This window comes from Mytilus californianus, unplaced genomic scaffold, assembly GCF_021869535.1.
Source record: "Mytilus californianus isolate M0D057914Y unplaced genomic scaffold, xbMytCali1.0.p SCAF_5, whole genome shotgun sequence".
NCBI lineage: Eukaryota > Metazoa > Mollusca > Bivalvia > Mytilida > Mytilidae > Mytilus > Mytilus californianus.
The window spans coordinates 102045661-102189839 of NW_026262701.1; the positions used below are offsets into that span (position 1 = coordinate 102045661).

General features: G+C 32.8%; 6 protein-coding genes across 7 annotated transcripts; 2 read left to right on the top strand and 4 right to left on the bottom strand.

Annotated features, from left to right (window-relative positions):
* Positions 1–9053: 9053 nt before the first annotated feature.
* Positions 9054–17557, bottom strand: LOC127702171 (charged multivesicular body protein 4b-like). The gene is made up of 5 exons (XM_052206278.1): positions 17264–17557; positions 13569–13746; positions 12838–12952; positions 11854–11983; positions 9054–10253 (listed from the first exon to the last, which is right to left on the bottom strand). Exons 1-5 carry the CDS (start codon positions 17448–17450, stop codon positions 10198–10200), a joined length of 666 nt encoding a protein of 221 aa, XP_052062238.1. The 5' UTR covers positions 17451–17557; the 3' UTR covers positions 9054–10197.
* A 19830-nt stretch (positions 17558–37387) lies between these two features.
* LOC127702166 (glutathione S-transferase theta-1-like) lies at positions 37388–49320 on the bottom strand. The gene is made up of 4 exons (XM_052206274.1): positions 49044–49320; positions 40353–40483; positions 38783–38902; positions 37388–37869 (listed from the first exon to the last, which is right to left on the bottom strand). The coding sequence occupies exons 1-4, from the start codon at positions 49164–49166 to the stop codon at positions 37509–37511; spliced, it is 735 nt and encodes a 244-aa protein (XP_052062234.1). The 5' UTR covers positions 49167–49320; the 3' UTR covers positions 37388–37508.
* Positions 49321–59983: 10663 nt separating this feature from the next.
* Positions 59984–72078, bottom strand: LOC127702160 (cyclin-D1-binding protein 1 homolog). The gene is made up of 10 exons (XM_052206265.1): positions 71905–72078; positions 69236–69298; positions 67950–68029; positions 65254–65335; positions 64473–64566; positions 63693–63763; positions 63029–63105; positions 61003–61314; positions 60582–60628; positions 59984–60114 (listed from the first exon to the last, which is right to left on the bottom strand). The coding sequence occupies exons 1-10, from the start codon at positions 71978–71980 to the stop codon at positions 60006–60008; spliced, it is 1011 nt and encodes a 336-aa protein (XP_052062225.1). The 5' UTR covers positions 71981–72078; the 3' UTR covers positions 59984–60005.
* LOC127702174 (programmed cell death protein 5-like) lies at positions 72030–85429 on the top strand. The gene is made up of 5 exons (XM_052206281.1): positions 72030–72196; positions 74589–74700; positions 75377–75468; positions 78713–78784; positions 82860–85429. The coding sequence occupies exons 1-5, from the start codon at positions 72137–72139 to the stop codon at positions 82899–82901; spliced, it is 378 nt and encodes a 125-aa protein (XP_052062241.1). The 5' UTR covers positions 72030–72136; the 3' UTR covers positions 82902–85429.
* A 6249-nt stretch (positions 85430–91678) lies between these two features.
* On the top strand, positions 91679–108330 carry LOC127702120 (uncharacterized). Of its 2 annotated transcripts, none has more exons than XM_052206193.1 (2): positions 91679–91695; positions 104887–108330. In XM_052206193.1, the coding sequence occupies exon 2, from the start codon at positions 104890–104892 to the stop codon at positions 107905–107907; it is 3018 nt and encodes a 1005-aa protein (XP_052062153.1). In that variant the 5' UTR covers positions 91679–91695; positions 104887–104889; the 3' UTR covers positions 107908–108330. The 2 variants fall into 2 exon arrangements, with proteins under 2 accessions (XP_052062153.1, XP_052062152.1); XM_052206192.1 differs by lacking the exon at positions 91679–91695 and adding an exon at positions 91787–91903.
* Positions 108331–111012: 2682 nt separating this feature from the next.
* On the bottom strand, positions 111013–116471 carry LOC127702134 (triadin-like). The gene is made up of 2 exons (XM_052206228.1): positions 116179–116471; positions 111013–113005 (listed from the first exon to the last, which is right to left on the bottom strand). The coding sequence occupies exon 2, from the start codon at positions 113000–113002 to the stop codon at positions 111236–111238; it is 1767 nt and encodes a 588-aa protein (XP_052062188.1). The 5' UTR covers positions 113003–113005; positions 116179–116471; the 3' UTR covers positions 111013–111235.
* Positions 116472–144179: the final 27708 nt, after the last annotated feature.

Here is a 144179-nt window from a genome sequence, read left to right on the forward strand (position 1 = left end):
TGGCCTTTGGTAACATTTAAGGGAGACACTGAAAATGATAAAAATAAAACAAAATGGTGTATGATATGTTAAATATAGAAACATGTTCGTGAAATTTAATAAAATCACATTTTTATATTGAGGCGACACACCTGTTCTATAATTTTTGTGAAAACTTTACTATGCCGAACTACTGGCTGTTGCATTTTTGTCATCTTACAGTATTACGGAATTTCGAAAATGACCAATAGACTTCGAACTGACTTCAAATTAACTTCACCATTCAACGCCATGACTATGATCAGTAATAGTTATCCCATGAGGACGCGGTGTGTCAGTGTAAGATCATCACGATTGCCGGAGGCCAGAGGGTGATCTAACACTGACACACCAAGTCCGAATGGGATATCTATTTTACATCCCAGCTCTTCTAGAGTAGATAAAAAAAAAACATTTACGATTCATAAAATCTAGTTTACAACGCCACACAATCATTATTATATACTTAATATATTACTATATGGTATATACCCTTTATGAGCCCGGACACAATGTTTAAATATGTTAAATTAACATTGCTTTGTATCCAGTCGTGCTGGTGTAGGGATGACTCGTGTGTCTATATGTTGAAGGTCTTGAGTTCGATTCCCAGCATAGACACTGAATTTTTTCAACATAAATTTTGATAGTTAGTCTTTTCCGTATAAATATTTCTAAGTTTTAGTATAAATTTGACATTGCCAAAATGTTACTGAACAAAGGAAAGCAAGTAAAACAAAGAAACTCAAGCAAGGGTGATCTGGTAGGGTGATCCGGCTCAGATCACCCCTGGTAGAACAAAGGAGCTGGGATGTAAATTTCAATATCGTTTTAGAAAACCTTCTCTAGAGCCTTTATCAGGAAAAACTTTCCATTGTTGATATTGATTTATCAAAAGGGAAGAGTATTTTGAGCATTGTTTAAATTTCTACAATGTTAACATTTAGTAATTCTCTATTCCGCAATAGATATATATATTTTTTCAAAACTCGTAACTGACCAGAACTTTTTGATTTTTTGACGAATTAAGTTGTTAACCTTGTTGGTGTTTGAGTATGTAAAGGTTAGACAATACTTGGTCATGTTTTATGAAATTTAAAGCCCAAGGCTTAGCTGAGGGTTTTAAATGTTCATAAAACATGACCAAGTATTTATTGTCTAACCAATTTAGAACATATTTACACTTTCGAGTGACCGTAAAAAATTATCCTTTCCCAATTTTTTGATAATTATAAAACTCACTCTATACATTTGAATTACAACCATTCAACATCAGATGCTTACTTTTTATTGATAAATGTACATGTATTGTGGTTTTTTTTCGCGAAAAAAAGCCTTTGCTTTATATATCAGCAGTATGATATTGTTTTCTTGAAAGAAAAAAAATAATAATTGACTCGAATATCTGGTATCAAAATTGAATAAAAGATTATTTTACCTACATCTTGCCCCCATAGCATTTCATTTTTTGTTTGTTATTTATATGTACCATGATAAACATTTGCAAAATTCAAAATGTTTTTTTTTATAATTCTATTCTCTTTCATCTTTAATCAGTAGGCTATTTTCCCAAGGAAAATGTCTCAGGGGATTGTACACTTCGGTAGTGTAGTTATTAAGAGTTCCCTTTCATAATTAATCTACAATGAAAAGTCATTCATGTAAAGCATTTTATAGTGCAAAAATTCCAAAGCCAATGAACCATGACTGAGGGGGGGAGGCCATATAATCTTCATGGGAAGTAGATGTGCTAATAATAATACAACTACATACCAACAGAGACATATAATGTATTATATGTTTCTATTACCAAACTATAAAATACTGTAAATATATAGACAAAATTTCATATGGAAAATTGACTTACTCAGGACATTATTTTGCTCATCATTTTTATGCCCCACCAAGGGGAATTATGTTTTTCGGTCTGTGCGTCCGTTCGTCCGTCTGTACCGCTTCAGGTTGAATTTTTTGTCAAGGTAGTTTTTGATGAAGTTGAAGTCCAATAAACTTGAAACTTAGTTCACATGTTCCCTACGATATGATCTTTCTAATTTTAATGCCAAATTAGAGTTTTGACCCTAATTTCACGGTCCACTGAACATAGAAAATTTCAGGTTAAAGTTTTTGGTCAAGGTAGTTTTTGATGAAGTTGAAGTCCAATCAACTTGAAACTTAGTACACATGTTCCCTATGATATGATCTTTCTAATTTTAATGCCAAATTAAGAGCTTTGACCCCAATTTCATGGTCCACTGAACATAGAAAATGAAAGTGCGAGTGGGGCATCCGTGTACTATGGACACATTCTTGTTTAAATTCAATTTCTCTATGTTCCTTAAATCATGCAAAAATCGTTGTTCGAGTCAATAACTCCTATAAAGAGTCAACTGAGGATTTCATCCAGGTCTTATTCGTAGTTCTTATTTTGGTGATAATTTTTGCTCAAAATATACAGTAGGTACAACTTGACATACTGAACATTTCTGCCCCCGTCAGATTTTCTCCACCAATAACTGTTTTCAAGTTATAGCATGCATATACAATACTTTCATTCCAATAATGCATTTTACCCCTATGTCCTTTGTTAACCCATGGTGGCCTGATTATGTTGGTTGGCAGACAGAATAATCAGACAAATTCTTCAAACTAAATGTCCAAAAGATGATTGTGATCAAGTCTGGTTCCAATTGGCCCAGTATAGTTTCAGAGAAGATTTTGGACAAGGGTAAAGGGTGATTACATACAACGAAACCAGATGATGGCAATAGATCATACTGTCCCATTAAGTCAAGTGAGCTAAAAATTCGATTTAAGTTGCAGTTTTGAGGTACATGATATTGCCATTAATAGCATTATGTGTCGTAAGTATATAGAGAAAGTCATCAGCAGGTATTTTTACATTATCATTATTGTTTATTCATTTCATTTTTTTTAATTGTGATTAGAATGGATCAACATCCGGGCCAAACCAGACTATAAAATTGGTATTTGTTGCTTCTCTGTCATTAATCATGCAGAATTTAGACTCACAAGTCGCCTTGAATAATATGTCCTGGTAGGATGGCATGTCTGACGGAAAAACAACAAAACAGATAGATCATATAATGGTACGTGGGGATATGAGGACATCAATATTAGATACAAGAGTAATGAGAGGAGCAGATGTGTATACTGACCACTACTTAGTAAGGTCAAGGATCACAATCAAACTGGCAAGAAATAAAGGCGACAAGAACAAAAGCAAAAGAGAGAGATATGACCTAAACAAGCTAAAAAATATGGAGGTAAGGAAAAAGTACAATCTTGAAGTGAGAAACAGATTCCAAGTACTGGAAGAAAGTGACATAGAAGATCCAGTGTTAAAATATGAAAGTGCAGTAGAGATATACACTGAGGCAGCTAAACAGGTATTTGGAAGCAGTAAAAAGATTAGTAAACCATGGATAACCAACAATACATGGAAAATGGTGGATGAAAGAAAAGAAATTAAAAATAAATTAGAAGGTACTAGATCAGACAGATTAAAAGCGAAACTAAATGAAGAAAACAAACGGAAAAACAAAAGTGTTAAGAAAAGTGCTCGAGAGGATAAAAGGAACTTGTACAATATGATGGCTGAAGATGCAGAAAAAGCAGCAGAAAATGGCAGAAGCAAAGATTTATATAACATCACTAAAAATCCTAACAGGTGAAAGAAAGAGGCAACACACAGGAGTAAAAAGTAGAGAACTGAGAGTGAAAGAAACGATATACTGAATAGATGGGTAGAACATTTTAGTGAAGTTTTAAATAGGCAAGACCCTCTTCATCCAATTTCAGAGGAAGATGTAGATCTGGCTGAAATTATAATAGACGAGATTGAATTAGGAGAATGGAAAGTAGCTGAAGTTAAAAGAGCATTGAAGAAGACACAAGATGGGAAGTCAGCAGGAATAGACAGCGTAACACCAGAGCTAATAAAGGCAGACATCGACCTAACAGCAAAGAAAATGGCAGAAATATTTAATAGCCTATGGGAAGAAGAAAAATGGCCATCAGACTGGAGAAAGGGATTGATTTGCAAGATCTTTAAGAAGGGCGATATGACAGATTGTAACAACTGGAGGGGAGTTACTCTTTTACCTGTTCTCAGTAAAGTATTCTGCAGAATGCTGATAGAAAGAATAAAAGAAGGAATAGACAAAAGATTAAGGAATGAGCAGGCAGGTTTTAGATCAAAAAGAGGAACAACCGAACAGATTTTCATCCTTCGAAACATACTTGAGCAAACAAATGAATGGAGGTCAGCTTTAATCATACTTTTTATAGACTTTGAAAAAGCATTTGACTCAGTCCACCGAGAGAGCCTATGGAAGATCATGAAGGGCTATGGAATACCAGGCAAGATCATAAGAACCATAAAGGAAATATATACAGGATTTAAGTGTTCCGTCATCGATCAGGGAGAAACATCAGAATGGTTTGAAATAAAACCAGGAGTGAAACAGGGATGTGTAATGTCTGGTTTTCTTTTCCTTCGAGTCATAGACTGGATCATGTGAAAAACAACTGCAGACAAAGCCAGAGGAATAAGATGGAACTTTAATACTGTTCTAGAAGATCTTGACTTTGCTGACGACATAGCACTTCTTTCCTCAAAACTTAGCGACCTTGATGAGAAAACGCAGAAATTAACAACAGAAGCTGAAAGAGTTGGAATGAAACTTAACCCCAAAAAGTGTAAAACTCTGAGATCCAAGCAAACAAAGAGTAAAGAGCTGATAACATTATACGATGAGAAGTAGAAGATGTAGACAAGTTCACATACCTGGGAGCAGTCATGGACAAAGAAGGAGGAGGAAGTAGCGACATCAAGAACATAATACAGAAAGCAAGAGGAATTGGCCGAAAAACAAAAATACACCTTTATAAATCATTAGTTAGACCTGTATTATTGTATGGATGTAAAACATGGAAACTCACAAACCTCAAAGAAAAGAAACTGAATACTGTTCAACACCAATGCCTAAGAAAGATCCTAAAAATAAGATGGCAAAGTAAAACATCAAACAAAACTGTAAACGAAATTGCTAACACCAGAAACATCAGTTGTGAAATCAGAAGGAGACGGTGGACATGGATAGGACACATATTAAGGCATGAAAGAGACAACAACAGTTATGTAGCACTACAATGGGCTCCGGAAGGGAAAAGAACTAGAGGAAGGCCAAAAACTACATGGAGAAAAACAACAGAGAAAGAAAGGAACCAACAAGGATAGACAAGCTGGAACGTAGCCAGAACAGCGGCAAAAGATAGAAAAGGGTGGAATAGCAGTGTGGAGGCCTTATGCGACTTCTGGCGCAGAGAGAATTAAGGTTAAGGTAAGGAAGGGTGGCATGTCTTCTTGTGTACTATTACCTTGTGAACTAGCACGTTAAAAATCCTGCTCAGATTGTCGGTCTAATACAAAGCATTGTTCATATTCATAATACATTAAAATGTTCTTGTCCTTAAAATGCATTTAATTAGCCTATGGATGTTAAGAAGCAATCCATCATCAACATGATGTGACCAGAATGTGATTGAAGAGTAATCACAATTACTACAGCAAAACAGATAACTCAAGACAATCCCATAATCCACTACACAATTTTACTGAAGTGATTGATTATTGTTCGTTGTAATTGGCCCCCTGGTCACAAGTTCTGTCTTTCACAATGTGCTGAAATTCTCACATTAAACAGCAAAATACACTATTTTATGTCCTTTATATCAGCACTTTTGGAAAAATAATTATTCTGTGCATGGATGTCAAGGTGCATTTTCAAAAATTATTCCTTAACAAAATTTTATTAATAATGAACAGTTAGCCAGACAAGAGGATTTCCAAATACTAGTATCCTTCTTCCTTCACAGCCTGGACATGTACCGCATATAAGGGTTTCTGAATTTGATACTGTCAAATTTTAGATTGTATTTGAATGTTTTTCTTAATAGAAACAATAATTTTTGTTTATTTCATCAGCGAACCTGATCGTTGATTCAAACACCATGACCTTGTTGATAATCAGTGTCAAAACTATTACTATTATTAGAGATGTGACGTCTATTTTTTTGAAGAGCCAAGCAGAGGGAAGGTAAAAAAGAACAAATAGGGTTTTCTGTACATTGCTATTAAGAAATATTAGCAGTGAGTCACAGTGTGAAACTTCACAATATATTATGATATCTTTACACAGAAAACCCCAATCAATAATCTGTTTATCTCCCTTGTTCTTGTCATTTTTAGCCTTCCTTCCATTTTTTTAAAGCTAAGTTGTCCTTTCATAGTGTTCATTTACTGTTGGTTGTTTAATGTCCAGTGGCCAATATTTCATGCATGTTCAGGACGATCCTTCCAAATTAAGATCTGCTTTCACATTGCAACATTACTAATATGTTCACATTGTGATACAAGAATTACAGAGCCAACGTGCAAGGTAATAAAAGAAACTATTCAAAAGAATAAAATGACACATGGTATATATAGGATGTTAACAATGTTTTATATATGATGCACATACTTTAAGTTAACAGGTTGTATACATTTTATCTTTACAGCTTACATAGCCACACTTATGCAAATCATTACATTAAATATTTACATATACCAAGAGGTTATGGAAAAAAATCAGTTTATAAAATACGGTGAAATGTTCAAAACTGGCATAATGTACTAAAGATATGTACACGTGGATAACAAAACAGTGACAAGAGAAACTAAACACAAAGCAATAAAAATTCTTGAAATTTACTTTAAGCATACATTAAAAATTTGAAATACTGTAAATTCATAAATTATTGCAAGCATTTATAAATGTGTTTTTGACATGACCAACCAAAATTGGAGATTAACTATTGTGATTTCAGGAAAAGCTGCATACAGATACATGTATATGTATAAGATATCAGAATGTGAGTTCTGATTTTTGTTAATATACTCATCCAGCCGAATTAATAAAAAACCTTGCAATAATTTTTTAATATACAGTATTTAATAAGTTCAATGTTTATTTTCTAACATAAGTTTTAGAATTAAGTTCACAGGTCTTATGAATTTTATTGTGCAGAATTATTTTACCTAAAATGTACTTTTAATATTAATAAGATTTGTTACATTAGCATCACTCATTATATTTCTTATTCAAACATAATCATCTAGACTTAAAGAAAAGAAGTTTGAAAATCTATTATTCTGAAGAAAAAATATCATATTAGATTTAAATATCGTCATAAAATATTTAAAAATAGAAAAAAACCAACAGTTATGGTTTACACAATACAGAAAATTTCAAAATAATGAATTTGTTTTACACATATAAAAACAGAAAATGCCATAAATATGAAATAGTTTACAAGACATATATATATAGAGTTTTAGTCATTAAAAACTTTGAACTAAAATCATGACTTTACAAGTTGCTTATTCCATGTCAAAATTTTAGAAAAAAATCATAACAGTGAAATCTTACTACAGGGAACCCAGTGTTTACTTTCAAAACTGAAATCTTTAATCACAGTTTATAAATAAGTATTTTAGGTTTGTCATTTCCAAACAACCGCCTCAAAATTCCTTAAAAGCAGATGAAAACAATCAGTTTAAATAAGTATTATAGATAAAATCTTCAGACAAGAAAGGATTCAGCGAAGACATGTCTCACTGTTTTAGAATTTTCAGCGCATTGCTGTACAGATACATCAGTTCTATTTTTTTCATCAGTAACGTTTAAAGAAATTTAAAAAGATAATTTTCATGTTTCAGCGCAACTTTATCTAAGAATAAAAATAAACTTTAAAGTATCCTTGCTTAATATCCTTCTTCAAATCAGCTTATGGGTACAGTTAATCACAAATGTGATATTTGTGTAAAAGCATTTTTGGTCTAATCAACATGGATATGTTTTTTGTATATGCAATAAAATTCTCTTGCATTTTTCACAATCTGAAATATATATTCTTTTTGTTCAATGCCCTATTTATAATTCACATACACGAAAGACATTTATCAACAAATATATAAAAAATAAATCAAATTTTTTCTTCCTTATCAGATGGTAAACTGTTGATATTGATTGCATACTTTGACAATTTTTACACATTTATTCTTAAATACTAATCCTTCAGGCTTACTCAATTTCAAGTACAAGATTTTATGCAACAAGTCTTCAAATCAAAACTACCGTACAATTATAAACAGCAAAAATATATTAAAAATTGTTGAGCACTGCAATGTTTTACAACCATCTTCAATTTCATATCAAAAGGTAAACATTGTTGATCTCATTAAATTACTGCAGCAATTCGTAAAGTGCTGTTGTTATAACAGTCTTCACATTTTATGTTTTTATCGTAGCAACCCTGCATACTTGAGGTCTCCACTTTAGGAATTCTATCCTATTAAAGATTTACCAGGCGTTGCTTCACTGTTGTTTGTAATTTTTAAAAATAATCATACAGCAACAAGTCCAAACATATTTTCAAATATGTTTATATATTTTCAAATATGTTTATCACTAATAAGTTATAATCAACACTCTACAAGTATAAGTCAAATACAAAGTTTTCTGGTTATTTAAATGTCCCTCAAGTGTAAGGTAAATGGTTCTTCAAATTTCTTCACATCAGTCCATGTTACCTCAGACAAGTCCACTAGTATCTTATTTAACAATATTTAAAAGACACATTAATTTTATTGAGTTGCATTACATAGGTATCACCTTTCAATTCCATTTCTACTGGATGAACAAAATTGAAAAGAAAATGCTGTGGTTTCTTTTCTTTTTGTGGGTACCATTTTTTGCAGATTCTTTATTTTGTGGTTTCCACAAATTCTGCATTCAACCCCATAGGAAATTTGTATTTCTTTGAAAATTTTAAATTCATTGTTCACCTTAACCCATGAAATCCATAAAAATAATTACCCACAAAAAAAAATGAATCCGCTGTATCATAAATTGATTGCCAAATTTTTGTTTTTCATATAAAATTGTCTGGCACTTTTAATGTACATACATTTATACAAATATTTTTTTTATTCCTTTCTTAAAAACTGAAATTGTCCATGACATTTTTAAAAAGCTGATTAAACACAGATGTGCTGCAGTTACATAAAATTAATTTGCACTCATCTGGGTATATCATTCAGTTTCTTATTCTGCTCAATGGTACAAGACAAAGTATAGAAAATTATTTTCATTGGAATTGAGGTGAAAAGATAGTTTGAAAAAAAAGTTTGATGATTTTAAAACTGTACTAATAAAAGAAAAGATGGACATACAGTTCAACAAACTTTTAACAATGACAATCCTTTGTCACTTTCAACTCTTGATCCATTCAACATGGGAGACAACTGGAAATTGACTCCCCTTTAAGAGAGTCTATACAGGTAACAAGAGCGCAATTATTTGTTTACATTTTACCGGCAAGTTTTTTACCCCAAGATGGTACTCAGAATAGAATCCTATACGGCTTCTGATTGGATGATACAGGATTGGAATTACATTTAATCGAAAGCTTATCCAATTAGGTTTAAAAAATGCAGAAAATCATATTCACATTTTACAAAGTATAGAAAATATCTTCCATTTCTGCACGTCGGAGCCATTAAAAATATGCCTTTTTCATTAAGCGAAAAAAATAGAGGATCTTTTTCAACTGCATTTTAAGTCAATTTTTGCCGCATGATTATATATATTTTTTTGGTTGTAATGCAACACTGGCATTTCTAGTAACAGGAACTGCTACCCGTTTTTCCCTATTTTGTGTAGTCCTCGAGGGAAAAAATACGGAACACCAGTGGTACCCTATGGAAAATGCATTACGAATAATTGCGCTCTTGTAACCTATATGAACATCATTTCCAAAAGATTACCATACGTACTGGAGACAACTGGCTAAATGTACAATGTAAAGGGAAATCAGTCCGATTTTTTTCCATTTAACCATCCTAGTTGGATAAATATTTTTATTTTTTACAGAGAAAAAGACAAATCTAAAATGAAATAATACAAATTCAATTTGTTTTCAAATCTGTCAGTAAATAATCAATAAATAAGCAACCATACAAAAGTTGGTATAAAAACCTGATAACAATTAACTTATAACAGTAAATATTACACTACTACAGTACGTAACAAGATAGATTATCAGATGTCTTTAACTTGCCCAGGCTTCTAATTCCTTTAATTCATCATCGTCATGTTGAGGTTTGCCTACAAGTAATAATTTATTACATGTACAACTAAACAACTTAAATTATATAATTATTTGTACATGTATCAAAAGCAGAAAGATTTAATTCAAAACTGAATTCATATATCCATGTACATTTTTTGTAGCCTTCAGTATAAACTGTAATGTGTGTCTATTAATAGTATGTATAAATTTTTACCTACACAATAAGTGAGAGGTGAAACCCTTCCTTTAAATCATTATTCTTGTTATTCATGATCAACATTTACAGATAACAATAAGATTTCCTTATCTGATGAAAGACAAAAATAACAAGACAAGTTTGTACTCTTGACCACACTTGACCAAAGACCAAAATAACAAGACTGGTTTGTACTCTGACCACTCTTTACACACTTGACCAAAGACCAAAATAACAAGACAAGTGTGTACTCTTGACCACTCTTTACACACTTGACCAAAGACCAAAATAACAAGACAAGTTTGTACTCTATCCACTCTTTACACACTTGACCAAAGACCAAAATAACAAGACAAGTTTGTACTCTTGATCACTCTTTACACACTTGACCAAAGACCAAAATAACAAGACTGGTTTGTACTCTTGACCACTCTTTACACACTTGACCAAAGGCCAAATTAACAAGACAAGTTTGTAATCTTGACCACTCTTTACACACTTGACCAAAGGCCAAATTAACAAGAAAAGTTTGTATTCTGACCACTTTTTACACACTTGACCAAATACCAAAATAACAAGACTGGTTTGTACTCTTGACCACTCTTTACTCACTTGACCAAAGGCCAAATTAACAAGGTAAGTTTGTACTCTTGACCACTCTTTACACACTTGACCAAATACCAAACTAACAAGTCAAGTTTGTTCTCTTGGTCACTCTTTACACACTTGACCAAAGACCAAAATATTACAAGACAAGTTTGTACTCTGACTACTCTTTACACACTTGACCAAAATAACAAGGCAAGTTTGTACTCTTGACCACTCTTTACACACTTGACCACTTTTTCACATGTTTCTATTGCATGTGTTTATAATTTACAGATGTTCTATAAAGTCTATATGATCTCAAACTTTAGGAGTTTAGTTAAACCCTTCACATGTTCATGTGTCTGTTTTGAGTCAGGACATTTATCAGTGGTTGTCTTTAGTTATATCTTATTTTTTTCCATATACATTGTTTACATGGAAGTAATGTGGTGTAGATCTTGCACTGTTAAATGTATTCAAGAGTAGGGTCAATTTAAAGCTTGACTTATTGTATAGACACTTGTCTCATTGATGTACAATGTATATCTTGTAGCTCATTTGCATAAAGCATATGTTGACAAATTACAGACAATTCATAGAATCTATGTAAGCAATTAGTTATAAGTACTATCACTAATTGATCTGTTATTTATCAAATAATGAACTTTCACTGGTACTTTTAAGCATGGTGTAGAAGCTAGATAAGATGAATGTATTTCTGTATTTGACATAAGTCTGTCTAATGAAAGATGCAAAGATAAAGAATGGATGTACCACAAAGTATATAGCTTAAAAGAAAACATTTTCTCTTATCCTTATAAAAAATATGTTCCAAGTTAATTGGGTCTTACTTTTGGATGCAGCTACAGGCACAGGTTCACTTGGTACTGTTGGAAGGTTATCTACCATTGGACCAACATCCAGTAATTTCTGATCAAGTTCCTCTTGTTCAAGTTCTTCTAACTCTGCCATCAAGTCATCCTGTAAATATGAGAATCTTTTTGTTTATCATCACATTTATTTCAGTATACAAAATGCTTTATCTATGACAGTTATAAATAAAGCCACAATTCCTTTGCACAAGAAAACATTTATTGATTTTATACTTAAGATAGTATATGTATATGAATACATGTATTAGGCCATCCTGAATAAAACATGATAAAATGAATAATGTAGACACTATTTTTATAGAAATTGGAAAATTTGATGCTTGAGCAGCAATTCAGTTTATTTTGTGCACATTGGACTATAATTATAATATATTATTATTAATAATTTAATTGAAGAAATTTCTATGATTTTACCTTATAGTAATTTATTTTTACAAATACAGAACATTTTTTAATTAATTGAAAAAGTTAATAACTTGGCTTTACAGTTTACAACTTCAACTTTTTAAATTTAGAAGGCAGATGTTGAAGATGTACATTGTACACGAAGTATGAAGTCAAGTACAGGCCTTATAATACCTTATCCTATATTTAGATGCACTGTGTCTTTTTTCTTTGCATTTAAATATAACTGACTAATATTGTGACAAACAGAAAAGATCAGACTATTTGTTAGTGATTAAATTACAATTCAAGTAATGAAAACTATAATCTTAATGTTTACCCTGCGTTAGTTGACTGTATGTAGGACATTAACTCCTGAAGGTTTGATCATACAGAAAAAGATATAGGATAATGACAATGGAGAGAACTGGAAAATGTAATAATATAAAGTCTGTCGTATTTTTCCTGTTAATAAAAAAGTGGCAATAATATCTGAATTTACAGTAACCCAAGAAATTCCCAAGCCTTAACACTATAATACATTGTAGTATATCTCACCTCGTCAGCATCTTGTCCAAAACCAACTGGATTAGAGATGGCTTCTGATATTTCATTAGCTATTTCTTGTTGTTCTGCTACATCATCCATTAAATCATGAACTTTATCAACATCCCTATAAAATGTTATAATTATTTATCAAACATGAATCGAACCGGTCATTGAACAATAGAGACATCACTTCAGGTCTATTTTCGCCTCTTTTTTTTCTTTAATTGCATTGATTATGTATATCCATATTCTTCTGTATTTTTACAAACTATGGGCACAGAAACATTTGCATGTTGTGACTTTTGATTGAATAAAACAAAATTGAACACAGCAATCTGGAATAATGTGTCATGTAAACTGGACTGAACATCATTTTCAAACTTCTCAACTTAAATTTGAAAAAGAATGTATGCATTATTGTGCTAAGCATACCCTGACCCGCAATTCAAAGTACATGTATCATCGGAAATCAGGAAGTCTGACAGATCTGAAAAGCACACACTTACAATGTTCTATACAACTCATCCCTATTGAGCTGCTGTCAGATTAAAAATAAACACATTCAGGATTCTACATACACAAATGTAGTTCACATGTAGTTTCTGTGAAAAGTGTGACGAACATGCAGTAAAGTCTGTTTAACAGGAAGTTAATGTAATTATGATAAGTTGGAGCAACCATTTTATTCAATAATGCATTTGCACTGTCAAATGACACGTGCATTGTTTTTTATAACTTACATGTTTTGATGAGCAGCTTTAAGAGCTTTTGCTGCATTGCCCATTACATTGAGTACTTCTGTATTAGTACTAGCATTTTCTAGAGCTTCTCTTTGGAATTCTATTGTAGATAATGTTCCATCTATTTGTTGTAGTTGTTTTTCATATCTCTTTTTTCTTTTTAATGCTTGTAAGGCAGCTGCAATAAAAAAAAGTCTGAATAAATGTAATCAATGTTAAGTGCTTTTTGCAATTGATATGCACAATTCATGGTACATCATTTATTGTACAATTAAATAATCTAAACATGCTAAAATAATTATTAACTGGACCTACATTGTATTCCCAAAAATTTGGTAAAAAATTAGCTCTGAACAATTTAAGTGGCAAAGATCTTGGTATTATGATCAATTTTGGTGTTGACATGACAGTACCTTGTTTAATTATTAGTAGCAGTGAACAAGTTAGTTGATTGGTATAAGCCTACATAAAAAAGATTCTCTAGGATGATTGTCATGAAGTTTGGCTGTAAGAATCAAAGAAAGATAGTATACAAGTAACACACCAAATATCAAGTACATATGTAGTACATCCCACACTGCCAAACTGATACCCCTCTGTTTGGGTTTTACTGATAGAAGGGAGAAAGTCACGGCAACATTAACAATATTTTCATACCCCAGTCATTGACTTGGTCTCCCATTCGTTTAATTCATCTCTAACAGATTATCATGACTTTGCAAATTGTGTGATCTTATGTCTAAATGACAAATGCCGACTGACTGATTCTATCTGAATGAAATAATTTTGACGATCATTAACGAGTCCAGGGTTTCAGCTAGGATTTTGAGGGCTTTAATCACTTTTGCACAAGATGAAAATCAACCTTGTTTTGGGTAACAACAAGGGATCAAGGACGTATATAACTAGCTATGCATATGCCTAAGTCCTTCAAGGACTAGGATTTTTGAAGGCCTTAGGCATGGTACAAATGTTTGCAGTTACTGCATGATTTGACTGATGTAATGCTTAAATATGAAGATAAGAACAGGGATCTGGAAATCTAGTTCACAATTTCACTTGTTATTTTCAGGGGACATTCCTGATCAACAAAAGTTGGGTGCCTCTTTTTTAAAACCACAGCATAATTGATCTTGTAACAACTATTTCACTGCTTAATCATTATCCTTGTTAATACATTTAAATCAATATTTGGAATTCATTTCTTTAAAGTTGGAAACAAGGATTGTATCAATCCTTACTGGAACAATTGTAATGACTAAATTGTAAATTAATCGAGAAAAGATCATGTTAACTGTCGATTTTTATACGAAATGAAAACGGGAAGTGACAAGTGGATAATAAATTCAGAATGAATCCAGATTCATCTACGGATTAGTTCATGTTTAACAAAAAACAGGAAATTATCATTTTTTAAAATAAAGTTGCTTAGTATGAACTATATTTATCTCTCTCGTTTAATTAGGGCCCAGCCAAATGGCGGACGCCCTTTAGTGATCAGTCTGTCCGTCCGTAACAAATTGTGTCTGCTCTATATCTAGAGAACTGTTATGATTTCAAAGTTTATACTTGACATGTATATTAACCAACACCAGAGGGTGTGTCATAATGTATGTACAACTTCCTAGGTCAAAAACTTTGGTTTTAGTTGACATCCTTATGTCCTATGGTAAAGATCGTGTCCGCTCTATATCTTGAGAACCATTATGATTTCAAAGTTTATACTTGACATGTATATAAACCAACACCAGAGGGTGTGTCATAATGTATGTACAACTTCCTAGGTCAAAGGTCAAGGTCAAAAACTTTGGTTTTAGTTGACTACCCCATTTCCTATGGTAAAGATCGTGTCCGCTCTATATCTTGAGAACCGTTATGATTTCAAAGTTTATACTTCAATGACATGTATATAAACCAACACCAGAGGGTGTGTCATAATGTATGTACAACTTCCTAGGTCAAAGGTCAAGGTCATAAACTTTGGTTTCAGTTGACAACCCCATGTCCAATGATAAAGATACAAATTTTTACCACACATTATTCACAGCGGGCCCACAGAGATGGCACCCATCTCAATGATATCTAGTTTGATATTTAATTATTTCGTATTTTACATAAATTTATATGAATACTTTCACACATGCGCAGTACACAGTAAAGGAAGCACCTGTTTGACTCGTGAAACGATTTCTTAAAGTTTTGAATAAAGTTCCATCTTTCTAATCGAAATTGTCGAAAGGTTTTGATGAAAAGATATATCAAGTATGACAAAATTACGACAAACGAACTGACAAACTGTGATCGTTGGAAATTAAAACGCGCACTGTCTGGGGGTAAACAATTTTGTTCAAATGACGAAACTACGATAAATGAACTGCAAATTGTGGTTGTTTGACATTTATTGAAATTGAAATGCCGACTGACTGATTTTACTAAGAAAAATAATTTTGATGGTCAATTATGAGGTTTATTAATAATAATGGATTAGTGACCCATCTGATGGTGATCAGCGGATAACCTGTAATCACAACTTTTAACATCTGTAGAAAATGTTAATAATTAGCTGAGGGTCATAAACTTGTCAGAAACACGAAGAGAGGTAGAATAATAGTATTTTCATGTGAAAATATTTTTACACTTTCCAAATTTAAGAGACGAAATTGATTTGAAATACTTTCATCATTTTGAAAACTGTTTCGTAAATGATGAGCGCTAGCAAAATCACTGTAATAATTATGACCCATCTGATAAGCAGATCAAAACAAATTATGACACCTGTTGTGACTGTTGATGAGCTTGGGGCAGAAAACTTGTCAAACACTTTTTTTTAATTTGGTTTGATCTAAAGGTAACACAAAAAGTTTGATTTTATACTGTACAAAATATTTTGGAAATTATCAGTTATTCAAGTACAATCAAATTTTGAAGTATGGCGGACAACAAATTAAGCATGGCACATGGAAATGAAAGGAGGTGCGCCATGCTACAATACGGCAGTTCCAGGATACAGTTTTAAGACGAATCTGTCATGTGACTCACATCACAAAAATGTATGCATCGTCACTTCTAACACATGTTGAGCAAATGGGTGAAAAAGTTTGATTTTATACTGTACAAAATATTTGAGAAATTAAAATCTAATAAGATGGTCATCCTCCCTCAGTCGTACGGGAATCAAGATTACGTACTTACGGAACATAAATCATTTCTATACTACCCTACAGAATGACGATTATGAAAGTGCTGGAAACTTTTAATAGAGCAGGGATACAGGTGCGCCTTCTATCTGGTAAATGACGTCATAAAGGTGTGGGAAATTGACGATCTTTTCCGTTGAAAGACATGATTCCAGGAATGACATATAGGTCATAGTGATCCCTGACGATGACTGTGGGTGAATGGAAAAAATAGCAAAAGGTGTATTATATATATGTAGGTGATTGGCCAGCTGATATCCTTTTTGCATTCTTTGACAGGAGTAATTCTATGATTTGGCAACCTCCGCAGCAGACCTCTTAATCAGAAAATCGCTCCAGACAAAGAATCTCAAAAGGAATCATTAAGCAGAACAGCTGAAAATGTCAAACGTGTTTTTAATTTTAAGGATGTAGCACTAGTCTAGATATTATAATTTATTAACACAATTATTTTTAAAGATTAAAAACATGATCCTAAGCAGATGGACTAGATTTTACCTCTTTTATTTTTAGCTGCATTCTTTTTAGCTGTTCCTACTTCTTGATCTATTTTCTTTTCAAGAAAAGCTTGTTTTTTCTCCAACATCTCTTCAGTCTCTCTTAGTTTTTGTATCGCTTCTTGGGGAGTTGGGGCTTTATTTTTCCCTTTCCCGCCGCCAAACATTTTTGATATTAAACCACTCATAATGTGCTGTGTATGGTGTCGTTCGTTCGATATAAATAAAGATTTTACAATGTTTATGATATCAAAACAGTCTGATCTTGAGTCACAAAAAATCTACTTCCGGAAAAGGCTTGAATATTACGAAATTGTGTAAGCAAAACGAACAAATCTAGGTATATCTAATAACCAAAATCGTGGGTTTTTTCCTCTCACGAGGAATCACAAATCACCCGTATAAAAGCTCGGTGTTATAAATGTACTACTATGATAATAATATTATATGTAAGAAAGTTATAATAAATTCAATTTTTTTTTTATTTGCCATATATAATTTTAGATCTTATTAATAATTTCCTTTCGATTTTAATATTAATAATATATTTTTTAACTTTGAACAAGGATTTGTATAGTGATACTATACAAATCCTTGCTTTGAACAGATGAAAAATATTTTAGAATATACAACAAAACGATTTTTAATATTGGGTATATAATTTTATTTTTTATTTTTATTTTTATTTTTATTATATTCTTCAAGTAAAAGTATATAATGAAACAGAAATATTTTAGTTTTTAATTATTTTTAGAGGTCAAGACCAATGCAAAGATGTTTTTATTTACAGCAGAGGCGGCTTTTTAAAGGGGCATTAGCTACGAGATATAAAAAAAAAATAAAAAAATAAAATATGATATTTTTTTGTTCAATCATTAAAGGGGCACTAGCTGTCAAATTCATGTTCACCGATTTGACTCAAATTCTCATATTTGATTTATAACCATGTAAAACATTTATCCAAACTATTAAAAGTCTAAAATAAACAATTTACAAGGCATGGCCTCGATAATATGTAGCTTCGTTTCGTGTGTATTTTAGTGTAGAAGCCATCTGATTAACTATCGAGTTGACCTCCGAAGTCCTCCGATGACCATATAAGCGATGTAAACATAAATATAGATATAAATAGATTAAGCGAACTCGTGCTTTTGGATTTTTCTAGGTCTGTTTAATTTCATATTATAGATTAAAAATATATGTTTATCATCGTTTTTACCTGTATAAGAATGATTTTCTTGTGGATCGAATCAGTCAATCAAATGATTTACCTTTGTTTCACTTTCAATGTTGACTTTCTTTTCCTTTAAATAACTTTACGCGCACAATGCATGCGTTATCCATCTCTAGCTAAGGGGTTAAATTGAAGTTCACGTGAATACGGATTGAATGAGGTCGAATTATTCACTTGCAAGTGAATGATTCCTCATCAATGTTTCTTAGCTTATTTCGACAAAATTGAACCATACTGGCTGCTATTGGCGAATAATTATTTCACTATTTCACTTTCATTAATGATTGAACAAAAAAAAATCATATTTTAGATTTTTTATATATCTTTTAGCTAGTGCCCCTTTAATGAAAGTGAAATAGTGAAATAATAATGCGCTTTCAGCAGCCAGTTTAGTTCAATTTTGTCAAAATAAACTTAGAAACATCGTGGATGAATTATTCACTTGCAAGTGAATAATTCCTCATCAATGTTTCTTAGCTTATTTCGACAAAATTGAACCATACTGGCTGCTAATGGCGAATAATTATTTCACTATTTCACTTTCATTAATGATTGAACAAAAATAATCATATTTTAGATTTTTTATATATCTCTTAGCTAGTGCCCCTTTAATGAAAGTGAAATAGTGAAATAATAACGCGCTTTCAGCAGCCAGTTTAGTTCAATTTTGTCAAAATAAACTTAGAAACATCGTGAATGAATTATTCACTTACAAGTGAATAATTCGACCTCATTAAATCCGCATTCATGTAACCTTCAAATTTACACATTAGCTACAGATTGGTTACGCATGTATTAGTCGTGTTCAGCTATTAAAAGGAAAAGAATGTCAACACTGAAAGTGAAACAAAGGTGAACCATTTCGTTGACTGATTCGATCCACAAAAAATCATTCTTATACATGTACAGGTCAAAACGATGTTTAACTTATTTTTTTAACCTATAACATGAAATCAAAAAAACCTAATAAAGTCAAATTGCACGAGGTCGCTATCTATTTATATTTATGTTTATGTTTATATCGGGTTATGTGACCGTCGGCAGTCTTCAGAGGTCAGCTCGATGGTTAATTAGATGGCGTCTAGACTAAAATACTCACGAAATGCTGTGATATATTGTCGAGCCTATGCATTTTTAATTGATTATTTCAGACTTATTGTAATTTGGATATACGTGCTAAAAATGAAAATTTCATAGAAAATCCACAAGTTTTCACAGTGTACACTTGTATTTGACAATTATGTACTAAATAGAAATGGGGTTATTGCATGCAGTGCTAGCAATGATCTCAATAAAACAAGTTTTTTTTAAATAAAGTATTAAACATGGACCAATTCAATTCGATTACACCTCCTAGGGTGCGTTCGACTTTAATGACTCAGCACGAGGTTTGTTGGATTGGTAAGGTTGTTCAGGACTTTGGTAACCAATAAAAAGGCAAGCTAGCACACCATGTATAAACTAGTGAGTAATCTAGGTTTATGTCAAAATCTATAATTGATAGAGAAAATACCGTCACACTCCAAATGATCAACACACTATGATCTATCGTTCTTTCTACTGATCAGAAATCATCAATCGACCCCTTATTGGAGTATTGCTATTAAGTTACTGTTTTTACCAATTTTTGCGTGTTTTATTTATATTTGAAAACTATGATAGACAGAGAGAAAACGTTAACAGTAAAATTGAACAGAAAGACAAGATCTAATAGAAATCCAATATCACTTAGATTGTCAATTGACCCCCGAAAGAAGTTGACTGCAATTACAGATTCCCCATTTCAGTGATTATGCATTAAATTTGACCATCTTCTTCCCTGAACTACTTGACAGAAAGAAACTAAATTTTGCAGGATTGTTCATTGGATGATTGACTTTCATTGCTATTTTTGTGACGAGCGGAAATTAAATATGACCGCCGTCTTTGAACATAGTTTTAAAACGGCCAATAATTTACTTATTTTCTTGTTATAATTTTTGAAACATTGATTTTTTATTTTTGTTTAAAGCACCTCATCGGTCTGAATAATAAGTTTTTTAAGGTTAATTAAAAATGCAATAACTTATATCTGTAATTTATCAGAACTTTGGAAAAAAAATGTTCATTTTCATTTTTATTTATTATAATAGTTTTTATAATTATTTTCCAGCAATGATGAAGTTGATGACACTTCAGTACCAGACCATGAACCAACAACTACCACTGCAATGCCATCTCAGTCAGTACCAGACCATGAACCAACAACTAACAATGCAATGCCATCTTTGTCAGAAACCAGACCAACCTACCCCATAAAAGCTAAATAGAAAACATCTAAGTGGTTGTGTACAGTAAATATGGTCCGGTAGTAAATGAGTAGGTAAGACCCCTTTTTGGCCCCAAAATATAGCAGTTTTACAAAATTGTTAAAATGTAAACTTTTAGCTATTTACTGGAAAGTAGAATACCTCTGTTACATAAATATGGGCTGTTTTTGACAATACAATGCACATATATCGGATAATAGCATCATTAAGTCATGCTAAATTACTGAATTCTTCACAATTTTAGCATTTGAGTTAAATTTTAGACGGTTTCCGTCTTAAATGGAAGTGGCCGCATTTGTGTTCATTCTTAATATTTAAATGCAAGTTGTATTTAGGGATAATACATAACATATATAAAGGTTGAGAGTGAACACGGATGCGGCCACTTTCATTTTTGACAAAAACCATCTGAAAAGTGACATATTATGCCATATTTGATAGATTTTTCATATTTAAGCTTGAATTTGAGCGTTATTAATGACTAAATCAGTTCAAATCTTTCACTTAAACTAATTGAATCGACAGAAGTAGACACTTAAGTGTTTAAAAAGCGTCCAAAATCTTTCATGCGCATTGTCCGCCGGACTTTTTTTCCTAGTTAATCAAGTCCATGACCACAATTTTACTAGGAATGTACCGGTAAGTCCCAGGACAAATTTTCCTAGGAAAATAAGTCCACAGGTAGTAAAATATGTCTGGCACTTATTTTCCTAGGAAAAATTGTCCTAAGACTTGTTTTTCTAGTAAATTATTGTACTGTATAGCAATTAAAATAAAGGACATGGACGTTATAACCTAGGCATGTTAATGACATGGACATGAAACATGATTTGCTAGGAAAATTAGTCTGTGGACATAAATTTTATTAAAAAATTAATACACAACTTTCTTCTAAAACAATATTAAAACATAAAAACATGTAAATAATTTGTTTCATTGAAATCTACCTTTTAAAATAAAGGACATGAACGTTTGTACCTAGGAATATTAATGATATAGACATGATTTCTTAGGAAAATTACTAGTAAATTCTGTAACCATGGACTTTTTATACTAGTAATATGTGTCCGCCCGGACATATTTTACCAGGACAGATTTATCTCCAGTATCAGAGATAAAGGTCAAGAAAAACTACTATTCAAGGACCTTCATAACAGCCCATGCTTCTCCACTATGGTTGACGAGGTCGCAGACAACAGAACCACCAAACACCTGGCCATATGTACCCACTTAATCAACAGTGAGGGAGATGTAAAGACTTCATTTTTAACTGACACAGAACTCAGCAACACCACTGCAAATCCAATCACTCAAACAATCAATTAAGAACTCAACAGTCACCAACTCTACATCAAATACCGGTATGACAGGGTTTGGATCTGATTGAGTAGCAGTCTTTATTAGCAGCAAGACAGGGATGTTGCTACTCAACTCAAGGCACAGAATACACACCTATTGACTCGCCATTGCAGAGGCCACATACTTTCATTTGCCTATAGAGACGCATTTAACAAGATCACACACACGAAGAAAGTCGACCAAATGTTGGAGACCTTGTACAAGTATTACATATACAGTTGCAAAAACAACGAAAGCCTCAAGTCCGTCCAGAAAGCCTTCAACGAAGTATCACTCACACCAAACAAGCCAAGCACCATCGTTGGTCGAGGCATGACCAGGCAATAACACCAATAGTACGCAGTTAAAGGTGCGTTATTCTAGACCTTGAATCATCACAGATCAACAAAGACCCAGTTAGACATTGATTACTCATGAGTTTAAAAAACCCCTACACACTGAAATCATTACTTTTTCTGGCAGACATCTTGACACACTTTGCCAGCCTGTCAACATTTTTTAAACAGTTAATTAAAAGACATTTAAGTTAAACGATCTATGCAACTTCATTTCAACACAAAAGTGTTGTTCACTGGGCTGGTAATACCCTAGGGGACGACACGTTCGCCAGCAGTGGCTGTAAAAACTCAAAACTATGGCTATTTAGCTTAACGGGGCTTAACCAAGTCTTCATTAAGATTGAATGAATGCAAGAGAATCTATTTGAATAGGAATTAATTTTGTTTTAAAGAAACTGAATCTTCTATAATCAATAATCTATTTTAAACAGTGGTAATATCAATTTGGTTTATCAATCCTTATTCTGGTTACTAGTCATTATGGCTCGTTCTAAAAAGGTCAAAGATGAAAATTGAAAAGGAAAAAAGTAACATTAACAAGTTGTTCAATTGCAAAACGCTGTCACAGACTTCGTCCAACATGCTTAATCTTCTATGAAATTGTCTGGCATACGGATATTCAAAACAAAACATACATTTGTTTTTCATTTCTTAGAGGAAGTGCAAATTGTCCTTAAAATTATTTCACACCATTGTCAAAATTTGCTATGAAAATGATTCTAATAAACAATAAAATAAAAGGTGCACAATATCATTATTATGTTAAAATTTAAATTAATAAAGTAAATGGGGCACAATAGCATTATAATGTTAAAATTGTGAGAACGTTTAAATAAATTATAATAAGAGGTTTAGGGGAAGTTATGGATACAACTTGTGTACCCCCAAATAAAGGAAAGTCCATGCTTTGGTAAGGGAAACCCTAAAAGTTATTTAATTTAAATAACAAAATAAGAGATGCACAATAGCATTATATGGTTAAGATTTTGAGAAAGTTTCAATAAATTGTAAATAAGGGGTTTAGCAGAAGTTGCGGATACAAAATAAGTACCTCAAATAAGCACAAAAAGCAATAAAAGTCCATGCATTGGTAAGGGCACCCCAAAAACAATTCGGACCAAATGCGCAGAACATTATTCGGTAAAGATTGGGATAAAGTTTTATTTAATTATCATTAGTGGTCTAGGAGCAAAAGCAGATACAAACGTGCACTATAGTCTGAAGATATGACAAAGTTCTCCAAAAGCGAACCATAAAAATCATTAAAATGAAATTGGATGGTGCAAAGATTTATCCCGATAGTAATTTCATGTGAAAGATTCACAAAATTATCTCATGCGATTCAGGAGTAATTTGCAGATACGTAAATAGAAAAAAAGGATGAACGGGCAGACGGAAGGATTCCCCATTCATTATATAAAGCCTGCTTTATAAAGCGAGGTTTAATAAATGAAGTATTATACCAGACTATATTACATATTTGGTCAGACATATTTTATCACATATGGGACAGTCTGTCGGAAAATTATAATAAATTTTATCTCCTCATTCATGTTCTTAGATTGAGAAAAATGCTTAGTCATACATCAAAAAAGAGAGGCGAAAGATACCAAAGGGGCATTCAAACTCATAAGTCGAAAATAAACTGACAATGCCATGGCTGTAAAAGAAAAGACCAACAGACAAACAATAGTACACAAAACACAACATAGAAAACTAAAGAATGAGCAATACGAATAAAATTGAGAATGGAAATGGGGAATGTTTCAAAGAGACAACAACCCGACCATAGAGCAGACAACAGCCGAAGGCCACCAATGGGTCTTCAATGCAGCGAGAAACTCCCGCACCCGGAGGCGTCCTTCAGCTGGCCCCTAAACAAATATGTATACTAGTTCAGTGATAATGAACGCCATACTAAACTCCAAATTGTACACAAGAAACTAAAATTAAAAATAATACAAGACTAACAAAGGCTAGAGGCTCCTGACTTGGGACAGCCGCAAAAATGCGGCGGGGTTGAACATGTTTTTTGAGATCTCAACCCTCCCCCTATACCTCTAGCCAATGTAGAAAAAACAAACGCACAACAGTACGCACAGTAAAACTCAGTTTAAGACAAGTCCGAGTCCGATGTCAGAATAGGAAACAAAAGAAACTAAACAAAATGACAATAATACATAAATAACAACAGACTACTAGCAGTTACTGACATGCCAGCTCTAGACCTCAATTATACTGATTGAAAGATTATGTCTTCAATACACGAACCCCACCAAAAACTGGAGGTGATCTCAGGTGCTCCGGAAGGGTAAGCAGATCCTGCTCCACATGTGGCACCCGACGTGTTATTCATGTTAGTACAAACCCAGTAATATGTCTAATTCGGTAGGTCACATTCGGGGAAAAGGGAACTGGATTGTAGTTACGATATTTGGAACATATCCGCTATCATCTGTAAAACTGATATTCCATAATGGTCAACAAACTCGTGATTGCGTCCGTAAAATTTACGAAGGGATGATTTCAGCTTCAACACCTGGTACTCGTGGTTTAATAGCTTCATTGTGAGCAGCAACTCTCTATCAAGGAAATCATGATAGGAAATAAAAGCCCTGCAATATCGCATCAACTGAGGAGATATATACTCCGTATGCAGGCGCTGCTGGAGTGTTGCTACATAGAAATGGAAAGTTCACAATCGGGAAGCTGAAATCATCTCTTTTGTCGTAAAGTTTTGTTTTCAACCGACTCTCGTTGTTGTCAACCTCGTTATGTAAGTCAAGATATGAGGCGGACCCAACTGTATCTGTTGTATCCTTTATCTCAAGTTCGATGGGATAGATGTGTTCAACATAGTGACCAAATTTTGAATTATTTAGTGAGAGAACATCATCTTTATAGCAGAAAGTAAAGTTAAAGGATACTTTTTTTTCTTCCAAAGAAGTTCCTGTATGAAATCAGCCTCATATGTATAAAGGAACAAGTCAGCAAGAAGAGGGGCACAGTTGGTTCCCATTGGAATGCCGATACTTTGTTGAAAAACACGTCATCCGAACGTAACAAATATGTTGTCAATCAAGAAATCAAGCATATTGATAATGTCAGTTTCAGAGAATTTATGTTTGAACCAGAGTGATTTTTTACAAAGTAGGATTTATCCCTCCCTAAGACAAGATACTTGTATCTACGTTGGCCATTCATTTTTATGAAACAAAGCAGAACCAACTCTTTCAATTTGTCTTTTAGTTTGGAATGGGGAATACTTGTGTAAAGTGTAGAAAAGTCGAATGTTTTAATACTATTGCAAGATGAAAGAGTCTTAGATTGAATGTACTCTAAAAGGTCTTTGGAATTTTTTAGTATCCACATCTGATTCACGCCACCTCTAGATTAAGTTGTTTCACAATAACTTTGAAGCCAGGCTTTGATTGCTGATAAAATTGATGTTAAAAATCTAGAAAGAGGTTTCATGGAGCACTTGGAAACCAAGCAAAATAACGTTGTTTGTAAGGACACTTACCTCTGGCGCAAATACAAAATTTCAATCCTGGTATCTATGATGAGTTTATTTACAACCACTGGGTCGATGCCATTGCTGGTGGAGTTTTTATTCCCCGATGGTATCACCAGCCCAGTAGTCAGCACTTCTGTGTTGACATAAATTATCATTGATATGGTCATAATTATAAATTAACTGTTTACAAAACTTTGAATTTTTGAAATACTAAGGCTTTTCTACCTCAGGAATAGATTACCTTAGCTGTATTTGGCAAAACATTTAATAATTTTTGGTCCTAAATGCTTTTCAACTTCGTACTTTATTTGGCCTTTTCAACTTTTTTTTTTATTCGAGCGTCACTGATGAGTCTTTTGTAGACGAAACGCGCGTCTGGCGCAAATACAAAATTTCAATCCTGGTATCTATGATGAGTTTATTTAAGTATCCAATACAGTGATGGAAGATCCAGTTCTTCATCTTTGGTTGAAATTCCAAAGGAACATAGAACAGACCTATAATTATTCAGGATTTCCTCTTTGGTATGTGTCGTGGGGGTATGTGTTGAGTTTCCAAGTGAATTGTCAATACCTAATTCATTGATCAAGCAGTTTATGTAATGTCAAAATCTTTGGATATCCTTTCCAAAGTCGGTGTGCGTTACGTGAACTTCGTCTCAGAAATGATGTTGTTTAACTCTTGTTAACCATGCTTCTACTTTTGGCCACATTAAAATTTGTCCATTCCAAGTACACTAAAACAGTTGCTACAGAGGTATCTGCAATGGGTGTCCTTGGTCCTGTTAGATTTTTGTTATTCATGAGATATCACTAAAACAATTAACCCAACAGTCACCAACTCAACATCAAAGATATGACAGGGTTTGAATCTGATGGAGCAGCAGTCTTTATTGACAGCAAGACAGGGATGTGGCTACTCAACTTAAGGCAGAGAATCAACACATACTTCCTCTTGCTATTAGAGACGCATTCAACAAGATCCCACACAGGAAGAAAGTCGATTAAATATTGGAGACCATGTACAAGTATTACAAATAGTTGCAAAAGCAACGAAAGCCTCAAGTCGGTCCAGAAAGCCTTCAACAAAGTACCACTCACACCAAACAAGCCAATCACCATTGTAGGTTGCAGTAACATCAATAGTACGCAGTTACAGGCTCGTCATTGTAGACCTTGAATTATCAGATATCAACAAAGACCCAGTTAAACATGGATTATTCAAGAGTTTTAAGAACTCCAAAACACTGAGATCTCTACTTCTTCTAGCAGACATCTTGACACACATTGCCAGCCTGTCAACATTTTATAAACAGTAAATTAACAGAAATTTAAGTTAAACTATCAAAAGTGCTGGTTACTAGGCTGGTGTCACCGTGATACCATAGGAGACGAAACGATCAGCAGTGGCATCGATCCAGTGGCTGTAAAAACTCAGACATGGCTTAACTAGGCTTAATCAAGTCTTCAATAACTTTGAATGAATGCAAGGGAATCAATTCGAATAGGAATTAATTTTGTTTAAAAGAAATTGAATAACATTGATTCAGGTTTGCCATTTTTTTTGTCAAGCTTTTTCAAACTTCTATAAACAATAACCTATTTCAATCAGTGGTAAAATCATTTTGGTTTATCGATCTAAATTCTGGTTACTAGTCAATTAGACTTGTCCTAAAAAGGTAAAAGGAAAATATTAGAAAGGAAAAAAAACAACATTAAAATAATTGTTCAATCGCAAGACGCTGTCACGGACTTCATCAAACAAGTTTAATCTATGGAAATTGTCCGGCATACGGATACTCAAAACAAAACATACATTTCATAGAGGTAGTGCAAATTGTCAATAAAATTATTTCACACAGTTGTCAAAACTTTTACTGTTATGATCACGGTTTTGCACTCACATATATTGGATATTGCCGTAAATTATGTTACTTTTTCCCGCATAGTATTGACATGTTGATACTACCCACTCTCTGTATTCTTCCATACAAATATGTGTGATTGATAGACACCGAGTGACGAATTCAGCTCAAACCGTTGTTAGGGACCGTCTTGATCTTGAAGTGTGGTGTGGGCTTTTGCGCCGTGCTGAAGAATGCAACACGACTGTGAAATGAGGAACACAGATAAAAATTCGGTTTCTTTGCTTTTGACTTTGATTCGGCAAATGCATGCAAGGATTTTATGTCATAAGTTGATACTTCACTCCCCTTATTTTCCATCATTGAATGACCAACGTGTAACACCCACTGCTATTTCTTTTGTGATTTTGCCTATTTAAAATAAGACCAGGTGAAGACTTGCTGATGTCGAAGTAAATGTTCTTTATTACTAAAGTCAATGTAGCAGAGTTCATAATAAACTAGCAAAGGAAAAATAAAGGCAACAGTAATATACCGCTGTTCAAAAGTCATAAATCGATCAAGAGAAAACAAATCCGGATTACAAACTAAAACCGAGGAAAACACATCATATATAAGAGGAAAACAACGAAACAACAGAAACACTGAACTGGAAAAAAAAACAAACGCCAACTTAAAAAGAAACGGACTATTAAAAACAACTGCCATATTCCTGACTTGGTACAGGACATTTTAAGAAAAAAACGGTGGGTTGAATCTGGTTTTATGGCTAGCCAAACCTCCCGTTTATATGGCAATGTTAAAAAAATATCGCTAAAATAACAACACTATGTGACAGGAATACAGTACAAACAAACACAAGAACACTCAGCACAGAGAAATGCATGAACAAATAATATAATAGTACATTACAACATGTAAACCGCATAATAACAATGGACATCTCCCATTAAAGACAGCACAGGACACCACAAACTGCACGTCACATGAATGGATCAACGCCACAAAAAGTGATGTATTTTTGTGACGTATATATAATCTTGAAATTCATACAATTATATTGAACGAGATCTAAAAATTCACAATTATTTTCACAATACTAATCCAAACAATTATCATGATTATGACGGTCTTGAAAGGCTTTTTTAAATTAAAGCTGTGACGACGTCATAATTATTTGGACTAACACAACACTTTATCCATGGAAAATGAAAATTTACTGAACTATACTGACAAATAAGACATATGTGAAAAGTACCGAAAATACAGAATTCAAACCACAAACGATTAGACATAACACAATATTTAACCGTACTTACAAAAGAAACATCATAACTAAATACATGATTGTTGGATGTATAAATGCCAAGACACGTAGTATAGCAATGCGAATTCACATTCGGCAAAACAGTCATATTCGGGAAAAGGTCACGTTCGGTACTTAGCAGACAGACGACGTAAATGGTAAACCACAATCTAAGACGTGGTAAACATGCCGTTAGTTAGTTTAGACACAGACACAGACATATCGTATACTAGATCAACCAATTCGTGATGATGTCCATAAAATTTACGGAGTGTCATTTTTAATCTGTCCTTCTCATATCTCTGTTGGAGCAGTTTTCTGCGTAAGGAGCACACTCCTGTATATGAAGTTCGTATAGTGTGAAAAAAAAGTTATGATTATTCAAGTGCATCATGTACACATTGAATGCTGACAGGACTGGATTTTTGTTTTGTGATCAAAGGAAATTGTTTTGTTAAATGAAAAATACGTTCTGATGAAAACATCGTCAGTGCTAGGAAACACGTCCAAAACATTGTAAATAACTGTAAACCAGGATGTAATGTTAATCTAGAGGCACTGCGAAAAAAGGGGTACTGCGAGAAAAGCTCACAAAATGAAACCCATTGCAAAGTCCATGCTTTGGTAAGGGAAACTAAAAAAATAAGATCAAAACAATATAGAAGGTGTACAATGGCATTATATGGTGAAGATTGTGAAAAAAAATCATCAAATTTTGATTAGGTGTTTGGGACGAGAAGGGAATAATAGTGTGTACTGTTGTGTGTAAATGCTGTGTACACATGTGGACACAGCATTGAGTTGTGACAACTGCAACTTGCCTATTTGTCCCGAGAGTATTATCAGATCAGTAGCGAGTGGTTTGTTACTGACATGATTTAAACACAACTTTTTTCATTGTCCGTTTATAAATTCAGAAATCATAAGGAAACAGAATTTGATGTTTTTTTTTATTTAGTTCTAATTCCCTCTGGCAAAGTTGACCGGAGATGAGTTTTGGATTTATTCTAGGTTCCTTTTGGTCATTTAGCTCTTCATGTGTTGTTGGTTCTTGTATATCTTTGGATTTCAATATTTGTTTTTGAACATTCCTGTTGAAGGCGATTCCAGAAAAGCGCTTCGGGCGCTTAACATTTGTTAAGTGTTATTTTTATGTTTCTATGACACAGGGTCAATGGCTCTGCTGGTGGTTTGTTAGTCGCCTAGGGTATCACCAGCTCAATAGTGCGTGCTTTGATACATACATGATACAACACATACCTTTCTTAAATTGTCGGTTTTAAATTTAGAAATAATAAAGATACGAAGGTTCCAACTTCCTCAAGCAAAGTTGACCTTAGATGGATTTGGCTATTGATTTTAAGCCCCTTTTTGTCAAAGAGCTTTTCACCTCGAATTTGACATACACAGTCATCTCAGTACCAGAATCTATGACAAACGAGACGATTTTAATTTTACAATTATCGATTTCCCCCACCTTAGTAGCAATATACCAACTTCACCTGCATATGGGATATACATTTCCTAACTTATTCGGTATGCAAGTGCTTGCAGCTCCTACTCAGATTTTGTAAAACGTCACCAGTGTCTGAGGAGAAAGTTGATGAACCAGGGATATGTAAAAGAACGTCTCGTCCTTTTTCTAAAAAAGTTCATCGGAACGCACCAAGACCTTGTTGATAAATATTCCGTATCAACTTCACAAATAATACACGATGGTCTTGAAGTATAGGTTCTGCGTACTGACGCTGTTTATTATCTTAATAAGGTGTTATAGTGTTCTTGTATTTGTCTTTATTAATATTACTTTTACTGTTTGGTCTGTTTTTGGTGATATACATTTGACGTGGCTCTGTACTTATGCATCCCGTCTTTGTGTTGTTTGTATTATTTTTCATTTTTACTTATGTGCTTTGTCCGTGTGACTTCATAAGATTTTTTGAAGACTTTGAACGACAAAATTATTTTATATCTCTACCTGTGTGACGTTTACATTCTGACGTCAAACACGCGATTCTACGCCAGAGTTAATGTTTAAATTACGATTCGTTCCCAGTGCTTAAAATCCCTCGATCTTTTATGAGTTGATCTGGAATACATAAATAAAATGCAAAAATAAGTAAGCAATGAACGAGGTTGTTAAATGTGATATATGCTTTTTTGTGCTTCTTTGTTAAATATTTGTTTGTTTTTGTTGTGATTAAGATTAAGATTGTGACACGGTGTTGACTGATGTACCCCTATTTTGACATGTTTACCTTTTATGTCTGTTTGTTTTCTTCACGCATCGTTGTCAATATAATGGAATTTGATGCGACTGTTATACAAGTGAGAGTTTAGCGCTATAAAACCAGGTTCAATCCACCATTTTCTACATAAGAAAATGCCTGTACCAAGTCAGGAATATGACAGTTGTTGTCCATTCTTTTGATGTGTTTGTGCTTTTGATTTTGCCATTTGATTAGGGACTTTCCGTTTTGAATTTTCCTCGGAGTTCAGTATTTTTGTGATTTAACTTTTTCGGTACTTTTTTTTATATAATTCTTTATTTTGATATTTTCCATCTTATACAATAATCATATGCATTCAGAAAAGTGAATCGGACGCATACAATTTATAAATTGTTATTTAATTTTTGTGAAGGAAAACATGAAAATGATTCTATTAAGCAATAAAGTAAATGGGGCACAATAGCATTATAATGTTAAAATTGTGAGAACGTTTAAATAAATTATAATAAGAGGTTTAGGGGAAGTTGTGAATACAACTTGTGTTCCCCCAAATAAAGCAATGGCAAAGTCAATGCTTTGATAAGGGAAACTCAAACAGTTATTTTAATTAAATAACAAAATTGGAGGTGCACAATAGTATTATTATATGGTTACGATTGTGAGAAAGTTTCAATAAATTGTAAATTAGGGGTTAAGCAGGAGTGGCGGATACAAAATGGGTACCCCAAATGAGCATAACAAGCAATAAAAGTCCATGCATTGGTAAGTGCATCCAAATTAATTCAAACCAAATGCGCAAGTACATTATTTGGTAAAGATTGTGAGAAAGTTTTATTAAAATATTATTAGTGATTTAGGAGCAGAGGCCGATACAAACGTGTACTATAGTGTGTAGATATGTCGAAATCTATGTCATTCCAAAGTGAACCCTAAGAATCATTCAGATGAATAAAACTCAATTAGAAATGGAAAAGTTAATAATTCATCCAGAGAGTAAGATTCTGTGAAAGATTCAAACAAGATGTGTCGGAACGGCACGAATGGCCCAGCTCGCAAAAAATTGATTGAAGCAATTTTTAAGAGTGGAGATTTGATAATGAAAGGTTGATAAAATTAGCAGAGCGGAACGAAACATAAATTCAAATACCAAAAATCAGCGCAAAATGTTAAAGCGTTTAGAAAAAAAGTTCGTATAACTGTTATTTTCACGTAATTTTGTAAGTCCTACGCCCGTAATTTCGGCAAAATCTGCGCAGCAAAAACCAAAAGTAAACTCTATCTGTATTTTTCATAGTAGACTCAGATACTAAAAATCAGCTCAATATGTGAAGGCATTTAGAAAAAAAAGTCCGTATAACGGTTCGTTGTGGAATAACGGAATGACGGATAAGGGTAAAACTATTTGGTCCCGACTACAAACTCCGTCGAGCTGTTCAGCAGCAGTTTGCAAATACAAAAATAAACAAAAGGACGAACGAACAGACGAACAGACAGACAGACGGACTCCTGCAATCATATATTATGTTATGTTGGAAACCATGAAAATCATTCTGATTAAAAAAAAAATAATTTAGAATGTGCAAAAGTTAAAATTGTGGAAAGTTTGATTAAAATGTAATAAGAGGTTTAGGGGAGGTTATGTTTACAAGAGGTGTAATCCCAAATACAGCGATGGCAAAGTCCATGTTCTTTTAAGGGATGTCACAAAAGTGATTCTGATCAGAAAACGAAATAGGAGGTGCACAATGGTTAAGATTGTGAGAAAGTTTCAGAAAATTGTAAATAAGGGGTTACCTTATATATGTGGTAACTTGAACCCAACCTAAGTGTGGTATTCAATATGTGGGACAGACGGGACGAGCGTATTACAAAAGAAATCAAGAACACCTTTACCGCTTTCGTAGACCTAAAAAAATTCAAAAGTTTGATATATCAACATTTAGATAAGCATAATCACAATCTAAAATTTATTAAATTCCAACCACTTGAAACCGTTCAGAAACAACCAGGAGAATCACACAAGCAATTTGAAAAATCACGTGAAGTTCGCGAATTATTTTGGATAAAAAGACTTCAAACAGCTTATCATCTCGGTCTTAATGACAAAATATTAGGACAGGGGAACATGACTAAAACTTCAATCGATGTCATTAATATTGTCGATAAACGACTAAGAAATAAAAGGTCTCATGGCAAACGCAAAAACCGTAATCAACGTATTAAACATCGTATAAATTATACACTTGCTGATCTGTTATCTATAATAAAAAATAATGGCAGACATCAAGTATTATGCAAACTGGGTCAGATACCAATAAGTAAATTATATGCTATTTTTCTGGAGTGTGATAACATTTCTTTTTTTAGCCCTATGTATGAATACACCCGTAATATCACAGCCTTTTGTCATCATAGGCTATTTCCTAGTATCGATAAACCTGAAAATCATAAACGGCATTTTCTTAAATTAAAATATATAAATAGAGGTATTGATTTTATTAACTTATCGAGTATATTCAATGACTCTACCATCCAAAGCCAAATACCTCCATATTTTGATAATATAGAACCACCTATTATTTCGTATTCTTATAAAAAAACCAAGCAGAAGTTTGATTTTTAATTATACGTCATTTACATCAGACGTCAATATAGAAAATAATGTTCCTTCCACTTGAGATTGTGAAACATCTAGTTTTAGATATGTTCCCTATGGTCACGTCCTTACAGGAGACCTCAACATCGTCGAAGACCGTGAGGTCATAAATTTTCTTAATTTCTTCAGAAAGGACCGAAATATCGTCCTCCATCTAAAATAGATTGGAAATAGTGTCGTCAGGTCATTAAAGACGCTCTGTCTGTCTACTGTAAAAAAAATTGGTGTAAACGTGAAAAATCTGATAAAAAATCTCTAGACAGTTATTTGAATAAAATTATGAATACTGTTAATATTCGTATATCTCATTTTGAAAACAATTCTGAAATTAGTAGTAGGGTCCATGATATTTCCATTTCTAGAATACAAAATACTCGCAAAGCGGTTTGTGTTCGTACCGGCAGACACAGATGCAAATAATGTAGTGGTGGTGTGACGCATATACTACACGGAAGTTCCCGAAAACGAAATTACAAATTCATCTATATTCAGGTCCGTACGCTCCACAGACAGTCAAATTGTAATCAAGTATATCACTGCCACTACCCAGCTTAAAGCCTCTTCCGAACATTTGAAAGTCCCTACTATGTACTGGTTACCTAAATTGCACAAAAAACCATTTAAATTCCGTTTCATCTCCGCATCTAGTAAGTGTTCTACTACCAATCTATCAGTGCTTCTAACTTCCTCCCTTACTACTATCAAAGAACTTGTTATTAACTTTTGTAATAAGGCTTATGAAAATAATGGTATTAATTATTTTTGGAGTGTCAAAAATTCTTTAGAGGTTTTAGATAAAATACATGCTTTTGGTGGTCTTTTTAATTCTGTTGACAGTTATGATTTTTTCTACTCTCTATACTACACTTCCACACAATCTTTCCAAGAAAAAGTTTTCTATTTAATTAAATGGTCTTTTGAAAAATCTCATTACAAATTTATTTGCTGTAACTCGTTTAAAGCCTTTTTCTGTAACGAAAAAGGAAAGTATGCTAGATACACTTCCTGGAAATGTGAAGATATGATTGAATCTTTAAATTTTCTCCTGGACAACATATATGTACGTTTCGGCGATAAAGTATATCCACAAGTAATAGGTATTCCTATGGGCACTAACTGCACCCCTTTAATAGCAGGTTTATTCCTGTATTGCTATGAATCTCAGTTTATGACCAAACTCAGTAAAGACACGTCATTGTTACATTTGGTTGATACATTCAACACTACTTTCCGTTATCTAGATGATATTTTTTCGTTAAATAATCCAGAGTTCTCTAAATATACTACCGAAATTTACCCAATAGAACTTACTTTAACTAAATCTAACATAAACAGCAGTAGTTGTCCTTTTCTAGATTTGGACATTTCAATCTCTAAAGGAAAACTCCATACGAAAATTTACGACAAAAGAGACGACTTTTCATTCCGTATTGTTAATTTTCCTTTTTAGACGGCGATGTTCCTTTTGCTCCATCATACGGTGTTTATATATCCCAACTCGTTCGTAATGCCCGTGTGTGTAGTGATGTCATAGATTTTAACGAACGTAATCAATGCATCATTGGTAAATTATTAAGTCAGGGATTTCGTTACCACAAATTACGTAAAACTTTTACTAAATTCTTTCATAGATACAAAGATTTGATTAGTAAATTTGGCTGTACCTGTAGAAAACTGATTAAAAACGGTATTTCACATCCTAAATTTTACGGTAATATTGTACTTAAAGCGCGGAAATCACTATGTGATCCGTGTAAACTCATCGAACCTTTAAACACACTTATTAGTAAAGGTTATCTTACCAATGTTGTAATTAAATCTTTGAATATAGTTTACATTGGCACTAATATCGATTTTGTCATCAGCAAATTAAAACATAACTAAATTTGTATTCTTTTCAAACGGGATGTATAAAGACACACCCACGTTCATCTTGATCTATAAAGAAGTTAAACTCCTAACTATCATACTGCCTGTCGATACATTTATTTTTTGCATTGCACAAGTCATGTATTCTTTGACTGTCCATGACGTTAAAATACTAAATCCGTGGGATGTGTTTTAGTTGATTTTAGTCTCTGATGTATGATTTTTTATTATTAATTGTATTTGGCTTTTAACTAGCTGTCAGTAACTGCGAGTACTCTCAAATCGTACTTTCTTGTTTATTTGACCTGTTGATACTAATTGTAATGCTTTTTTGTTATTTAATGTTATTCAGAGTTATATCTGGTCTATATACCAGCTTTGATAAGTGTTTGGTAATACTATAAATTTTCACTTCGTACTATGAACATCAAAATTATTTATTTTGTAAAAATATTTCCTTTCTCTATTTGAACTGTACACGTATACCTAACAACAAAATTATTTTCATTTACCTGTGTTTAAAAGTTATTGCAAATGACTGATATTTTTGTTCGAGCATATTGTTTTTCTTAAATTGTTTAACATTTCATAGCGGTATAACATGTTACTTTTATCATTCTTCCCTTAGTTTATTTATTTTGTATTTACATTGTATCATAGGTCAAAGTTATTTGTTCAGTGTATGTTCACTGGTGTTAATATGTCCTTTGATTGAGTAAAGCTATTTCAGTTGATATTTTATTGTGTGTCTTTCTATGTTGTGATGTTACACTATTGTTTCAGAAAAAGGGTGAAGGTTTGGTACCATTAAAACGTTTAAACCCGCTGCATTTGTTTGCACCTGTCCTAAGTCAGGAAGCTGATGTTCAGTAGTTGTCGTTTGTTGATGTGGTTCATAAGTGTTTCTCGTTTCTCGTTTTTTATATAGATTAGACCGTTGGTTTTCCCGTTTGAATGGTTTTACACTAGTAATTTTTTGGGTCCTTTATAGCTTGCTGTTCGGTGTGAGCTAAGGCTCCATGTTGAAGACCGTACTTTGACCTATAATGGTTTACTTTTATAAATTTTGAAATGGATGGAGAGTTGTCTCATTGGCACTCATACCACATCTTCTTGTATCTATTTAGGAGGAGTTTCTGAGACAATTTCATTAAATTATTATTAGTGGTTTAGGAGCAGAAGCGGATACAAATGTGCACTATAGTGTGTGGATATGTCATCCCAAAGTGAACCATAAAAATCTTCAGATGGATAAAATGAGATTGGAGGCGCAAAGATTTATCCAGAGAGTACTAAAATCGTGTGAAAAATTCACAAAATTGTCTCCAGCGGTTCAGGAGCAATTTGCGAATACAAAAATAAAACAAAAGGACGAATGGACAGACCGACGGACTACTCCAATCACAATTTACTACCCGCTTTAGAAAGTGAGGTATACTAAATGAACTATACTAGACTATATTACATGTTTGGGCAGACACATTTTATCACATATTAGACAAACTTCGGAAAATTATAATGAATTGTATCTCCTCATTCATGTTCTTAGATGGAGAAAAATGCTTAGTCATATATCAAACTTGATCTTTGAATATCCTTTACAAAGTCGGTATGTGTTAAGTGAACCTCGTCCCAGAAATGATGTTGTTTAACTCTTGTTAACCATGCTTCCACTTTCGGCCACATTTTGTAATTAAAATTTGTCCACTCCAAGAGCACCAAAACAGTTGCTACAGAAGTATCTGCAATAGTTGTCCTTGGTCCTGTTAGATATTTGTTATTCATGAGATAACGATTTTCAATAACTTCCAGAAGCTTTGTCACTTGACGCAGTCCATGTTCAATCAAACACTCATTTGACTCTGTAGTATTGAGACTGTAGTAGTCCAAAAATTGTGGGTATATGTAAGAATAACCAATTACCCTGAAAAAAAAACAATTTTAGATATTCACAGAAACATGTTTTGTACGTTTCGATACAGCTATTGTTAAGACCAAATAGATCTTAAGCACAAAATGTAAAGTAATAGATAGTGCGTCAAATGAGTATGCATTATTATTTTTGTATCCTTGATGAAAATAAACTCATCATAGATACAAGGGTTTCAATTTTGTACGTCATACGCGCGTTTCGTCTACCAAAGACTCATCAGTGACGCTCGAATAAAAAAGATAAAAAGGCAACAATACCAAAAGGGCAATCAAAATCCGTAAGTCGAAGAAAGACAGACATTCAAGTGGCCGAATGAAAACAAGAAGTTGCACGCGTTGTCGTTCTAAGCATTCCCTTACTTGTAATTCAATTCAAAGTATAGGCAAACAGGAAGCTAGTGTCTCACAGATAAAAAAGCACTTAAACAATTCAAGTCATAACTATCAAGTTGTAGACCGGATATGATATAATTCTGTTCAGTAGTACTGAAGAAATGTGTGACGAATACATTAATTATATGAAGTAGCCTCCCCTTCGAGTAGGTGTCTGAAAAAGCAATGAAGCACTTATACAGTTTATCACGGTCAGAGCTGTTTACCAAAAATTAAGTGATTTTTTTAGCAGTCCAGGAGAAAAGTGTAACGAAAACATTTATTGGACGAACAGGCGGATGACGTGAAAGCAATACCTTGGGTTCATGCCCAGTAATAGGACTTCCGCATAGTAATCGCAATATTCTCTCGAAAATATTGCTATGTCTTTTAAAAGAACATTTAAAAAGTTGAAGGAAAATTAAAACATAAAATAATTGTAAATAAATACGTTTGCAAAAAGAACAATATACTATGATTATGAATACTGAAACTCAAGTGGTTTTCCAGTAATAAATGTTGTACAAACATACCTGTGTACTTCACTAAAGCACCAACTAATTACAGATTCAGATAACATTTGCTGTTGAAGACTTAATCCATATCCGGCATAATTAGTATACTTCATCGCTAGGTATCGTAAAATTGCTTGACTGTAAAATAGAATTTAGGAGTTTAAGAAGGCACTCTAAAAAATCCAATAGATCAAAGCATCTTCAATAAAATATGTAATATGAACATAAGTTCACTAGTTTAACCACTGCTCAATGTTGTTAACTATATCAATGTGACGAAAATTTCATACTTTTTCATACAATACTAAGGATTTTCTACTCAAGGAAAATATTACCTTAGCAGTTTTTGGCAAATCCTTTCGGAATTTTGAGTCCTCAGTGCTCTTCAACTTGGAACTTTATTTGGCCTTTTTAACTTTATTGATTCTAGCGTCAGTGATAAGTCATTTGAAGACGAAACGCGCGTCTGGCGTCCAAATTGTAATCCTGGTATCTATGATTACCTTATATTTAAGTTTTTATCAAACATATGGTAGATCATCGAAGGAACGAAAAACCTGTCACACGATATGACATAACCAGAGGAAGCATGGTGCCATGACAAGAAGTTATGAATTGTATTTGCTGAGAAAAATGCGAAAGAAGTGTGTTCCGGACAGACTGACAGATGTAAACCAGTATATTCATCGTCTAGAATCGGGATATGAAACTAGAATAAAACCGGGACATTGTTAAATTTCTATCGTAGAAAGTGTTAAATTGAATATGACTAATACAGAGAATGTACATTATCTGACGCACTTGATTTGAGTCTTCGGAATAAAAAACCCATAAAATTGGTAGACCGCTAGACAAAACCACGGGTGTCGTTTGTCAAGCATAATTGTGCTTAACATAGAAAGACTAATTTCAGTTGTTCTGTTTTGGACCTCTTTGTTGGTTCTCGAACATATTACGTCATTCGATGCAAAATGTATTTGACTACCGTGTTCATACATACTATTTTTCGAAAAAAGTGACTCTACTGCAGATTAAAAAGTGTTAATTGAAAGAACACAATGATCGGGATGGTTAATCATACTTTAAAAGACATGACTTTTTCCATGTAAGACTATCCTATATATATAACAACGATATTCGATGTATGCACATAGCAGAAATTTAATTATACTTAGTTACCATATAATAATAAATAAATAAAAAAAAATCGGCTATTGCTGTTGCTGATGGAAAAAAGTTGATAAGCAAAGTCATATTTCTTTCACCGCCTAAATAACAATTAACGGTACAAATGTACTACACCAGATGCGCTTGTCGACAACTTATGTCTCTTCAGTGATGCTCGAGAACAAAAGATTAAAAAAATCAAAAACTTAATACAAACTTTGGCGAGATGATATAATCGATAAGGACTAAACATATTGCCAACTAGGACAAGGGGTCAAGCTTTGTATGAGGGAGATATATCCCTTAGTTTCAAATTGTTGTGTAATCATATAATAAGATTGAATGCTAGAAAATAGATTTCAGAGAAATAAAACTGTAAGACAATTGAGTTTTTTGTTGTTGATCAAAATAAATAAAGTACCCTTCAAAAACAACAATTTCTCCATCCCTTAGTAAAGGAACTTCTTGATGGGAATGACTTTTGAACACTTCTGGTATCTTCGTGGAATGCTTTGAGAAGTCTACATCATGTAAGATGTGTGGAATTTCGTGCTGAAAATAATAGAACAAAAACATAACAATCGTATGTAATGATGCAAAGCAGTAGATGCCACACATTGATTGAAGAACAAGTGTTAAAAAGAATACAATAATGATAAGAAAATATATAGCTAGACCACGAGTATCTCTCTCCAGCTACGTATACATGTTTTGGCATTAGCTTGTGACAATAGGTAACAACACAGTTTGTCACAGACACTGATAAGGCTGATTTAGTGTAAAAACAAATACAGATAGTTCAGACTGACACTTCAAAATACATGCGGCACTTCTGAGAGTACCAGCTGTGCTACGCTTCTCGCATACTATATTCGTATGATGAAGAATTCATGTTTAAACTTAAAAAGAAGAATCATAAGCTAGCAGTAACCCTTTGACGTCACGTTTGTATGTATGAGTATGTTGATTGCATCTATCCTTCGATAACTAGACATATTTGAGCATATACTGCTGGCCGGAATTACATATAAAACCACTCAGTGAGGGTTTTTTAAAACTTAATTTTACGACGAGAGAGATGACTTCAATTTTCCACATTGATCTTTCAATATTCATATGGCAACACCAGCATATAAATAATACATTTAAAAGGATAACAGGAATTATTAAATAAATTGGACAGTACAACCAACACATGACTCCTCCGAAAAAAAAGAGACGTAAAAACAAAGACAGAAAGTAAAAAACAAAATAACACATGGTTCAGATGGCCTAATTAAGTTGCGTCAAGTCAAAAGATGTGGCGGGGGTCAAATGCGCACAAACCTCCACCTTTACCTATTTAAGAAATATTACGTAAAAGTATATAAGAGCTTGTGTATCCTTTCAGGATTTCACTGAAAGATGGTTACCATTTAAGGTACTGAAAAGGGTTCTTAATGGTAAATATAAATTAATCTTTTTTTATGTCCTTTTTGGTCACGTATTTAGGTTATTATACATTCTTGGCTTTCAAATATTCGACTTTGAGCGTTCCTGATGAAGGTAAATCCAGAAAATCGCTTCGGACGCATGAAATGTATAACGTGTTGTTTTCATTTTTTCGGAAGTTTTAACGGACGTCATCATGACTTGTTTGACCTTTTCGGATTATCTGTAAATGATAACGGATATGTAGGAAATGTCGTAACCACAATTCCTTACTCTCTACGGACTGATCACCTTAATCTAATTTTTTTTGCAGTAGGACAAGTGCGACTAGTGAAGTGGAAACGGCTTATCCTTCCGAAGTACCTGAGTTTATCCCCTAATCTTTGGTATAGTTCGTGTTGATCAATTTTAGTTTTTCTTTGTAGAGTTATGTGCCTGTCCCAAGTCAGGAGCCTGTAATTCAGTGGTTGTCGTTTGTTTATGTGTTACATATTTGTTTTTCGTTCATTTTCCGTACATAAATTAGGCCGTTAGTTTTCTCGTTTGAATTGTTTTACATTGTCATTTCGGGGCCTTTTATAGCTGACTGTGCGGTATGGGCTTGCTCATTGTTGAAGGCCGTTCGGTGACCTATAGTTGTAAATTTCTGTGTCATTTGGTCTCTTGTGGAGAGTTGTCTCATTGGCAATCATACCACGTCTTCTTTTTTTATATTATGTGAACTATTTGGTTTTTCGCTTTTTCCTTAGGTTGCGGTGTTACCTATTCTTTTTCGACTTTTGATCCCTTTAAGTATGTTCTTCTTTTGTTTTAAGATAATTCACCCAAAGAATATTCCGGTCATTACATTTTGTAGAAGGTGCTGAATAATCAGGGTGAGTTTTAGTCTGAGTCTTAAATAATACAAGGATACACATGATATTAAACTGCTAATGCTCATTAAAGATGCACAATTTTCACAAATTCAGCGCTATCACATCCATGTACGAATTTAAAACGTAATGAGAGTTTGTAACGAATTGATAAAAAAACACTAATGACAGCTTGAATACAGTGTATTTTAGAGAGGTTTAGCTAGCAATAAAAACATGTTTAATCCACCATTTTCTACATAAGGAAATTTCTGTACCAAGTCAGGAATATGACAGTTGTTTTCCATTCGTTTGATGTGTTTGAGCATTTGATTCTGCCATTTGATAAAGGACTTTCCGTTTTGAAATTTCTTTGGAGTTCGGTATTTTTGTTATTTTACCTTTTTTAATCGAATGTTTAAGTTAACTACGGTTTTATTTTTGACGACTGAATGCGAAAACATAATATGACCAAGAAAATGTATACAGAGTATTGAATATCTATCCAAACGTCATTGAGTAAAAAAGTTAGAAAGATACATAAAATATGAGCTCTTTTTTTTCTAAACGAATAACTGATTCGAGTATTGCTGTTGACATTTAATTAGTTACTACAACTTATATTTACAAAACCTATTTAAACTTTCGTAGGGCGTTTTGGCTTTTTATCATTAATCTGAATTGAAATACTATCTACAAAGAAAATATATAAAAATACAATTTTTGTCATCCGTTTGTAATTTAGTAGCTAGTTAATTTTTCGATAGCCTATTAATGATAGAATTATAAAACATGAATAATTTTAATGAAGTCTTTATAACCCCTTGAGTATCACCTATGAATCTCTTGAAGATTCCAGTACAATAGGATTTTAATTTCAAGCTTTCCAAATATGCCGTCATGCTGTTTCGAAGATGAAAAAAAAACAGACTAAAATTTAAAATATCTTCTTAATCCATAAAGATATTTATAGAATTTAATTAACATTTAATTTTTTTTTTCAAATATAAATTCCAATTGCTGCACTTTAAAGCTGCATACATAAGAAACATATGCAATAAGTATACACGATATTTGACCTGTAAATTTTAAATTAACAAAATAGATGAAATTTTCCTCAAGCTTGATGCACCACGGTCGTTAGGTCTGGCCATGGCGGTCATTGGTTTGGATTCAAGTCACTACAATCATACATTTTTTTCATTATGGTTAAGGTGTTTATCTAATGTAACCCTATTAAAAATATAATTTTGAATAAAAAATACTAGTTTTTCCTGGTTCATGGCATGTATGGAGCATCAGTTTCATCAACGAAACGTTTCGACACTTCTTTTCGGCATCATTATTCTGTAAGAAATAATATAATTAGAAAGAACCTTTTATTCTTACATTAACCGTTGTTCGATATATATGTAGCACAGGTGGTCGAGTGGTCTAGGGCGCTGGACACGGTGCAGGCGGTGTTGCCACGATGTCACAACAGCAAGGGTTCGAATCCCGCTGAGGGAAGAACATAAATTTGCTAACGCAAATTTGAAGATCAAACATTGTTGGGCTAAATTTGAGACGAATTATATATATATTATGGTGTTAGCCCTGTATAACCACGTGTTATCCGATGGAGATTGTCTGTCATAAAGTTGTCACATGTTTAGATGTGTATATATATATATATCAATATTGCATTTTTTTTCTCCTATTCCAAAATTGCACTGTAGCTGAAGAACAGGTCTTGCTTCAATTCAAAAATATTTAAGCCACACACTTAACTTACTAGTATTTTCCATATATGTGTTTTGCGAAATAGAGCGTTGTAAAACAAGAAGAAAAAAAATACAAATTGAGAAGTATCTATGGTAGATATTTTACGATTATTATAGTACTAAGCCATTATTTATAAATTTGTTAATGAATTTTAGTGAATATTCTCGTCTTTCGTAAATCGGGTTTTGAATATCTTTTGTCGAAATTGACCTTTATGAAACGATACATTTTAAGTGATTTTCAAGGATAACTTAAGAAATCAAATGAGGATATCGAGTATCGACCAAAACAAGGCCCATACTTGTTTAGATTATTTTAATACCTATCACTGTATTCAAGATCATTTATTTTCAGCACATTTAAACTTATCCAAAGCGCATGCTCTTTTAACGTACACTAGTACTTTGAACTATAAACATTTTTAACTTGACTTACACTGAAAATAAATATTTTCATTTAACATAACAACCAGTGAGAAAAAGATCGACACATTGGTAAACATTTAAACATTTATTGAATACCTATGGAAATTAAGGTAATTAAAATCAAACAGTGAATGAAAAACCCCAGCACTCTTTGAAATTCACTATGATTCTTTTACTGAACAAGTTATTTTAACAAAATGCATACAAATAAAGACTGTTTTGAGGTTAAAGAATATTAGATATCCACCCGTTTTGTTCATAGATTTTCACAGTGTGGGGATATTAAGTTCACTTCACATCTCATATATACGGGGAAAATATTTTTAACGATATCTATTGTAACATTTTGAAAATCTCATTATATATTTACATATTTATAAGATTTAAGAAATAATCGGACTATTTTTGTATTGTATTTGAAAACTTATAGTATTATGTAATTTGTGATGACAATGAAATCTTTAATCAATAAAGTTGTACAGCATGATACCTTTATTACTATCTTATAGATGTCTAAACTACTATTTTTCGTGCACTTTATTTTCATTAGTAACATTATATGTATTGACAAAGCGGTATCTTCTTGATAATCGCCAGGTAAATATATAGGTTGCATGCAGATGTAAGTGCAAATATAAACATCTGATTTTGTGACATGCCAAACGTTTAAGCTTTACACTAGCATGCTCCTCATTATTTAAAAAAGGACATTTTGTACAACTGTTACATGTAATTTGTCTCAAAATTTGTAATACAAAATGTATTGAAAATGAAATAAAAGTCAAATTTTATTACACAAGTACATTTACTTTTAAGAATTTTTTACCAAGAAATTCCTACGATATTAAAACTAAAATACTGTTCTGTTTTCGTATCATAAATTCATCTTAGATACCAGGATTAAACATGTGTACGCCAGACGACGCGCAAAAAGACTCATCACGGACACTCGAATAAAAAAAGTAAAAAAAAGCCATATAAAGTACAAAGTTGCAGAGCATTTATAGCATAGATAAATGTGTACTGTTAGTGCTTCACGCATAAATATTCAATTTTGTTACATATTTTCATTTGAAATTTGAAATTCATATGGTCTTGCTTTAAACTGACCATTTCAACTACTGACTAAAACCCTTACATCAACTCTTACTCTTAAGATGATAATTAGAAATTAACTTTTTTGTCATATTTGTTTTTCGAGAATTGTTTTGTTATGAATTAGGCCGTTAGTTTTCTCAATTGAATTGCTTCATATTTTTCTTGTCGGGATCATTTATAGCCGACTATACGGTATGGGTTTTTCTCATTGTTGAAGGCCGTACGGGTGTCTATAATTGCTTACATCCACTTTATTTGAACTTTGGTGGATAGTTGTCTCATTGGCAATCATATCTCATCTCCTTATTTTTATATTTACACTGCAAGTGTGTTTACCCAAAGTTGTTTTTAAGGACAAGTAACAGTAAATGTGTCATGTCGTTGATTTTTATAAGATTTTGCATATAAAAGCGGCATGTTAAACTTGAACAAGAATTGGAAAAGAAATAATTCATTTGTAAGTAAGTGATATCTTATTTGTGTGTGTGTTTTTTTTTATCGGTCATGATTTTGTTTATACCATTCTATTTTTTTCATTTCATATTATATAAACATTGGCTCATGTGTAAAAGAGAGGCGAAAGATACTTAAGGGACATTTAAACTCATAAGTCGAAAACAACCTGACAATGCCATGTCAAAAAACGAAAAACGACGAAAAGACAAACAACAGTACACAAAACACAACACGAACCCCACCAAAAAGCGAGGTGATCTCAGGTGCTCCGGTAGGGTAAGCAGATTATGCTCCACATCGTATTGCTCATGTAAGTACAAACCCGGTGATATTTTGATTCCGGTAGGTCACATTCAAGGAAAAGAGGACAGGATTGTGGTTACAAAAGATGGAACATATCCGTCGTCATCTGTGAAAGAGATATTCCATAACGGTCAAACAACTTGTGATAGCGTACGTAAAATTTCCGAAGGGATGATTTCAACTTTACGACTTGGGACTCTTGTAAAAGGTATACTCATTTTATGTACCGGTGGGTTATGATTGCTAGATAAGAGACAATTAACAATCCTCTACAGCACGAAGCTGTTACTTTTATATGATTTTAACATCAGTAACGCGACGGGCTTCACTAGTAAGAGCAGGAATTGCTAACATGTTTATATCCTGGTTTTTGATTGGTAATGTCCTAAATGTTCAGTTTCATGTATATTGTTTGACGACTGGTTTTTTGTCTTTTCATCTTTACCCTTTGTCTTGTATTATATAGGTTTGCGTCGTCTCTTTTGATTGTCCCTTGGTATTTCTTTTTTTGTCAGGATAAATATCTTTTTTTATTTTAAGTCTTGTATCTCAGTTAATGACTTTATACAACCACTTGATCTATACCACACTGTTGAACGTTTCGTACTCGAGGATAACAACATCAATACCGACATGAAATATTATTGCTGTATTCATATTTTGTAAGCTTACTGTTCATACGATGTTGATATATATAAAAAATCTAAGGTTTTTCTACGCGAGGCACAGAGGACCTTGGCGAGATTAAGCAAGACCTTTTGGAATTTTTGGTTTTTGGTTATTCATGATTCATGTGGATACCCTACTGTTTTAATCAAGTGCAACTGAGATAAGTTTTGTCTACACGGTGTATTAAATTATAAGCCAGGTATCTTTTATGACTTTTTGTATGGTATTTACAGAATACGAGTATTTCAAAGATTTTAGTATCCTTAACCTTCCTTTCCAAATTATACAGTTTGTGTCATGCTCTAGGTACAGAAGAATGTGACAAAGTGTTTGACATGAGCATGCTCTTTACTTAATATAGTGTTCAAGAGAGAATTAAAATTGGATATACAATTTCATCATATATCAAACCAAGTACTTTATGCTTCTCCGATAAGCATAGAACATGTAGGTAGAAAAGCAAAGAATGGTCTTTTCGGAGTCAGCATAATGTGTCACCTTAAGGTATCTTCCTGTTCACTGTATCTTTGTGATTTAGCAAATCATAAGACATAAATTTGTACCCTTTATAATTCAATCTTACCAAGTTCAGGCAGCAGTAGTTATCGATATTTAAATCTAATTAATCGATTAAGAAGACAAGGTAACAAACATAAACCGAGGGAATCGTATGAACTTCAAAAGTTACGAGACCGGGTGAGTTGACAGGGTAATCGTCTCCTGTTATGCATGCATCACCCGCCATGAGGGAATCGCATGAACTTTAAAAGTTACAGACAGGGTGCGTCGACATATCCTGCTATGTCTGTTACCAAGTCAGCTTAATGCCATGGCAAAATGCAAATTAATTATTTATCGATTTTTAGTCCCTTTTATCCCTACATGTTATAGTTAAATATGTTTGATATTGAAATATTTTGCCTATGAGCGTTTATGTTGGTTGTTATCTAAGATAAACGATTCCAACGCAGTAAAATTTGTGTTTATGTCTTTATTTCTAATTCATTTAGAAAAATAAATATATACTATTAAATACTTTGTTGGACCTTTTTAATTTAATTAAAGTTTTAAGTTATAGATATAGTATATTTATTTAAGCACTTAACAAAAGATAAATAATATAACGTCTTTGGTTGAATCCAGTTTAGTAGAAAACTGTTTAATGATATGTAATAAGTAGATAGGTAAATATAAAAAATATATTCTTTTGATGTCCACTGCGTCACGAAATGCCAAAGTTCCGCTTTAGAAAAATATCAAATGTTGAATTTAAACCGATGTTGTGTATTTATGTCTTTCAAAAAGAAGGAAAGAAAATAACCAATATGGGTATAGCTTTGATATTTTTTAATTTATGGTCTTTAAATTTTGAAATTTATTGACACATCGAATTTTCCGTCCAACGCGTTTTACAATCATATTTTGTTCCTTTACAATTAATACAATACACGTCTATATTGAGTGTCAACTATTTAGAATTTAGGTTACAGTGACTAGCTTATGTTTGTTTTCTCTTCAATTGTTTTAGTGAAGAAATGACCTGTTGACAGTCATACCATATATCCTTAAATATATTTCTTATTGACACAAACTTGTCTACTCTTTTTAAGACAGATTTGCACTTAAGAAACTCGTACTTTAAATCATCTATTTATCATTCCCGGTGTTTGATCAAGACGGTTACTTAAGAAGGTCATATTGCATAATGCTTATTATGAACATTAGGTTTTCTGTAATTTCAAAACCGTATTGAATTACAGTGTTTAAATGTTAAAACTTTACATCCATTTTTTTTCATTTTGTTTTTTATTTCATCACTTTGAAAATGAGATAGACATGGATATAAAATAATTACTATATAGTATATAAATACTATTCATTATTATTCGTGGAGAACCAATGTTCGTGGGTATACGTGAAGCACGAATTTAAATGTTCAACAAAGTACACATTTTCTTTAGGCTTGTATGCAGACTTTGACCAAACCACGAAATCAAATATCCACGAAAATACATTTATTCCTCAATCCACGAAAATTGGTATCCACGAAAATAAATGAAAACAAGTATATGAATTATTTGTTTAACGAATATAGTTTTCGATGTGCTGACTAACCTGTAGCAGATACAGCCATACTGCTCTACATGGTGGTGATATTCTGATGAGATATAATTCCATAGGATCTTTATCATGTTTATTGAATCCATTTATCTTTTTCTCAGCAACTCCGTTTTCCATAGTTTCAACAGAGTAATTTCACATGCTTCTATTTTATCTGAAATTTAAACTTTAGTATGATACAACCTATATCAATACTACTTGATTTTAGAAAAATAAATTAACGGTTGATTTGAGATCTTTAAAACCACAAGTATTGACTGAAATGCTTATCTTTTTCAACTAACAGGTACATATTTATATGGTTTTTTTGTGACCATAAAAGATAGGACCTTGGATATCGTAACAAATCTTGGTTTCATTAATTAAATAATTAATTCGTCATTTTCAAATCTGGAGTAAATCACGTATATCATAATTTTGACGATTAAGGAGATAACTATCATTAACTGTTGTAAACATTTTTGACATCACGTAATATAATTTGTATACAAAATATTTTAAAAACTTTTTAAAGGCAGTAAGTCCAAAACAACCGTTATAACCCTTATGGATATTAAGTTAGAAGCATTACAGGTATTTGTAAAAACTTAATCAAATAATATTTACGGTACCAATTTTTCTTCACCAGATGCGCATTTTGACAATAAATTGGTCTCTTCAGCGATGATAGAGATCAAAATATCTGAAAATCAAAACTTATTTAATTTAAAATAAACTATTAACACAGAGATATGTCTCGCCTTTTTGTAATTTTGATTATGCAAATGTTGAAATTAATATAGCAATACTTTAACATGTATGTTATGGAAATATTCAAAGTCAATGAACCATAACTGAAGGTACATGTAGATGGCTAAACAATATCCATGGAAATGAGATGTGCCAATGCTTATACAACTGCATACCAAATACTATTGACTTATCATAAGTTGTTCCCTTTAAACCAACCTAAATACAAACATTAACTTGTAAACTATGTAAAAGTTTCTAAGTCAATGAACCATGATGCGGGGGTGGGGCTATATAATCTCCATGGAAAGGAGACTTGGAAATGCCAATAAATTTGCAAACCAAATATCATTGATTTAACATAGCGGTTCGTCTTAAACTGATCTAATCACAAACTAATATATGTAAACTAAGCAAACGTTTCAAAGTCAATAGACCATGACTGAGGGGGCGGGGCCAAATATTCTCCATGGAAATGAGATGTGTTAAAGCTTATACAACAGCATACCAATTAACAGTGGCCTACCACTAATGGTTCCCCTTGAACTGACCTAATCACAAACTAATACATGTAAACTAAGCAAAAGTTTCAAAGTCAATAGATCATGACTAAGGGGGCGGAGTCAAATAATCTCCATGGAAATGAGATATGCCAATGCCAATACAACTGCATACCAAATATCATTGACCTACCACTAGTGGTTCACCATAAACTAGGCCTAATCACAAACTAAAACATTATTGACGCCGCCGCCGCCGCCGCCGACGCCGGAAACAGCATACCTATGTCTCGCTTTTTGACTCCGTCAAGGCAAGACAAAAATGAAGAGATTATCAACCTGGCTTATAACACGGACACGTTTTGGAATAAAAACAATCGGGATAGCAGGATTTCAAAATGAATTAGAGCATATGTATACCCTGTATCACCAATCATACGATCACTTATCAAAGTCCAGTTGCAAGAGTCAAAGCCATGGATATTTGAAAAAAGTAGTTATAATACAAGATGGTCAATAATGGATCTATGATATAGTTCAAATAAATCAAATGTCTATAGCAAGTTACAAATTGAGAAATTTTAACGCTCAGTTCGTGATACCAAATGCAGAACTTGAGAAATTTAAATATTTCTTTCTCATAGAATCAAGAGTTTACCTCTGTATTGAAGTTGCCACATTGAGAATGCACTGCATAGTATCAATTAAGATACAAAAACGTCATAGATGCTGGTGGTATGTTACTACACGAGAATGGTAAATTCACTATAGTAAAACGGAAACCCTGGTGTTTGAATATATCCTACAATTCATAATTTATGATATCACCGAATCCACTCATAACTGCAGTTTTACTTGAAACTGAGCGGCAACAAGACGTTTCACTGAGTTCATCCCAACCCTCGGATTTTTTTGTTTGTGGTTGGTGTTGTTCAATCTCCATTTTTCTATCTAATATTTTGTGGACTGATTGCTTGTCTGCATGCCTTATTTTCTTTTGTTCATGCTTGTGTCTTTCTTTCTTTGATTACTCATTGTTATGTTTTTCTCCCTTATTTGTATATGTCCATCATCGAAAATCTCGATATGAAGCTGACCATATAATGTCACAGTTAAGATAAATTATACTTAAATTCAAGTTCAGAGAAAACCACTTTACACAAAAATATAAATTCAACCCATATATATATATAATTTCAGCAAATTTCAAGCTTGCGCTCTGTAAATATTGACAATCCCATAGGAACTGCTTTTACGGCTAAAACTGTACCACTTTTACATGAAGTTTCCAAAAAAATCATATCCCAGATGGAAAATTCATATGCAACTTCTATTTTTTTTTCAAAGGTAAAAACCTAGTGCTGAGCGGCATATTTTCAACATTTATATGCCTCGAACTTCTAAGATTTTAAATTTAAACTAAAACCATGTACTAACCCTCCCTTTACTTTGAGTCTCCTCAGAATTCAATTTGACCGATATCAATATGTATTTATACTGGTATAATTCACAAGGTGGTCTCTATAAGATGAAACCTGGAGATCGCATCTGGGAACCAAAAAAATATCTATGAATATCAAATATCTGCCCAAAAGAGGCTTGGTTAGTGAAATAGCTGTATTAACAAAGTATAAATTTACAAACTATAGTAATGTAAAATCATCATAAGTGATATAACCAATAAGTTCAAAGAGTCTTTGCTACTCACTTGACATCTTGCATAACTAATTTGTGTATCTCTCAACATTTTACAAAAGGGATTGATGCATTGACAGTTAAAAGGGAACTGTATATTACACGTAAATCTCACAAAAAAATAATTTTTGTACAAAAGATGAGTTATTAAAGCGACCTTTCCGCTATCTGACACACGAATAAAATCTAGTACCGATGTATATTTTAACCACTATATGTATGTTTTAATTTGTCTAATTTTGGTTATAAGCTTAAAATTATGTTATAAAATACTCTAAAATCATACGTTACGTCCAGCGATGGAAAATAACAATCGAAAACATTTTTATCATTTACATTATCGGAGTTCTTGCGACTCCCCAATTTGTATTTGTTACTTGATTGTTACTTGATTTGATTTCTTAATCGATTAATCAGATTTGAACATCGGCAAAGTACTGTTGCTTAATTTATCTTATATACAATATTTCAATTTTATAGTAAAATAATACGTTCGATGTGTTTACTCTTTGCACTACTATTCCCAAATACTGAATTAAAAATAACGACTACCGAACACGGTGTCTGAGTTTTTTTTTTCTACAGCAAAGGGAATCGCAGTAACAGATTCGTTGTTTTGGGTTAAGATTTTATTTACTGAATAAATACAATGATTCCAACAACAAATACATCGCTTAAGATATAATCAAAATGCTGAATTTGATTGAAAATGCATTTGTTGAGTTTGGTGTATTGATATTTCAAAAGACAGTCGGTACTAGTTGTGCAAGCCTACTGGCCGACTTGTTTTTGTACTCATTTGAAGCAGAATTTACACAGAACCTGCTCAAAAACAAAAACAAAAAGAATTTTTCCAAAGTTCTTTTTTTTTTCATTTCAGATATATTCATAATGTCCTACCAGTCAATAAATAAAGGTAACAATAGTTTACCTCAGTTCAAAACTCTCATTGCATAGAGTGCTGGCATCCATATACCCAGCGAGATTAAGGACAGTGAATTTAGAACTAGAAGTTATGCTTGATATCTTGATATTTTCCACGATATTGTCACAAATGAACGACTTTAAACTAAAATCTATGACAAACATAATGATTTCAACATTCCCTAGAAAGATACTAAAGGGATATTCAAACTCATAATTCGAAAACAGACCGCCAATGCCATAGAAAAAAACGAAATAGGACGAAAAAACAAACAACAGTACACAAAACACAACACAGAAAACTAAAGACTGCGCACCACCAACCCCACCAAAAACCGGGGATGATTTCAGGTACTCCGGAAGGGTAAGCAAATCCTGCATGAATTCTCATGGCGGGTATGGCAGGCATAGGAGACTTCACTACTATTTATTGTCAAATGAAATGTATTTGACGTGCACTTTCCAGTCTAAGTATGTGGGGATATGATTCCATTGTGAAGTATTATCAATTGTCATATGAAATGTATTTGACGTGCACTATCTAGTTTAAGTGTGTGGGGAAAGGAGATATAATTCCATTTTGAAGTACTATCAATTGTCATATTAAATGTATTTGACGTGCACTATCAGTCTAAGTGTGTGGGGAGAGGAGATATGATTCCATTTTGAAGTGCTATCAATTGTCATATGAAATGTATTTGACGTGCACTTTCCAGTCTAAGTGTGTGCTGGGATTATAGTCCCAGGTGTGTGGGGAGAGGAGATATGATTCCATTTGAAGTACTATCAATTGTCATATGAAATGTATTTGACGTGCACTTTCCAGTCTAGGTGTGTGGTGATATGATTCCATTGTGAAGTACTATCAATTGTCATATGAAATGTATTTGACGTGCACTTTCCAGTCTAAGTGTGTGGGGACAGGAGATATGATTCCATTTTGAAGTACTATCAATTGTCGTATGAAATGTATTTGACGTGCACGTTTCAGTTTAAGTGTGTGGGGGAGAGGAGATATGATTCCATTGTGAAGTACTTGAGTTGAATTGTAGTTGATACTATAATTTGCCATTACCTTTTCATTATATAGATATTGATTTATAAAAAAAAGTTTTACAAAAATACTGAACGCCAAGGCAAATTCAAAAAGGGAAAGATCATTAAAACTGACAAAATCAAACGTTATCAATCAACCGGTACAAGTGAGAAACAACTGTCATTTTACTGACTTGGTACAGGCAATTTCCGAAGTTAACTTGTATGACAATTGTTTATAGTTCCAATTATGTTTAGGTATAATACCTTTCTTTTTGCCTTCTGTATTACCAATTGCACTGACAAAAGTTAAAGATTTTCTCTGTGCATTTTTAAGTGTGTCACTTGGACCGTGTCACTTGCCTATTTGCTGATTTTGAAAAATATGACAAGGGTAAAATAGTTTAACCAAACGAGAGGTTTATGTTTCAGTACTAGCAAGGAGTTTCGTAAGTATATGTTGATGTCTGACGTTATCCCTTTGCCGTTCAATTACGAATTCAGTGTTGATTTTATTGAGATTTTTTGTCATTTCTGTTCACTTAGTTCTCAACTAGATTTAGGAAATTTTCATGTGATTTCAAGGTTATTAAACTCTTAGTACCATTAAAACAAGACAATGTTCTTCATTGAAAGACAGTATCATTAGGTGTGAATTTGGCACCTTTTCGTTCTCATTGGATGACAAATAATTATCTGTACGATTTATTATACCACTGAGGAATGGACAGTGGTGTTATTCCACTGATTAAGAAAAAAAGGTGGGTTGGGATAAAAAAAAAACCTAGTTCAACCCCACCACATATTCATGTGCCTGTCAGAAATCTCAGCAGAGATTGTCTTAAAATGTTTTTTTTATTTTGTAGAGTGTGGTGTGAATGACATTCTTTGATTGTTTCTGTTTAATTTCATATTTAAGCTTTGTCCTTTCATAATATATCATATATCTACAACAAGCAGCAGTTTCAATTCATCTCTTCCAACTCATCAACTGGTAAAATATTGTTTCTCAATGCTTATGAAATGTTGTTAGTCTGAAGCAATTGCATGGTTTATAAGCAACCTTCATTGTAATCTATTTTCAATGATTGACTGTCTGTTAATGAAACAATTTTGTTTAACGCCTCCTTATTTGATACCCTTATTTGTTAAAGTATGACGTGGATATGAAAACTTCTATCATAATGACATTTTATAAAAAAAGATGGTTCTAACCATTGTTTTATTGAGAGACAAGTATTTTCTAAAAAAAATCATTGTGTATTTATAATTTAAAGATGTTTTCTACATTAATTACTCATTCACTGTTATAAAAGAAAGATAATTTGACAGCAAAAATTACTTTGTAAGACACATCTAAGTTAATGTCCCTTTAATATCATGTACTAGTATTCAAAATTTAAAAAACAAATTTACTCATCTAACAAATAAATTTCAGTGTTCTTTTCAGAACGGTAGTTGGGTAGCCTAGAGATCAATGTTTAGAAAAATTACTTATAAACTGTCATCATGATAAAAGTTGAAATATCTATGTCATACTTTATTTAATTTAGTGTTTCTTATAATTAGTGCTCAAAATAACATCTACCTTTTGTAAAAACAGAAGGCAATCCCTAGAATTAGATGGTTAGAGTATTTTGTTTATTTCACTGAAAGTAACTGGATAAAACTGTTCACCAGTTGATTAGTTTGAAGACATGAATTCAAACTGCAATGTGGTGAAATATGTAGCCGATTAGTTGTGTAAAAGGACAAAGCACAGTAACTAATTCACGACTTTTAAAGAATCAGTATGATTTAGAGCTTCACATATTGGAGAGACACTGGTCTATTGTTGAACACTTGCTTTCATTTCACATTCATTAATATCTGCTATTTCAATCAAATGTATGTACAATATTGTCAGTTTGCATTCATAAATAATCAACTTATCAAAAAGTTGACAATGAAAATAACTTTATAAATTTGGTGCTTCCTACATGCTTTTCTGAATGTACTTTCATCAGGAAAGCTCTAAACCAAAAATTATAACGCAAAAAGTTAAATCACAAAAATACTGAACTCCGAGGAAAATTCAAAACGGAAAGTCCCTAATCAAATGGCAAAATCAAAAGCACAAACAAATCAAACGAATGGACAACTGTCATATTCCTGACTTGGTACAGGCAAGACCCAGGCCGGGTCAAACCAAAGACTTTAAAATTGGTATTTGCAGCTTCTCCGCTAAGCACGCAGCATTAAGGAGTAAGACCAAAACTGATTGGCTCGTAATCAGAATAATGTGTCCGGGTAAGGAGACATGTCTTCCTGTGGACTGTTACCTTGTGAACTAGCATGTTAAAACTTCGGCACAGTGTGTCGGTCTAGTACAAATAAGGGTTAATATTCATATTACATTATCATGTTCTCGTCCTGAATATGTATATCAATTTGCCGATGGACGTTAAGCAGCCATCCATCATCATCATCATCAAAAGGATCTAACAGGTTCATTCATCTCAATATTTGTCTGTCTGACTATTCACGTAAACCATTTCAGCAGTTACACTGAATTAAATAAAACTTTTTTATTCTTAATACTAAAACACATGAAATGAGAATCTATAAAAGGACAATTTTCTCTTTTACCAAAATATGGCCTTCAATTTGAACTTTATCATAATATATCAAACTAGAGGCTCCCAAGAGCCTGTGTTGCTCACCTGTATCTATTATTGTTTTGAAAATCATGTAAAATAAGGTAAAAATCATAATTAATAGTATTAGATACCCTGATAATGATTGAGGCCAAGTTTGGTTTAATTTGGCCCAGTAGTTAAATTAAAAGCAGGTCATCCCATAGTAGTCTTACAATAGTTACTGAAGACCCCTTTACATTATTTAAATTAGTTTTCAAGTTGTGACCATTTGAAATTGCTTTTTTTACAATTTTCCCTTAGACTTCTATAATAAACCCCTATGTTCTATTTTAGCCATGGCGGCCATGTTGGTTGGATGACAGGGTCATGGGATACATTTTTCAATCAAGATACCCTATTGAAAATTGTGGCTAAGATTAATTTCATTTGGCCCAGTAGATTAAGTGGAGAAGATTTTTGTAAAAGATTACAAAAATTTACGAAAAATTGACTATAAAGGGCAATAACTGCTTAAGGGGTCAATTGACAATTTTGGTCATTTTGACTTATTTGTAGATCGTACTTTGCTGACCATTACTGCTGTTTACATTTTATCTCTATCTATAATAATATTTAAGATAATAACCAAAAACTGCAAAATTTCCTTAAAATTACCAATTCAGGGGCAGCAACCCAACAACGGGTTGTCTGATTCGTCTGAAAATTTCAGGGCAGATAGATCTAATCCTGATGAACATTTTTACCAATGTCAGATTTGCTATAAATGCTATAGTTTCAGAGATATAAGCCTAAAAACTGCATTTTACCCCTATGTTCTATTTTTAGCCATATCGGCCATGTTGGTTGGCAGGCGTGGTCATGGTACACATTTTTAAAACTAAATACCCTAATGATGATTATGGCCAAGTTTGGTTGAATTTGTCTCAGTAGTTTCAAAGGAGAAGATTTTTGTAAAAGATTACAAAAATTTACGAAAAATTGTTAAAAATTGACTATGAAGGGCAATATTCCCTTAAGGGGTCAATTGCAATTTTTGTCATATTGACTTATTTGTAGATCTTACTTTGCTGAACATTATTACAGTTTATTTCTATCTATAATAATTTCAACATAATAACCAATAAAATGCTCCGCTGGGGCGCAGCTTGATACGACAGCAGAGGTCGAACCCTGAACAGTATGGACACAACATTCAAGCTTGATACAGCACTGAATTTGGATTGTAATTAAATATTTGACACAGCATAGGTTTCTGACACAGAATGAATGTGGTCTAAGAACTTAAAAAATTTTAATTTACCTATTCAAACCATATCATTATTTGCTTTTATATATAAATCAGAAATAACCAATTTAAAATGGAAAATTTTAAAGGAAAAAAAGGAAAAAAAAATCCCCCCCCCCTAAATTTTTTGAACCCCCTTATGATTCATCACCCCCAAACTCAATCCCAGCCTTCCCTTTGTGGTATGGAACCTTGCAGTACAATTTCAGAGATCCATACACTTGAACACAAGTTATTGTCTGGAAACTAGAAAAATGCTTGTTTTTTGGCCCCTTTTAGGCCCCAAATTCCTAAACATTTAGGGCAATTACCCCCAAACTCAAACCCAGCTTTCCCTTTGTGATATGGAACCTTGCAGTACAATTTCAGAGAGATCCATACACTTGAACACAAGTTATTGTCTGGAAACTAGAAAAATGCTTGTTTTTTTGCCCCTTTATGGCCCCCAATTCCTAAAATTTTGAGGGAACTACCCCCAAAATCAATCCCAGCCTTCCCTTAGTGCTATGGTACCTTGTAGTACAATTTCAGAGAGATCCATACACTTGAACACAAGTAACTGTCTGAAAACTAGAAAAATGCTTATTTATGGCCCCTTTTTGGCCCCTTATTCCTAAACGTTTTTGGCAATTACCCCCAAACTCAACTCCAGCTTTCCTTTTGTGATATGGAACCTTGTAGTACAATTTCATAAAGATCCATACGATTACACACAAGTTATTGTCATGAAACTAGAAAAATGCTTGTTTTTTCCCCTTTTTTGCCCCTAATTCCTAAAATTTGGAGGCAATTACCCCCAAAATCAATCCCAGCATTCCCTTTGTGATATGGAACCTTGTGGTACAATGTCAGAGAGATCCATACACTTACACACAAGTTATAGTCATGAAACTAGAAAAATGCTTGTTTTTTGCCCCTAATTCGTATGTCAGAGAGATCCATACACTAACACACAAGTTATGTCTGGAAGTTACAAAAATGCTTATTTTAGGCCCCTTTTTGGCCCCTTATTCCTTAACTGTTGGAACCATAACCCCCAAAATCAATCCCCACCTTCCTTTTGTGGTATTGAACCTTGTGGTAAAATTTCATAGAGATCCATTCACTTAAACTAAAGTTAGAGTGCGAAAACCAATGTGTCTTCGGACGACAACGACGACGCCAACGTCATACCAATATACGACCACAAAATTTTTTTGCGGTCGTATAAAAACTGCACAATTTCCTTAAAATTCCCAATTCAGGGGCAGCAATCTAACAACGGGTTGTCTGATTCGTCTGAAAATTTCATAGCGGACAGATCTCAACCTGATTAACATTTTTATCCCATGTCAGATTTGCTCTAAATGCTTTAGTTTCAGAGATATAAGCCAAAAACTGCATTTTACTCCTATGTTCTATTTTTAGCCATGTCGGCCATGTTGGTTGGCAAGCTGGGTCATCGAACATATTTTGAAAACTAGATACCCTAATGATGATTGTGGCCAAGTTTGGTTAAATTTGACCCAGCAGTTTCAGAGGAGAAGATTTTTGTAAAAGTTAACGGACGCAGATGCCAAGTGATGAGAAAAGCTCACTTGGCCCATTGGGCCAGGTGAGCTAAAAAAGCCACTATTCTGTTCTTCAAAGGATCTATTTCAAGAGCCTTAATGCTAAGTTAATTCTATCTCTTCATAAGAGTTTATTATGGGCTCCAAAGACCGCGCATTTTGAAGATAGTGTCAAAATAAGTTGTTTTGTGCATTTTTTGGACCTAAAAACCTCAGAAAAACTTTGGTCTTAACCTACAATCCAAAATATTCTGTAGCCAAAACTAGCCTAGGGTTATATTGAATTTCTGGACACAACATTTATCTGGATCAGGGGTTGCATCCAAAAGTTGTCTATACTAAAAACTGTCATAAAAAATGGAAACAACACTTCATTAATGTTATGCCTCTGAAGAGCTTTCTGGACTTACCCTCATCATGAACACTCAAAGCTCATAAATTTATAAATGACATTAAGCGTCTTTTTCTATCCTTTATGATGAACCTTTTAAAGCAATAGAGAAGCTGTTTTTAAAGGTTATATGTGAGGCACTGGGACTGGCTACTGATGCTTTAAAAGAAAATAAAATGACATATCAATATTGCCTAGGTATTTTTATTCAACTGACTTCATTTAAATGTGTGTTAATGTTGTCCCAGTTGTGTTGATTTGCTTTGTGTAAAAAATCTATCCACTGTTGATCATTTTCTGTTACAAACTCACATTTCCTGAAAAAAAAGCAAATTACATGTATATATTCTATTAAGCTCACTAAACAGTTTATCTATAAATTGTATATGATATGAAATATGAAAATTAATCAGAACTCTTCTGGTAAAGGTAAACAAATATTTTCTCCAATTGCACTTATATTTGATTGACTTAAAAGACAAAATAATATTATAAAATCCAACTTATGAAAGGAATATGAAACAATTCATAAATGATTTCATATTATACTGATACATATGATTATAATGTTACGTATAAATAGTTCACCTGTCTTGATTAAATAATCTTTTGCATTTCACTGTTTATGACCTTAAGCTCTTTGTTTGTTACCTCTCTTGCTGAAGTCCATATTGTGAAAAACAATTGTTTGTTTTACTGACAATATTAGGAATTCTTATTATGTTCTGACACCTACTTCAAATCTTTTTTTGTATTTTTAGTCATATCACTAAATATAATTTACCTGATAATGTCTAAAATAGTTCCATGGATTTGGTAAACAGCCTTTCCCTAAAATAATCAAATAGCACACTGTACAGTATACTTAATCTAATTTTTTTAACATGTATAAGCGCATAAATGACTTTCTAATACTTTGAATAAAATCTTTTTGACCCTTACATTTTCTATGCACTTGTACCACTTCCTAATGCTTATATTTTGTGTATCATGCTCTACTATTGTTATTATCATTAATCAATAATAATCACTATATATTGAAGTTTATATATGTATGTGTGAAATGAAATCTGATGTATGATTTGTTTTATGTATATAAGCTGAGTGTACCATTTTTAAAAAATAAACTATAGAAAAAAAATACCAAAAATAGAAATAATATGAATATTTCCAGAATCATGAATAATTTTTATTATCATACTTACATTTTCATTCAATGTCTGATAATGTAGTGGCGGATATAAACTAGAAGCAAATTCATCAATGGCGGGACTTAATCTGTCTATATTATCTGCTAAATCATCAAGCTGTGTTACAATCTTCTCACTATTACAACATGCACTCTTCTTTACTGTGTCTTTTGTCTTTTTAAGTAATGATTTAGAAGCTTTTAGCAACCCAAGACATGGACCAAGTAAAGTTTTATCTCGTTCTGACCATGTGTTTTCATTATCTGATCCAACATCTTCGCCAAGGAGTTCATCAAGGTCATCTCCTATACCACCACTGTCTACAGCCTATAAATTAATCATTAATAAAATGCTCCGCTGGGCGCAGCTTGATACGACTGCAGAGGTCGAACCCTGAACAGTTGGGGCAAGTATGGACACAACGCTCAAGCTTGATACAGCACTGAATTTGGATTGTGATAAAATATTTGACACAGCATAGGTTTCTGACACAGAATGAATGTGGTCTAAGAACTTAAAAAAATTTAATTTACCTATTCAAACCATATCATTATTACTTGCTTTTATATATAAATCAGAAATAACCAATTTAAAATGGAAAATTTTAAACAAAAAAAGGAAAAAAAAATCCCTCCCCCCCAAAATTTTTTGAACCCCCTTATGATTCATCACCCTCAAACTCAATCTCAGCCTACCCTTTGTGATATGGTACCTTGCAGTACAATTTCAGAGAGATCTGTACACTTGAACACAAGTTATTGTCTGGAAACTAGAAAAATGCTTATTTTTTGGCCCCTTTTTGGCCCCAAATTCCTAAACGTTTAGGGCAATTACCCCCAAACTCAAACCCAGCTTTCCCTTTGTGATATGGAACCTTGTAGTACAGTTTCATAAAGACCCATACACTTACACACAAGTTATTGTCCTGAAACTAGAAAAATGCTTGTTTTTTTCCCCTTTTTGGCCCCTAATTCCTAAAATTTTGAAGCAATTACCCCCAAAATCAATCCCAGCCTTCCCTTTGTGGTATGGTACCTTGCAGTACAATTTCAGAGAGATCCATACCATTGAACACAAGTTATTGTCTGGAAACTAGAAAAATGCTTATTTTTGGCCCCTTTTTGGCCCCTTATTCCTACCGTTTTGGGCAATTACCCCCAAACTCAATTCCAGCTTTCCCTTTGTGATATGAAACCTTGTAGTACAATTTCATAAAGATCCATTCACTTACACACAAGTTATTGTCCTGAAACTAGAAAAATGCTTGTTTTTTGCCCCTTTTTTGGCCCCTAATTCCTAAAATTTGAAGGCAATTACCCCCGAAATCAATCCCAGCATTCCCTTTGTGATGTGGAACCTTGTGGTACAATGTCAGAGAGATCCATACACTAACACACAAGTTATGTCTGGAAGTTACAAAAATGCTTATTTTTGGCCCCTTTTTGGCCCCTAATTCCTTAACTGTTGGTACCATAACCCCCAAAATCAATCCCAACCTTCCTTTTGTGGTATTGAACCTTATGGTAAAATTTCATAGAGATCCATTCACTTAACTTAAAGTTAGAGTGCGAAAACCAATGTGTCTTCGGACGACGACGATGCCTTCGTCATACCAATATACGACCGCAAAATTTTTTTGCGGTCGTATAAAAATTACAAAAAAAATATATAACAAGATAAGCTTTTGATTAATCCTATTTTTTGGTATTCTGTTGTTTCAGTCATTTGTGATACTGTGGATTCATTATTATTCGTAGGATACCTATTTTGTTGATTTCATGGCTCAAGGTAAATCACAAATTTTAATGTTTGATGAAGTACAACTTTTGTATAGGTTTACATTCAGACTTTTGCAAAACCACGAAATTAAATATCCACAAAAATACAATTTATCCTTAATCCACATAAATTGGTATTTGCATTAGTTTTAAATTTGCATAATTACTTTCCAATTCATTAATAAATAAGAGATGTAAATTATATATATGCATGACAATGGTAAATCGTTTGCAATGAAATTCATTATTACTTATACACATACCTCTTGTATTTCTTGTAAAGCATCAGTAGCCATCCCCTGTGCCTCACATATAAGCTTTAATACAGCTTCTCTATTGTCTGAAAGTACATCATAAAGAAAAGAATAATATAATTATTGTCAATGCTCAAGATCGAAGAGATTTTAATTTTTAAAAGTTTCATTCAATTATCAAAAAAAGATCCATTTAAATAGGTAACACTCTATGAAAGTAATCTAACTATCATTTTTTCAAGCTTTCTAAAATACATTTGATTCATTAAAATACCAATTTAAATAAATATATATATAATTTAGCTGATCAGTAAACTTATTTATAAATTTCCAGGAAAGCAAGGCCTCATAATCGTCTTGAGATGAAATTTCTGATGGTAATACAGCAGCCTTTTAACAGTATTTCATAAGTCACACTTTTGAGAAAACCTTTTTTTTAAGTGAAAAAATGATAACTCATTGAAACATGAGAGAAAACAGGATGCTAATGCTTCGGTAAATAAAATGAGGAGCTCATTAAACTTCATTTCATATGTATTTTTTCCTAAAGCATCTATTTAAATCAGAAAACCTACTGTTTGAGCCTTGTAAATGTTCAAAAGTCACTGAAACAGGACATAGTGGTAGCAGCAAAATAACTATTATTAATATAGTTTGGAACAAACTTGATTACCTTTTGGAATCTGAGGAAATATATCAGCACCATTCCATACATTGCCTGTGGACTGTAACTGTTCAGATGACCTGTAAAAATTAACACTGATCATAAAACTCACGTTTTGACAATTAATTATTATCAATATTTTTTGGTTAACCAGGGCTTCCGGTCACTTTACTCAGTACTCAGAATACAATATGTGTGCTACAAACACTGAATCAAGTTATTGGATTGATAGATGTCAGAGTACCATAACTTACATATTTTTATGACTGAAAGACCTGTTTTGTTTAAAAAAAAATATCTCTGCTACTAAATGTATTATTATATACGGTTGTATTATGCTAGTAAAGGCATTCAAAGAGATATTGAACATCACTGCTTCGGTTTGGTTGACATGAATATAAACCCACTGCATTTGTTTGCACCTGTCCTAAGTCAGGAACCTGATGTTCAGTGGTTGTTGTTTGTTGATGTGGTTCATAATATTTCTCGTTTCTCATTTTTTATATAGATTAGACCATTGGTTTTCCTGTTTCAATGGTTTTACACTAGGTAGTCATTTTTGGGGTCCTTTATAGCTTGCTGTTCCGTGTGAGCCAAGACTCCGTGTTGAAGGCCGTACTTTGACCTATAATGGTTTACTTTTACAAATTATGATTTGGATGGAGAGTTGTCTCATTGGCACTCATACCACATCTTCTTATATCTATAAAACTATTAAACTACTTCTATGCATAGAAGGTTCTTATATAAACGTTACAAGCTAAGTAACTGCTTGGGTGATTTCCTTACCCACATCCATTCTGTTCCACAGCTTTAGCTAAATCTGTTATACCCTGTATCACATTTACAACAGCATTCTGTGTCGATTTTCTTAGTCTAAGACCTATCAAAAGCAAAACATTTAACTTATTAAACTAAAATAAGCTATTCATCAGTCGTTTCCATTAGGAATATAAGAATCAAATTACAGAATAAAATCTTATTGTCATCTATTCAATATATACACTTTGGTTTCCTTTGTAAAAAAATATGTTAAGAAAATGATCCAAAAAACATTGTAATATTCAAAGCAACTGCTGTGCCAGAATATATTCATATTCAAAAGCCATTAACTGTTTTACTTTCACTTTGAATGAATGTTTTTCTTTACATAAATTCTTTAGTGTTTTCCTAAAAATCAATCATTATATATACCAAAAATTAGGTCTAGTTAAATCTAATGCATGTGTTGGGAGAGTGTCATACTTAGTAAATTTGATGTGTATGAATATGCTTTTTGCTGTTTTCTGCTCTTTGGTAGGGTTGTTGTCTCTTTGACACATTCCCCATTTCCATTCTCAATTTTATTTATCGTTAAATGAACTTATTCTCAAAATGTCAAGGACAGGGTGAAGCCCCCTCTGTTTTCTTCTCCCTGAGACACTGAAATAGAAAGCTCCATTTGTTTTGTTTTTTTTTATTTAGCCTGATTTGAAACTGTAGAAAATATAGATTAAAGTTTTCAACCTTAATTGACTATGAAAAATGAAACTAATGGGTTACTGATGATTTTCTTCAAGCTTCATCCTACCTTGAGATTTAGGTAAGCAGTAATATAATGACACTAAAGCTAAAGTTGTTTTCTCCACTCCTGTTATCAATGATTCACACTCCTGCAAACAAAAATTTTGATTTTTAAATCTGTGTCTATTCAAAGTACCTATAATTAGAATCTATCATATGAAACCCATCACATTCAACCAAAAAATATTTCTAGTGTTTAAAATAATATACAGTCATCCAGACTAGCAGAGCATATCAACCACAGCAAAAAACTTTGATAGCCCATCTTTAAGTTTATTGATACATGTGACTACTGTTCTGACAAGACAAGTACTATTTGTTACTACAAGGATAAGAAATGATGCTAAGTAAAACCCACTTGTAATTCAATTGCAATGTACATGTATAGGAGTGTGGGTATAATTATTGTTATTATTTGATATCCTTTTAAAATAGGTTTATTCAAAGGGTCAATAAATAAGTTTATGTGGGTCATATCTAAATTTACTAGATTTATAGACAACATCACCTTAAAAGTTAAAGAAGAATGTGTCTGAGGACACGAATGGCTCCATTCAAGTTTTGCAAATTTTCAAGTTAAATAGGGACATAACTCTTTAAAGGTAGAGTGTGGAAACTGAAAAATTTGAAATTTTCCAAGTTATAAAGGGGCACAACTCTAGAATGGTAAGTGACTCACTGCCCAAATTTGAAATTTGTCTGGGAGTTTTGGTTCTCAGCATTGTGTATGAGGTTCATAAAATTTAGATGAGAAAAGTTAAGTTAGAGTGCGGAAACGAAAATGGGACATATGGAAGGACAGAAAGACGGAAAGACGGAAGAAAGGACAGTCAAGGGTAACACCACTATAATGCAGATTATGTCCCCATTGCCTACAGCAGAGGCATAAAAATAGTATGATATCCCATTCACAAAGCAAATTTTTGTATCTATGAAGGAATTTAGTAAAGATTTGAAGTAATTTGTTGTACATGTAAGTTGTAACCAAATCCCTGATTTAATAATTTACCAGTTATACATTAATTGAAATCTAAAACATCACTACAGACAATGGCAAAGCTAACTTTGTTCATGTTTGTCTAAATGTTGGTAAATTCAAACTTTAATTTCCTAGTCATGCAGAAGTGGTATAAATGTTCTTTTGGTTTCCTTTCATATTTGTCTTACATATTGAATACCAAATTTATGTTTTGCTTATGTTGCCAGGTATATTATGCTTTGAGTTTTTAAAGTAATGACACAGGAAAAAGACAGCAAAACAACCTTCTCATTTACTGATGACTTAACAGTCATCTTCAGCAGGTCAATAATTTTTTGTTATCCATTTTTAATGTTTTTAACACTGTTTGTTGAAATTTCACAGGACTTTTTAGCTCATATTGACAGTATACGATTCATATAAAAAAATTAAATGGAAGATTTTTCCCTTTTTTCCATAACTTAAAACTTTGAAGGCTTATATTTTGTGCAATGATTTTCTATGATAGTTTTTGACAAAGATGCATGGTGCTATGGTGAAATTTTACTTTTAAAAATGGTGGTCCATAAGTTCAATTATCTCCGTTTATATATTCTGAACTATAACTTCTTACCTTCACACACATCTTTATATGGAGAACTGATTTCGTAATGTTTGTTTGTTTTTGAAATCAATAAAAAAGTTCAGAGTTGTGATCGAGATCAATGCCAAAAGAGTTAATTAAATCTGACAATGGAATTATCTCCCTTTAAATAGGTTAGACCATATCAACATTGTGGTTTGCTAAAATACAAAATAATTTCTATATATATATATCCTTTAAACCAGTATTTTGAGTTGAGCCAATTGCAACTGATTTTTACAGTTTGTTCTTATGATGTGCTGTAACACCACTGTTCTAGGTTAGGGGAGGATTGAGCGCTCAAAAACATGTGTAACCCAGCCACATTCTGTGCCTGTGCAAAGTATTGAGCCTGTAGTTCTGTGGCTGTTGTTGGTTCATTTCTGTCATATTTGTTTTTCGTTAATTGTTTTGTTATAAATTGAATTGTTTCACATTTTACATGTCTTGCCTTTTATAGCCAACTATACGGTATGGGTTTCTCTCTTTGTTGAAGGCCGTAGGGTTGCCTATAATTGCTTACATCCACTTCATTTGAACTTTGGTAGATAGTTTTCTCATTGTCAACACACCACATATCCTTATTTTTATATTAGTCTGAAAATGTATAATTAACAATTGTGTTAAAATTGAACAAAAAAAATTATTTTAAGTGATGTTCAATGCGGTATGGGTTTTGCTCTTAGTTGAAGGCCATAAAGTGACCTATAGTTGCTTACTTCTATGTCATTTGGTCTCTAATGGAGAGTTGTTTCATTGGCAATCATACCACATCTTCTTATTTTTATTTTGTAGCCAAATAAACAAATAAACTGCTGTCAATTCTGAGACCAGAATTAAATTCATAATAATTTTAAATAACCATGTACATGATGTACAATGTCTGACAATGTATGAATAAAATCAAGTAATCCAATTATGATCTCTAACTGTAGATTTGAGCTTTGTGAGTAGAATGCAACAAAGGGGAAAAGAAATGCAACAATGAATTGAAGATTTTTTTATGATGATAACTTTATACATTGGTTAAGATATAGCCATCTGAAGGCATGAGAATATTATCAATATTTTGTAACTTCGACCAATACAGTTATAAGCTTACCTGAGCAGAAGGCAATGGAGGGGAAGAAAATGTCAGGGATAATTTTGTAGCTTCATGAGCTATAGCTTTAAATACCAATCCTAGAAAAAATACAAGAGATAAATAAATAAATTTGTAATGCAGCAACCACATTTATATTTACATCCCACAAGCCAGTAAAAATAGTTAATTCATTCAAAGCATAAGAACATTTATGTCATGATTTTATAACACAACCTTTGTTTTATTCTCCTGGTTATTCAGAAATTTATTTAAAAAAAAAACAACTGAGGCTCCATCTCCAACAGGCAAAATTGACCGTAGGTAGATTGGGCTATTCTTTGTAGGTCCGATTGGTGATTTAGCTCCCTAATTATTCAGGTATTTACACATTCGCGGTATTCAAATGTTTGGGATTGATTGTAACTAAGGGAGGCCAATTAATAAAAGCCCTTCAGACCCACCAAATATATAAAGTGCTATTTTCAAATTCATTATCACTGCATTTCTATCATTGTTTATATGTTTTGGTTTTCAGGGTTTGTTTTCTTCCACCAAGTGATTCTTATTTGACAATATAAAGCGAAAAAAAACATATGAACAATCTGTGACAGTAATATAATTTTTAAGAAAGTTCCTGAAAAGCATCAGCCCGATTTATTTGACTGAAACTAAATTTTGAAATGTCTGACACAAGCATGACAAATGAGTGAATTTTTCAATAGAATTCATGGGATTAAAGGATTAGACTGGTGTATTTTGGACTATATCAATCCAAATGTCCAGACAGACAAAGGAGAAAGGGCAGGAAGGCTTTAATTTGGTCTTAAAAATTGAACTCTTTGTTATATCTAAACCTATATTTACCTTCTAAACTATACAGGTTTAGATGATAAAAAGATTTTTTCTGAATGTTAATGTTCTTGTCTTTTCTCCCCAATGAGCTTATAGAGTTAGCCATACCTTTCTTGAGAGTGAAGGGATTTTATAACAGTCATCTTATTACAAAAATAAGATGTGGTATGATTGCCAATGACACATCTATCAAACAAAGTCTAAATGACATGGATTAAAGCAACTAAAGGTCTCTGTACTATGAATATGGCCATCAACACTGCAAAACCCATACCCAATAGTGAGTTATCAAACTTACTTCATGTGTTTTGATTTTTCTCAGTGTTGATTATGGTCACTTCCAGGAAATTTAGTATATTTTTTGTGTTTCTCTTTTTAATATTAAGATTAAAATATGTAATGTTTACCAGTACATGTATTTTAACTGTGCATAATGCAATAATCAAACTCGCCTAATCTGTTCCAGTAATCATCTGCATGAAACTCAATACCATCTTTTTCTTTAGTTTCTCCGCCTGTAAAATATAATTTCATAAAAGATATGGAAATTAAAAGGAATTAAAAATAGTGTTTTACTTATCACTATGTAGTCTATTATCATGATTATGATTATTTACAGATATATCCCAAAACTTTTAATTCATTTATTGCATGTCCAGAAAGCCTTAACATGGAATTGGTGCAAGTCTAATTGAACAAACTTACACTAAACCATTACATTCTTTAAAAGCATTAAAACATGTTTTATTCTATTAAATCAGGACATTCTACATTCTAAAGGTGAATGATTATACTTCAAGGACAGCAGAGTGAAATCTATAAGAACTCAAAATTGTATATAAACAGAAGGATATAGTCTACAATGCTAACTCAGCTAAAGTATAAAAATAGACTTTGAGCTATTTAAAGGATTAACTGTTATATTTGGAAAAAAAAAACACCTGTGGTATCAGGTTGTTCTGGCCCCAAGTAGATTCAGCCCTAAGTCAGTCTGTCCAGAGTCAATTCGTCCCCAATTCATTCCAGCCCCAGGTTGATCTGGCCCCAAGTTGACCTGGCCCCATAGTTAAGTAATGAATAATCACTATAAAAATCGAGGTTTTTGTGACAAAAAGGATTCAAGGTACATTGTAAGTGTAATTTGCACAAGAATAATTTGTGTAAATTTGGCAGGTGAATATTTTTAGGAAACAGTATTGATGATTTAATGACAACAGGTATGTAAAGTTTGTCTATTATTGGTCAACATTCAGAGGATTTATTTTAATTTGATACAAAAAGGAGTAGGATTGGTTCTGTTTGTAAAGCAGCATCAGAATGTTGTTAAAGTTTTTTTCCTTGCTTATATAGTGTTTACTCAATTCTCACATTTACAGATTAGGAGTTTATTACAATCCAATGAAACATATATTATGTAATCATTGTTACGACTTTTCAATATTTCTCAATTTGAGCAGTTTTTGTAACTTTAAATATAAACAAAGGTTGTATACATCAGCTTAGGTATCAGCTTGTATAGTTGTATATGTAACAATTTGTTATTACACCAGTTGAAAGACCTGTTACAGATTAAAGTCATTTGAAATATTGCTGATTACTGTTGATTACTGTTGATGGTACTAACTTCTGTAATATATACACAATAGTCTTGATAACTTAAAATCAAAATCAACATAGATGTTTTATACTACATTATCAACCGTACTCATTTAACATGTTTAAGGGGATAAATTGTTTTGAATATAATGAAATCTTAATATAAATCATGATTGAAAAAAAATATTGAAATAAATGTCTCCTCTAAAGAAAAACATGTAAGTGTGGGTGTTGGACAGTAGGGGCATATGTTTGTTTTAAAATGCACGTAGACTATTAAAGGGCTATATATTTGACTTGTAGTCAAGTCCCTATGATAAATGCTCCAAAACAAGCCATTAATTTTTTCAATATTTCCATGTTTTTTAATGAATTACAAGAATATATTTTTTCTTTAATATTGATCATATAAATATCTGAATAAGTTTATTAAACCTTAATACCACTACAGTATTGATTTTTTTTTTAAAGTAGGACGAACGAACCCAGGGCAAACATGTAATCAGGGCAAAGGGGCACACTGGCACTTGTTTCTATCCATGGGAAGGCTGACTATCCATATATAATAGTCGACCTTCCCATGGATAGAAACAAGAGGGTCGTAATGGGGGTATCTTCATGACGAATAACGGTAAAAATTCTTGCCAAATGACGTTAAAACAAGGAATTATTTGAATCTGCAATAATTATGAATTCTGGAAAATTGATTAGAAATGTATGATGAAAACTAACCCAACTAAATAGGGTTAGCCATGTGCGCATGTCTAAGGTTAATTTTAATTTCACTATCATTTCAGTATGAACTAACTAACCCCCCTTAGCCATGCACGCATGGCTAACCCTATTTAGTTGGGTTAGTTTTCATCATAAATTAATCATCAATTTTCCAGAATTCAAAATTATTCCAGATCCAAATAATTCCTTGTTTTAACGGTATTTTTTGCTGTATGACGATAAAATGTACACTTTGTTTTAGACGTTAAAAAAATCGACAGATTTTGACGAATCACGTTAATTTTTTTCCAAAAATAACGGTAACAATAATTATTTGAGACCTCTGACGAATCACGACAAGGATATTTTGACGAATCACGGTAAAATTTTAACCAATATGACGCTAACGGTAGCCGAAAATGGCAGTTTGACGACTGACTGTAAAGGGCATTTCTACCCTCAAACAAGTGCCTGTGTGAACAGGCCTGATACCAAGTTGTCTTTATATGGGGTCAGGGTTGTCTTCGTGGGGTTGAGGGTAGACTCAGCGTTAAATTGTCAGAGGATACAAATATCAAATGCATCATAATATTAATACAAGTCTCTGTGTGTGTGTGTATGTGTGATTTCTAGTCCTACATTTTACCAGTCAAAAAAGACTGCTAAGCACTATAGTCTATATAGAGTATAGTATATTTCACAACCACAGCATGGTCACAATCAAAAACTGAAAAAAGTGTCAGGTGTGCTTGACAACTGTCCTTTAAACTTCTTCTCTTCTTATTACGTATATATATACTGGACATTTTACCTTTCACTTGATCTACTGCTATTGCTAAATTTGTTGTTAAATTGTGGAGTAATTCAATATAAGAGTTTTCTGCCATTTCCGTGTTTGGTTTTGGAAATTAGTTACACATTCTTTTCGGACTTTCGGGGTGAATCATTGTTTGTATGAACAATCTAGAGAAAAGAAATTCCGTTGCCAAATCTGAAATCAAACACATTCTCACCTTATAAATTAGTTTAAAGAATATTACGAGATGGCTGATGATGAATTGGACGCTATAAGGGCCAGAAGAATGGCAGAACTTCAAGCTGGGGTAATTTTGGACATAATGAATGAACAGATGAATTGATGATCACGACAAACATGTGTTTTGAAATTTGATCAAATATCAACATGTACCATAGTTTGTTTGATTTTCCATTGAAAAAGTGTGAGGGTATCTACACATACACCACAGTTCCATGTCAGCCCTCTGATTGGTTTAACAGATGCTTGAAAATGGTCCTGTGGTGTATGTTATATACCTCACACTTTTAGCCAGAAACTACAATGTCACACATTTTCTTTCCTGGAATATTTTTCAACCCTAAAAATTAAAGTGTTGGGTAGTTGTCTCATTGGTGAATACACCGTATCCTTTCTTTTTCATATAATAAGTATAACAATGAATTTTAATAACTGTAATAATGTCAGACTGTATTATTTTAAAAAAAATGAGAGACTGAACACCACATATATTAATCCTCTGATCCTACCAAAAAAGATGCACATAATTCCATATATAATGCAAACAAATTCACTTAAAAAAAAAAAGGTGCACATTATTCCATTATACAAACATTCCTTTGAATGAAAGACACCAAACCATTCAACATAATCCACAAATACTGAATTAATCACACATACACATTGTAATTAACCCTCTTGCTGCTGGAGGGACACATGTCCAAACCGGCTGTGCCGTAGGGACACATATGTCCATGTTTTAATTTATGCAAGCTTCTCATCATTGCTGTACCTCTTTCAAATAAAAGACAAAAGATTACACAGTGTAATATTTTTCTACAATGGCTCCCAAATGTAAGGGTCATTAGGGCATGACGTCATATATCGAATGGTGTCATTGTTGAGCATGGGACGTCACAAACGTCCAGCGGTCGTATTTTCTGGCACACGAAATGCAACCTTGAAAAACAACTGGCAGCAAGAGGGTTAACTTCCATTATTAGAATTGAACATGCATCCAGTCAACAAACTTTCCAAAGCCTCCTCCAGCACTATTTGATGGTTCACGATTTTCCGTTTCCATGATACTCTGTTAACGCCTACTGACTGTTCACCAAACTTTACATGTATACATCCCTAATCTAGAGGTCTCCTGTAAAAGGATGTCACATTCAGATCACGTACAATATTCAAATACTGTTCCGTGATAATTCTTGAAAAGTACAGGGTTTTGAAGGTAGTGTTTTAAGATTTTGGCACTTAAGTTCCACTGATTCGAGTCCACCTGAAAAAATGAAATATTGACATTCAGTGACATAAAAATCATACATTGAACAAAACTACTATTGAAATATAAAACCATTTTATTTGGCCTGGATTAGGTGAATTGTAATAAGCTAACAATTTTTAGGTCATTAGTAGATTGAATTTTTTGTTGTTTTTTTTAATTGATTTTTCTACTGAAATTGAGGACTTCGTCCCCATATAATTGATGATGACATTTACTAGATGGAAAAAACAAGCAACTAATTTGAAACTCTTTTTGAATTCTGACCTTTTTTCTGTGTCTGGAGGGATTTTTCTGATTTGGCCGTCCACTGAATGTTGCGGCCAAATCAGAAAATCACTCTGGACACAGAATTCCAAAATGAATTAAACTGGTTTGCAGATCAATGTATCAAAATTATACATTTGTTACCCTCAATCTTAATTATAAGGCTTTATGGCACCACTGTACAGAAATGTGAATCCCTCATTGATTAAGAAATAATTCATGGCAGTCTTAGATTTGTTTTCATTTAACCATTGGTTGGGCATTTATATTCAAATTATTTTGTCCTTTTTCTTTTCATTTTCATTCTATAGTGATTTAGTTTTGTACACATTATTGCAAAATGGAATTTTTTTCCACCTCTATATATTACATAGGGGCATAATCTATTTTCTAAAACTGTTTTGTTATATCTACCACTCTCAATAGCTAGTGTGCTGTTACTTATTCTTACATTGGCATATTTTTTTATCATCCTTTCTTCCATTATTGCTCCTTCAGAAGCATATTAGTCCCACATCTAGATCTCCTAGGTGTTAGATAATCTCAAAAGGTACAATGTACATCAAATCACAGAAATGGCCTGCAAAGTCATCAAAACCCAGAAAAGGCTTGCAATGGCCCTAAAAGCAGAGCTTTATTGTCAAAACAAGGTGTAATTGATAATAAAAACTATAATTTAGAATGATTTTGTTTCCTGTATGCAAGTTCCTTGTGTAACAAAATGTTGGGTGAGTATACATGCATTGTAAATGAGACGGAAAACAAAAAAGTGTTTTAAAAATAGAAAGTTCCGTTTATTATTCAGTTTAAAAAAAGTTGTATTGAATGGATAATTCCTTTGAGGTAATTTTACTTGTTTATGACTACAAAAAGTACAAATGTATAACATTTAACATTTTGTACATTTTGTAAGTTCCATTTTTAGGGAGGACAGAATCAGCCGAGTCCAGAGGAGCAAGCAGAAAGACAAAGACAGATGAGTGATATGAAAAACAGCATTCTAAGTCAAGTACTGGATCAGTCTGCTAGAGCTAGATGTAAACTTTTTAACATTATTTTAACTTACATGGTCCACTAAGGACCAGTGTGGTCATCACTTGTGAAACAGGGGCTGTTGTTGTCCCTTAACCTTAAAAAAAATCTTCTCCTCTAAAACTACTGCCAGTTAGAACAAAACTCATCCTAAGAGTACATTTATCTAGTTTAAAAGATTTGTCAGACGATCCAACCAACAAGCATGGCCACCTTTGCTAAAACTAGAACTAACTTGTAGGGGTAAAATCATCTTCGCTAGCCAAGGGTCATGATCTGACCCGCTCCTCTTCACCCTTGTAGTAGATATGTCTTAGATTGAACACAGCCTAATACCATGAATACTTATTGTGTAGTCTTTCAAGATTTGTTCAGATTAAAGTGATTGTTTCTGCTCAAAATATATTTATTAGTCATGTTAATTATTGCCATTAGCAGGTGACATTTTGCTGCATTGTCTCAATCTTGTTCAGGTGGAAACTTATTAATTAATTATTTAAGTATTTGACTATAAAAATAAGTAGATTGCCAATGATACAACTCTCCACCAGAGACTTAATGATGTAAAAGTTAACAACTATAGGTCACCATTAACTTTGTTTGGACATTTACAATTTATTTCTCTTTCGTTAAAACAGTGTCATGTATTGTCTAATTTTTCATTATGCTGTTTACTTGCAGTAAACACAATTTCTATAGCAAAACCTGAAAAAGCAAAGATGATAGAAGGCATGTTAATGCAGATGGCTCAAAGTGGACAGATACAAAATAAGGTATGTTCTAAAAAAAGGTATTGAAACAAACAAATGAATGCATACAATGTAAATGGAAAAGACTGTTACTGAAATATGTTCTCCTTAGAAATCAACTTTTATAGGATATATGACATTTGACATGCATCACTCCCAGCAAAAGGTTGATCTTTTTTGTTTAAAAACTATTTAAAAGGTTCATATATCAACTTTGTTGTTGTTTGATGTGAGAACTATACTGAAATACTCGACTTAGATCACAAATTTGAATAAGTTCATACCTTCTTGTAACTTCTACTGAAGTAAAGATCCTAGATGAACATGTTTTAACTACAACTACTGAACCTGCAACTGAACACCACAATGATCCCACTATGTATTGGCTTCCAAAATATTGGCTTCCAAAATTATGCAAGCAACTTTATAAATTTCTATATCTGCATACATATGTTTTACTACACATATTTCGGTTCTTCTGACTACAATTGTTAAGGAAGTTATCAAATGTTGTGACAAAGCTTATGTTAATGGTGGGATAAATATTTCTGGTATAAAACAAATCTTTTGTGAGGTCTTGGATAATCTACATTTTCATATGCTTATTTGAAGGTTAGATTGTCTCCCTTGACAGTTATGAATTCTGAACTGTATACAATATTACCAGATAATCATATCAAACAGAAATTTTCCTGATTACTAAAATCTGAGTTTAGTCGTTATTTGAGACCACAACCCTCCCACCTTACAATTCCTTTTTCATTAATAAAACTAACAAAAGATTTTTTTATTCTTATTTGACATGTAAAGAAAAGATTAAAGCCATTAGTTTTTTTGTTTGAAAATATTTATGTTGGCAATAAGCTATACCATCAAGTGTTTGGTATTTTTATGGGTACTGTCTGTGCCCTTCTTATTGCATATTTATTCCCTTACTAATCTGAATTACAATTTATGACTAAACTTCACAAAAAGCCAACAAAGCAGTGAAAGCACCACTCAATAGATATTTTTAACAATACCTTGTGATATTTTGACTATATACTCTTTGTAAACAATTCCTATTTTTCTTAATATACAATAGAAATTAAGCCACCTTAAATCATTCTAACCAAATGCAAAGTTAATAATGACAAATGTCCTTTAAATAAATGTAGCTCACCTGACCCAAACAAAAAATCTTCTCCTTTGAATGTACTGAGCTAATTGATACCAAACTTTACTTGAATGTTCCTAGGGAATCTAGTTTAAAACTGTGTGCAGGGTATTGATTCATAAAAACAGATGGCTGCTGTTGCTAAAAATAGAACTTAGGGATAACTGCTGTTTTTGACTAGCAAATCTGACATGGATAAAATAATCAGCAGGTCAAGGTTTATCTTAAAGGTCAAACTGCCAAAAGACAATGGAAATGTTTACAGAAATAACATATTATTTTTTGCCCCCGCGTAACCCGCTGCGGGGGACATTGAAATACCGTGTGTCCGTCCGTCCGGTCTTGTTAGCCCTCCCACAGGTACAATTCTTGCCAGATTTTTATAAAACTTATACTATAGGTTAATATAAGCAATATCTCAAACAAGTTCTATAATGGTGGCCGATCGACTTTTTTAAAAGAGTTATGCCCCTTGGAAATATTAAATTTATGCAACATGGCCTCGTTAGCGCTCTCATGGGTACAATTCTTGCCATATTTTTATAAAACTTATACTATAGGTTAATATCAGCAATATCTCGGACAGGTTCTATAATGGTGGATGATCAACTTTTTTTAAAAGAGTAATGCCCCTTGGAAATATTAAATTTGTGGAAAATGGCCTCGTTAGCGGTCTCACGGGTACAATTCTTACCAGATTTTTATAAAACTTTAAATATAGGCTACTATCAGCCATTTCTCGGACAAGTTCTATAGGGGACATTGGAACTCTGTGGACAAGTTTTTGAGGAAACACAATTTAAAGGGGCACTAGCAGCTGTCAAATTCATGTTCACCGATTTGACTCAAATTCTCATATTTGATTTATAACATACTAAAACGTATATATCCGAATTACAATAAGTCTGAAATAAAAAGTTAAGAAAGCATGTACTCAATAATATATATCAGAATTTCGTGTGTATTTTAGTCTAGACGCCATCTAATTAACTATCGAGATGACCTCCGAATACTGCCGATGATCACATAACCCGATGTAAACATAAACATAAATATAAATAGATTGCGACCGTGTGCACTTGGATTTTGATAGGTCTGTTTGATTTCATGTTATAGATTAAAAAAATAAGTTAATTAACGTTTTTACCTGTAGAAGAATGATTTGTGTGGATCGAATCAGTCAACGAAATGGTTCACATTTGTTTCACTTTCAATGTTGACATTCTTTTCCTTTTAATGGCTGAACATGACTTATGCATGCGTAACCAATCTCTAGCTGATGGGTTAAATTGAAGGTCACAAGAATACGGCTTTAATGGGGTCAAATTATTCACTTGCAAGTGAATAATTCATCAGCGATATTTCTTTGCTTATTTTGACAAAACTGTACCAAAATAGCTGCTAAAAACGAATTATTATTCCATTATTTCACTTTTATTAATGATTGAACCAAACTAAATCATATTCTAATTTTTTTCATATCTCGTAGCTAGTGCCCCTTTAAAGTGAAAAAATACAAATTTTTCGCTGGTTTTTTCATAGCGATTATTTACATTTATAGACTTTTTTCAAAAAAATTTAATAGGCTATCTTTTGAAGCATAAAGACTACATATTATTTTTTCTAGATTCAGATGTAGTTCTGTCATGGAATAGAAGTTCCTTCATCATATAAGTTCCAAGTGGAAGAAATATTCTGTAATACAGTATTTGTTCCTTACGGAATAAAGGGTATAGAATATTTGTTCCAACAGGAACAGATATTATGACATTGTTTATAATAAGTTTCCAGGGGAACTTCTGTTAGGCAGAATAAATATAAACGTTGACAGTTCAACAAGTTCTAAATGTATACAAAATTTCTCCCAATTACTTGTACTTTACCGTAAGAAAGAAAATAAGAATTTGCAACAGGTTTCATAAAAAAGTTTTAAAAAATGAAAAAGAAAGTGATTTAATAAAATTTTTAAAAAAATGCCATAGGAAACAAAAAAGACATATAACAATCTACTTTATAGTAAACAGTTTTTGTACTAACACATTGCACATTTTTATGCATCAAGAGCATATGAAAGATCAGTAATAATGTTTCTTAAATCTTTTAATATTTCAGCTTGGTGAAGATCAGTTAAAAGGATTGTTAGAAAAAGTTAGTGAGAGAACAAACAAAAAAACTACAGTAAAGGTATGTCAAATTAATTCTATTCTAAATAAAACCATAAGGAAATTAAGTGGATGTTCATGAGACACCAATCCTAGCATAGACTTGAAATAAGCATATGCTTGTCTCCAAGAATCAGCACTTTTATTATGCCCCGTCGTAGCAGAGGGGACATTAAGGTTTATTCCATACATACGTCCCGAAATTGGTTTCCATTCTCTAACTTAAGTTTGCCTCAACCAAATGTTATGAAACTTGTACACAATGCTTATTACCAAGGCTTCCAAAACGGTCATATATTCCAGACATTTGTATAATGTCCGGTAAAAGTCCGGCTGGGCAAAGCATGAAACGGTCATCTACTTTTTAGTTTTCATGGCTTTCTGAAGAGACAGTCATTTTAACATCATTCGCGATCTTTTTGACCCAACCTTTTGCCTTTAACAGCCACACATTTCTGGTCATAAAAGTGACATGATCATTAAGTACTATCAAAACAACCCCTACTTTAATACCTTCTCATTTTAATCAAGGCTAATTAGTTGTCGAACAGCTGAAATTTACCTATTCAGGTGACTGGTAATCTATTTTGAACCGGACATTGATCGGTCTATTCAAAGTTATTTTCTTACATTTCAGCGGTTTGCATCTAATTAATTTAGTCAAAAAGATTTAAATTATCAGAAATACGTTTACAAATATGATTTGATGAAAAAATTAAAAAGGTGAAAATGAAAAATCGTCATAACCACGTTGTTTGAACCAGAGACATGTCTCTGTTTGAACTAGTACACATGTGCGCGTGCGCAGGTGTAAAATTTAATTATGCATCCTAATTTCTTCAAAAGATGCTTAAATTGTCATTGATACCTTTATCTCACGTTTATTTCGAATATTTTCTTGAAGAAATAACGTAGAAAGAGCTACATACACTCATTTTGCAAACATACACGGAATTTACGTATCTGTCTCTGGTCCATGTTTTACCATTGTCAAGATAACATCCGGTATAAGATTTTAACGAATGTAAAGTTTTTGACGTTATTTTGCAGAAATAAAGAGTATAAGGCAGATATAATTACGCTGATGTTGCACACTTCGAATGATGCACTGCCAATTTAACAGTTTACGTCAGAACTTCGAATTTGAATCAAAGCAAGTTTAATATCGTTTTTTTTAATGTCAATCATTGGGATGGCCAACTCAGCAACTGAATACCATAATTGCCTTTTGTTTATTTAGTCTTAAGGGATTAAAATCGGGATAATATATAAAATGTCCGGCTGGCTTAAAATATTTTTGGAAGCCCTGCTTATTACCACAAAAAATCAGATCAAGTTCGATTTTGGGTGGTGTCACTTTTACTGTTCTGGAGTTCTGCCCCTTTATAACGTTATATACAAGTGGGGGCATCATCTGTGTCCCATGGACACATTCTCCATTTATTTTATATTGCATTCCCCTTGCCCATCCTTCTGTCAATCTCTTTGTCTGTTCCCCCAACAAATATATCATCCACACTTTTCTCATACTACTGAATAAAATGACTCCATATTTGTTTAGCATCTTAGTAGTGATGAGTTGTAACATGTGTATACTTTTCAGATAATTCAGAAACCTGCTTCCTGTTTTCAAATACTATATAGAATTTTCAATACTTTGATTGAACTTATATATTTTGTCACACATTTCTGCAGTACTATTGAACATTTCTGCAGTACTATTGAACAGAATCACTTCATATTTGGTCAGCAGCTTAGTAGTGATGAGTTTTAACCTGCGAGTGCTTTTCTGATCTTTTGGAAACCTCTTTCCTGTTTTTCCATACTTTGAAATACTGGTAGGGGTATGCTAATCATGGCAACATGTGCATTATTGTTGCATGCACCTTGTCCATCAGTTCATTCATTGATTATTTTTGTCACAGTTTTTTAAGATATCATTGAACAGAATAACTTCATTTTTAGTCAGCAGTTTGTCAGAAGCGAGTTGTAATGTGTCAGACACCAGGTTCCTGTATGCCGATACTTAATATGTTGAAAGAAATGAATATGTTCAGTTGCACACTTCTATAGTACTACTAAACAGAATGACTTTACATTTGGTCAGAAGCTTGACAGTGATGAGTTGTAAAGCCTGAGCACTTTTCAGATGAATCATATACTTTGAATTACGAGAACTTACAGCTTTTCAATCAAAACAAATCTATTTGCGGCATCTTACAACCAAATTAAGATGGTCTAAAGTAACAATTTATGCAAAAGATTTGATTTTGATTTTTGGCGTTTTAACGCCACTTTTAAGCACCGTTTTTGGGCTTTTCTTGGCTTTTCTTGGCGGCCAGTTTTTATTGGTGGAGGAAGCCGGAGTGCCTGGAGAAAACCACCGACCTTCAATAAAACTGACAATCCTAGTCTATTAAGATTGGAGTCGAGTGCACCCGCACGAGCAGGGTTCGAACTCACAACCTCAGTGTTGATGGCTAGTGATTTCAGTAGTAACTGCTTAGACCACTCGGCCACTGAGGCCCCTTAAGCATAAGAAATAAGGCTGTAGAATGAATTATTTGGGTCAAGATGTGCAATTTATTTCAGGCAGGCAATAATGGTAGCCTTTTTCTTAATTCCTCTGCCAGTATTGTAAACTTGGATATTTATGATGGCTCAATTTTCAGGGTACAAAGTGAGATTTGTTTTTCTGTAATTTAGCATACTGTGGATTCATTCATTTTCGTGAATACCAGTTTTTGTGGATTGATGAAAACTTGTATTTTTGTGGATGTTAGATTTTGTGGTTTTGGCAAAGTCCTCATACTAGCCTACAGGAAGTTTGTGCTTCGTTGAACTTTTAAATTCCTGGTTTATAATCAGGAAATTCATGAAAATTGGTATCCCACAAATATTAATGAATATATAGTATGATGAAAAGCCCTTTGTGATGAGGCTTCTTGAGCTAAAAAATACCTTTTTTCACACAATCAGTTCCATGAAAATTTAGTTCTTTGCATACATTTATATATAACTCCATAGTTTTTACACCTTTATTCTATGGTCCTCTGCTCTTCCAATCAGCACAAATGGTTAAGCTCAGTCACTTGTTAAAAATTGAAACATGTCCAATATCGCTATACAGAGATTTTTTGTTTACTATTTTTGAGTACACGGATATTGACCCATTTGTTACCTGACAAATAATATAAACAATAACAAACATTCATGTTGAGTATCAAGGTATTTTCAGGAAGATTTAACAATTGAAATTTTAGTTAAAAAGAGGCATAGTTAAAAACTGTTACTTTTATTACATGTAATGAAATGCTAAAAATACAAGTAAAATTTGAGCTTGAGTTACACATCCTATACCTAATCTTTCCTGTTCATAAAAAACCAGAACATTTTCATTTTTTTCCTGAAAAATAATGGTTATATATAGATTCTACCACTGCATCGAGTGTGATACGATATTTATCCACTCGAGACAGTTAAATTTTCAAATTTAAGATGCGAGGCTCGCCGAGCGTTTTAAATATTTAAAATTTAACTGTCGAGAGTGGATAAATATCGTATTACACGAGATTTGGTGGTGGAATCTGTTTCTCTAATGATTTTCAAACAATACGCAGGCAAATTTATTCCTTCTTTTCGAATGATCTGCAAAAAGATGTGTTCTTTCTATGTGACGTCATCAGGCATGGTCGCCTTTTTTCATGCCGTCACAATAGGAAATTCAGAGGAAAGCAAGAAAATTCGACGTCATAATCGGATTTTAACCAATGAAGAACTGAGATCAAACGAACCACACGTTGATTAAATTTTTTTCATACAATGGGTGCAGCAAGGGATAAATTGACGAAGAATTAGAGAAATATATATATATATTCCTTTCAACTCAGTAAATGTGAAATCTTCAAGAAATGAATTCATCTTGGATTTTTTATAGTCCATTACGTTTTGTTAGTTGGAGCTTTGTCATTTAACAACTACAAATCAGCATTTTTAAAAATGAAAATCATCCCTATGGCTCATACATTTATAAGTTAGACCCTTGGTTAAAGGGATCTTTAAGCAATTCAGTAATTTCTTTTATTGTATTTTTTTAGTTTAAAAGAAGGGGATTAGATGACTCAGATGATGAATTTTAGGAAGATTGTGTAATACCTGCTATAATGAATGTTTCTGGAGGAAGATGTTTGACATTCTGTGATGGTTTTAAGCCAGGGGATTACAAAAACTATGAACTGTGAATGGCTTACAAATGCCTTGTTAATATTTAATGAGAAGCATGTATTTATTGTCTTTCCAAAGCAAAATATAGAACTGAGAAATTTCATAGGTAAAAATTTTATAGGTAAAAGAATGGCTTTATTGATCTCATTGTATTTGGAAGGAAATGTTTCATTTAAAAGTACAAATTGTAATATGTATGACAAGATTTCTTCATTTTAGTATATCTCCATTTTAGAAGTATTTAGTGCACATTGTGAGGGTTGAAGTAAATATAAATTATTAACAAGAGCAAAGTAATGAAACATTTAAAGATATGAATTTTACTTCGACTTGTTTTGAAATACATTTGAAATTTTAAGTAAAAAGAAATCCAAGTGTTACCCAGCATATGAATTTAATGAATTCCTAAGGAAATACCAAAAGAGAAAAGAAATATTAGGAAGCAGAGGGAAATGTTAACAGATGTGGCATGATAACATCCCTTAAACTTTACCATTCTCATAGTTTTAATGCATTGAAATAAAAATGTTATGAAAAGAAGACATTAAGACATATTTACCATAATTTTAATGCATAATATCTCCCAAGTCTCTAGTATTTTATATGTATTCTGCTTCATACAAGTTCAAATTCTGCAAATAACAGTGGTGTGTAGTAAGTATTCCATTTTTGTCTTGCCTTGACGGAGTCAAAAAGCGAGACGTAGGTATGCTGTTTCCAGCGTTGGTGGCGGCAGCATTAACAATGTATTAGTTTGTGATTAGGTCTAGTTTATGGTGAACCACTTGTGGTAGGTCATTGATATTTGGTATGCAGTTGTATTAGTATTGGCACATCTCATTTCCATGGAGATTATTTGGCCCTGCCCCCTCAGTCATGGTCTATTGACTTTGAAACTTTTGCTTAGTTTATACATGCATTAGTTTGTGATAAGGTCAGTTTATGGGGAACCACTAGAGGAAGGTCAATGATATTTGGTATGCAGTTGTATAAGCATTGGCATATCTCATTTCCATGGAGATTATTTGGCTCCGCCCCCTCAGTCATGGTCTATTGACTTTAAATGTTTTGCTTAGTTAACATGTATTAGTTTGTGATTAGGTCAGTTCAAGGGGAACCATTAGTGGTAGGCCAATGTTAATTGGTATGCAGTTGTATAAGATAAGCACATCTCTGACATTTCCATGGAGAATATTTGGCCCAGCCGCCTCAGTCATGGTCTATTGACTTTGAAACTTTTGCTTAGTTTACATGTATTAGTTTGTGATTAGATCAGTTTAAGATGAACCGCTAATGTTAAGTCAATGATATATAGTATGCAAAGGAGTAGGTTCGATAACACCCTAAAACGGCCCCTATTTCTAGCTACAATTTCAAATTAGGATTTATTGACCAATATCACAATGAATCATAGCTAATACAATGACTAGATAGAAAATATGTCTTTTTGTTGTAAATTTACGTCTATTTATGATGTCACAAATAGCACTCATTTTTATTTTCAATGAAAATTCAATGAAAACGGGTAAATTTCCAATGATTTTTCGCACAGGAAACACAGAGCACATGCGTCTACAAAAAAGCTTTTTTAACAAAATGTTTGTTATCACATTTTACATATCTGACTTGAATATTTAGTTTATCGACGTCTGCGCTCTATGTTTCCTAGGCCTTAATTTGTTTGAAATCTGGACGATTTGGTCAAATTTCGCAAAAATCTCTATTTTTGACCTTTTTGGGATGTAAAATTCAACGCTTTAAAACTAAAACTTTGACAAAAAAAGTTCTACTTCAACTTTCTCACATGTCTTTTTATCACTTTAAAACATTTATTATCTTGAAACATTAAACTTAATAATCGGGGCCAAATATGACCCATACCGAACTTACTCCTTTATTGGCATTTGCAAGTCTCATTTCCATGGAGATTATATAGCCCTACCCCCTCATCATGGTTCATTGACTTTGAAACTTTTACATAGTTAACAAGTTAATGTTCGTGTTTAGGTTTGTTTAAAGGGAATACCTTATTACAAGTCAATGGTATTTGGTACGCAGTTGTATTAGCATTGGCACATCTCATTTCCATTAAGATTGTTTAGCCATGTACCTTCAGTCATGGTTCATTGACTTTGAATATTTGCATAACTAGCATGTTAAAGTATTGCTATTTTAATTTCAACATTTGCATTATCAAAATTACAAAAAGGCGAGACATATCTCTGTGTTAACAGTTTATCTATCTATAATTACTGACTACCTCATTGTTTTGATCAAGTCATCTAGTTTAGGAATACTATAAGACCTACAGTTATGTGCTATTGTTAGAAAGAGATGTTGTTTGCTTCCAGTTTTGCAATATTATATAATATATTTATTGCTTGCTCTTTGAAAAGTATTTGTATGATCTTTTTACCAAATAAAATTTGAACTAAATGACAAACATAGTAATTTTATTGTTTTTATTCCAGGGGCCTCAGTGGCTATTTGATCTAAGTAGTTGTTTTTGCCACAAATTTGTAGAAATCTAGTATATTTTAAAAAAAAACGTGAAATTACTGCAGAGTTTAAAGAGAAATTTTAATATTAGTGGTAACAATGGAGATTACAACTACAAAAGTTAAAATATCAAAAGTGTGAGATAAGTCAATTTCAAATTGGTCACAAGACAAGAATTGTTTATTGAAACTTAAAATCAGTCGTAAACGTTGTTTTTATGTGAGTAGATATATATATATATATGACTTAAGTTTTCACAATATGGCAACATTTTTTTGTTTTTTGGGTTAAAATATATATCATATAAAAATAAAATTGAGAATGGAAATGGGGAATGTGTCAAAGAGACAACAACCCGACCATAGAACAGACAACAGCAGAAGGTCACCAACAGGTCTTAAATGCAGCGAGAAATTCCCGCACCCGGAGGCGTCCTTCAGCTGGCCCCTAAACAAATATATATACTAGTTCAGTGATAATGAACGCCATACTAAACTCCAAATTGTACACAAGAAACTAAAATTAAAAATATATATCATATACATATTTATATATATTATATGTCAAAAATTAAAATTAAAAAAATTCTCATTTTCACAGAATTTTGTGTTTCTGACTTTGGAAATGTTGTGTGAAAATTTTGACTCATTTTAAGCACTTTTAAAAAAAGTAATATGCAATAGAAATTTTTAACTCCAAACAAACTATTGTAAGTGTTGTTTTCCTTTTGTTTTTGAGTTTACATAGACCACTCAGTCAACAAGGCCCCCTAATTTAAAGACTGAATTCTCCTCTGAACATGGTTTAAAATAAAAACTTTGGCAAATACTTGTTAATCTTAGTTCTATAATAATATCACATCTACAAACTTGATGGAGCCCCTTGTTGCTGGAGATCAAGGTTAAGATAGTTTGATGGGAATTAGATGTGATATCATTATAGAGCTTCAACACTGAAAACATAAAAAAGTGAAGTATTCAAAAGATGATGTGGCTGTTATGGTAAAGTGATGTTGTTAAGTTTTTAGCTCACCTGGACATATGCTTGTCTGTCAGTTGTTAACTTTTAAAAAAATCTCTGAAATTACCTGGCAAATGTAATCAAACTTTACCTGAATATTCCTTATGGATTATTTAGAAAAAATTATCTAGATATTTGATCCATCAACAAACATGGCCACTGTTGCTTAACATAGAACATATATGGGTGAAATGGCTTATAATGTATCTCAAAACTAAAGAAGTTAGGGCAACTTTGACATAGGGTAAAAATGATTAGCAGTACAAGGTGAAACTACTGAGCAATTTTCAGAAAAGAAAATTGACACATTTTTGGCGTATATCTAATAAAAACTAAAGCAAAGGGCAAAACTGTCAGAAGGTAAAATATAATCAGCAGGTTCAAAAAACCAACTTTTGCATTTTACAGAAATTATAATAGATAGGGTGAAATTGTAAACAGAAAATGTACAACTAAGGCAAATAGGCCAAAATTGTCAATTGGACATTTATAGGATTTGAATGCTCTTTGCATATTCTCTTCAAAACTATAATAGATAGATAGAAATTTTTGACAGCAAAAAAGTAATAAGCAGGAAAAGATCTACGAAATTTCAAAAACGTCACAAGGGTAACACTAAATCCACCCCCCCCCCCCTTTTGTGAACGGGGTAAGTGAAGGGAAAGATAACATTTTATCTTTTTGATAGAAAAAAATCTGCATGACATGCAATTATTTTAGGACAAATCTTTATATATATAAACTAGCACAACTACACTTTTTCAACAAAACACAGATCAAGTTTGAAATTGGGCCACTTTTACTTTTACTTGAGTAATGCCCCTTTATAAATGGAAAAATTGCTAAATCTGTCGTTTCAGTTCTCTAACTTTATTTTACCTCAACTAAATGTTATGAAACTTATACACAATGTTTATAATCACAAAACGGTCTTAACTACGTGAATCCTGCATCTGTATGTGGAAGTTGACTCATGCATATTTACAAGTGTTGGCATCTGTGGCTCATAGACACATTCTCCATTTATTTAAAACATAGTTTCCAACAAACTCTGGTAGATTAGATATTTGCTTCTTGTTAGGTCTATTTTGGTTGCCACTCCACATGTATTTTTATACTTCTTTGTCTTTAATAACTTTGTAGATGAAGTAATCAAGAAACAGCAGAAAATTCTGTGCATTTAATTTTGATCCTTGGGAGCAACATTTAACTCCAAGGAGGGGTAATGGTTTTTTGTCGGAGACAGAATTTTTTTTTCGCGCAAACATTTTTTTTTTATAGTTTTTTAATGCTATCAATCAAATTTTTTTTCTTCAAAATTTAACACTATAAGGTATAGGGAAGATCTGGATTCAGAATATTTTTTTTGTCATCTGCTTGACCACAATACTTTGTTTCCATCAAATTGGGGATCAGAATATTTTTTTAGGAAAATACCATAACACCCCCCTTTGAAGTTAAATGGTCGTTCCCGTAATATTTAATTATATCTAGAACTGAAACACGTATATAAGTGTAGTTGTACTAGTTTATATATTAGATTTGTCCTTAAATATTTGCATGTCATGCAGATTGTTTTCTATCAAAAAGATAAAATGTTATCTTTCCCTTGGCTTTAATACCCCGTTTTTACCCAAAGATAATAGGCCTGTCAATATGTATTCATGTACATAGATTCAATGCACGTTTGGTAATTTACCTTGCCTGCAGTTATCTATAATGTATATATTTGGTGTCAAAATGCATGTCAAATTATCTTTAACACAGTTTGTTTCATGTTAATGAGTCCTTGTAATTACACATTCCGTTTCCACAAGTAAAATGTCAATGTTCTTGCAATAGAATACACATAAAGGTCGCAATCAAACAATTGCAAGACACTATGTGTAATTAAATTACCCTCTGCCTTTGGGACAACTATATCAACCAGATATCCAAGGACGAGAATGTAAAAAATATAGGGCACTTTACGGACTGCAACAATGAGCAACACCCGTACCATACAGCAATAAACAGTCTTGGCATGACAACATGTGAAACAATTCAAATGAGAAAACCAACGGCCTGATTAATGTTAAAACAACAAACCAAAAACAAATATGGCAGACAGCAGCCGGAATCAACGACTGAATTACAAGATCCTGACTTAGGACAGGCAAATAAAGAATGTGTCATGGTGAAACATGTGTGTGAACGTTCAAAGCCCTTACTTAGGACAGTGGTGTAAAAGTTCAACATAAGATCAAACTATAAAAATCATTTAGAAAAGGCTTGACTTGTCAGATTCACACTAAGCACACAAAAAGTTCTAAAAAACAGACCAAAAAATAGTCTGTTGGTTAACCAGTATAACATTTAGTTAACCAAAATATCATTTAGTATGTTTTAGAATTAATACCGCTATAAACTTGAGTTCAGTATTCCACAGAAGTATTATCCAAGTTGTAAAATAAGGGTTATACTGGCGAGCAAAATGATAAATCCGCTTCACACAGAGCAATTGCAAAGTGCACGAATTTCTGGAATTGGGAACTCAAAGTTTAGTTTATTATATTGGTGTGTAATGACTTTATCCCTTTCTTTCGATGGGGTGGTCAAGTCCACGCCCGGCCGCCCCTCCCCTGATTCCTTCGCCTTTGGTTGTTTCTGTATTATTTCTCTTTTTATTGTTAATGATTGAATAAGTATTGTAGCGTCTAATTTCATCGTTCCAGAAACAGCAAAAGATGTATACCGAAAATAAATGTACAAGTAATGTATAATTGATAAAGACAATTATGTACACGTTCATATTCTACCAGATACAGGATGTATGCTATTATGTTCAGTATCGATAACATTATATTAGAATCAAAGAAGAAATATAGTAGTTGTTGTGCTTGGGCGAAATTCCTTTGAACTTTCTTGTAGATATAACCGCTTACGTAATTAGCTATACGTCAAGCTTTAATGTCACTGACAAATCGGTTATCGAATGGCCAATATAATACAAATAGGAAAATCAAGTTAACGTGCAACGCTTATAAATTTTTCAAATACTTTAGAATCTATTCAAATGTACAATGTGTTTTTCAAAAATAACAAATACAGATCATTCTTACATATATCATAAGGATTTTATTGAATCAGATGCGCTCGAGTGTTTGCGGACTGACCATTCTATCTAACGCCGAGATAGATCAGACAGGTGTTCAGAAGCTATATATACAACTAGGCCAAAAACATTTTTACGACAATAAATGTTAAGCGAATACCTAAGCAAAATTTACATTGAAATCAACACAGCATCGAAAGCAGTTCCAAGTGTATTAGTTGTATGACAATTTTGTACAAAGTATTGTAAGTAAAGCTATCTATTTGTTATTCGATTTTGCTTATATTCTCAAATGCAAAAAAGTAACAAATTCATTTTTAGCTCACAAGTGAGCTTTTCTCATCACTTGGCGTCCGTCGTCCGTCGTCGTCCGTCGTCGTCGTTAACTTTTTACATTTTGAACTTCTAGAGAACAAATGTCTGTCTTTGGAGAACTACTGAATGGAATGAAACAAACATGGCATGACTGTTCCTTATGAGGTGCTGACCAAGTGTTGTTACTTTGAAGCTGATCCATCATCCAAGATGGCCGCCAGCGGGGGACTTCGTTTAACATAGGACCCTATGTACAATACATACAAATGTCTTCTTTTAGAGAACCACTGATTGAAATGAAACCAAATATGGCATGAATGTTCCTTATGAGGTGCTGACCAAGTGTTGTTACTTTGAAGCCGATCCATCATCCAAGATGACCGCCAGCGGGGGACATAGTTTAACAATGGACCCTATGGGAAATACATACAAATGTCTGCTTTTAGAGAACCACTGAATGGAATGAAACCAAACTTGGCATGAATGTTCCTTATGAGGTGCTGACCAAGTGTTGTAACTTTGTAGGCGATCAATCATCAAATTTATATAGATTGAGATATACTGTTAACTGCAAAAATATCAAGAAAAGAAGATCTACACATAAGTCAACATGAGCAAAATTGTCAATTGACATCTTGTTGGAGTTATTGTCCTTATAAAGTTATTTTCTACAATTTCAGAGAATTTATTGGTAATTTCTGTAAACTTTGCAAAAGTCTGCTGCTTTTGATTAAATTACGGGGCCAATATTAAACCAAATTTGGCCTCAATCATTATTAGGGTATCTGTTATAATTTTAATCTATTTTTACATGATTTCAATACAGAAATAAAGGACCCCACCCATACCCTCTAATTTGACATTAACAAACTCATAAGTTCATTGTTTAAAACCCACATACTCTTTTTTTACATTGAGACATCAAAATGTTGCCACACTGTATTCGACTTCTTACAAACAAATGAATTATGTCCATTGGTTGAAATTCAACTTTTATTCGACTTTTTCCTCAATGGACATTCAGACTGTTTCCTTGTTGACAGTCAATTTCTTTTCTCAGTTAAAAAAAAACTCTTTGTCTGCAGGTACAGTTTCAGAAGCCTGAAGCCTTGAAGTATGAAGAAGTAATACTTTTTGACGTCGAATTGTGAATAAATAACATACTATATAACAAGCAACAAAGCTTTAAAGTAGCAAATTAATCGAAAAATGTTAACATTGTAACATCATTTGGTGCACACTGGAAAAGGGAAAAGGGAAATCAACTTTCAGAAAATTACGAAATCGTCAACTGCTAATGCAAAATTCGCCATGATGGCCATCATTTTCAAAATAAAAAATTATGAAGGTTTATACGGAAATTATATATACATATATAAATTCCACTGTAAATAGACACGACGTCGTGGTTTTTGTAGTTATAATTGATTTCTCAGACTGTCTTTGTAATAGGATGGGAAAAATAAATTGTATATTTTGACATCCCTATTAATTACCTTAGATTTATATTAAAATGTACTTAAATTACTCATCACAACCCATCCAAACATTTGTACATTTTATCAACAGAAATTTATTCCTTTTAACCAATAAAAACATAGTCAAAATGCAACACTTTATTTTACCTTTACACGAAAGATATAGACATACATTATAGGTGTTTTTGACCTGCGGTTAAAATCCTGACGTAATCTAAAAGATTATTTCATTAAAGATTATTTCATATATGTCAAATAGGTCACCAAAATCAATAGATATATCCATATCTATGTATAGTATAGGTAAGTTATAAGTTTTATAAATTTATGAACCGTATAAACAGCGAATATATGATTGCTATATGCTTTGAAGATTAAGTTCAAAGGTTGATCGCTTCTAACATACATAAGTTTTTATAACCAAAGGGAAGGTAGATGTATGTGTTAGTGGACTACACCATGATAAATACACGTTTATAACTTGAATGGTTTCCACAATTTTATGTTGGTGGTATGTATTTAAAGTTTATTTTAATACTTTCTCTATTTTTATTTCTAATATTTTAAATGACCTATTGATATGTTGTGTTTAATTTTAGTATTAATCTTTACAGAAAGATTTGATTTGTTAATCGTTCAATGTTTTGTTAAAATTTAAACCACCACACCTCTGTATGTAAAAATATTTTTATACACAATACATTTCCCATTTTCAATTTTAACTAATTAATAATGAATAAAATCTGAAAGCAATGTTTGAAACTTGTATTATTTTTCTTTTCAATTTGTAAGAAACGTTTATCAGTAATTTCTTATCAACAAACATTGTAAAAAGGCCCTGAAATATCTACGACTACAGTGACTGTAAAGGTGTACTTTTACCATTGGTAAAACATTTAATATTCGGACAAATTTGGATTTATAAATGATTTTCTGAACAGATCATTTAAAATTTCAAGCAAATGCAGGAATTAGCGATTACTGAAAGTCAGTGGCATATATTTCATACACACCCAGTACGACATGCAATAAGACAGATGAAAGAGTTGTTGGGGTATCTTTTTGTGGTCTTCAAATATATTATATACATCTGAAATAATATAATAACAATTACAGTTTGCCTATGCGGGCTAGTCTATCTGCTGACCTATGTCAATTCCGGAGACACTGCTATTTAGAATCTAAATGGATATATTAATTAAATGGCATCTTTCAAACAAAGACAATCAAAATATATTTAACTTTAATAAGCCTTTAAATATTGACGTTCGTGTATGTAAGGCTCGTCAATTTGCATTATCTGTTGTTTAAACAGGTTTTAGGCCAAAACAAAAGATAATTGTGTTTATTGCCTCCCTACCTACCATAAATTGCAATGCCCACCCTAACACACTTAAAGGATTTGGTTATGCGCTGTAAAAGTCCAGACATTTATGGTTAATCACCTTTAATAAAAGTCAACTCATACCTATATCGTTTATGAATATATCTAAAATATTTTTTTTGATCTACCTGCCTACCCAATTTTTTCTGCAAGGTGCGGACAGGAAACAAGTATATATGTCTTGGCCTTCCTAAATTCAATTGTTGGTCCTTATTTTGCTTTGTATAGAAAGCAGTAAGCTTTTGTTTCAAAAGCTAGTCTTTGTTCCGGACTATTTTCAGTCGATCAACTTTTTATCAAACTGCGGTGTCTATTTCACCCTTTATTTATTCTTTGTTTCATATTTCAGATCTGAATTCATAATTTCACTTTTAAAAACTATTACACGAGCAATCTAGTCACAAATGAATCATAATTTAATAGAAGGATTTTTTTCTTGTGGTTTCTTTTGTTGTTGGTTTTTCCTAATTTATATGTATACATTTATTATTTAACATGTTTAAAGTTTCGGTATGGTTTGTTTTGTTTCCTGCATGATTGTTTTGTTGTTTTACTTTTTGGGGGTGGAGGGGGTTGCTTGAACTTGTTATTTTTCTTGTGTTCGTCTTTCGGAGCCCTTTACAGCTTTTTTCAGGTTCCTACTTAGGATATTGTTTTAAATGTTTTATTTGACTATTTGAACTATTTACATCGTTATGATTATATTTGACCTGTATGTATAGACAGCATTTACTTACACAAAAAAACAAAACAAAAGTGAGTATGATGATGAACATAAACAAGTAATCATACATTTATACTAGGTCCTTTAAACCATGCATACAATGTGAAGTACAGATTATGGTCGATGACTTTTACATCAAAAACTCTGCACAATGAAAATATTAAAAAAAAAGAATTAATGTCCGTATGTATATTACAATATATATATATACAATCAATGGAAATATATTATATAATCTTGGCAAGGAATGTCTACCTATATTGAAACAATTAAAACATCATGGAAATAACGGTGAAAAAAACACTTTGAAAGAAACAATTCTCTTCGAAGTTAAATTATATTCCTTAAAAGTACATAATAAAGGATAACATTGTGTACATAAATAATTTCAACAAAGAGATCCCAATGCTATTTATCACAGTAGCACAAATGACCTATGTCAAATTTGTCATAAGTACAAATCGGTACCACACGGATGTCTATATAAAGTAATTTAGTAATAACTATGTAAAAATAGTGACATATTATGGTCAAAAACTACAAAAGTGGAATATTCCATTATTTTAGCCAGAAGCAGTTGTTGTATATTTTTACTGACACAGTTTAGGATCATCAATACTATACTATATACTATATACATGATATCAAAATGTACGAAAAAGCAAACGTCGTAGTACTATCTATGTCTGTAATGATTTAGACCTGTCATATATTACATTTATATATTGGTGTAACCAACAGTAAATATGTCAACAAGAACAAGTTAAGACTGACCCTATGTATCTACCTAGTAACAATGACCCGATGTATCTACCTAGTAAAAATGACCCGCTGTATCTACCTAGTATGCAGAAATCTTTCCAAACAAGGGAATACAAGTTTCTTCGTCATAAATTTACAACATATGGCCACCCTTAATTCCGACAGACACTATTTACAACATATGGCCACCCTTAATCCCGACAGACCCTATTTACAACAAGATAAGATAAGATAAGATAAGATATTTTATTTCCAATTATGGGCCCCAAAGGGCATAAACATTACAACATCAATAATTTTTTCATAATACAATACAAACAATGAGATAAAAAAAAAAAAAAGTTAAACGAGAACTATTTAAGTTCTTAAAGAATACGTAGATAAAGAATCTATAGTATGTTGTTTTTTTTAATACTAATGCATTTTATTGCAAGTGTGGTTGATATAGATAACAAACAAGCAGCCCAAAAAGAAAAAAAGAAAAATAGATATCCACATATGTATAGTACACAAAAAGTTGGATCAATTAAATATATAATAATTAGCCAAAAAGAAAGTAGAAATTAAACATGTCCATGACTCATCCTGTGTCAGCAGCAAATAGGAAAGCATTATGGTTTCCTAAAGGCAGCTGACACCAGGGGGCGATACCTTATGGGCCATAGGCATGTAAAATGTGTGTAAATGTCTCTTTCCTACCTGTATCAAAAGCAAACAAGGAAGCATCATAGGTAACTTGAATGCAGTTGATACCAGGGGACGATGCCTCAAGGATATAAGAGAACATTTGAATAAATAATATATCTTAACAATTATTTTTTTTTTTAATCGGCTAGTATGTTTGTGATATTCAGATGAATATAATTTTCTATGTCCAATCAAATGTATATACACACATAGATTTCCTTTAACTAATCTTCACTAAGGAAGATGTTTGTATATAAAATTACATATTATTTTAAGTAACTCAACATTTTCTACACTAAATAACCAGATAATTTTGCTTTGACTGTTCATATGATTAAAATAAGAATTATATTGTGCAATACTAGCTAACATACAATTTCTATCATCCTCAAATTTGTTACAATCAAATAGAAAATGAGCCTCATCTTCGACAGTATTGGAAGAACATTTATTACATATTCTGTTAATTCGGGGAATACCCTGATATCTACCTAATTCTATTTGTAATCTATGAGAAGATACACGTAATTTAGTAAAACTTCTTCTAAGTTCAAAATTCTTGATCAATGTTAGATATTTTTCAAAACCAAAATTTGTTTTATATAAAAGGTAGGTTTTCAGTTTACTGTCTGAAAATTTATCTATTTGTTTTTTCCAACAGCTAATAAACAATATTGATAGCTTGGTTTGTATATATTTCTTAAATTTGTATAAGGATTCACAAAATGGAGCATTTATGGCATTTGTATAGTCAATACCAAGTATTTTAAAAACAACATTTATTGAACCATACCATGATGTTATATTCATGTGATGTAGTGTCTTTGATTGTGTATATGCCTCTTTTAATAGAGGAAAATTATTACCTAAATTCTCTAATCTATACCAGTACAATAACATTCCTTTTATAATATTAAAATATATTGGAAATCTTCCAAGTTCAGATAACACGGCAGCATTTGTTGTTTTCTTGTGTACCCCAAGTATAAATTTACAAAATTTTATATGAAGTTTCTCACAGGGTAAACCTGAATATAATTTTTCAAAAGATATATCTTCCTTCTTACATTTAGAGGAAAGAGAATTAAACATCCCCCATATTTCGCTACCATATAATAAAATAGGTTTTACAGTGTGGTCAAAAACATGAATACTTGTTTTTACATCAGGATTAAGTGATAAAAGATCTTTCCTTAATTTGAAATGAGCTTTCAGGGATTTTTTGTATAGTTCATTTTGAGCATAACTGAATGAACCAGATGAGCTTAAATATAAACCTAGGTATTTGTATTTTGAAACACATTCCAGATTTATATTCTGAAATGTGAATATCTGTTTTACATGTCTGCCTGCCTTGTTGAAAATCAGCACCTTTGTCTTATTAGTATTCACATTGAGACACCAATCTTTGCAAAATTTATCAAGCATTCCCAGCTTTTCTCGTAGTCCTTCAGCTGATGTAGATAATAAAACAATATCATCAGCATACATTAAACAATGTAGATCTTTGTCATTGACATTAACTGGGTCTCTAGTATCTGACAAATATCTGGGCAAATCATTTATGAATATCTTGAATAAATTCGGACTGAGGTTGTCACCTTGTTTGACTCCAATATCTAATGGGAAAAAATCACTTACTTGATTTTGAATTTTGACACATGATTTGCTAATTTCATACATACTTTTAATAATGTTATAAAAATAAGACCCAGCCCCAATATCTAGTAGTTTAATCTTGATCCCTGTATGTATAACAGTATCAAAAGCCTTCTGAAAATCAACAAAACAGGCAAACAGTCTACCTTCTTTTGAATTACAGTATTTGTTAATAAGACAGTTTAAAATAAACATATGATCTGCAGTTCTGGCTTTCCTTGTGAATCCAATTTGACTATCATGTATAATATTATGTTCCTGAAGAAATTTGAACATATGGCCACCCTTAATCCCGACAGACCCTTTTTACAACATATGGCCACCCTTAATCCCGACAGACCCTATTTACAACATATGGGGACCCTTAATCCCGACATACCCTATTTACAACTTATAGCCACCCTTAAATCCCGACAGACCCTATTTGCAACATATGGCCATCCTTAATCCCGACAGACCCTATTTACAACATGTGGCCACCCTTAAATCCCGACAGACCCTATTTGCAACATATGGCCATCCTTAATCCCGACAGACCCTATTTACACAAAATCTGACATCACTTTCATGCTACTTTCACTTTTATCTACATCCGTATGATTGTGGTGCTTTAACATGAGAATACAGATTATTTTTTAAGAAATTTGCAGTGATGTCCACAATTGGGAAATTCAAATTTGCTCCACAGTGCATCTCTGGTTATTTATTTAGAATTTTCTAAACTTAAGCCAATGTCTTTTTGCTTTTTTAAAAAGTTTTTGTTTTACGTTTCGATCCCAAAATAATTAGACTCAGAGTGTAATATAGAGAGTCACACATTTCTGTACACTTGTGCACTTGGTGCATCAAATACTTCTTAGAATAGTTATATAAATCTTCATTGAACTAATTAATTTGCCGAATTAACATACTACAGTAAAACCAGAGTGAACTACTGATTCGATACTATCGGTCAGAAACATTGAGTTATAATTTCATTGAAGCTGTCTATAAATCTCTGCTTATGCATATATTTTAGTACCAAGTTTTGACTGTATTTTTCAGGTATGTTAATTTACAGTCTTGAAGGTGAAATTCATAAAGAAAATGCTTAAATATACATACACTTAATATGTCACGTTTTTAATTAAGAACTGTAGTTGAGCTTGTCCGTTGACTGAGACACAGTTCGGGGCCTATATATCTAGTTAACACACTCGTACATCATTACTACCGTACACGTGTGCACGTGTATATACTATTAATGATAAGGCTCCATTTTGGAACAAATGTATTTAAAGTAACCTATAATATAAGACATATAATGTATTCAAACTAGATTATATGGCTTTTTAAAAAGTCTGTTGAAGTAACATTTGAATAAAAGCAAGATTTCGAAGTACTATCGGGCCATTACCAGTATACAAAAATATCAGTTAATACCAAAGATCTAACTACTTATCAGGGTTATATCCCGGGTACACATATTAGACGTTAGAAGTATGAATAAAACAAAGGGAAGTACAAAACATATATCAGGCGAAATTTCTTTGTATGTACATGTAGTAAGGAGTGTATTCTTCTATCCCCTGGACATGTGTGACGCTAAAACTCTGTTGATGCCTTTCCCCACGCCCATCCCACTTTTCAGTAAACATATTAAAAGTTCGATGATAACTAAAAGATTCTGCATGCATATCAGTCTTTAATGTAAACAGCAACATTTTTGTATGCTTGTGTGGTTGGTTGGTTTGTTTTTGTTTTTGCTGTCAACTGAAATATTTCAATGAAAACGACATGAGAATTTTCCTCTATTCTAGTCCCTATACCCAACACACTCGCATAAGCATGTTCCGCGCGGCTACAAACAAAAACATTTAAATTACCCATTATTACATATGTCACTGTTAAATGTGACATCAACAGACTGTATTAAACAAAGACTATATCGTTTCGCCGAAAGAAAAATGAAATTTCTCATCACATTTAACACAATTTTCATTTTTATATACCTTTAAGATCTTATATCATCTCTAATATCCATCAGCCAAAGGCGTTACACAATAATATCTGTTTTAAACAAGGTCACTTTGAATAATAACCTTCCGAAATGTATCTAATAAGAACATTGCAGGTTTAGACACAACCAAACCTGAATGCAAAACAAATTGTACGTATAAATGGAAACATGCCCTGCATTTGTCAAGTACAATGTTTACAAAAACTCTGTTTAACTGTTATAAATTTGATAATAAAATATGCAAATGTTTTCATTCCAATAAACTGGTTGACATTTGTTGATATATTTCGGTAATAAATATTATTGAATTCTAAGTAATTTTAAATCAGCTTTTATCCATATACATCTTGGTATTAGTATGTATATTATATCTGACAGTATTAAATTTGCTAGCTTGACATTTGCTTTCACGTAATTTGAAGAAAAAAATTAAGCTTTATTATGAAAATATATTTAACTTTTAAAGTTCAGTGAAAGGTTACACAAGCTAATTTTCAGATGAAAAAGTAAAACTGAATGGCGCTTCAATAAAATTAAGTAACATGTGCTCGTATTCCTATTCATACTAACACCAGATATCTATTTAAAATATTTAATTCGATCGATCGCAGGTTTAATCAAATTCTTCGTTCCTATCAAATATTTGAGTAGCTGTTTCCATACTGTTGATGATTTCCGATTTGTCATCCATCATAGACAAAAGTGTTTAGTTTACACAAATTAAATATGAAATGAGATTCGCTTATCAATTTTCGTTTTTTATTTGTCCAGGGTCGTTGTGTTCAAAATATAAGTGAAACTATCTAAAATGCGATTAGGGAGTGAAGTAAATTAAACAACAACATTTATAATGTGACATTAATATTTCAATTCACTATGAAGACTGAAATGTTTAGTCATTAATCGGCCAGAAAACCATCGTTTTACTCAGGTGTCAATATCGCAAGTACAACATTTGAAACTATTCACGGGATATAATTTTACATTCAAAACATGTAATTTCGGCATTGATTGGACTATACAATGATATTTCATGTTGCAAGTACACAATTCAAAGAGGGAACAAACAAAAAAAGAGACAACACAGAGCGAAAAGTACACCGAATACCAACATTTCTGCTTTAAAAAGGGTCACATTGTGCTATTTTTGTTTATTGTTTGTACATAAATTTAGTTTTAGTTTCGTGTCATGTCGGGGCCTTTTATAGGTGACTATACGGTATTGGTTTCGCTCATTGATGAAGGTCATACAGTGACCTATAGTTGTTTACAATCGGTCTTTGGTGGATAGTTGTCTCATTGGCAATCATTCCACATCTTCTTATTTCCAAGTTTATAAACTGCGATCGAACATACTGAATCTTATATATGGGAACTAATCCTATTTTTGATTCGGCAAAGGGGAGCTGTGAAAAGTCAAAGTCATTTAACCAAAAAAATTAAAAAAATGACCACTGCATAAATTGACCTTTCTTGCATGTTCTTCGTATTAGTTTATTAACTGGTTAATCGAAGGCTGACATCTCGTTATCAGACCAGGGTGTTTCGTAACACAAACGAAATATATCAAATAGGAAATAACTTAAATGTCAATAGAAACCAAACATCGCTATTGATCCTGGCAAAACAGTAACTATTAAAGTGATAAAATAATTATATACCACTGCGCAAAGTGTATATTTTGGTAATTTAAAATGTACTATCACTAAAGTTTTGAGCTTCGTTTATCGATGAGTGAAACTATTTGCCATCAGTTTTCCATGAAAGTATTGTCATCTTAATTGTTAGTTTTGTTTTTTGTTTTCGTTTGTACATAAAGTCATTTTAAAAAAGAGAGACGAAAGATACCAAAGGGACATTCAAACTCATAAGTCGAAAATAAACTGACAACGCCATGGCTAAAAAAGAAAAGGACAAACAGACAAACAATCGTACACAAAACACAACAAAGAAAACTAAAGACTGAGCAACACGAACCCCACCAAAACTGGAGGTGATAGCAGGTGCTCCGGAAGGGTAAGCAGATCCTGCTCCACATGTGGCACCGTCGTGTTGCTAATGTTAGTACAAACCCGGTCATAAGCCTAACTCGGTAGGTCACAGTCAGGAAAAGGTGATGGGATTGTAGTTACGACATTAGGAACATATCCGCTATCATCTGTGAAACGGATATTCTGTAACGGTCAACCAACTCGTGATGGCGTCCGTAAAATTTACGAAGGGATAATTTCAACTTCACCACTCGGAACTCTTGGTTTAATAGCTTCCTTGTGAGCAGCAACCCTCTATCAAGGAAATCATGATAGGAAATACAAGCCCTGGAGTATCGTATCAACTGGGAGATATATACTTTGTATGCAGGCGCTGCTGGAATGTTGCTACATAAAAATGGAAAGTTCACAATTGTGAAGCTGAAATCATCTCTTTTGTCATAAAGTTTTGTTTTCAACCGATCCTCATTGTCAATTTCTGGATGTAAGTCAAGATATGAGGCAGACTTAACTGTGTCTGTTGTATCCTTTATCTCAAATTCGATGGGATAGATGCGTTCAACATAGTCACCAAATTTTGAATTATTTAGTGAGAGAACATCATCTTTGTAGCGGAAAGTAAAGTTAAAGGATACTGCTAACTTCTTTTCTTTCTTCCTAAGAAGTTCCTGTATGAAGTCAGCCTCATATGAATAAAGGAACAAGTCGACAAGAAGAGGGGCACAGTTGTTTCCCATGGGAATGCCGAATGTTTGTTGATAAACACGTCCTCCAAACGTAACAAATATGTTGTCAATCAAGAAATCAAGCATCTTGATGATGTCAGTTTCAGAGAATGTTTTGATAGGATCAGAGCGATTTTTTACAAAGTAGGATTTATCCCTCCCCTTATAAGACAAGATACTTGTATCTACGTTGGCCATTTTATTATGAAACAAAGCAGGACCAACTCTTTCAATTTGTCTTTTAGTTTGGAATGGGGAATATTTGTGTAAAGTGTAGAAAAGTCAAATGTTTTAGTACTATTGCAAGATGAAAGAGTCTTAGATTGTATGTACTCTAAAAGATCTTTGGAATTTTTTAGTATCCACATCTGATTCACGCCACCTCTAGAATAGGTAGTTTCACAATAACTTTGAAGCCCGGCTTTGATTGCTGATGAAATTGATGTTAATAATTTAAAAAGAGGTTTCCTGGAGCACTTGGAAGACCCAGCAATATACCGTTGTTTGTAAGGACACTTATGGAGTTTAGGTATCCAATACAGTGATGGAAGATCCAGTTCTTCATCTTTGGTTGAAATTCCAAAGGAACATAGAACAGACCTATGATTATCCAGGATTTCCTCTTTAGTAAGTGTCGTGGGGTATATGTTTAGTTTCCAAGTGAATTGTCAATACCTAATTCATTTATCAAGCAGTTTATGTAATGTGATTTACACACAAAAACGATGTTGTTTGGGGATTTATTTGCGGGGACAACAACATATTTGTCATGGAGGTAAGACAAGTGTTTAGCAACATTTGGGTCTTTAAAGATTGATGTAGCATGGGTATTAATAGACCGTTTCAGTTTCTTAATTCTGATTTGTATTAACGACCTCACAGCCTTAATCCATTCGGAGAGAGTATCTACGTCTTCTTTGTCGCGTTTAACCCATTGCCTGGCATAATCCTTGACTGAATCCATCAGTATTTTGAAGTTGTGTTTCCAATTGATGGATTTAGGCTCACGATATTTCGGGCCTTTGGATAACACATTTCGCAGAGAAGTGTTATTGACAATGTTAAGTTCACCAGTAATAACGTGGCCAGCCGGATTATATATGAATGGGGAACTAGCACAGGTGCAATCAGGAGTAGACTTAAAGTCGTCAATATTGAGATCCTGCAAGGCGTGTTTGTAATTGAAAATTTTAGTTGCAATTGGTTTGGTATAGGTATAAGAAATGATAGATACAGACTGATCTTTGAAATGAGAGGTATTTTCGAATGAACTAATTTATGACGAAGGATATTGCCCAAGTTGATGGCATCGAGACCTTTGTTGGCAAAAGACAGTTTAAGAAAGGATCTTTTCTCTTTTTTATCTTTTCCAATGCGATCTGGTTTGGAAAGTCTGTGACTTGCAAACTGATGAGTTCAGGGAAAAAAGCACTACTTCGCGACATAATACGACTTCACCCTGTCACACAAAGGTGAACATGTTTATATTACAAGCGAGTGTGGACATACTATTGTACTTTATATCATCTTAAATTTTAACTTAAGAGATATGGTGAATATATCGTAATATATGAAGAATAGTTTACAATAGAAATGTAAAAATCAAATTTTGGCAACAGTAGTTTACCGATGTTCAAATCTCATAAATCTATAAAGAAAATACAATTCAAGATAACAAATAAAAATTGAGGAAATCACATGAACTCAAAAATGAATGTTGGTTGGGTAAGCATCGCATGCTATACATGCATCACTCGTCATAAGATTCTACACTCAGTCAAAATGGCACTATTGGGAATAGGACACAGTCGGTAAGATTGCAGATAAGACACAAATTGGTTCAGAGATAATTGTTTTATATATCAAAATAAGTAAAATGTTTTTTGGGTCCCTAGACGTCTTATTTTGAAACGTTTTAAGCAACTTTTCAAACTTTCATTTCAGTATCAACCAGAACAAAATATATTGTGTTTATAAATGGACGACATATAAGTATGCGCACGAAAAAGTGAAATTATAATATAAGACGTAACTAGATAGTCAAAGGGAACATTTCCATAGTTTTTCCCACCTTCGGCTGATGTAAGCATTATATTTCAGATTATTTTGTAGCCTGAAAATCAGACTGCTCTGCTGTAGACAAGAATGTGCTGTGTTATGTAACATACATATACTTATAACAACCATTTTAACTGTAGAAGAAATGATATTATAGATAAAATTGTAGGCAAAGGGGTATATAAAATGTTAGTTTAAAATTTATTTTACTTATATAGAATGCCTTAAAAAAACTATCTAATATTTCATTCAAAAAAGGACCAAAGGGGCATGGGATATGATGTGTTACGCTTGTATTGGCGCTCAGTATACGTAAGAGGAAATGGTAAATACTGTTCGCATCTGTAAAATTGAGCGACGCATTTGATGTTCAAATGAACAAGTGTAGCTAATTTTGAAAATATTAAATATGAAAATAACATATTTTAAGTAGGTCATGGACGGGTTATATGCACTTATATATTCATGGCCGGACGGGTGACCATATTCGCTATAAACAAGTTCATTTATTACATGCCGTCTTTCTGTCAAAGATCTTATTCTACAATATATCTTTCCTTTTTTTCTATCAGATTTCATTTTTGTACTGCCTTTTATTTTTCTCCATAAAAACTATGTATGTCCATCGATTATTATATCAACAAATATCAAATACTCTACCCAACAGTAATAAATATTAAACAAGGTGCATGAATTGTGGTAACTATATTTACGAGGACAATAACAGATAATATATTTACACATCTTACATGTGCACTTTGACATGCATAGTTTTATCGCGTGTTATAAGACTTGTATTTCGAACAACATGTATGAGTCATCAACATGTAGGTAAATATCAAAAGTACACTTTCTATACAAACTAACCCTGATAATATCACGTATCATTTTAGGTGCTTTTATGTTAAAATAATCCGCTTGACTTAACAAATCAGCCGTATTTCGAGTTAAAAAAGTTAATTCATTTATTCGTTTTTCAATAACGGAATCACCCCAATTTTATCACATACCATCAAAAGATTAAACATGCATTGTCCACATATGTCATCTTTTCATTGCCTTTCTGGTGATAAGCACTATTGAATTTTATTTATGTCAGATATGACATAGTAGTGTCGAATTCAGAATTTTAGAAGAAAATTAAAATAAGCTTAAATCGTAATATTTTAATTCCCTGCTATTTACCTTACTTTATAAGCACAAGAATACAGTTATCAACATCTTTACCTCTAGATGTCTATTTTTCGTGTCTTTAAGTTACTGTCTTATTGGTGTATACCTTCAAATCTGATTTAATATATGATAGATTGGTGTTATCGCTCCCTTAGGATACCCGACCCACTGTCCTCTGTCGATCCCATGCAGTGTCTGTCTGTCTGTCTGTCTGTCTGTCTGTCTGTTCAAGACTATGCTGTGTTTGTAAAAATTTGGGACATGACGGAAACTGAATTTTCAGGAAAAAATACATGCAATAACAAATTGACTATTTAATTTTATTATTTCAGAAAATGGGTAAATGGGATGTGATACAGTGGACAAGGAAATCAACAAACAGTTTACGTGATAAACAACCAGTAAATTCCTGCTTTGGATTATATCCCCAAGTATATACGCCTACAAAATTAGTATACAAGGCTGCAATAATCTGTAATGAATTTGAAAAACCGGAAGTAGGTGTCGTCAAAGCTAGGCGATACAGACCAGGGACAGAAAGATACTGGCAGGGAGAATTGGATCAAAATCGCTATGCGCATCAAGTAGCAACCGCATTTACAGATCAAACGCTAGCTGCTAGAATAGAAATCGTGGACCAATATCTAGCACCACTCCATAGACAAACAAGTTGGGACAAAGTCTGTCTAAAACTAAAACCCCGTTATTTCAGACAGTTGTTGAAGTTCGAAATTGTGTTACTTGAAGAGGTTGTGCGAGATCTGAAGCCCTTCAAAAAGGATAAAGTTTTAGAAGCGTTTTCTCATTTTTCATATTCAGAAAGCAATGGTGAAAATTTGTTGTATGCATTTCAAGGCAACCGATTAGATGAGGGAATATATCTGCTGTTAACACCAGACATGTTAACTCATAAGTACGATATTCACAAATGGTTCCAAAAACACACATGTAATGACATTTGTGGTAAATTTAAAAAGCCATCTAGTATTACTGAAACCGTTAATCCCATGAATATTCCAACCGACAATATGTTCTTTAACTTTCAAAACGATTCACGACCACCGAGCTACGAAGACGATATGTCCAGAGAAGCGCCAAACGAAAAGAGTAATGAGCATGCTAACCTAGAAACTACTTTTGGCGCTAAATCTTGTGATGGGTCATTTTCTGTCGTCACTGCATTAGTGCATTCCGACAGTTTGGGAAAGGATAAACCTTTGTTGAAAGAACAAACAAACAATCAGGTTGGAGAAAAATCCGTACTGACAACAGAGCAGTTACCAGTCGAGCAAAATCAAGCAGCTCATATTGACAAAGAAAGTGACAACGTGAATGTTTCTGATCAAGATTGCCTGGACGGGAGAGATAGTCTCATACATGATACTGGACCGACGGGTATCAACCTTTGTAGATTTAAAAATTTGGACGAAGATAAGCAAAGGAAAAAGACTATTTCTTTGAAAAGCGAAAACTTCCCTGGAAATGACATTGAAGAAATAGAGGTAGGCAACTACGACATGTCTAGTTCAAAGTTTGAAGCAACAACTCTTGTGATGAGACCAAACTTTTATTGTTTAAATGTCAGTGATATTAAAAATGAAGATAAGTTGAACAGTACCGATGATAATGTGGATGTAGAAAAAAATGAACAAAATGCAAAAGTTTCCGTGGAAAATTGTTTCGGTGATGAAGAAATTCCAAGATATGTTAACAGCTCCAGTAGAGATATAGTAACGTCATCACCATTGCCTAGTCCGAATGTGGCAAACGAAAATGATCCATCACAACAATATATCTCCGAGCAGGAATATATCTCCAAACAGAATTCCACATGTCAAGAAAGTAGTCCGAAGTTAAGGCAACAAATTATATCTGAAGAGCATTGTCCGACTGACAATTCTGGAGATTCTGATGTGACACAGAACTATACTGAAAACAGTGAAGTAACAGTTTCTTCCAAATTATCATGTGAATCTGAACAACCAACAGATTTTCAAACAAGCGTTTCATCTGTACAGCAACTGCCATGTCAAAATATAAATAAAATTTCACAACCAGAAATCATATCTATATGTAGTCATAATGAACAAGATACGTATCAATCGCAACAACGGGATGAATTCCTAGAATATAAGCCTGTTGTCACTGAAGAATGGAATTCTTATTCTAATACATATTGTGAAATACAAAATGTGGGAAATATTTCTTTGCCAACGACAGAGATCTCATCTTCGACTTCGATAGAACCAAACACATCTGACCTTGACATTTCGAATGATAGCACACTAAGCTCCTTAGAGATGTTTGCGAGAAATTACATCATACCTGAATATGATGATAACCAAAAAAATAATTCAAATGCATGTTTGTCAATGGATTTAAAGGAAACAAATGAAGAATTGAGTACAGAGGTCACAGAAAATGTGGAAAATAGCAATACAGATGAAACAGGAGTGGAACGTATTTGTGACGAGCGCGACAAATCATCTCCAAACACAGGAACAAATGTAGCTTTAGCAAACAACGCACTTCTTGTGAAAGAAGAACCGGAAATATCATCTACAGCAATAGAATTACAAAATAACTGTATTCATCCAATACCTACTGACTGTGCAAATTTGTCGGAAAAGGAGAGAAAAGAACCAATTTCTTTCCTTGACGAAAACGAAATTAAAGAAAACCCCGTAGAAACAATGGATCGTGTAGATTTAATGGAAAATGATAAGACCGAGCAAAATTCTTTTCTAGACAATGATGATAACGATGTACAGAAATTACTTGATGTACAGAAGTTACTTATATCAACCTCGGATAGCGCTGATTCGATGGAAAAGGAAAAGAACGAACGCAACTCCCGTCTCAACAGCGATCCTCATAAACCATCCAACCCAGAATTTTTGATAAAATACAATTTACACGAGTTTGTTGATCCAAACGAAAACGTAAGCTATTTTCAGTCTCCAAATTCTACTCCTGTGTCGATACCAACCACTTCAGATGTATCAGACCAAACAAGTTCACCACAAGTAAAAATTAACGAGGCAGAAGTACTTCCATTTCAACGACAAAAGCCGCTTACATCCTCACTGCGTTCAAGTAAACAAAAACACAAGGCCAAAAGCGTTAAATTTGCAGATGATATAAATGTTGGGACGAGAAACAATATCATTGAACAGCAAACAGAAAATAATCTGGGACAAAAACCACAAACCATGTCACCAGTGATAAAAATCACAACGTCAGATTCTACAGAAACAAAAAGTTTAGAGCCTATCAACTCGGTGGATGCAAACTGGCATTCACATATTCCTTGTGAATGTTGCGACAACCAAAACATAACAGGACGAGACTGAAGAGGATATTACTTTTAAACCAATGCAGTAGAAATTTTACAGGAAATTATTCAATGCGCACATTGGTTCGGTTCCGTGTAAATAAATAATTTACCTCGATGTTAAACACATCTTTACCAGATTTTAAGCTTTCTTATTTCTATGGCGAACCAAAAATGAGCAGGTTTTACGAACTGGTTCCTTGACTGGATTAATCAACACCGTAGATATATATACGTGTGATACTGATTTAAGCAATAACCTTTATCAGGTTTGCCTGGGACCAAAGTTTTGGCACTGACTTATATTTAGCAAAAGCAGCTTAAATTGTTTAATGGTTCACCAAACTTAAAAGTAAAAATTGTAAGTAAACTTGAACACACAAAAAAAGTTCAAAATTTAGAACACGTTATGGACCAAAGCTAGTCGTAGGCTTCAAATGTAGTTCAACGGCAAAAAAAATTAAAAATACCGTATTTCTATTCAACTTTGGTATCATGGTTCTTGGGCTGGATTGCTTAATAATTTCAAACGACGAAAATAGTGTTGTTGTATTTCCTATTTATAGATTGGATTACGTAAACAACGTCAAGTTAAAAACATAATATTATTATGCAATTGTAAAAAAACAAAAACAAAGATGTATATCAAAATGTTATTACATAATTACAACTGAAATTAATTATTATTTTATATGCATGTCGTGCAGTGCAATTAATTATGTAAACAAAATCAAGTTGGTAGTTTTCCCAATCCGTGCAAATTTCCTAGCGGATGGTTGGTTAAACAGTTGGTTATGTTACAGAGGATACAGAGTTATTTTTTTAATAAATTATTTTATTTGGAGGGGGGCGGTATTTTTTTTGGTCATTTTTCAACTTGTACGCAATTTTTGTATTCCTTTCTTTTATATAAAGTAAATCAATGTTAACATAAATTAGGCTTAATACAAAATCTGCAGCCAGTTCACCATTTGTAAAATGGCTATATTTACTTTAGTGCAGCAGAAGCCGATTTTTCAGAAGTAATTATTTGTTAATGTATTTCGTATATCGTTATGAAATTCAAGATTACTGCGATAATTAGATTCAGCTTTGAACAAAACATTATGGGTAGAAAATAAATTTCAACTTCTCAAACGCTATTCACAAAATAAATAAATATAGTTGTGGAGAGGACCGCACAAAGACAAGAAAGACTGTCCAAGAGCGGGTATGTGGGCCGTTAGTGAGAAATCTATAATATCAGAAAATGGTCCTTTACACAAGTATACAATTGCATTTATTTTGTGAGAAACTGAAAAAATATTGAATACAAATTTGTATTAAAATCAAACGGTCCTTAATTTTCTTTAAGGGGGTAGGGTCAATTTTCACTCACTTGGTCAAAATCTAAAACGTGTCAAATCCTATTGGATTTTGAATATTAAAGAGTCTGAATTATATACAGAAAACAAGTCTCAAAATTTTTACGTTTTCATAAAAACAAAAATTTATTCGGCGCTACATGTTGCTGTCGAAGGCAACTTGATACAAAATTGCAATTTTTTCAAGTTTTTGTTAAATTTCGCATCGAATGACGTTTCTAACCAAAATAAATTTACTTGTGTTAAATCTGCAATTTATCGCTCTACTTTAAACATAATTTTTGTTTTAGCTAGGGATGTCCTTCATAAACATTTTTTTTAAATACATACTATAAATGGACCAAAATCTGTCAAAATTGCTGTTTGAACTATATTTAGATGATTTTTACTTAGATCAAGACAAAAAGATTTTTTGAATATGGGCCGGGTGTGAAATAAAATAAGGGGAAATTGGCTCCGCGTTGAAAGCCGTACTTTAACCTATAATTGTTTACTTTTTACACATTGTGACTTGGATGGATAGTTGTCTCATTGGCACTCATACCACATCTTCTAATTTGTATCTACCAGTCTGTTTACGTTTGAAAATATGTTAAAGTTTTATACTTTAAAATTTTAAATTAATGAAAAAAACAAGTCACACAAATTGATACAATGAGCAATAACTGTATATTTGTTTTATGTGATATGATTATTTTTTTCTTAATTTACTGCTTAGAATTAAAAAAAAAAAAACTATACGTCTAATTGTTTGTGATTATTTAAAAAAAATCATAGCAAAAAGGGTAGAAGAATTTTCTTTGTCAGAGATTTTCTCTATATATCTAATTATGATTTTGAGGATATCGGACATTTTTTTTTTTTACCCTACTGTTCTATTTTTAGCCCTGTCGACCATGTTGGTTGATTGGCAAGGAAAATAAATCCCTTTTTACAAAAATACCCTTGAAATTATTCAACCCAAGTTCGGTTTCAATTGGTCAAGTGGTTTAAAGAAGATTTTTAAACGCTTACGACGACGGGCGCCAAGTGATGGGAATAACTCATTACACCCATTGAGCTAATGAGAAGTTCGCATTTTCCTGTTTTATACGTTTTTCTTAAAGGTTTCAATAGCAGCAATACATGGTCACCGATTCCACCATAATGAAAAGCGAGAATTTACGCCAACGGGACAGCAACAGGTATAGCCTTCTTTTAAAACGAATATGGTCCTGGTTTCTATGATGAAATTTATGGAAGAGCCAAATTAAATATTTTTTTTCAGCGACGGTGGTCATCATCAGCGACAAATGTCATTGTATAGAGAGTGAATGACTCTGGAAAGCAAAATAATATAACTAGACCTGGTGACACCTGTTAAACAATGGTGATATTAGGTTTCCAGATTTATAGTTTTTATCGCTGCTCAATTATGACCCTTGCACTGTTGGACATCGTAGTCATGCACCTTATCTCTGAATGTTCCGACTGTCACTGTCACAAGAATTGACAATTTAAATGGGATTGCTTGATGGTGACGGTCAGATCAAGTGTCGAATAGGTATCGATCGGCTGACTATACGGTATGGGTTTTGTACATTGTTGTAGACTGAACGGTGACCTAAAGTTGCCAACATCTACGTTATTTTTTGTTTTTTTTGCGGATATCAGTAGTTGGCTCATTGGCAAGCATAACACCTCTTCTTATTTTTATATAAGGTCCGTTTGAACATAGAATTGTTTCATGAAAATATGTGTTTGCTGACAACAATAACGAATAACAATATGCAGGTCTCCATTATCCGTTTGAAAACCCTGGTTTAATAAGAATTTCGCAGAAAATATTACGCAACAATTAAATCGCATTTGAACAAAGACGTTACAAGTTTGGAAGACATTAACATATTATGACAGACAAACAGAGGTGTAATAATAATAATAAAAAACAAATGCATATTGTAACTAAATAATACTGGTATGTAAAATATATTATTTTATCTATTACGAGGCTATTGTAGCTTGTTTCCGCAAAGATTTTTTTGACTTAACTTTCTTTTCACTGACACTGTCATTACATTTCGGAGATTCCGCTGCTGCAATGCCGGATGAATATATGCTAGATTCCCGCAATGAAGTGTTAGGGAGTTCTTGTGTGTCTGAAAGTTTTTCTGATTCATTCTTATCTAAATGAGGTACTAAAATTACTTTTTCAGGTTGACTTTCAGGTGTATCGTTTATTTGTTCAGTTGACCTTTCTCTCAGATTTGATATTGGAAACATTTGCTCTTTGTTCACAACTTTAGGTAATCTATCGGGTAGATATTGTACACTGTTACTTTCCTGAACAGGTTTTTCATGTAATTTTAACTTAGGGTCTTGTTTCTCTTTAACCGCTATTTTGGACAAACGCAACCTCAGCTCATCTTGAACGGCCATCTTTTGAACACCATATTTATCGTCGGTATCATTTTCATTGTCTATCCTTTCTTGTTTCTTTAATTTTGGTTTTGGTTTGATTTCAGGCTTTGGTTTCACTTCGGGTTTTTGTTTGATTTCCGGTTTCGGCTTGATTTCCGGTTTTTCTGTCGATTGTGCGTTCATCTTTTTTGGCATCCTCACATTTTGAACGACCATAGTTTGAACTCTGATCGGTCTATTCTTTGTACTTGGTGAACTATGTTCAGTGTTAGTCCGTTTTAAAACATGAACATGTGAATCAGATCGATCCTTTCGGATGGCATTGTCAATATATGGTACACTTGATCGTTTAACTGACCCGTGCCTCTCTTTTTCGTCGTGTTTTTTAAGCGAACCTCGTCTCACTTTTTCATCATGTTTATGTACTGACCCCCTCCTTCCTCTTTCATCCTGTTTTGGATCTTCATGAACATAAACGGCATGCATAATAGTGGTCACTTTTTTCTTCGATGAAGATGCCGACGATTGTTCCTGTGGTGGAGCTGATGGATTTCTCAAAATTCCAGGTGACCGGTGTGGAATTTTAATCTGTGAAGTGTGTTCACCGGGTTCTTGAACTCGTACAGATGTTTGTCGTTGTAGTTTTAAATGCTCGCTAGGTACATGGATATCAAATAATGGTGTTTCTGTGGTAATCTTGACATCAGGCTTGCTCCAGCCAACGCACAAATCATTACAAACATGGTCGTCGAAAAATTCATTAATTTCCTTCTGTTTCTGTAATATTTTGGGAGTTAGTAAGTGGTATTCGTTGCCGCTTTTTACACCTTTGAATATGGCGATAACAGACTGATGATTTCCTTCTATAAATGAAAAATGAGAAAAGGCATCTAAAATGATATCTCCTTCGAAGAAAACCATTGTATCCGAAAGTAAAGGTTCAATTAGCACTATTTCATCTTTTTTAAAATCGCGAAAATCGTACTGTTTCATACTCCGACAAAATTTATCCCAACGAGAATATCCTTTTAAAGGGGCAAGATATTGCTGAACAAACGTGATTTTTCCAGCCCCAGTTTTATCTGTAAAAGCACTAGCTACACCAGCAGCATGAGTATTTGAATCTAAACGAGACTCCCAGAACTGCTCCGTTCCTGCTCTGAATCTCCTGAATTTAACAATTGCTTTCTTTGGTTTGTTTAAATGTTCACCATACATAACAGCATCATAAACAAGTTGTGTGTACGTTATATCTTTGGGATAAAACCCAAAGCAAGCCCATACCGAGGGTTCGTCGTCTTTATTCTCCAACGATGCCTCAGTAAAGTGAACTATATCAAATATGCCCATTACCTGCAAAAAATATGCAAAGGTTTCAAGAGATGGAAAATATATGTGAACTGTCATATTCATAGATCACGGACCCCCTTTTCCCTCCAATATACACACATTTCTTTTAATTCAATTATATATTACCTTGCTGACTCAGTCAATAATTCATTTTGTATTCGTGTTAAATATTAAGTCAAGTGTAGGACAAACACTGCTTTATCTTTTTAATCTTAACATTAAAATCATTGTGGATCTTCTATCGAACCATTTCTGCTGAATTAAATGGGCATGGTTACATGTAACTATCTTTTTACTTAAAATCACCATTTCGTATGATTTTTTTTTTATCTTAACTGCCCATCGCAAGGGTTATCCATTCGAAAACGGTATAGTTTTTGTTTACATTCAGGATCAAAATGCGCGAGCTTATGAAACCATGTGGAATTGGAATATTGGAGGGTATAAATAATATACTTAAAATGTTTTACAACGATTTTTCAGATATCCCCCCAAAAAATCAAATTGTTTATCATAAAGCGCTATAACAATGACATGTTTTAAAATACTTTATATATTTTGCATCGGAAAGACTACACCTATATCTTTACTTTTGAAGGAATTGGAATTTAGATTCTCATTCATTCTCATTGGTTATTTTGACAAATAATGAAAATTAACCGTAACGTTTTAAAATTGCGGTTTTGGGGCCATCTTTGAGCACTCGTGATATGGTTTCATGTTCATATTATACAAGACATAATGCTACTAAAACACAAAATAAAAATAATATAAAATTAGAAGATATGGTATGATTAGCCGATGAGACAACTATCCAAAGTTAATGTTTGAAGTTATCATAGGGTAAAATCTTATTAAGTCGAAGAAGTTTTTTGAAGATGGTCATTGTGGGAAATAAATTCAGGGACATGTGTCCTACTTCTTACATATATACTGTGATATAATTTTCCTTTCAAAACACGTGGTAAATTGACAAATTCCAAAGTAGATAAAAGTGTTTGTTTTTGCCCATTATTTAAAAAATATTTAAATTTAAACAGGTTTTAAGTCCCCACAGAATTTCACAATGTAAAATAGTCGAAGCTTATTGATAAAATGGATACAAACGAAATCCCCAACCATTTGAATCTTGCACTCATAATTCACTGTTCACATTTCTGCGGAAATTGGTGATAATTCTACATGGAAATATTTGTAAACGGGTTAAAACCAATAATCCTCATGATATATAATAACCCGTTTGGGATATATTATTCCTTTGGGGGTATACATTTACTGTTCGAAGGCTATTGTGATTTCGGGGGAACGATTTCAAAATGCTGTAAATTTAATAAAAGGCAACAACTTTTCTGGATACATTATACTGTTAATCAAATAAATTCTTATGAGAGATGAGAGTTGTTACCATGGTTACTATGAAAACAAAATTTACAACAAATTTAAATATTTGGCGCTAGAAGTATAAGCTGTTTTATCTGTAACACGAAATGATATTTGCGCATTCATCTTTGATAAACCTGAACTAAATTGACCCTCTGCAATTCAAGAATCAAAACGGACAGTGGAACTATACCCACTAATCAGCTATAATCCACAATTTTCTACATAAGGAAATTCCTGTACCAAGTCAGGAATATGACAGTCGTTTTCCATTCGTTTGATTTGTTTGAGTTTTTGATTTTGCCATTTGAAAAAGGACTTTCCGTTTTGAATTTTCCTAGGAGTTCGGTATTTTTGTTATTTTACTTTTTATACATATTTTGCATCAGAAAAGTTAACATACTCATCTCTGAAAACAGTAAAATTGAGAGTCATCAGCTAAGAGTACATGCCAAGCGGCTTCCAACACAGAGACCGTCCATCCTAAGAATTTATAACCAGCGTCAGAGGCTTATATAGAGTAAGAAAAGAGCATCATTGACCAGCGCCAAAGGCTATATATAGAGTAAGAAGAAAAAAGTATCATTGACCAGCAATCCATCAACTTCATCAAAATTAGATATATTACACCTCAGTCTAGATTTGGAAAAAGGGTAATTTGGTTTTTAATTTGAAATACACCTCAGTCTAGAATTGAATTGTGTGACAAATACCAGTCAAGACAGATTACGCGAGCCACATTTGTTCAATCTTTGGGCTACAGGTATCCAGCTAAAACTGACTTGTGATGACTACACGTATCCTATATGTTTTTAGAATTTTAACTTTTAGCTGTATATATATATATATGAATGTGCTATGTTTTGGATATGAAATAACTTTTAAAATTATAACCGGTGTATGACTTTTAGTCATATAACACCAAAACTCTAATGTTATGTTTATAATACGCAAATGTCATGTACAAAAAGCGCAAACATTCCGCGCCGTAAATATTGTTTGCACTGTAAATTTATATCCAAAAAAGGGTTAGTCCAACCATAAGAGTACATCATTTAAGGAAGGTAGGTTAGAATTTCTTTCTGTTTTGCTTTTTTTTTATAAAAAATACCGAAACTTTAGGGCAGGCATTTTGAAGCATTAAATAATAGGGTAGGTATGGTACCCTGCGTTATTTATAACTCATTAGGGGGTTTGGTCCTAGCTTGTTGTAAAGATAAAAGAGATCCGGGTTGCTAAAACTAACATAAACGAATTGATTTGTTGCTCACAATTCTATATAGTGTGTACGATTAAGTTAACATAGGAGGGCCAGTATAAGTGCAATATTGAAATCAAGTGTATGTTTACTAGTTTTCAGCGTGTCGCAATTATTTAAATTTTATGTCCCCACGTGAGAAGTGATTTTGATTGATTGATTGTTGCTTGCTTAATGTCCAGTTACAAATATTTCATGCATATCCAGGACAAGACCGTCACAGTTATTTAGGAGTAATGTTAACATTACATGTTACATTAAGTCTGACAACACTGGTATTCAGACAGAATGTACGTCCTGATAAAATCAATTAATTGATAGCAGTTTAGGTGTTTGTTTACTTTAAGCCAAAACTATAATCTGTCAACGCAATATATATCTATCAGAAATATATATCATGTGTATAATAGGTCACAGTTACATGTGTAAACAACGAATAAACATTAATACAACTGTGATTAAACGATACTGTGATTTAAAAGGCTAAAATAATATAACAATCGTACATATATGAAACCTTAAATTTTGACAAACTTACCTTTGAACAATTTCACTTATACACATATCTGTACTACATTACGTTCATATATTGTCGTGGTTAAAACGCGTGAAATGTGCGATGAGGTATACAATCAGCTCATGTGCAAAGTAAAAGTAGATATTTCTGTCCCATTTATGGATACCACGTGTTTCATAGAAAATAATGAAAACAATTTACTTTGTTTATACATTAATCCTGGCCATGTGTCACATTCCTTCGTCACAGGTGAGTTTTCATAGGTAAACTTGCGCGGGTGGAGATATTAGTGAATTTAACATAGTCAAGTTCATTGTGTGAAACGTCGAAAAAAGGTTGTTGTAGTCTATTTATAGAACGTGAATTTTAATTTCAATGCAGCGCTATGTTCTTTATATTTCAAAAGGTAAATAAAAGTAACATCTAACAATTATTGAAGAGACGGTACGGAGTTGTATCTTCTAAATGAGATTATTAGACCGGGTATAAGCCTACAAATCAAATCAGATCAAAAGCTTTATGGTGCATATGCTAATCACCGTCTAAATGGTAGGGTTGTAGAAAACCAGAGGATAGAAGGATGAAGAGAAGAAGGACATGCAGATACAGATTTGATCAGATTTAGATGGGAGAAGTGGAAAGCAAAGAACAAATGAAAAATGTGAAAGGGTGGACAGGAAAAAGGGCCTCGGGATATACCTTCTGTTCGCCCTTTAATGAACATATATCCTTCTATAATATCACGCTGGAACTGTTCTAGATATGGTTATACTGGTACTGTGATGAGGTGATTAAAGATGTTATAATTTCCTCCATGAAAACATCTGGTTATTTTCCTTTATTAAGGAGATGTGGTATGCTTGTCAATGAGAGAACTATCGCACAGACACTCGACTCTGAAAAAAAATATATATACATAAACAGTCATGTACGTTTCAGTAATTAAGCTTAGTGACAGGTTTTAGGTATTGCTATGGGAACGAGTTGCAGTCCTTTAATAGCAGAATTGTGTTACCGTTACCTTGTTGATATTTTAAAATCAAGAACATTCTAATTATACTGTGGAAGTATCCTCCATGCAGAGAACTGAAATGTAGTTCAGTGGTTTCTGTCATATTTGTTTTTCGTAAATTTTTTTGTTATGAATTTGGCAATTATTTTTCTCAATTGAATTGTTTCATATTTTTTATGTCGGGGCCTTTTATAGCCGACTATACGGTATGGGTTTTTCTCATTGTTGAAGACCGTACGGTTGCCTATAATTGCTTACATCCACTTCATTTGAACTTTGGTAGATAGTTGTATCATTGGCAATCATACATCATCTCCTTGTTTTTATATTAAAGTAAATTTCTTATGATTAGCAATTATTAATGTCCTTTCAGTTGTTGAGTTGCATGATGATAATGATAAATTAGTTTTCAACGTCCAGTGGTAAATTCAACATATATATCAGGACAATAACATAGCAGTGGCGGATCCAGAACTTTTCATAAAGGGGGGGGGGGGCGCTGACTGACCTAAGGGGAGAGGGGGTCCGCTCCAGTCATGCTTCAGTGATTCCCTATATAATCAAATTTTTCCCACAAAAGGGGGGACCCGGGCCCCCCAGCCCCCCCCCCCCCCTGGATCCGCCTATGCATAGCACTGTGATATGGATATAAACTCGAATTTTACTAGACCGTCCACGCTGAGCCGGACTTTTAACCTACCAGTTCATAAGGTAATGGCTACATGTACGGTCCGCACGAAGAAATGTCGCCCTACCAAGACCCACAATTCGGACTCCGAGCCGATAAGTCTCACCCTACCAAGACACAAAATTCTGATTCAACAAGTCTTTATTCTAACTTCTAAACGTCGCAAACTTAACGAAGAAGCAGCAAATATTTTTTTTCCAAGTCTTTATCGAACACTGACGTCAAAATCTATGTATAACTGGTAGATTAATGATTCAGGGGTTTCATTAATACTTGTATAACCTTTAATAATTCATTCAATAGTTACAAAGATTTGTTTTGAAAGTTTGGCTTTATCTGTAGAAATCTGATTACAAACGCGATGGCACCATTAGAGGTGCACTGATTGATACATTAGTCTGGAAAAACATGATTAATTTGAAATTGAGGTTTTAACTAGCTTTCAGTTACTACGAATGTACTGTAAGATCAGTACTCTGTCTCTTTTGTCTTTTATGTCAGTTATTTTTGTAGTTAATCATGATCTGATGAGTCAAGCCTTTTCTAACCGATTTTTACAGTTTGCTGTTATGTTGTGTTGTTACACCACTGTCCAGGTTACGGGACGATTTTTTTAGCTTACTATACGGTATGAGTTATGCTCATTGTTGAAGGCCGTATGATGACCTGTAGTTTTTCACATCCTTATCATTTGATCTGTGGTGGAAAATTGTCTCATTGGCATTCACTCCACATCTCCTTATTTTCATTTTGATTTATTTTGTCTTTTGATTTTTTCCAATTGGAGAGAGACCAATTTAATTACAAAAAATCTAAATAATTAAAAAAATAATAGTAAAAGGAGATTATGAAGTAAACGTCAATGAGACATCAACCTAACATTGATTAAGAAAAAAACCAAAAGACATAAAGGGATCTATACATACTGTCTTCAACTGTAGACAAGTTCCAAGTTCCAAGTAGCAGATATTTGGTAGTCTCTATCTTTGTTTCCAACTTAGCATCTATATGTCAATAACTAAAAAGTCCCAAGTCCAAACAAGTTGTGAAAAGTTCAATAGAGAATAGACTCAACCACTAATTTTCTGAAGAATACAAACACATTAAGATATTGCTGAAGACAACCGATGACAAGATGCCCAACTTGAAACCGGCATATTCGGTATGGGTTTTGCTCATTGTTAAAGTACGTACGCGTTCGATAACATATAGTTTCTTACTTTTACGTCATATGGTGTCTGGTGGAAAGTTGTCTCATTGGCAATCATATCACATTTTCTTATTTTTACATTTGCCATATTGCGGAATTAAGGATTTTTTTATAACTCAACACTCACTTTCTATCTAAGGTAGTTGAATAACCAGCGGTTCATAGAAGAACGAAAGCACCTGTTTTTGGTGGGGTTCGTGTTGCTTAGTTTTTAGTTTGACTATCCCGTTGGTATTTTCCACCACTCTTTTTTAATTTCTATAATATCGTTATTATAGACAATAAATGGAGGTACAAGTTAAACGATACTAACTGCAGCTACTGAGACCAAAGAACTTAATTAGTGGATGTATACATCACGTCTTCGTACACTCTAAAACTAAGGGGTATATTTCACACAGCAATGTCATTGACAGTACATGAAGACACGATATTGTACAATTTAGTCTATTTAAGATTTGTTTTGAAGTAACTAGAAACCAAACAGAACATAAAAAAGTAAAATAAACTTAACTTTAACCTTACTATTATAGACTGAAAAGGAAAAGCCTGTCTTTATTTGAACCATTAAACAACAGTGCATTACAGCGTAGTACATGCGATAAAATGAATATTATGATTAAATTGACTGGTTATATTGGGGTAATTTCAAGTTTGGCTACCCATAATACAAAGAGGTATTTTTTTTCTAAAATTACACTGAAAATTTAACAAATAGATAAAACTGGTTCTCAGGCTAGTACTAAAAGCATCATCTATTAGTTTATTCAAACGAGTTTAGGGTGATTATAACGTAAGATATTCAATGAACTAAAGCATGCATATATACATAACTAAGTCATCTGTGTACATTTTTTTTATATTTATTAGAATCCGTAACGTACAATCGACGAAAAATATTTCATTCGTTGATTGCTGATCGAAACTTTGCCTACTAATAACTTTCTGGTTTTTGTGTCGATGTCTACTGTTTTTGACCTTCATAAAAAAAATCAACACAGAATCATGGTGAATAATAAGTGAGACGATATAGAGCGATGCTTATTTTTTTTTTGTTGTCCATGCCTTCCAATTAAGTTAATTAAACATTGTCAAGCCAGTTGTTCAAGGATTTCATGTATAAATTTTTTTCTTTCAGAATCGATTGATAATCTCGTTTGTTTACCTTCCCTTACCGAAAAATAAGCTCTGCGGCAAACATTTGCCGCAAGTTTGCAGCAAACATTGCCGCAAGCTTGCAGCAAACATTTGCTGCAAACTTGCCGCAACCATTTTACCATGCAAATGAAGGTTGCGGCAAGCTTGCTGCAAACATAATTATGCAAATTGGATTTGCCGCAAGCTTGCGGCAATTGTATGCTGCAAGCTTGCGGCAATCGTTTGTTGCAAACTTGCGGCAAACTTGCAGGAACTACACATTATATACCAATGTCATGTGTGTAGACATATTCAATGTATCTCATTCAAATTACACAGCAACATTTTTAAAAAATCAATTCATGCCTGTATACAAACAGTCATTGAAAGAGTTCTTGCAAACTTACGAGATTTAAGGAAATACATACATGCATTTGAGTTTTGAAAAAGGGGGCAGGGGTCATTCTCAAATGACATCATATACCTTTATTAAGAAATGAAAAAGGATAAATCTCAAATGTGTATTGAGTATAAAGCTAGGTAACAATTGCATAACAGAATTGAACTTAGTTTTAATAAACATGGTACAGTACATGTACATCAGTTACAAAATTCAAACGTATAATAGCTAAAGTTTTTCATTACACACATACATGTATATATAGTTGCTTACTTTATTATGTATGATGATAACATTAATTATTTTATTAAAACATGCAGTTCTATGAATTATTTGTACTTACAAAATTACATACTGAATATCCTTATCTATTGAACCAAAATGCCTCCTTGATCTCTTATTTGTGAAATGCATTTTCCAAACACAACCAACATGACCTAGCCACAATTTCAAATTGATAACTTCCAGGAAGTGCCAACTAGGCATGCCCAGTCAATTTTGTGTAATTCTTGCAATGTTCTGGCAAACATATAGAATGGTCAAAGTTTTCTGCAATCTTGCGGCAAACATATAGAATGGTCAAAGTTTTCTGCAATCTTGCGGCAAACATTCTCTATAATTTTAAACTTTCTGGCAATCTAACGGCAAACATTGATGTTTCTGCAAACTTGCCGCAAGCTTGCAGCAAAAAGCTGCAATGTTTGCCGGAAGTTTGCAGCTAGCGGCAAACATCTGCAAACACTATTTTCTGTGTTCCTGCAAACTTTTTGTTTGCCGCAAGCTTGCAGCAAGTCTGCTGCAAGTTTGCGGCAAACAATTCAGTTTCATAAGGGTTAACTTTCATTACAGATTTTCCTTTTGGACTTGCGCTGTGTAGTTGCCGAATTTTTAACGAGAGAAGTTATGGTTAGGATCACTGCATACGGAAAAGTAGTCGTCGAATAAAACAATAATTCAATAGCAGTACATTTTGAAGATTTAGATAAATTAAACGAGTTTCTTTTAAATAAAAGTCCATGTACACGTGTTTTATAGTAAAACTTAGCCATTCCAAGTATATAAAACATAGTTAACTTTTTTTATAGGACTTTAACAAATTATTTAACAAAAATAAAGTAACAGATTGGTTTTGTTTTATGGTAAAGGGATGACAACTCTTATGTATAAGATGTCTAATATCAGTCTGCCATCAAAAATTCATTATACGTTTTTCACATTCGTATGTAAATTCATCATTAGAAAGATTTTTTTAATCAAATTTGATTGCAGTTCCGGCATAACGTCTGGGTTTTTACAAATATTAGAGCAATTCGGTAAGAAGTTTGGAACAGAAACGTTACAAGAAATAATTTGAAAACATGAATAATTTCTTTAAAAACATCATATTTTTGTTTTAGATTTTGCATTGAAACTTTTCATGTTTCAAGACAGATTTAAAGGTAGGATTAAAAAAAACGGTATAAATTTGTATTTATTTGTCAAGATATTTATATATCCTTTTCAACGCCCTGTTAATGTAGTAGTTAAAGAGATGAATTATATGAATAAACGAGTTATATGAACACACAGAAACACTTTATTATTCGTTCGATATTTAAACATAGTTTATACTCTGCATAATTTAAGCTTTAGAATTATCTAATTGTCATTAATGAAGATAAACATTAATAATATAAAGTTCACTTGTACCCTGATGGTATTTAAAAACGAAAAGCAAAGCTCGTCTGTCCAAAGTTATTTATAAACGTGTTACTTTACTTTACTTTACTTTATTTTGTGGTGGTCTGTGAACTTTTTTTGAAAGAGAACGTCTAAGACCTTTGTGACATTACCCGATGCATAGCAGCACAAAAGGGGTTGTTGTTGTTGTTGTTGTTACAGACTACTTCATTCGTAAATATAAATCAACGTGCAGACATCTTATACGTTCAGGTATTTCACATCCAATATTTTATGGTAATATTCTTTACAAAGCACAAAAGTGTCGGCATTCACCTCAAAAGCTAACCAAACCTTTAAACAGACTTATTCGGAAAGGATATAGTTACGATACTGTTGTCAAGTCATTAAGGATTGCATATTTTGGTATTAATATTGATTCACTCATAGGGTCTTTGCATCGGAAATAAACACATTTATTCTAAAACCAGTTGTTGGCATGATACGGGTTATGTTCTTCTCATATATTTTATGATGATATGATACTAAACCCCTAACGGGAGAGATTGTACTTGATTTTCCTATGATGAAGACATAATCTTTCAATCAGTTTAATTGAGGTCTGGAGCTGGCATGTCAGTAACTGCTAGTAGTCCTTTGTTCATTTATGTATCATTGTCATTTTGCTTAGTTTCTTTTGTTACCTTTTCTAACTTCTGACTCGGACTTCTTTAAAACTGAGTTTTACTGTGCGTATTGTTATGTGTTTCTTTATTCTACATTGGCTAGAGGTATAGGGGGAGGGTTGAGATCTCACAAAACATGTTTAACCCCGCCGCATTTTTGCGCCTGTCTCAAGTCAGGAGCATCTGGCCTTTGTTAGTCTTGTATGTTTTTTAAATTTAGTTCATTTAAAAGTTTTGAAGTTTAGTATGACGTCCATTTTCACTGAACTAGTACACAATTTTATTTAGGGACCAGCTGAGGACCACCTCCGGGTGCGGGATTTTCTCTCTGCGTTGAAGACCCATCGGTGGCCTTCGGCCGTTGTCTGCTCTTTGGTCGGGTTGTTGTCTCTTTGACATATTCCCCATTTCCATTCTCAATTTTACTTGACGTAATGTTCAACGACGTAAGGATCGATTGGTAACCCCAATATGGCAGGTGTAATTTTGTGGGCGAATATTTTGATTATCCTGTTTTGTATACCCTGGCACAAGAATCAGTCATCTGATAATTTGAAGTAAGTTTATCTTTAGTTTAAATTAATTGGCACTGGTGATTTAGATAAGGAAAAGTAGTTTAGTAGATGTGGTATGAATGTAAATGGGAACTTTTGAAAAAAATAACGACGTTACGTTTCTTTCCCTAAAAAATCTTTTAAAGAACCACTTTTATTAAGAGTGATGGGTGCATATAGAGTTTAACCTTCTATAAACAGATGATTGTTTTATACAACAATAAAACGATTTCGGAAATATAGTCATTTTTTTTATAAACACTTCTCGTGTTCTCCTTTTATAGAACGGAATTCCAGATTGTTTCCAAACTGGTTTATTTAGAGTTCAGCTCCAGTCAGGTAGGTACCTAAAGTGTTTACAATGTTTTATGATAATTTATGTAGATCCTTTTAATTAGAATAATGTCGCCTTCAAAAGAAAAAGAAACAAAGAATAAATTTGTCTGGACTTAATTTTGTTTTATTTCCCAGCACCCCGGCTCAAATGACATCAGCATATGTGTTTGTCAGAATGTTACAAATTTACATGTTTCTTTGTTTGTCAGAATGTTACAAAAGTACATGTTTCTGTGTTTGTCAGAATGATACAAAAGTAAATGTTTGTCAAAATGTTAAAAAACTGTATGTGTCTGTGTTTGTAAGAATGTTACAAAAAGTACATGTTTTTGTGTTTGTCAGAATTTCACAAAAAGTAAAGGTTTCTGTGTTTGTCAGAATGTCACAAAAAGTACATGTGTCTGTGTTGTCAGAATTTCACAAAAAGTAAATGTTTCTGTGTTTGTCAGCATGTCACAAATAGTAAAATTGAGAATGGAAATGGGGAATGTGTCAAAGAGACAACAACCCGACCATAGAACAGACAACAGCAGAAGGTCACCAACAGGTCTTCAATGCAGCGAGAAATTCCCGCACCCGGAGGCGTCCTTCAGCTGGCCCCTAAACAAATATATATACTAGTTCAGTGATAATGAACGCCATACTAAACTCCAAATTGTACACAAGAAACTAAAATTAAAAATAATACAAGACTGACAAAGGCTAGAGGCTCCTGACTTGGGACAGGCGCAAAAATGCGGCGGGGTTAAACATGTTTATGAGATCTCAACCCTCCCCTATACCTCTAGCCAATGTAGAAAAGTAAACGCATAACAATACGCACATTAAAATTCAGTTCAAGAGAAGTCCGAGTCTAATGTCAGAAGATGTAACCAAAGAAAATAAACAAAATGACAATAATACATAAATAACAACAGACTACTAGCAGTTAACTGACATGCCAGCTCCAGACTTCAATTAAACTGATTGAAAGATTATGTCTTCATCATATGAATATCAGGCACAATCCTTCCCGTTAGGGGTTTAGTATCATACCATCATAACATATATGAGAAGAACATAACCCGTGTCATGCCAACAACTGGTTTTTAAATAAATGTGTTTAGTGCCGATGCAAAGACCCTATAAGTGAATCAATATTAACGCCAAAATATGCAATCTTTAATGACCTGACAACAGTATCGTAACTATATCCCTTCTTAATAAGTCTATTTAAAGGTTTTGTTAGCTTCAGAGGTGAATACTGACATTTTTGTGCTTTATAAAGAATATTTCCATAAAAATTGGATGTGAAATACCTGAACGTATAAGAAGTCTGCATGTTGAGCTATATTTACGAATGATGTCCTTATACCGATGATAAAATTTAATAAATGTTTTGACTAGTTTGTGATATCGAAAACCCTGGTGTAATAATTTTTCAGTAATACATAAATTTCTCTCGTTAAAATCTAAAACATTGTTACATACACGAGCGAATCGTACAAGTTGAGATATATAAACACCGTAAGATAGTGACAAGGGAACGTCACCATCTAAAAATGGATAATTAACGATAGGAAATGAAAAATCATCTCTTTTATCATATATTTTAGTATTAAGCTTTCCGTTAATGATATAGATATCAAGATCGAGGAAAGGGCAGTGGTCATTGTTGGTATTAGCTTTATTTAAAGTAAGTTCAACAGGATACATTTCTTTAGTATACATACTGAAGTCGTCATTATTGAGAGCCAAAATATCATCCAAATATCTAAAAGTATTATTAAATTTGTGTATCAGATGTTGTTTCGATGGGTCTTTGCTGATTTTTGTCATAAATTGTAACTCATAGCAATACAAAAAAAGGTCCACAATAAGTGGTGCACAGTTAGTCCCCATTGGAATTCCGATAACCTGACGATATACGGAATCTCCAAAGCGAACAAAAATGTTATCTAGTAAAAATTCAAGGGCATATATAGTATCAAAGCATGTCCAATTGACATAGTTTTTTTGTTTATTGCTACTAAAAAATGACATGTTTCTGTGTTTGTCAGAATGTCACAAAAAGTACAGGTTTCTCTGTTTGTCACAATGTCACAAAAAGTACATATTCTGGTATTTGTCAGAATGTCACAAAAAGTACATGTTTCTGTGTTTGTCAGAATGTCATGAAAGTACATGTGTCTGTGTTTGTCAGAGTGTCATGAAAGTACATGTGTCTGTGTTTGTCAAAATGTTACAAAAGTATATGTTTCTGTTTGTCAGAATGTTACAAAAGTACATGATTTTGTAGTTGTCAAAATATTACAAAATTTCATGTTTCTGTTTTTGTCAAAATGTTACAAAAGTACATATTTCTCTGTTTGTCAGAATGTTACAAAAGTACATGTGTCTGTGTTTGTCAGAATGTCATGAAAGTACATGTTTCTGTGTGTGTCAAAATGTAACAAAAATACATGTGTCTGTGTTTGTCAGAATGTCATAAAAGTACATGTTTCTGTGTGTGTCAAAATGTAACAAAAATACATGTTTCTGTGTTTGTTAAAATGTTACAAAAGACATGTTTCTGTGTTTGACAAAATGTTACAAAAAGTACATGTTACTGTGTTTGTCAGAATGTTACAAAAGTAAATGTTCCTGTGTTTGTCAGAATGTTACAAATGTACATGTTTCTGTGTTTGTCAGAATGTTAAATAGGTACATGTTCTGGTGTTTGTCAAAATGTTACAAATGTACATATTTCTGTGATTGTCAGAATGTACTAAATATAAAAAGGAGTTGTGGTATGATTGCCAATGAGACAACTATCCACCAAAGTTCAAATGAAGTAGATGTAAGCAATTATAGGCAACCTTACGGCCTTTAACAATGAGAAAAACCCCACCGTGTGTTGAATAGGTAACCTTTCAGAATAATAAAATTGAAAAGTTTATTTAAAGGGTTGATAAGTTTACCCGGATCGTATCTAAATTTCCGGGCTCGGTTTACAACATCACTGTAAAATTTAGGATGTGCTATTCCGTTTGAAATAAGTTTTCTACAGGTACAGCCATACCTGCAGACGAAATCTTTGTATCTATGAAAGACATGTTTCTGAGTTTGTCAAAATGTTACAAAAGTTCGTATTTCTGCTATTAAGCACGTTACAAATGTACATGTTTCTGGGTTTTTCAGAATGTTACAAAAGAACATGTTTCTGTGTTTTTAGGAATATCATGAAATCACATGTTTCTGTGTTTGTCAAAATATTATAAAAGAACATGTTTATGTGTTTGTCAGAATGTTAAAAATATAGATGTTTCTGTGTTTGTCAGAATTTTACATAGATACATGTTTTTGTGTTTGTCAAAATGTTACAAATGTACATGTTACTGTGTTTGTCAAAATGTACTTAAGCACGTTACAAATGTACATGTTTCTGTGTTTTTCAAGATGTTTCAAAAGTACATGTTTCTGTGTTTGTCAGAATGTCACAAAAGCTCATGTTTCTGTGTTTTGTAAGAATGTCACAAAAGTACATGTTTCTGTTTCTCAGAATGTTAAAAAAGAACATGTTTCTGTATTTGTCAAAATGTTACAAAAGTACATGTTTCTGGGTTTCTCAAAATGATACAACAGTACATGTTTTTGTGTTTGTCAGAATGTCATAAAAGTACAAGTTTCTATGTCTGTCATAATGATACAAAAGTACATGTTTCTGTGTTTGTCAGAATGTTACAAATTTACATGTTTCTGTGTTTGTTAGAATGTGACATAGGTACCTGTTTTTTTGTTTGTCAAAATGTTACAAATGTTTAGTTTCTGTGTTTGTCAGAATGTACTTAAGCACGAAACAAATGTACATGTTTCTGTGTTTTTCAGAATGTTACAAAAGTACATGTGTCTGTGTTTGTCAGAATGTCATGAAAGTACATGTTTCTGTGTTTGTCAAAATGTTACAAAAGAACATGTTTCTGTGTTTGTCAGAATGTTACAAAAGAACATGTTTCTGTGTTTGTCAGAATGTTACAAAAGTACATGTTTCTGTGTTTGTCAAAATGTTACATAGGTACATGTTTCTGGGTTTGTCAAAATGATACAACAGTACATGTTTCTGGGTTTGTCAAAATGTTACAAAAGTACATGTTTCTGTGTTTGTTAAAATGTTACAAAAGTACATGTTTCTGTTTTTGTCAGAATGTTACAAAAGTACATGTTTCTGTGTTTGTCAGAATGTTACATAGGTACATGTTTCTGGGTTTGTCAAAATGTTACAAAATACATGTTTCTGTGTTTGTTAAAATGTTACAAAAGCACATGTTTCTGTGTTTGTCAAAATGTTACAAATGTACATGTTTCTGTGTTTGTCAGAATGTACTTAAGCACATTACAAATTTACATGTTTCTGTGTTTTTCAAAATGTTTCAAAAGAACATGTTTCTGTTTGTCAGAATTTCACAAAAGCTCATGTTTCTGTGTTTTGTCAGAATGTCACAAACGTACATGTTTATGTGTTTGTCAGAATGTTACAAAAGTACATGTTTTGTGTTTGTCAGAATGTCACAAAAGTACATGATTCTGTGTTTGTCAGAATGTCATGAAAGTTCAAATTTCTGCTATTTTTCTTTATCTCATAATGCAAAAGATACCTACTGTGATTTCTAATATTTATAGAATGAACACTATACTATTGATTTTACAAGTTTCTATGTCTGTCATAATGATACAAAAGTACATGTTTCTGTGTTTGTCAGAATGTTACAAATTTACATGTTTCTGTGTTTGTCAGAATGTGACATAGGTACCTGTTTTTGTGTTTGTCAAAATGTTACAAATGTTTAGTTTCTGTGTTTGTCAGAATGTACTTAAGCACGAAACAAATGTACATGTTTCTGTGTTTTTCAGAATGTTACAAAAGTACGTGTGTCTGTGTTTGTCAGAATGTCATGAAAGTACATGTTTCTGTGTTTGTCAAAATGTTACAAAAGAACATGTTTCTGTGTTTGTCAGAATGTTACAAAAGTACATGTTTCTGTGTTTGTCAAAATGTTACATAGGTACATGTTTCTGGGTTTGTCAAAATGATACAACAGTACATGTTTCTGGGTTTGTCAAAATGTTACAAAAGTACATGTTTCTGTGTTTGTTAAAATGTTACAAAAGTACATGTTTCTGTGTTTGTCAGAATGTTACAAAAGTACTTGTTTCTGTGTTTGTCAGAATGTTACATAGGTACATGTTTCTGGGTTTGTCAAAATGTTACAAAATACATGTTTCTGTGGTTGTTAAAATGTTACAAAAGCACATGTTTCTGTGTTTGTCAAAATGTTACAAATGTATATGTTTCTGTGTTTGTCAGAATGTACTTAAGCACATTACAAATTTACATGTTTCTGTGTTTTTCAAAATGTTTCAAAAGAACATGTTTCTGTTTGTCAGAATTTCACAAAAGCTCATGTTTCTGTGTTTTGTCAGAATGTCACAAACGTACATGTTTATGTGTTTGTCAGAATGTTACAAAAGTACATGTTTTGTGTTTGTCAGAATGTCACAAAAGTACATGATTCTGTGTTTGTCAGAATGTCATGAAAGTTCAAATTTCTGCTATTTTTTTTAATTTCATAATGCAAAAGATACCTACTGTGATTTGTAATATTTATAGAATAAAGAATGAACACTATACTGTTGATTTTACAGTTTCTGAGTGTAAATGTAAGCAGTATATGGAGGGTTGCTTCAGCAGTACGTGTGATTACTGGTTTTCTGTGTTTCCTTATTTATCAAGTGGTTCTACAGTGGCGAGCTGAGAAAGGTAACTATCCAAGGTCGGAAACGAAATATAACATTATTTTGTATTCACTCAAGTTCTTTTTGTTTCAGAATATTGTTAAATACATCATGTAAATACCGAAATACTGGTCGTGCGATAGGAAATCGTTATCTTAAGTTGATACCTATCTTAGTACGAAGAGCATTTTCTTCGCCAAAAATGATTTTGTCACTAAAACAGCAACCCATCATAGACAGCTGACAAGAAATTAATCATATAACTGTCACTCACCAGTAACAAGAAATTCCTCGTAATTTTTTCACCCACCACAGGTAATTGAAACATCAATTTGAAACAAATAAAAAATAACGACCAATGAACTGATTAATTCGTCACTATTTTAAAAATAAACAAATCTCCACAATCACAATAAGAAAATATCTGTGAAAATGTTTTACGCGCCTTCTAAAAATGCAAAACAAAAACAGTTACACAACAACAATATCATATAGTAAATGAAACACAATGATCAGATTCACAAGACCGATACTGAAGACCAAAAGTTTTGAATACCATTATAGTAACTTTCAGAATTCGATTTGTTTACGGAGGGATGTAGAGATGCCAACAACCGAGTAATGCAAATCTTTAAGTTTTATAGAGGTATTAAACAGTTGGTTTATTGCTTATTATTATTCCTGATCCTGTCAAACAGTCAGATATGTTGTTTAGTAGTACCTGTTGTCGACTCTTCCTTAGATGTCAAACAGTCAGATATGTTGTTTAGTAGTACCTGTTGTCGACTCTTCCTTAGATGTCAAACAGTCAGATATGTTGTGTAGTAGTACCTGTTGTCGACTCTTCATGGAATAGACAAACGCACAATCTCTAAGAAATACTGAAAGATTTATCCCTATTATATACCCGGAGTGTAAAATCAAGATTTTATTAGTAGTACAATTCATTTGTATTAGTTCACAGTAGTACAATAAGCCTCTCTCTTTTTTTCACATCACAAATGGTATTGACCAAAAACTCTTAGAAATAGTCTGAATCCCTAACAAATTTCATAGTTTTTGTTTGTTAAACGTCTTGTTGAAAATATTGTATGCATATTAATGGTAAGCCGTATGAAAATACAGCTATTTCTTATTAAATATGTGTCAGTACAACATATTGATTTCAGATGTTGAAACCAGATTTTCCTATCTAAAATCGCAGTCATCTTCTGTACAAGGTAGATTCAAAAGAGCCATGAAAATGATAGCTGATTTTAAAGTATACGACAATATTAAAGTCGATTTCCACACTACAAGATGCAGCTGGTTTAAAGAACTATCATTTACCAGTCGTTTTGATGCAGACGTACTGAATGGAAAGGGGCCCATTACCGAACAAGGAACCCAGGTCCAGCTCACTATGGCTAAAGGGTTTTTAAGTAAATGTAACAACATCTAAAATAAATTATTTATATATATGATTTTATGTGACGCCATCTGCTATAGGGAACTAAAGGAAATAGGTTGGATGAACATTAGACAAAGGTTTAAGAGCATGAATGTGTTGCTTTCCTTTTTGAAGGCTGTTTGGAGATATGTATATCAAAGTTTGGAACTTAGCGCCAATCAAATATTTTAAAGTGTTATGACCCTTGGAGATATTAATTATGTAGAAAATTGTATTTAAAGCTCTCTTACACCTGCATTTCTTGATATCAAAGGTATATATCAGAATCAGAATAATTTATTATAGTGTCACATACCAATATAAAACACAATGAATACATAATTACATAATATGCAATTAAAAATTAAATATTACAATTAAAATATTGGTACCCAGCCAAATTACTGACTTATGAGACACTTTAAAAATAACACATACTATAAAACAATTAAAACTTATGCATTAAAAATATCATTACGCACAATACCTTCTTCGATAAAACATGTGATGTAAAGTTTTTGCTAAAAATGGTTGAATTGCATCATTTGACATTAAGAAAACAAATTTGTCTTGTAAATCAAGATCATTAAAAGTCTCACAAATATCACCAGATTTTTTCATTAAATCATATCTGAAATCTGCATAAAAATCGCACCTAACAAAAATGTTCTTCATCCTCAACGCAATTCTCTGTACAATATATAGAAGTACGCTCATTTAAAGGAATTTTTGGCTTGGTGTATCTACCAGTTTCAACTGCCACTTCTAAAATTGGACAAAACACGTCTATGCTGCCTATTATGAACTGGTTTTACATAAGAACTAAATTCTAAAACATTTTTATACTTCCTATAAATACGTAATTTATTATCGTTACATTCATTTCTGTCATTAAACAATTTTTCCACCCACTCATTTTTATCCATTTCACAGAGTTGGGATTTGATTTCTTGCAACTTATGTCTGATGAAAAAAGTATCATTAAAAACATTTTCAATACCTAAAATTTGTGCTTTCTGTATACACTTTTTATCCCATGACCTAGAACAATCCCTACTCCACGCATGAACCTTATATGTAAGTCTCGTATCGTAAGTGTTGCTTACTCTAAGAAAAAGACGAAAAGTTTCCAAAATTTCTGCTGATTTCGTACTTTTAAGTCCCATATCACCCTGAATGGCTATATTTGACGCATTTGAAGCAGTTCCTAAGAATAACCGACATGCTTTGTTCTGTATTACTTATACATCTCTCCAATTTATATGTCCCCAGATTCCAAAACCATATTATAGAACGGGCTCAACTACAGACCTATTAAGTTTCGTAAATACATCATAAGTCATTCCACCACACGAAATAAATTTAGCATATAAAGCTGAAAGTGCTCTGCTTGCTGATTTTGTAATATCTCGTACTGTATGTTTACAATCCAAAAGTTCATTCAAATGCTGTCCCAAATATCTGTAGGATGAAATATAATTAACCGAAATTTCTCCGCATTTAAATTCAACGGTAGATCTAGCAATGTTTTTATTACGAAAATGAATAACCTTTGTTTTTTCTGTATTTAATGTCATTTTCCATTTCCTACACCAGGTTTTTAAACAGTCCAACATCTTTTGTAAATTCTGTTCATTTGGAGCTATCAACGCAACATCATCAGCGTAAAGAAGAATGGATACATTTAAATCACCAATATCTACACCACCATTAAGCGAGCGAATATCATCCGCACGATCATCGTTAACTTTAATTAATTTAATTTTATAATATTTTATTGCATTAATCAAGCAATAGGATTGGACACAAGTTATAACAACTTATATTAAGTCCTAGATCCTTACATATACAATACACATATATGATGACAGCAAACACATACATAATATAGCGACAGTTATAGAAAATTAAGGAAGGAGTCACACATTGGCATGGCAACAAAAAAAGCAAATAGGACAGAAAGAAAAAAGAAAGCTGCTGACTTAGAACGTTAAAATCTTTTTTACTGTTTAATGAAATAACGAACTTTATCAAAAATTTTAGAGTTAGTTTCGTAATTATATGCATCTTTTCCAAACTATAGCGTTTCAATATCAATGTGTATGTTCATATTTATAAGTCTTAGATCATTAATCAGAGATATCCTTTGGTTATAATATAATTGACATTCTAGAAAGTAATGGATGGCATCTTCAACAGGAGAACCGCAGGAGCATTTAGAATCATTCATTAAATCTATCTTATTTAAGTCTGCATTTAATGAACTGCACCAGTGCCTTAGTCTTGTATGCAGTATGTTAAATTTTCTAGGCCCTTCACCATAATATGTTGGAGGTCTTAATAGTTCACCATTTATTTTTCGTTTAAATTGTGGGATAGTTGGTGCGTTTCTTATTGTTGGATTTAAATTATTCCATATTCTGACAGTAGATGGTACGAATATCTTTTCAGTTGTTCGTAGTCTACATCTAGGGGGTATATAATTATCATTATTTCTTAGGTTGTATCCACTGACATCAGATGTAACTGGAGGTAGACAGTCTATTAAATATTGGGGACAAAATTTATTATGCATTTGATAGAATATTGTTAATTTTCGTTGTCTACGCCTTTCTGCTAAAGTTTCCCAGCCCGTTTCAAAATATAAAGATTCTAAACTTGAACATTTTGTAATAGTAATAGTAATTTTACTATTCTTGCAGCTTCCAATTGTATTTTTTCTAGTTTATTAAGATTCATATTCAAAACACACATCCCATACTTCGCATCCATATTCCAATAGTGGTCTTATAAAAGTGACATAGATATTGGATAAGCTTTTTCTGGAAAGTGTAAATTTTAGTTTCCTTAGTACATTTACTTGTTTTAATGCAGACTTTGTAATATTATCTATATGGCTGGTCCAGTTTCCATCTGATGAAAGTGTGACACCTAAATGCTTGTGACATTTAACAGTTTCAACGTTTTCACCATTAAATAAAATATTCATTACTGGTGGTTTAACATTTGCAATCACCAATGCTTTGGTTTTCTTTGGATTAAAATCTACCGTCAACCATTTTTTGGCCCATTCATTTAAACTAAAAATGTCTTTATTAATATCACTTTCAATTGTTTGAAAGTTGCTACCAGAATATGAGAGAGAGGTGTCGTCTGCAAATAAACGGGCTAGGTTATGGAGATTATCTGTAATGTCATTAATATATAAAAGAAATAGTAGAGGACCCAATACAGATCCCTGCGGAACTCCTGCCTTAATTTCGCCCTGATTTGAAGTTTCATTGTTTATAAAAAACAACTTACTGTCTGTTGCTGATATAGTCCTTAACCCAGTCTAATAGTTTACCAGATATTCCATACGAAAGTAGTTTTTGAATAAGGCCTACATGCCAGACTCTATCAAAGGCTTTTGATATATCACAAAATACTGTAATGGTAGATAACTTTTTGTCTGGGTTTTGACAAACCCTATGATAGTTTTCCAAGAGTTGGTAAATAGTCGAATGGCCTTTAAGAAATCCTGACTGGTATGCATATAATAATGAGTGCTCTAATATATAATTATAAATATGTTTATACACTACTCTTTCCATTACCTTTCCTACAGAACTCAATAAAGATATTGGTCTTTAATTTGAAGGATTTGATTTATCCTCTTTTTTAAAAGAAGCCATAACTCTAGCAAGTTTCCATTGTTAACGTATATGGAATACAAAGTAGGAGACGTTTTACAGCCTTGTTTCACACCGTATTGAACCGGAAAAATATCTGTCAAGTTGTTTCCTAATTTTACAGCACTTTGTGTCGCATCGTAAAGAGACTGAATTGCTCTTAGAAACGTTCCGTTAATACCAATTTTCATCAGCTTATACCACAACATGTCCCGATTAACATTATCAAAAGCCTTCTTCGCATCCACGAAGCAAAGCAACTTTCTATTTTTAATAATTGTTGTTTTAAAATACGTATAAATGATCAAAACAACTTCGGTTACGTCTAAATCCGTTTTGCTGTTCTGCTAAAATGTCATTTTGTTCTAACCAATTTGTCATTTGTTTATTCAAAATATCCGCATATATTTTGCACGGCACGGATACGAGTGAAATTGGACGATATTCAAGTGGATTAAGAGGATCCATTTTCGGTTTCGAAATCGGAGAGATGATACTCGTTAACCATTCACTAGGAACATGCCTTTCTATGAAACAAAACTGAATAATTTTATATAGCAAGTATCAATATTATTGTCATTCACTAAATTATTCCTATTTTGAAGTTTACTTTTAATGTCCTCAAGAAAGTCATCATCATACGTTCCATTCATATCAGCACTGTATTACAGCTTTTTATAGTCTATTTTCCATTTTTCTAATACAGAGTCAATGTAGCTTATTATTTCACCTGTTTCTGATCGAATTTAATAAGTTTGTCTCGATTTGTTGTTCTAGCTGATAATTTCGTTTTGCTTTGCGATTTAGATTGTCGAAATTTTTTCGTGATTGCATATATCGAATACGAAGTTAGATTTTCCAAACGATTTGCATCGCTTACATTGCCTCTCAGCTTCACACGTTTTGTTCCATGATTCCTGTAATTCATCAGACCAATACGGTTTCCGCCTACACTTATTCGTTCGCATATTAGAAACGGACGGTTTCAATTCTTTACATGTTAGCTCTAATTCTTTAATAAGTAAATGTTCCAATTCGGTAAAATCCTTATTTACGTCTTGACTACGGTTTAAAGCAAGTTCAATTCGATATATAGTATCTCGTAATACATTCTGCATATTTACATCAGAAAAAGGTTCGTTATTCAATCCATCTAGCTTGAACTTTCTTGGGCCTTTAATACGATTTGTTCCTATACCGCTCTCGTTTTGCTCTACCTCCGACATATCCGTTCTAACTCGTATGCCCTATTCTAACAGAGAATGATCCGGAATCGATTCGTATCCAACAAGAGATAACTCAGTCACTAAGTCTGACATTGTATTCACTTTAAAATTAATTACATCGTTTAACTGTTCATGTGGAGTAAGGACATAGTCTACAACAGATTTCCCTGTGCCTTTAATATGAGTAAAATCTTGCGAGCCAACTCGCCCATTTACCATACACATATTACAATCTACTCAATGAGTAAATCACCATTTCTATTTGATACATCAACAATTTCTCTTATTTGTACATTATCAACACCTTCAATAAAATCTTGGGCATCTCCACATCTAGAATTAAAATCACCACAAATATACAATTTACCAATATTTTGACACATATACACTTGTTCTAGTAGTTTAGTATAAAAACTAGTGAGTCATTATATATAGAATTTTCTGGTGGTAAGTAACATATACATAAACATATAATATCATTTTCGTTACTCAATTTTAGCCATAGAATATCTTGTAATTCACTGTTTAAGATTTCAACACTATAATACTTTAATAGATCATTTTTAATTAAAGCCGCAACCCCACCAGAACCTCTCTTGGAATTAACATGAACTTTGTCCCTGTTTCTCTGAAAACAAGTATAACCTTCTACATTTGTTTTATCACTTTCTCTTAAAAAAGTTTCACATAAACATAAAATATCAAAATTAAAAGCGTTTACAACATGACATCTAAAGTTTGAATTATCATTTTGACGTGTTGACCACCCTCTAATGTTCCAAACACCAAGCGTTAATTCCTAATATCTGCGTCCACCTCTACCACCTCGACCACGGAAAGGTCTTCCTTGTACTGGTGTCCACTCCTCTCTTTCGGATCGTCTTTGTCCGTTTACATTGTCAGATTCTCTACCTCTCGTGTTATTGCCTCTCCTGAATTTTGCCGTTTACAACCACAAAGTCTTTTTCACGGCCAATACCGTTCAACACTGTCATCATATTTGACAATTGTACTCGTGCTTCAGATGTCAGTTCATTTTCAATATAAACTTTTTGATAATACCGTGAATATTTCAAATTTCTCTTACTTTTCATCAACTTCTCTTTCTGTTCTTCATTTTCTACGGAAGCTATCACAATCCCTGGGCGACTTCCTTTACTTTCCATTCTTGTAGCTTCAACAACTCGAACATCGTGCAAACGGAGACCATCTCTGATGATAGCGGATACCCGATTTTTTGTCAGCTCATAGTCTGTCTCTCCGCATCGGTTTCTGAGAGCATTTTAACTACACATTTTGTATCTCGTTGTACCGATTGCGTAATTGCACCTGCCTGTGTACTGTTTGAATCTGTGCGCACTCTGTCCGCGACCTCGGTATGTATGTTTTCAATATCGCTCCTCAGTTTATCTACGATGCCGTCAATCCTTTTATTTACTGTGGTCATCTGAGCTTTAAAATCGTCTTTCACTTTATTCACCTCTTTATTTATTTTATTGTCAATCATTTTGCTCATATTTTCAACAATGTTTTTTTCAAAAGTATTTTCTAAATTGTCAATACATTCAAATACTTTGTCATTTAATTCTTTCATCTCAACAGCAAGATCATACATGAGTGTTTTCAATTCACCCATCAGCGCTGATCTATTATTAACAGGAGAAATTCTCTTTGAAATGTATTCACATTGAAAATTGCGTTGTAAGCACTTGCAGATCTACACCAATTTCTGTTAATCTTTATGAAGTTTATATCAAAGGCTTATATCAGCAAGGTTTTGGAAGAGTGTCGACCAACTATGTTTACAGGAGTTATGCCCCTTGGAAATAGAAATATATGGAAAATAACATTGTTAGCGATACTATGCCTGCATTTCTCTTAGATGTTAAAAAAAATAATTAAAGAACCAAAAACAAAAATATTTTGTTTAGTTATTGCCCTTGGACTAACAAATATATGCAACTCGGGGGACACCGGAACTCCATTCTTTTATTTTATATTACAAATGTATATGAAAGTGTCTATAAATGCAGGCACTTTCTTCAATATTTTGTTTTTTTGTGTGGTTAGGTTCCTGTCTCAGTGACTTTCATCCCACTTCTCCTCTTATTCATACCGTTTTTGTATAATTTGTTTCACCAAACATTTTTTACATCTTTTTGTTTTCCCCATACAGATTTATTTTGGAGGTTACCTGTTTGAATTCTATTATAGACAGGGAAAGTCCGAAGATATGTTGTCACTGGATGAAGTGGACAAAGACGACAGGCTGTTACAGAAGTATTTTGGTAAGTAAAACCTTTGCAAATGACAAAAGAACTCCTAAGAATTATATGTTCATACCTCAGGCCTCCCCTTTATTAGAAACAACAAGTAATGATGAAACCAATGAGTACAAACTATTGATGACTCCACTTTTCACGGAACATTTCATTACTCCTTTTACATCGATATGTGTATCTGTTCAATTTCTTTGTGCATACGAATTTATGAATCCGGTTGTACCACTACCAGCTGTCTAAGTACAAATACAAATTGTATTTACTTTTGAAAAGACAAAAACATCTATGGGGCATACAAATCAGAAATTAAAACAGGACCAAAGAGCTACGGTTTCGCAGCTACGAAATATGTGGAACGCAAAAAACTGAGAAGATGGTAAATCATGCATACTACCTAATTAGCCGCTTACATTTCCTTGATAATACATATCCAATACAAACAATTCTTAGATAATACATGTCTAATTCAACTAATTCTTGATGTGACACACAATTCCCTGCTACTGCATACCTCATACAAATATTTTTATTTGCTTGCAATAATGTATGGCAATTTCTTACTTTATTTTTTTTTTTTTTTGCAGGCAAATGAAGTCAAAACTAACTCCTTGGTAGATGACCAGTTCTAAAGACCTGTGTTTTACCTTATGAAATTTCAATGTGTTTTGTAATTAAGCAATATTGTTGTATTTGTTATTATTAGTGACATTAACCTACTTAACCAATTTCTTCAAAGAATCTTGGCAAATTCATTTTATTAAGAAGCTTTCCAACTATTGCTGAGTCTTCTATGCAGTATTTTGTTGAATTGCAGTTCTATAAGAATGTCATTCTATAATATGCGTTATGTTTTTAGCATTGATAATGTGCTATTTTATTTACAACGTGGGATGAAAGAATTGAGTGTATTTGTGAAGAAGCCAAACTATTGGATATTGCTGTAGAAAATAATTTTGTTAAAAAAATTCGTAATAATATATAAAATAGTAAACGTAAACAATCCAAAAACAACCGTTAATCAGATATAAACGAGACAGTAACCAAAGACAAAAAAAAATCCTCGAGGTCACCATAAAGCTATCAACAGTTAGATGCGTTTATATCGTTTATAAAGTTCTAAATCATACCATGTCTTAATAAATTGTAACTGAATTTGATATGAGAATGTTGAACTGTGCATACGAATACCAAAATGCAAAACAAATGTATCTTGAACCTTCTGCACAGCTTGCTTGGTTTTGTCTCGCTTGTGACGAAAGCCGCAGAATGTACGTTAGACGCGCGTGTCGTCAACCGAAGACTCAGCAGTGGGACGTTAATTACAATAATCGTAAGGCCAATCAAATACGAAGTTGTACAGCTTTAAAAACTAATGATTCCAAAACTTTGTGCCAAATACGTGAAGTCTTGATTATTTTGATTGAAATACGACAAAAGACAAATGTTGAGAGCATAAAAATACCCTTATGACTACAATAAAAGCTGACTACAATAAAAGCTTAATTGTTTTTTATCTAGAACATTTCGCATGCATCGTCGAGACTGCAACACAATGACTCAATAATCCAGATTTGTATTAAAAAATATACATTTAGCAATATAAACATCAGAACGGAAAGTTTCTTTGAATAACATGATAAATTGTCTCGGCTACCGTCTGAACAGCAACGCTACAATTATTTGTTTGTTTTTCGTTTTTTTTTTCTCAGTTAGATTAGAACTAAACAATAATGCTCATAAACAGCGTAAATACAAGCAAAAGTAACTAAAAAAAATATATTTTCGCTGAACTAGTATACATTATCGTTTAAGGAAAAGAACTGTTTCATCAACTCTTTGTGTGTCTGTAGGTGGTCTGTTGCAAGGCAAAATTCCTGCCACTATCCAACAAATCTTCATTTTCAAGTGACAGTGCAATTCTCCGCTCTTCATCCAGGTTGACCTATCTTGCATAACTTACCTATTCCATCAACTGTTAATGTGTTCTCATTCCGAATAGGCATGAAATATCAGATACTGGGGGTAAAGCAAGCAACACTCAACCAAATTTTACATATTTCTATATGTTTTTAAAAGTTTTGATTGTACTTCTTCACAATTTGTTGATTTACATCTTGATATAAGTTTACGACAAAGTTTCTTGTTTTGATATTTGGGCTTTGGTATATTTTTTTAGTGCTGAATACTGAATCATTACAATAAAAAAAGAAATAAGATTCATCATCTCGGACTTAACATTTTTTACATAATGTTTCTACTCTTGCGATATTCATGTATCTACCCATTGCAATACCTAGGGAATGATCGCTTAGTCTAAATTTTGATAACAATTGTCTATACGTAAAATTGTTACAATTTAAATATTCCTCAGTCTGACAATTCGTTTTAATCTTTCCATAAGGGCAAAGTTTAGCTGAGGACCATACTCTACAAATTAATTACAAGCCATTGTAACATAGATGCTAATTTTCTATAGCCTCTTAATTGTCAATAAATAATAAGTCTAATTTCGTCATTCAGTTATGAAGTGGAAGAAACGAAATATTTAGATCATTATGGCGTTATTCTGTGGCTCAACTTTTGATGTTTCTTCAAATTTATACGTATACACATTGTATTAGTTCTAACAATCTTCAAGCATATTCTAATGAAGACAATAAAGCGTAAATACAAACAAAAGTAACTGAGAAAATTATATTTTAGCTGAACAAGTATACATTATCGTTTAGGGGCCAACTGAAGCCTGCCTCAGGGTGCGGGATTTTCTCGCTGTGTTGAAGACCCATTGGTGGCCTTAGGCTATTTTCTGCTCTTTGGTCGGGTTATTGTCTCTTTGACACATTCCCCGTTTCCATTCTCAATTTTATACACACCATTGAAGCAAAATTGATTTTTTTAGATTTTTTGCGCTTATTTGGAAATTGTTATGCAAACACACTTACAAAAACATTTCATACAGTTTGAGGAATAGCTCAAAATCATAATGTACAACACATATAACTTAAGTTTTATTATAGAAAGTTTGTATCAATGTATACTTGACAAGATTTGCTGAAATAGGAAATATGGTATATGTGTTAACAGGGTATGCCAAAGGAAATTCAGATGATTAACACAAAGGTTACAATGTCTGTATAACGGTTGTAGTAAGAGTGATATACATTTTACACACAATTACCTAGAAAAAAATATTCTGTGATTGAGACAACATGAAAGACAGGAAGAAGCCTTCTTGAGGCGACATTTAATTCATTTTAAAATAGTATTACTTTGTTTCAACAATTATCCTTTGTTTACATTTAGGTTAGAATCGATTAAGTTTGCATTGGCCTTTTACTCAGGATAAACAGTAAAGACAGCTAGCTGTTCTACATGCTTAGTCTGACAGGTTTCTAAATGATTTATTGAATATTTAAGGAAGGCTAGAAATTGAGAAAGTCAAAATTTAAAAATGGAAGGTACATGGTTATCTATAGTCACTGTATTGACCTTACAAATCATGACTTCGAAGAAGTTAGATAGTGAATATTGATTTGCTTTTTATGTATTGTTCATGTTTTCTGTTTTTGTTGTTTTGTGTTGTTTCTGGAAAGTAGGTCGACTGTCTAAGATTGGACTACTACTGACGAAGAAGGGCATGTTCGCTTTGGCCATCTCAAAGTTTTTTGCAAGGCTTTTTTAACGAACAATTTGCGTGGCACTCTCGAACACGGGTTATCGGATTAAACTTCCCTATTCCAACTGTGTATCGGATGTAACTTTGTACATCCCTCAGACTGTACAACGTGGAAAGTGCAAGTGTTCAAATTTCTATATTAAAGTCACCCCTTTAGTAGAGCAGAAATAGAATTTCACAAATCCGGTGACTGTAAAAGGTTAAATGTTCAGGATTGGTCCATTTCTGTACAGTTGTATAAGAGGTGTAGAGGATGTGTTTCACTGTGGTCAAGTTAAAGTTGTATTAGTTCTCGACTGTTCTCCGTAATCATACAGTTATAGTTTGTTTTGGAAATAATTAGATGGCGTTCATGTTCATTCAACACATTATATTGAACTTGACTAGAGTTTCTATTTCCGTTGATCTTTAGAAAATTTGTTTCACATAAAGTAATAAATCATTTCTGCATGTATAACAGCGAAAACCTGCCATCATTTTTTCCGGTTTAAACGACAATTTACCTTTTAGATTTGAAGTAGATTGCTTAAAGTGCAAAAATGTAATTTCCTGTTTAGTACAAATAAATATTTGTTAATCGGAATATAAATCTAAGCTTGCTTAACCAGGTGAGACGTTTTGAAAGTATCAGCTCATTTTATTTTCCAAATGAATATTTTTTCTCTTTGGAAACAACGCTGTGTCAATTGTCTCTCCGCCTCTCTAATTTGTTGTTGGTCTCAATTTACTTATCTTGTGAGAGATATGAATTGTATAAATTCAAATTAAAAACATAAACACAAAACACGAGCAGAGGCGTAGCCAGCAAAAAAATTATACAAAGCAGGGTGGCGAAGCGATAAGAATACAAGGACATATGGGGTATGCGTCAACAAGGTATTAACCCAAAGACAAAAATAACCAAAAAACATCTAGTTCAACAATAGACAGGTGTCTGTATAATATATTAAGTCGTAGCCGGTCCAGTTCTCAAAGGGGTTCTATGGTAGGGTGTATGGAGATAAATGGTGCCAAATCCTGCATTCTGACTATTTCCAGCTCTTAAACGTATTCTAGGAAAACATATTTTCATTAGCAATACATGAATTATAAACAAAGATTTTTGAAAAATCAACTCTCTATTTGACTCTGCGATTTGACTGCTCTGTCTAAAGTCTCATCGGAGGCACTCGAGCCTCAATAAGTTCACAGAAGGAATAACTTGACAAGCCGAATAATTAACCAATCTCATTAGTTTAATAATAATATTTTATTGCAATAATCAAGCAATATGATGGGACACAAGTTATTACAAATTATATTAAGTTCTCTCCTTACATATACAATACACAAATATGAAGACAACAAACCCATAAATAATATAGCTTCAGTAATAGAAAATAAAGGAGGGAGTCACACATTGGCATGGCTATTGAAAAAAAACTAAAAAGAAAGTAAACAAAACAGAAAAGAAAAAAAGACAAAAACAAAACTGCTGACTTGGAATGTTAAAATCTTTTTGACTGTTTAATGAAAAAACGAAATTTATCAAAAATGTTAGAGTTAATTTAGTAATTATATGCATCTTTTCAAAAAAATATCGTTTCAATATCAATGTGTATGTTCATATTTATAAGATCATTAATCAGACATATTCTTTGGTTGTAATATAGTTGGCATTCTAGAAGTAATGGGTGGCATCTTGAACAGGAGAACCACAGGAGCATTTAGCTTTAGCATTCACTACATATATTTTATTTTAGTGAACTGCACTGGTTCATTAGCTTTATATGCAGTATATTAAATTTTCTGGACCCTTCAACAAAATATGTTGGAGGTCTAAATGGTTCGTCCTTTATTTTCCGTTTGAATTGTGGGATAGTTGGTGCGTTTCTTATAGTTGGATTTAAATCATTCCATATTCTGACAGGACAGTAGATGGTACGAATGACTTTTCGAAGTCTTCACCTAGGGGTATATAAATATCATTATTTCCGAAGTTAGGTTGTATCTACTGATGTAACTAAAGGTTACCGTAGACAGTCGATTAAATATTGCATGGAGACAAGAATTATTATGCATTTGATAGAAAATTGTTAATTTTCATTGTCTACGCCTTTCTGCTAAAGTTTCCCAGCCCGTTTCAAAATACAAGGATTCTAAACTGGAAAATTTTGTAAGTCCTATTACTAATTCTTGCAGCTTCTAGGGCTTACAAAATTTTCAAGTTTAGAAACTTTATATCAATATCGTTAGAATTGAAGCTCATACGAGCATTACATATTGGATTTTCAAAAGAAAGAACGTTTTTCCAACTAAATCTGTG

What these genes read in the sequence shown, in the direction of transcription:
- LOC127702171 (XM_052206278.1), bottom strand. Translation starts at nt 17,450, where the DNA reads ATGAGTGGTTTAATATCAAAAATGTTTGGCGGCGGGAAAGGGAAAAAT. An exon ending in AAAGCTGCTCATCAAAACAT is followed by an intron (nt 12,953 to 13,568) that starts GTAAGTTATAAA and finishes AACATTTTATAG; the next exon opens with GGATGTTGATAAAGTTCATG. An exon ending in TTGGACAAGATGCTGACGAG is followed by an intron (nt 11,984 to 12,837) that starts GTGAGATATACT and finishes TCATATTTACAG; the next exon opens with GATGACTTGATGGCAGAGTT.
- LOC127702166 (XM_052206274.1), bottom strand. Translation starts at nt 49,166, where the DNA reads ATGGAAAACGGAGTTGCTGAGAAAAAGATAAATGGATTCAATAAACAT. An exon ending in GAAATTGTTGTTTTTGAAGG is followed by an intron (nt 38,903 to 40,352) that starts GTACTTTATTTA and finishes TCTATTTTACAG; the next exon opens with TCAAGCAATTTTACGATACC. An exon ending in TGCTTTAGTGAAGTACACAG is followed by an intron (nt 37,870 to 38,782) that starts GTATGTTTGTAC and finishes TTTTTTTTTCAG; the next exon opens with GGTAATTGGTTATTCTTACA.
- LOC127702160 (XM_052206265.1), bottom strand. Translation starts at nt 71,980, where the DNA reads ATGGCAGAAAACTCTTATATTGAATTACTCCACAATTTAACAACAAAT. An exon ending in AGCAGTAGATCAAGTGAAAG is followed by an intron (nt 69,299 to 71,904) that starts GTAAAATGTCCA and finishes TATATTTTACAG; the next exon opens with GCGGAGAAACTAAAGAAAAA. An exon ending in ATTTCCTCAGATTCCAAAAG is followed by an intron (nt 63,106 to 63,692) that starts GTAATCAAGTTT and finishes ATGTACTTTCAG; the next exon opens with ACAATAGAGAAGCTGTATTA.
- LOC127702174 (XM_052206281.1), top strand. Translation starts at nt 72,137, where the DNA reads ATGGCTGATGATGAATTGGACGCTATAAGGGCCAGAAGAATGGCAGAA. An exon ending in TGGCAGAACTTCAAGCTGGG is followed by an intron (nt 72,197 to 74,588) that starts GTAATTTTGGAC and finishes TTCCATTTTTAG; the next exon opens with GGAGGACAGAATCAGCCGAG. An exon ending in ACAAAAAAACTACAGTAAAG is followed by an intron (nt 78,785 to 82,859) that starts GTATGTCAAATT and finishes GTATTTTTTTAG; the next exon opens with TTTAAAAGAAGGGGATTAGA.
- LOC127702134 (XM_052206228.1), bottom strand. Translation starts at nt 113,002, where the DNA reads ATGGGCATATTTGATATAGTTCACTTTACTGAGGCATCGTTGGAGAAT.